General features: G+C 42.9%; 1 protein-coding gene and 1 non-coding gene across 2 annotated transcripts; one reads left to right on the top strand and one right to left on the bottom strand.

Annotated features, from left to right (window-relative positions):
• The first annotated feature begins 27,229 nt into the window (after positions 1 to 27,229).
• Positions 27,230 to 131,089, top strand: MAOB (monoamine oxidase B). Its single transcript, XM_045089476.1, has 15 exons — positions 27,230 to 27,420; positions 65,861 to 65,955; positions 66,918 to 67,055; positions 102,364 to 102,468; positions 103,210 to 103,301; positions 109,234 to 109,375; positions 110,605 to 110,754; positions 112,014 to 112,173; positions 115,178 to 115,274; positions 116,234 to 116,287; positions 118,445 to 118,502; positions 121,726 to 121,823; positions 127,753 to 127,864; positions 128,444 to 128,506; positions 130,122 to 131,089. The coding sequence occupies exons 1-15, from the start codon at positions 27,375 to 27,377 to the stop codon at positions 130,272 to 130,274; spliced, it is 1,563 nt and encodes a 520-aa protein (XP_044945411.1). The 5' UTR covers positions 27,230 to 27,374; the 3' UTR covers positions 130,275 to 131,089.
• Positions 56,275 to 56,380, bottom strand: LOC123394775. The gene has a single exon (XR_006609526.1). It is a non-coding gene; the product is annotated as a U6 spliceosomal RNA (small nuclear RNA).
• Positions 131,090 to 144,179: the final 13,090 nt, after the last annotated feature.

The raw sequence follows: 144,179 nt of genomic DNA, 5'->3' as shown, positions 1-144,179 counted from the left end.
TGTCTCTTTCTCTCTCTGTGTCAAATAAATAAATAAAATATTTTTTAAAAATAAAATAAAGAATCATTATGTCTCTTTTTGCTGAATTCTGACCATACTGCAGAGGTTAGCTTGTCTGCAGAATCTAACTACGTGAGACCTTACAACACAAAATATTAGTTTTGTGAATTTGTTTGTCTCTAAGGTAAAACTTCAATACTTCTGGATTGTATGCACAAATGAACTATGGAACTACATTTACTTGCTTCCCCGTGGGACGCTTATATTTGTCTGTGCACTTAGGGTCAGAAAGAAGATGCATGCAATTGACCCCAAATAGTACTTTTTGCCAGAAACATACAGTTAAAAGCTAACCCTTGAGTGATTTGTGCCAGTATTCAAAATACCCCCAAATTCTGGGTATTTCAAGTAACTTATATTCCTTTTGTTTGTACTTCTGTAGATTGCTTTTGTTTTTGATTTTTTTCTGGACCATCTTAAATAGTATGTATTAGGGATATTTTAGTTGGGGGGTGTCTGGCTGGCTCAGTTGGTAGAGCATGCAACCCTTGATCTCAGGGTCATGAGTTCAAGCCTCATATTGGACTTGGAGACTACATAAATGAAAAAAAGAATCCATATAGTTTAGTAGGATGACAAATTTTTATTTAAAACTCCTCTTTGGAGCGCCTGGATCTCTTAGATGGTTAAGTGTCTGCATTCAGCTCAGGTCATTATCCCAGGGTCTGGGATCAAGTCCCGCATTGGGCTCCCTGCTTAGCTGAGAGCCTGCTTTGCCCTCTCCCTCTGCCTACTTCTCTGCCTGCTTGTGCGCTCGCTCTCTCTCTCTCTGTCAAATAAATGAATAAAAGCTTTAAAAATAATAAAATAAAAATAAAACTCCCCTTTGAGGCAGCTAACGGTTTGATTGTGTTTGCTTTGTTCAGACCCTTCCACTCCTCTCCTGGATGAAGGAAATCCAGTTTCTTTTGAGTTTTTATTTAAATTCCAGTTAGTTAACATGCAGTGTAATATTACTTCCAGAGGTACAATATAGTAATTCACTACTTCCATACATCACCCCCTGCTCATCACAAGTGTGCCCTTTCATCCCCATCATTTCTTTCATCCATCTTCCCTCTACCCCCGCTGTGGTTACTATCAGTTTGTTCTCTATAGTTAAGAGTCTGTTTCATGGTTTGCCTCCCTCTCTTTTTCACCTTTTTTAAAAAAAAAGATTTTATATATTTATTTATTTGTCGGAGAGAGTGAGCACAGGCAGACAGAGTGGCAGGCAGAGGCAGAGGGAGAAGCAGCCTCCCCGCTGAGCAAGGATCCTGATGTGGGACTCGATCTGAGGACACTGGGATCATGACCTGAGCCGAAGGCAGCAGCTTAACCAACTGAGCCACCCAGGCGTCCCACTTTTCCCTCACTTTGCTCATTTGCTTTGTTTCTTAAATTCCATATATGAGTGAGATCATATGGTATTTGTTTTTCTCTGACTGCCTTATTTCACTTAGCATAATACTTTCTAGCTCCATCCATGTCATTGCAAATGGCAATATTTCATTATTTTTTATGGCTGACTGATATTCCATTATCTATCTATCTATCTATCTATCTACCTACCTACCACGTCTTCTTTATCCATTCATCTATCTATGGACACTTGGGCTGCTGCCATAATTCGGCCTCTGTAAACGATGCTACAGTAAACATGGGGGAGCATGTACCCCTTTGAATTAGTATTTTTGTGTTTTGGGAGTAAATATCCAGTAGTGCAATTACTAGATCATAGGATACTTCTATTTTCAAATTTTTGAGAAACCTCCATACTGTTTTCCACAGTGGCTGCACCAATTTCCATGCCCACCGACAGTGCAAGAGGGCTCCCTTTTCTCTGCATCTTCATCAACACCTGTGGTTTTCTGTGTTGTTGATTTTAGCCATTCTGACAGTTGTGAGGTGGTATCCCATTACAGTTTTAAAGATTTGCATTTCCCTGATGATGGGTGATGTTGAGCACCTTTTCATGTATCTATCTGTTGGCCATCTGGATATCTTCTTTTGAAAAAATGTCTGCTCATGTCTTCTGTGCATTTTTTAACTGGACTTTTCATTTTGGGGGTGTTGAGTTTGGGAAGTTCTTTATAGATTTTGGATACTAATCCTTTATCAGCTATGTCCTTTGCAAATACCTTCTCCCATTGTGTAGGTTGCCTTTTAGTTTTTTTGATTGCTTCCTTCTCTGTGCAAAAGTTTTTTACTTTGATGTGGTCCCAATAGTTTATTTTGTTTTTATTTCCTTTGCATCAGGAGACAGATCTAGAAAGAAGTAGCTACAGGTGGTGTCAAAGAAGTTACTGCCTGTGTTCACGTCTAGGATTCGTATGGTGTCAGGCCTTACAATTAGGTCTTTAATCCATTTTGAATTTATTTTTGCGTAAGATGTAAGAAATTTATCCTGTTTCATTCTTCTGCGTGCTGCTGTCCACTTTTCCCAACATCATTTGTTGAAGAGACTGTCTTCTTCCCAATGGATATTCTTTCCTGTTTTGCCAAAGATTAATTGACCATACAATTGTAGGTTTGTTTCTGGGTTTTCCATTATGTTCTATTGCTCTATGTGTCTGTTTTTTTTTTTTTTAAGATTTTATTTATTTATTTGAGAGAGAGAGACAGTGAAAGAGAGCACGAGGGAGGAGAAGGTCAGAGGGAGAGCAGACTCCCCATGGAGCTGGAAGCCCGATGCAGGACTCTATCCCGGGACTCCGGGATCATGATCTGAGCCGAAGGCAGTCGTCCAACCAACTGAGCCACCCAGGCGTCCCTATGTATCTGTTTTTGTGCCAGTACCATACTATTTTGATTACTTCAGGTTTGTAATACAGCTTGAAGTCTGGAATCATGATGCCTCCAGCTTTGCTTTTCTTTTTTCAACATCGTTTTGGCTATTCGGGGTCTTCTGTGATTCCATACAAATTTTAGGATTTTTTTCTTCTAATTCTGAAAAATGCTGTTGGTATTTTAATAGGGATTGCATTAAATGTATAGATAGCTTTGGATAATCTATTATATTATAATTATATTATATAGTAGTATATGATATATAATATATAGTAATACATATTAATAATAATATATATTTATTAATAATAATATATATGGTATATTAACAATATTTGTTCTACAAATCCATGAGCATGGAATGTCCATCCATTTCTTTGTGATCTTGAATTTCTTTCATCATACTTTCCCAAGTACAGGTCTTTCAGCTCTTTGGTTAGTTTATTCCCAGGTATCTTATTGTATTTGGTACAATTATAAATAGGATTGATTCCTTAATTTCTCTTTCTGCTCCTTCACTATTGTTGTATAGAAATGCAACAGATTTCTGCGATTGATTTTGTATCCTGCAACTTTACTGAATTCGTGTTATCCTTTCTAGCAGGTTTTGGTGGAGTCTTTGGGGATTTCTACATAGGGTATCCTGTCATCTGCAAATAGTGGAAGTTTTACTTCTTTCTCCTTGATTTGGATGCCTTTTACTTCATTCTGTTGTCTAACTGCTGTGACTAGGACTTCCAGTATTATGTTAAATAATAGTAGTGAGAGTGGATATCCCTGTCTTGTTCCTGACTGCAGGGGGAAAGCTTTCAGTCTTTCCACATTGAGGATGGTATTAGCTGTGGGTTTTTCACAGATGGCCTCTATTATGTTGAGGTATGTTCCCTCTACACCTACTTTGTTGGGGGTTTTTATCATGAATGGATGTTGTACTTTGTCAAATTTTTTTTCTGCATCTTTTGAAAGGATTATATGGTTCTTAGCCTTTCCTTTATTAATGTGATGTATCACATTGCTTGATTTGCAAGTATTGAATCATCCTTGCAATCCAGAAATAAATCCCACTTGATTGTGGTGAATTAAAAAAAAAAACATATTGTTGGATTTGGTTTGCTAGTGTTTTATTGAGACTTTGTGCATCTGTGTTCATCAGGGATATTGGCCTGTAGTTCTCTTTTTTAGTGGTGTCTTTTTCTGGTTTTAGTATCAGGGTAATGCTGGCCCCATGGAATGAATTTGAAAATTTTCCTTACTTTTCTATTTTTTAGAATAGTTTGAGAAGAATAGGTATTAACTCTTCTTTAAATGTTTGATAGAATTCACCTGTGAAGCCTGGACTTCTGTTTGTTGAGAGTCTTTTGGTTATTGATTTAATTTTCTTGCTAGTTATCAGTCTGTTCAGGTTTGCTATTTCTTCCTGTTTTGGTTTTGGTAATTTATATGTTTCCAGGAATTTAACCATTTCTTCTAGGTTGCCCTACTTGTTGCCATATTGGCTTTTTAAAAAATATTCTCTTAAAGTTGTTTGCATTACTGTGGTGTTGATTGTGATCTCTACTCTCTCATTTGTAATTTTACTTGTTTGGGTCCTTCCTCTTTTCTTTTTGATAAGTCTTGCTAGAGGTTTATCAATTTTATTAGTTTTTTTCAAAGAACCAGCTCCTGGTTTCATTGATCTATTCTATTGTTCTGTTAAGTTTCTATATCATTTATTTCTGCTCCAATCTTTATTATTTCTGTCCTTCTGCTGGCTTTAGGCTTCATTTATTATTCCTTTTCTAATTCCTTGAGATGTAAGGTTAAGTTATTTACTGTAGATTTTTCTTGCTTCTTGAGGTGGGCCTGTATTGTTATACTTCCATCTTAGAACACATTTCGCTGCATCCCAAAGATCTTAGACTGTTACATTTTCATTTTCATTTTCATTTGTTTCCATGCATTTTTAAATTTCTCCTTTGATTTCCTAGTTGACCCATTCATGGTTTAGTAGCATGTTGTTTAACTTCCATGTGTTCGTGGCCTTTCTAGACTTTTTCTTGTGGTTGACTTCTAGTTTTTTGTAACGTTGGGTCAGAGAAGGTGCATGGAACGACTTCAATCTTTTTGTATCTGTTGAGGCCTGATCTGTGACTTAATATATGATGTATTCTGGAGAATGTCCCATGTGTACCTGAAAAAAATGTATATTCTGCTATCTTAGGATGGAATGTTCTGAATATATCTGTTAAAACTATCTGGTCCATTATGTCTTTCAAAGCCATTGTTTCCTTGTTGATTTTCTGTTTAGATGATGTGTGCATTGATGTAAGTGTGGTGTTAAAGTCCCCTACTACTAATGTATTATTATCAATTAGTTCCTCTGTGTTTGTTATTATTTTGTATATTTGGGTGCTCCCATGTTAGGTACATAACTATCTACAATTGTTGTATTTTCTTCTTGGGTTGTCCCCTTTATTATTATACAGTGTCCTTCTTTGTCTCTTGTTAAAGTACAGTTCGTCTAAGTTTTACTACTGAAGCTTTCTTTTGACATCCATTTTCATGATAGATGTTTCTCCATCCCCTCACTTGCAATCCGCAGCTGTCTTTAGGTCTAAAATGAGTCTCTTGTAGGCAGCATGTAGAACGGAGGCCTTGCAAAAATCTCTGGTCGGAAGATGTGGTCTGGGCAAGGTTTTGTACTGGTCTTCTGGCGGAGGGGCCTGCCATCCTGGCACCGACGCAAGCTTGACTGAGAAGGGCAGTTCCACCAGAGTGCAGAGGATTGGGACTTGGTGTAAGCAACTTGGGCACCCAGGGTCAGCACTGCAGTGCTTCCTGTAGATGGCTCTGTGTTTTGCTGAGGTGTGGGAGAAGGACATGGTGCTGGCCAGCTCCCTTGTCCCCAGAGAGGTGTCTCCATGAATGCTGCCTCTCAGAGATAAGCTCTGAGAAGAGTGAATAATCCCCCTACTCTTTGCTCTTCTGATCATGGTTTCCACACTACCTGCCCCCACGTTGTTGCCTGCCTTCTCTCTAGAAGCAGGGCAGTACCCTCTGAGCTCTATCCCAACCAAGCCTGCTGACTTTTAAAACTCCAGGTTTTATGCTCCACTGGTTGCAAGAACTCATGAAATTCGGCTGCTCTCACTTTCCAAGCCAATGGCTCTGGGTCAACATTCTCCTTGTACATTCCCCTGTGTGGTAGTCTCATCCCTTTTCCCTTCCCTGTGATCATGGCTCCCTCCCTTCCACAGCAGCTGAGATCTGCTTCCCCTCTAAGCTACAACTCCACATTTCTACCCTTCTTCACTGTGACCTCTTCTCTCCCTTAAACTGTGGAGTTTTTTCTTTGGGTCTTCAGGTCAATTTCTAGGGTATTTAGGATGATTTGACAGTTATCTAGTTATTTTCTTGGGATGAAGTGAGCCTAAGATCCTCCAATTCTCTAGCCATCTTCCTTAGTTCCTCTCAGAAATCCAGTCTCTTGACAATCTAGAGTACCTGAGATCCCCTTAGGTTGCTGAAATCACCTCAATAAGACTGAAATATGAATTCTCTTTCCAGCTTAAAATTATTCAGTGGTTTCCCTTAATTTTTAGGATACATTTCAAATTCCTTATCCTTCGTATGCAAGGTACAACATGATTGTGTTCCCATCTGCCTCTCCACCTTATCCTCTATCAGACCCTAAGGTTCTTTTCCTTTTGAGAACATTGAGACACCTGAATGTTGTGCTGCATTCACCAAACTACTATACCCTTCCAACACAAAACTGAGTTTTCCAAAAACACTTCTTATTCATTTTATAAACATCTACTTCTACAAAATGAATTTTTGTCTGCAACATCCTCCAGAAAGCCTTCCTAGCTGGGACTTAATTTTCAAATAATTTTCAAGGTGCCACTTCGAACTTGGTTAAGGAGCTGGGGAGCAGGTTAGGAGGGTCCAGAAAGGGACTGAAAACAGGAACTAAGAAACCATTAAAACCTCAGAAGTCCTGGCATCTTTGCCAATTACTCTTTCTGTTTTTTTAGTCACCAGGAAGCATGAACTTTAATCTGTAAGACTCAGTTTCTCAGCTGTAAAATGGGTAGTAATAGTAGTTAACTCAAAGCAATGCACAACTTAAAAGAAATGATGTTTGTAAAGGGCTTAGTTCATTCATTGGCATGCAATAAATATTAGGTATTATATTATTAGACAAATGGATCATTAGAATATTAAGGTCCTGGATACATTCCACTCAATTCCAAAGACAGTATAAGAATTTGCAAATGACAGTACAGACAAAAGGTTGATATCTAGGATCTATAATGAACTCCTCAAACTCAACACACACGAAACAGGCAAACATATCAAAAAATAGGAAGAAGATATGAACAGACACTTCTCCAATCAAGACTTACAAATGGCTATCAGACACATGAAAAAATGTTCATCATCATTAGCTCTCAGGGAGATTCAAATTAAAACCACATTGAGATATCACCTTACACCAGTTAGAATGGCCAAAATGAACAAAACAGGAAACAACATGTGTTGGAGAGGATGTGGAGAAAGGGGAACCCTCTTACACTGTTGGTGGGAATGCAAGTTGGTGCAGCCTCTTTGGAGAACAGTGTGGAGATTCCTCAAGAAATTAAAAATAAAACTTCCCTATGACCCTGCCATTGCACTCCTAGGTATTTACCCCAAAGATACAGATGTCGTGAAAAGAAGGGCCATCTGTACCCCAATGTTTATAGCAGCAATGGCCACGGTCGCCAAACTATGGAAAGAACCAAGATACCCTTCAACGGACGAATGGATAAGGAAGATGTGGGCCATATACACTATGGAGTATTATGCCTCTATCAGAAAGGATGAATACCCAACTCTTTTAGCAACATGGATGGGACTGGAAGAGATTATGCTGAGTGAAAGAAGTCAAGCAGAGAGAGTCAATTATCATATGGTTTCACTTATTTGTGGAGCATAACAAATATCATGGAGGACAAGGGGTGTTAGAGAGGAGAAAGGAGTTGGGGTAAATTGGAAGGGGAGGTGAATCATAAGAGACTATGGACTCTGAAAAACAATCTGAGGGGTTTGAAGTGGCGGGGGTGTGGGAGGTTGGGGTACAAGGTGGTGGGTATTATAGAGGGCACAGATTGCATGGAACACTGGGTGTGGTGAAAAAATAATGAATACTGTTTTTCTGAAAATAAATAAATTGAAAAAATTTTTTAAAAAAGAATTCAGTACTGAATTCACTAATCCATGGAAGTAAAATGAGCAATTTTTTTTAAAGTCACATACTTTAGGAACAAAATATAAAGGTAAATGAACCTATTGGAGCCAGAATGATATCTCTATTTTCCAAAAGGGAAGACAAGTGGGTTCTGGAATCCAGGGAAAATTGAGCTTGGTGGAACTGCTCAGTAAAATTCTCATACAGATATCAGATAGATGGTTTGGGGCACAGACATAGAAGTCACAGCCCCTAGGTTGGAATGAGTTCACCAACAAACAAGCCAAATTTTATTTTATTTTTTTGTTAATAGTGTTAATGAAACTGGTAGGTAAGACATTTTGTAGGCCTTGTGAATCTTAAATTCAACAGGGTATTTGACAAGACATTTCATTATGTATTTGTGATGAAATTATTGGATTAGTAGCTATTTGAACAGTTTTACCCAAAGGATGTGTGTCCAGGAGAGAGAGCACGAGCTCTGTACTTAGCCTGGCTTTATTCATTTAACCCCTACAACAACCCTGTAAAGTAGATAGTATTTTTATGAGGAATAGAAGGAAGCATAGCACAGCAAGAAACTTGTGCAAAGCTTCCAGCTAGTAAATCAAAAGACTTTCCTGGAGAAATCCAGCCCTATCAGACAATACTCTGCAATCTTCTGTAAATTACACGACTGCTATGAACATCAATTTCTTCATTGGTGAAATGGGGATACACTATGGTGGGTGGGGGGGAGGGGTGGAGATAAACATCTAAGGTGGAGGAAGGGCGATATATGATAGCAAGTAAACAAAAAATATCAATTGCAAACTGCATTCCTTACAGTAAGGCAAAAGTACAGGCACTGTGAGAAAGAAAAGCAGGTGGAACATGATTTGAATTATACAAGTTTGGGAACCATGCTTTGGTCAGCAAGTTGTCATAGGAAAGATATTTTAAGCTAAACCTTTAAGGACAGGGAGGATTTGCATAGGAGGAAGCAGGCATTCTTAGGCAAGAGGTGAAGGTTCAGACAAAAGTATCAGAAGAAAAAGTCCTTGTGCCAGACTATAAACAAGATGTGTTCAACATTTATTCTGTTCCCAACATTTATTCTGTTCCCCAATATTACAGCTTATGAATAAATATTCATCCTTACCCTCTTGAAGTTAAACTACAGGCATCATGTACCTTTAAAGAGTATTAAGTAAACTTATAAGGAAATGTCTCTAAGAAGATAAGCTTGTGTTATTACAGGGTAATTAGAGATTTTATAGATTAAAAATAAAAACAATACACAGTACAGAGCTGAGAAGGAGATTAAGTAAAATGGATATTGAAAATTTAGTGAGAATTGGCCAAGAAGGAACTCTAGACTTAACTTCCTTGAAACGTAATATACTTTGCGCTGGGTAAGATTTATGGCCTGCCTGCTTGTGGTTTTGGATTCTTAAAAAAAATACATCTAAGGCAGAGCATAAGGACAGCAAGGAGAATGAGTGTAAGCAAAGTTTTTGGACAAGGAAGGCCTTTAAAGTGTAGGACACATGTGTCATTGATCCCTAGTTACAGGGCAGAGGTCTTGGGATCTCAGCCAGCTTTCTAGTGATAGCAGTGAAACCATGTCCTGATTTGAAGTGGATGGCATTATCATGAGTAGGGAATTAAAAGCCACTTTCTGCACTTTTTTTTCTTTTGAAAGTAATGTAACCATAAAATGTACAGGCTTGCATGAAAATGCAGATAGAAGTTGTTTTTCTTCTATTCTCAAACCAGGCGGGTCCATACTAAAATGGCATATCCATTCTCCACTCTCCAGTGTAAGGTCTAAAGGCCCTAGGGTAATAGGTCAAATGAGGGTTACTTTGCCCAGGAGGACAAACTACATGAAAAAACTGTTGTTGTTGTTTTTTAATCTGAGAATGAGATGAGCAAAGGGTCATTTAATAGTGCTTTAAATATACAAAGCAAACAATTTTGAAAAAAAGGCCAAAAAATATACAAAGTACAAGTTGATGAAAGTAAGGCTTATTTTTCTTAAGGGAGAACCAAAGGAAAGACTTTGACACAATGAAGACCTTAGATAAGATGGAAGGAATTTTTGATGATAAAGATCTTCTAATAAGCACTCAAATGGATTACTTGATCTTGGAAATCTGTTAAAAGAGTTCTGAGCTGGGGATCAGAAGACCTTTAAGCATAGTTACTGATTAGTTCCATGACCTTGGACAATTTACTTAGCCTCTCTGGGTCCTAATTTCTTTATCTGTAAAATGACAGCTTTGGACTGATAGAAGACATTCTGGATTCTTAGCTAGATTTTCATCCTGCTGAGATGATTCCTATCTCAAGCCAAGGGAACGGGCTAGAATTGCCTGCAAGGCTATTTTGTGGATTACAGTAATGCTTTCCTCTTAGAGCACCAATTTTTTCACATTTTCTCAGCGTTCGAGCAGTACTCTGAGATAGAAAAATGCAAAATACCTTCTTTCTAACCTTTCTTATCAAACATATATTTGCACTGAAAGGTCAAACTTCTACGTTGTTTGGACTTTGGTGCTTTGCAAAGAGTACTATATGCTTTCTTGAAGCCCTTTACAACTGCCCTTTCCATTCACCCAGTAGAAGGGATGAGATGTGGGCTCAGGACTCAGAGTCTTGAATTTCTTATATTACCTGAGAAACAGATGGAGTAATGACAATCTTTTCTTTTCAGCCCCTTTGGGCAGGTACGTTTGGAATATTTATTTCCAAGGCTATGGGTCAACTACAGATCTTACATATTTTTAAAGATTTTATTTATTTATTTGAGAGAGAGAGATAGAGAAGCTAGAGAGAGACCATGAATGGGAAGAGGGACAGAGGGAGAGGGAGAAGCAGACTCCCCCGCTGAGCAGAGAATCCCACACAGGGCTAGATCCCACGACCCCAGGATCATGACCTGAGCCAAACGCAGTGACTTAACCAATTGAGTCACCCAGGCTCCTGATACAGATCTTAATTAATGTCAACCAACATCTCTTGCTTCATGCTTGGAATACAAATTTCTAGCAGGCCCTAGGAAAACTTAGAAACTAACAGAAGACAACAGCACCTCTAAAGATAACTTGGCAAAAATGCACCATATTCTATGACAGAGGCACATACGTGGGCCCCTGAGGTCCCAGAAGAAGGTTTTCAGGCCAACCCAGCATTTCTGGGAGGGCTTCCTGGAAGAGAGAGGGCTTGAAATGTGTCCCAAAGAATGAGTAGGAAAGCACTGCAATAGGGTAACCAGATAGAACACAGGACACAGGGTTAAATTTGAATTTCACATAACAAACTATTTTTAGCATTGTTTTTAAGATAAATATGTCTCAAATAATGTATGGGACAGAATTAAAGTTAGAAAAGGTATTCATTGGGGATGCCTGATTGGCTCAGTCAGTTAAGTGTCTGCCTTTGGTTCAAGTCAGGATCCTGGGGTCTTGGGATAGAGCCCCGCATCTGGCTCCCTGCTCAGTGAGGAGTCTGCCTCTCCCTCTCTCGCTGCCCCTCTCCCCCTCTCCTTCTCTCTCTCTATCTCTCTCTCAAAAATAAATAAATAAATAAACAAAATCTTAAAAATAAGTATTCAACATTCATCTGAAGTTCCAAAGGAAATGGGTGCGCTGCCTTTGGATTTTTTAAATCTGGCAACTCTAGTTCCAGCCTCAAGTCTATGTGCTTTTTTACGCCCCTGACATGACAGCACTTATCTCTCCCCAGGGCAGGTAGTGGGCACCTTCACCTTTCCCTTCGATAGCGTCTCTACCTTCTATGGCCATTGCTGACTAGCGCTGGCCTTTGTGCTAAAACCATCCCTTTAACATTAATTTTTCATAAAGACTAATCATATGGTATTGTCATTATTTATGGAGTGTCCATCTTACTGTTAGAACTTAAGCATCTGGTGGGGAAGCCTGGGTGGCTCAGTCAGTTAAGTGTCTGCCTTTGGGGCCGGTCATGAGCTCAGAGTCCTGAGATCAAGTCTTGAGTCAAACTCTTTGCTCAGTGGGCAGCCTGTTTCTTCCTCTGCCTGCTGCTCCACCTGCTTGCACACTCTCTCTATCTCTCTCTGACGAATAAATAAATAAAATCTTTTTTTTTTTTTTTAGTGAGCATTTGGAAAATCATGCCTTATTCATCTTGGTTCGTTCAGAGTACCTGGAAGCAGATAGAGCTCTGTGAACCTTTGTTGCCTAGGTGAATATATGGGTACAGATATGAGTGAATGATCCAGGTATCTCTGATTTCCATGCTAATCAGAGGACAAATAGGAAGGACGCTTTGAACAGGACTGTTTATATACTTCTTCTGTTTTCCTTTGCAAGTGACGTGTATTGGATGTTTATCATGTAGTCGACAATCTTCTTCCATTTGACCACCCAGGATCTAAACTTCCTTCTTGCATTTGGGGAATCCACCACTGAATTCACACAATGATGAGGCGAGAGATAAGGGAGTGGCAGCTGCAGCACGGTCATGTGACCCAAACACAGTTAATGAACATGGACTTTAAAAAAAAAACTTATTTGACACAGAGTGAGAGAGAGAGATCACAAATAGGCAGAGAGGCAGGCGGGGGCGGGAGGAGCAGGCTCCCTGCTGAGCAGAGAGCCCGATGCGGGGCTCCATCCCAGGACCCTGGGATCATGACCTGAGCTGAAGGCAGAGGCATTAATCCACTGAGCCACCCAGGCAGCCCTGAATGCGTTCAGGGCTTTGGAACCAGAATGGATGATCAGGGCAGTTTCCACTTCATTCTGGCAGTGCTCGTGGTGGTCAGCAGTACCCAAGGGTGATACTCTAACCAGAGAGTTTTCCCTCTGCATGACTGTGACAGTCCTGAGCACTGCTTGTCAAGTATTTTCAGTTCTTTCCTTCTTTGGGGCACATGATACAATTTCATTTTCTGTCTGCCTTTTGGTTTAGTGCAGCCCTATGGCCTGTGATGGCTATGGTTTGGGCTGGAAGTGGTGAGAGTTAGCTCCGGAATGAGAATTTCATTGGTCGAGTGGGACCCCGGTGGGTTCCCTTTCCTTTCTGGCATCACTGCTGACAAGGTTTGAGATAGTGGCTGGCCTTATCAGCTTGGGGACCCAAGGGACTATGTGGAGCAGAGACACTCTATCAACCCAAGATGGGTCTGTGGACTGAGCAAGAAATAAGCCTTTATTGGTTTAAGTGGCTTATCCCGTCCAGCTAGTCTTGTAACTTTGGTTTTTATTTAGTCATTAGCCTCTTCTCTAGTAATCCCACTGATTCTGTGAGCCAACCTGTACCTCCCCAACAAGTTCTTTCCTTCTTAATATAGATGGAACTGATTGCCATTGTTTATTACCAAGAATACCAAGTGACCCATTACGGATACATGGATAACTACGTCAGAAGCTGCTCCTTGCAATGTCCCAGCTTTAATTTGTCAGAAGAGAGTCTTTTGGGTCTAAGAACTGTTTTCAAGTTATTGTGTACAAAAGGTCGGATATCTGGGAGGAAAGAACATTGCTGGAAATCCTAATGTTCTACGCTACCTCTGCGATGTTGCTGCCACTCTGCCATTTGAAACTTCTTCCAAGATGGGTGTGAAGGCCAGATAGGAAACGTCATGTGCAAATGTCCTGTAACTTTAAGTAGGGCTGTGCAAATGTGGCAGCTTTTCTCCAACCCAGGGTGGGACTGAGCCCATCTAACTCATGGAGAATTTAAGGAGTCCCACCATAGTAACACTTGAGACTGAATTACTAAGCAATTATGTAGAGTTGATTACTGCAGTCACTGCGTAAATATGAGAGGGGATTAAGGACCCAGAGAAGGGAGGGATCCTAAGCCATACCCAACTTTTGTATCAACATGGACGGGACTGGAGGAGATTATGCTGAAGGAAATAAGTCAAACAGAGAGAGTCAATTATCGTATGGTTTCACTTACTTGTGGAGCATAAGGAATAACATGGAGGACATTAGGAGAAGGAAAGGAAAAGTGAATTGGGGGAAATCAGAAGAAGAGATGAAGCATGAGAGACTGGACTCTGAAAAGCAAACTGAGGGTTTTGGAGGGGAAAGGGTGGGGGGTTGGGTGAGCCTGGTGGTGGGTATTAAGAAGAGCACGTATTGCATGGAGCACTGGGTGTGGTGCATAAACCATGACTCTTGGAACGCTGAAAAAAAAAAAAGACATCATCTGTGGCTTCAGCTGGACTTAGGTGCACAGCATGTTATAACACCTGCTTTCCCACCCAAGCTGTCATTGGAATGAACCTAGAATGGCTACAGGCTAATGGGAAGGGCATCCCATCTGATTAAAGCTCCATTTGCAAACTTTTTTCTTACAAGGAGGCAACTGCTTCTGGATTCTTCTTCTGCTTGACAAAATGCTATCGCATCAGTTCCTTCAGGTTCATAACCTCATGGTCTCCCAGCACATATTTGTGTCCCCGTCATTGAAGTGGCAACCTGTTCTGCCCAAATAAAGGCTCACAGCACCTCATCCCAATGGCAACTTGAATTTCTCCCTTTCTGTACCGGGGTCCCTGTGATACCACTGTAGGGGACACCTGCAGGAACCCTGTTGGTGCCCATAGATGCATTAAACTGCATTGTGGGAGGGGTGCCTGCGTGGCTCAGTAGTTAAGCATCTGCCTTCAGCTCAGGTCATGATCCCAGGGTCCTAGGATTGAGCCCCGTATTGGGCTCCCTGCTCAGCAGGAAGCCTGCTTCTCCCTCTCTTACTTCCCCTGCTTGTGTTCCCTCTCTCACTGTCTCTCTCTCTCTCTGTGTCAAATAAATAAATAAAATCTTTAACAAAAAAACTGCATGGGGCACCTGGGTGGCTCAGTGGGTTGGGCCTCTGCCTTTGGCTCAGGTCATGATCCCAGGGTCCTGGAATCGAGCCCTACATCGGGCTTTCTGCTCTGCAGGTAGCCTGCTTCCTCCTCTCTCTCTGCCTGCCTCTCTGCCTACTTGTGATCTCTGTCAGATAAATAAAGAAAAAAATCTTTAAAAAAACAAAAACAAAACAAAACTGCATGGTGGGAGAGTTAGCCTATGAACTGCCCTTGACCAATGGAGGCTGTAAGTCTGTGGATAAATGCCATCTCTTCTGTATCACCAGCAGACAATGGTGAGACCCCTTCTAGCCAGTTCCCCTGAAGATCCCAGTGAGATTAACTCCCAGGTGCCCACACTGTGTCCCTCCTTACTTATTCCCCTTTTCCCAGCCCACAGTACTGTTCTTTGGAGTCACACCCCCAAATAAACTAGCCGCATGAACACTCTTGTCCCAAGGTCTGCTTTCCATGGCAACCCAGGCTGAGGAAAACACTGTATTTATGCAGAGCTGAAACAAGACATTAATGTTCTCCAGGCTCGTGGGTCCCAGTCTTTTGCCTCCTCATTTCCAGAATTCCTCTCTAAAACTTGCATATGCCACACTGGGCTTCCCTGTCCCTCTCTTTTTCTTTGCATGTCTTTCTCTCTCTTTTTTCATGCACACTCACACGTACACACCACAGGTCCTGACGCTCTTTTATTAAGATCTGCCATTTTTGTCTCAAAAATGCAAAACACCCAAACTTGGCCATTCCACGGACTGATGAAGTCCCTTAATTATAACAGCAATAACAAGTCAGTTGGCTGGCATAAGGTCGTTACCTTTTAATTGTGCCAAGTAAAGTTATTCTAGAGACTATCTACTTCTGTCATCATTTTATAAGAAAGGACACAGTAACAGCAAAAAAAAAAAAAAAAAAAAAAAAAAAAAAAAGCAGGTAGGCTATAGTCTCCCATTAGGTGATGGCCTCCAAATTAGCATAATGTTAGGTTTCTGAATATTTCACTGCAGTGATCTTGGTTTTCCCATTTGGGGGAGGGTAGATGACACATGAACACAGATATCACCTGTTCCCTCTGGGCTCCCACGTGTACTCTGCTGCTCCCCTCTCAAACTCTTTGTTTGGCCCATACATCCCCTTTTGCTTTGGTCTCTGTGTCCCCCTCCTGGCTCTGTTTTCTGCACTATGTGCAGAAGGATTTGTATCTGTCTTATTCAATTCTTTCTTATAACTAGACAACATTTCTGAGATTCCAAAGCCAAGAAAAAGGAGTTAGGAACAGAAACAGAACAACAACAAAGGCATTTTGTGCTTAATTGTGTCACTGCTTTTTGTTTTCCTTCAGTTTTTGTTTTTGCTTTTTTTTTTTTAAAAGATGATAATTCAGGAAATTCAGGAAAATGGTAAAAATCCATGCTCTTGGTTAGAAGACCCAACATGAAGTAACACCTCTGGTGTTCATCAGTTCTCTGGTGTGAAGAAACCCCCATCCCTAGTAGTCATGGTGTCCTTACAGGGCCAAATGTCCTAACACGTGTGTTTTTACTGAAAGGGTAACCGGGGTTTTAAGTCGTCTTGTGAATAGCCAAAAGATACAGCTAGAACCTCTAGAATTTGGACTCTGCCACTCTTGCCTCTCTGACATTGGAAGTCTCTGCCCAGGTCCCACCCTTGGGTGTGGCCACTCCTATTAGAAATTGTTGCCAACTCTGTTACCAGTCGTGGGACTGTTCTTTCTTTTCACCCACATTTACTTTACTTGTAAATTACTCATAGCTTGGCATTTATGTGTTGGTTTTGTATGTTCTTCTTCTGTTTAGCCTGTTTTCAATGACTCCTCTATGAATTGGTACTCTTTCTTCTTTTCTATTCTTTGGTTATTTAAGATTTGTGTCTTTATAAACTCTTCCTTTTGGTTATCTCTAAATTTTATATGACCAGTTATTTTTTAAATCACCTTTATATGTTTTCCTTCTTTTCCCTTTTACTTCCAATGCACTAAAAACTCTTTTGATTTCAACTCCTTACATTTTTATCATTTAGTTTAATTTAACTTAAGAGTGTAATAGGATAAATACCCTTTTTTAAAGATTTTATGTTTTTGGCTGTTACTTTTCCCTGTCATTTCTACCATTTATTATAACCTGCTGTTTTGCAGGAAGAAACTGCTATTATATTTTATTTTTTCTTCAAAGCCAGATCCCAAGCCAAGCTAAGCTCTTTCTTCTTCTTTCTTTCAGGAAGGTGGCTTGTATCCAATGAGCCTTTTTACTGACTCATTCCTTTTGCTGTTTGGGCTTCATTCAGGGGGTCTCAGTTCTGATGACATCTCATGGAGCATAAGTCAAAAGCACTACCTCCTGTCCTGTGCTGCCTTTAAAGACCAGTTCTTTGGGGTAGAAAAATCATCAAAGTTCCCGTGATAGCTGTAGTTTGGGATGATCCCTTGTATTTCCATCGACCTCCTAAGTTTTGGTCCCTCCTGATTTTTATCACTTTCTTATTAACTTGGCTGTACAGTGAAAACAATGTTATGCCTCACTACATTTTTTATTGAGGTGATATTCACACAACATGAAATTAACCAGTTTGATGTGTCTGTTTGCATGCTGGGAAGTCCTCCCCCTGCACACGTACACGCCCGCTCTCTCGCTCTCTCTCTCTCTCCTTCTCACTCAAAAAAAAAAAATATGAAGTGTACAATTCAGTGACATTTAGCACATACACAATGTTTTGTAACCCCTCACCCCCTCTATCTACCACCAAAACATTTTCATCATCCCAAAGGGAAACCCGGTACCCAATGAGCAGTTCATGCCCCTATTTTCCGCTCTGTCCAGCCCCTGGCAACCACCATTCTGCTTTATGTCTTTATGAATTTACCCATCCTGGGTACTTCATGTAAATAGTATCATACAACATGCAAGCTTTTGTGACTGGCTTCTTTTATTTAATGTAATGTGATGTTTATTATATTTTATCTAGAGTTTTTAGCTGTTTTGTATCGGGAGAATTTTCAGGACGTCTAGTATATATGTCATTTTGCTGGAAATAGAAGTCCCATATCTGATTATTACTTAATGTTACTATGAGTAGGAAATTAAGAGGCCTTACTGAAAATCCGTTTTGACTGGTGTTTATTTTTAAAAGTTTCAAAATTTTCACTCAATGCTTTACATTAAAAAAAAAAAAAAAAAGCAAGGAGGGGTGCCTGGGTAGCTTAACCGTCTGGCTTTGGCTCAGGTCGTGATCCCAGGGTCATAGGATCGAGTCCCACATGAGGCTCTCTGCTCAGTGGAGAGCCTGCTTCTCCCTCTTCCTCTGCCCCTGCTCCTGTGCTCTCTCTTGCATATACTTTCTCTCAAATAAATGAATAAAATCTTTTTTTTAAGGATAAGAAAATTTTCTCTAATATTTAGTCAATAATTCCCCAAAACAATAGACATTCAAAATATAAATTCATTTCAGGGCACCTGTTCTAAAATCTAGCCCCATGTCTGGCTCTCTGCTCAGCAGGGAGCTTACTTCTCCCTCTCCTTCTGTCTGCTGCTCCCCCTGCTTGTGTTCACTCTCTCTCTGTCAAATAAATAAAATCTTTAAAGATATATATATATATATATATACACACACACACATATATATACATTAATTTTATCTTTATTTTGAATCCTGTGCTAAATTTTACTTAATAAATTACCAGAATGATGATTTTTTTCTAACCTCATCATAGGAAAAAACAATTTTTTGAATCAGGAAAAATACATTGTCCATAAGGACCAATTCTTAATGAGTTTCTGAGTGGTAGTTGGAAGTATCAAATGTTTCTCAAAGTGATAAAATAACGTCTCCAGGATAGGACAGCCAGAGGCAAACCATATGGGACCTACCCCATTTTGGTTAAGATGATCTTGAGTGCACAAATTTCCCAGGGGCTTTTGAACTGATAGAACACAGCCTTTGTCAACTGAGGACAGTTACTTCTTAGGAGGGACTCCAGATTGTCAAGGGTCTTTTTCCTTTCCATTTATCACTGGTAATTTTTCTTCTACCCCAAATTGTAGCTGTAGAAGCATTTATTAAAGATAATCATCCCTGTGATTACCCAGTAATGAGTTGCCTTTCATTGTCGGGTGTACTTACTTCAACAAGCGAGCCTGGCTGAGGTTGACCCAGGACCACTGAAGTCAGGATCTTTGAAGTGAACATGTGTGATCTCTATGGGGATAGTTCATCATTTGCCTTTTCATCATCCAGTACTCCTGTCTGAAAGCAGTTTTATTCATCTTAGAGACAAGCTTCTCAAATGCGTAGGCTTTATTTGTTCAAATTACCCCTTATTTGCCTCAGTCGGGTAGGAAAAAAATTACATAAGTGACTTCTTAGACATCCAATTCAACTGGTACAGTGTACTTTCATCGAGACTAATGGTACTCAACAGGGGGGTAATTTTTCCCTCTCAGGGGACATTCGGCAAGGTCTAGAGACATTTTTTGTTTGTCACAAGCAAATGGAGGGGGGCAGTGGTGGTCCTACTTGTATTCAGTGTGTGGAAGGCTGGTGTATTAGGGAGGGTTCTCCAAAGAAACAGAACCAGTAGGATGGAGAGATAGAGACTGGGACAGAGATAGAGATAGAGAGATATATAATGAGGGGTTGGCTCACACACCTGTGAAGGCTAAGGAGTTCCACCATCTGCTATCTGCAAGCTAGAGACCCAGGGAAGCCAGTGGTGAATTCTGTCCAAATCCAAAAGCCCAAGAGCCAGGGGAGCCCATGATTGAAATTCTAGTCTGAGGGGTCAGAGATGAGATGAGGTGTCCCAAGCCAAGCAGGCAGGCAGGAAGCAAGAGGAACAAAATCCCCCTTCTCTGTCTTTTGCTCTATTTAAGCTCTCAGTGGATTGGATGAAGCTCACCCATGTTGGAGAGGGCAATCTGCTTTAGTAAATCCACCATCTCAAATGCTTATCTCCTCGGGCAACCCTCTCACAGATACACTCAGAAATGCTTAATCTGGGCATTCTGTGGCCCATCAAGTTGAAACACAAAACTGACCATCACATCAGGAGTGCTGCTAAGCACCCTACAGTGCACAGGACAGCCCCCATAACAAAGAATTTTTCTGTCTGAAAAGTCAACTGTGTAGAACTTGAGAAACTCTGATCTAGCCTGAAGCAATTTAAGAGTTTATTTTTTTAAAGATTTTATTTATTTGCCAGGAGAGAGTACACACAAGCAGGCAGAGAGGCAGGCAGAGGCAGTGAGAGAAGCAGGCTCCCTGCCAAGCAAGGAGCCCGCTGCCGAGCAAGGAGCCCAAGGCGGGACTTGATCCCAGGACCCCGGGATCATGACCTGAGCCGAAGGCAGCGGCTTAACCAACTAAGCCACCCAGGCGTCCCAATTTAAGAGTTTAAATCTTGTTCCTTCTTGGTCTTGGATGATTTTAACTGACTTAAAAAAAAGATTTTATTTATTTATTTTTGCGCACATGCGCATGCACGAAAGAGAGAGAGAGAGAGTAAGAGAGAGAGAGTGAACACAAGGAAGGGGAAGGGGCAGAGGGAGAAGCAGACTCCCAGCTAAGCAAGGATCCTGATGCAGGATTCGATCCCAGGACCCTGGGATCATGACCTGAGCTGAAGGCAGAGGCTTAAACCACTGAGCCACCCAGATACCCTTAAATGACTTTTAAAAGTGCATTTGAAGGGGCGCCTGGGTGGCTCAGGTTAAGCCTCTGCTTTAGGTTCAGGTCATGATCTCAGGGTTCTGGGATCGAGCCCCACATCGGGCTCTCTGCTCAGCGGGAAGCCTGTTTCCCCCTCTCTCTCTGCCTGCCTCTCTGCCTACTTGTGATAGCTCTCTGTGACAAATAAATAAAATCTTTTTTTTTTTAAAGTGCACTTGAAATCTGCCAGGCCAGAGAATATCCTTTTGATACTAACGCTTTCATATCAAAATATTAAAAATCAAAGATTCAGTTTCTTACTTTTCATTTTCCCAGCTCAAGAAACTTTACTTATATCCTAGTTGAACATTTCTCAAAACACAGTCCTTGGGTCACTAATGGTTGAGAAGGGTTCCCCTGGAGAATTGTAAATAGACCTCCAAACGTGTTTCTAGAAACATTGCATGGAATTCTGTAGACTTTAATTTTGTTTCCCTACTTCTTTTTCTGCGGGCAAGTACAATGACTAGCATCAGGGACTGTGAAATCTTATGCTTTGCTTAAGTTGTTCTCAGTCACAAAAAGTTGGAGAACTACTATTCTTGGAGCTCTTCTTTGTAATAGCTCTCCCTGGGCAGCCCCTGGTCAAGTTGGAAGTGTTGCATTCTTTCTCATAGCTACTCCTTACCTACAGACCTGGGCCTTCCTTCAAGACCCATCTGAAATTCCCCTCCCACTGGTTGATGCATTCATTTCTTTGTTCGTTCATTACATACATTAAGCAAACATCACTGCCACTGTGCTAAAGGCTGAGAACATAGGAGAACCCCGCAAAGAACGAGTCCCTTAAGTATCTCATTGTTAGAGGAATTCTGACCTCTGTTAACTTTGCCCTTTCCTTGTACCCCACAATTGAATACTTGTTCATATTCTACTATGCATTACTCTGAAATTGACTTCTTTGTGTTGATTTCTCCTCCTGAATCAGAACACAGTATCCTTTCTGGCTAGGGTTGTCAGAGAAAGTACAGAACATGCAGTTAAATTTGAATTTCAGATAAACAACTAATATTTTTTTTTAGTATGAGTATTTTGCACATGTTGTATGCAACACATTTATATGAAAAAAGATTACTTGCTGAAATTCAAATGTTAATTGGGCGGCCTGTATTTTTAATCGCCAAATATGGCGACCTTGTTTAGGGCGAAGGTTTGCTTAAATTTTCCTTATATCTCTGAGGACATATGAGAGAAGCCTGGATGTGCAGTCAGTTCTCAAATAAACACCCTTCTGAGCAGCTGTTCATTACTTTGAGGCAGACAGAAAGGTAAAATATTCATCCTGCAAAGGTAGGGACAGTGAATGATGTCTTCTAGCTGGAACTCACAGCATAGTTAAATCATTTGTGATCTGAAGCAGGAGCTGGCTTCCAAGAAATGGTGGAGTTTAGGATTCAACCTTTAAAATACCAAATCAGGACAGGAAAGAATCCGGGCCTAGGGAAATTTTTTTTCCCCCCAGGAGGATCAGGTAGGTGAGTTTGTCTTTTAGTCTTTAACATCCCAAGCCTGAATTTCACATTGGGCATTGGTCGATTGATAATGCCAGGGAATGACTTGTTTCCATCTCAATTATTTGGATAATTAACCATGGAAATTTAACTCTTAATAGTATTGCTTTATCATCTAGCATTTTGTTATCGATGAACCTTAACACTATTGTTGCAAGGTTGCAGGGTTCTTGTGTCACGGAGTCGAAGAATGAATCTCGAGGATAATAGGGTGAAGTAAAGTGCAAGTTTATTATGGGAATGTGAGGACAGTCAGGAAAGCTCTCTAGAGTGAGGGGGTCCCAAATGTGTAGCCATCAAGGGCTTTTATGGTCGGACTTTTTGAGAGAACTGACCAGGGAGCTTGGTAACCATGTATAATATTTAAGACAAGCAAGGTGCATTTGTAAAGGTTATGCAACGAGCTGGTCTGTATTTAGAACAAGCAAGGTGGACTTGTTATGCTCCCTTCTCTCTGGTTATTATGTTGTCTATAACATTTCTCCACATCTGGGATCTCTGTAAGCCTGGTTATGAAGCCCCCTCCCTGTCTGTCCCTACCTAGACTCGCTTGTCCCTTACTCGCTATCTCTGCAGCAAACAGTGTGAGTGAATATACCAGGAGCTGCTCTGGACCAGCGCTGCTGAAACGATCTGACTTTAATGCCCAGACAACATACACAGCTGTAGCCAGATGGCATTCATCCTGATCCCACTGGGTCAAAGTTTTCTATTTGCAACATCGACACCAAGTATTGCTTTTTTGGAGCCTGAAAATGCCCGGCTATGTGGACTTCATCAGTAAACTAACACACATAACAGAATATTCCACAAACAGGAATTGTAGTCGCACAGGATGCCATGGCAACTTCAAAACGTTTGAGCTTTTTCATACTTGCGTTTCATAACCAGGAGCCCTGTGTTCTAACCTCAGCTGTTAAAAAAAAAAAAAAGTGGGTGCTGTTGGTTGCAGAAGGAAGGGGTTTCCTATGCATGTGTAATAAATATTTGAATTACTATATTCAATATTTTGGTCAGAGATCTGCTCAGGTTTTCTACCTTTTATAATACACATCACGTTTGTGTGGTACATTGCCTGCTTTTTACTTCACTTATTTTTTTTTTGCATTTTTTATTTATTTAAGTCATCTCTACACCCAACATGGGGCTCGAACTCACGACCTTGAGATCAAAGGTCACATGTTCCACTGACTGAGCCAGCCAGGTGCCCCTACTTCACTTATTTTTATAGTTGTCCATAGATGAAAGCCTTAAAAGGTCTCAACATCCATAGTGAGGAATAAATTTTGTTCTTAAACACCTTCATTTCAATCATGTCTATAAACTGGATTTCTGTTATTCGGAAGACTTCAAGTCAACTCAAGCCCCAGTTGTTAGCATCATTTTGTAATGTGTAAACCACTGGGAATCCTCACTGGGAATGTGCCTGCTGTGACAGTCATTAGTAAGGGGATCCTTCTTCTCATCTGATTTCTCAGAGTCCTCAGATTCTTGATTGCGATCGTCATCTCTAATCTGTGGGACACAAATATTTATTTATAAGAAAACATGGAGAGATGATTTCACTCAGGACTGCATAAAGATAATCAAAGGATTGATTCTGCATCAGTGACACCCTATGAAATTAGAATCATATACATAAGAGAAATTAATTGAAAATAATGCTGTTCAACAATCCATAATTAGTATCCAGTGGGACTCTAATAATAGCTTCTAATTTCCTCTTCCCAAAAGAATTTGTGAAAACCTCCACCCCGGTGTTCTTAGGAAATGTCTCTTCTGATTGTCTTTTCTTCCTGAACTGAATATTTTGCTGTTCACTCTTGCTCTGTGTGTCCTACACGGTCCTGGCCATCATCTGTTCTGATATGTCAAACCTTATATAACGAAGGGTTTAGGAGCCCTATTACGTTTTGTAGAGATATTCTTAGCCTCAGCAGCAGTCATTGTAAAAAAATCGCTTTGGGTACACCCGGCTTAGCACTTCTGTTGCAAATAAGTTTTGTTTGTTTGTTTGTTTTTTCAACGTGTTTTGCAATGCGTCTAGAGCTATGGCCTCTATTTTCCTGAAGTCTTGGAGTTTGGTGTCTCTGTCAAGATGTCTGCCCCCCTTTGTCCCTGCCTTGCCTGTGCTATGGAAATTAGGTCACTGGGGAAAGAGCCTTACTCTGGTTCTTTGGGCATGAAGATTCATTTCCCCTCCATCTCAACCTTGACTCAATAAGCCAGTTTAGCACATCCTCAAAGCTGTTGGCCTGTCAAGGCAAGTCATGAGCATCCACCTGTCACCTGGCTTGTTCCCCATGAACTCTACTCGAGCCGGTTCCTGACCGATCCCCTGGCCTTGGGACAGGTCTTTCCTTTGGCATCTTAAACCAGCCTCCGTACCTTGAGGTGGATCTCTAGCTTCAATCTCAGTGTCTAGTAAAAGGCTCTGACTTCAGTTGTTGAAGTCTTGGGCTGCTTGAGGCTGCCACTCCCCACCAAACAAGTCATTGAGGTCAAAAGCAAGGTCTTGGCCTGCTGAAAGGGCACGTCTTACCTTCTCATTGTCTCCAAAGAGGGATTTGGGTGCTCTCTGATTAAGATCCAAGCTGATGTCTGTTACTTCACTGGGCAGACCCAGAGGCCCTGTAACATTGAACAATTGTTAAATTGTTAAAATTGCAATTTAACATGGTCATAGAGCTGTCCTGGCTACCATCATTTGATCCCTGGGTGTATGTTTTTAAAAAGAGTAACAAAGAAGTTGGGAAAAAGAAACCCGTAAGCTCTAGATCTCATTTTAAAACAAATTTTCTGACCCTTGTCAAACTCCCAGTGTTCAAAACCAGTGAAATGTACAACTCAGATAATATCTGGTGACTCTGTTCTGCACAGCCTGCTTCTTTATTGAAACCTCCTGTGGCATCATAAGAAGCTCACCGAAATATCCGTTAATGAAAAGCTGGACAGCAAGAAAGAAGTAATAAGGACATTTTATCTCTTTGGCAGTCTTCTAATAAAAAAATATGAAAGGAAAGTAAGTTCCTTTTAATGGACTAAACATGGATATCATAAAGTTGGAAAGGCAAATAAACACTGCTTGGAGCCAGCGACACTCCTGTGTGCTTCTTGGGTTGAGGTGTTGAACTCGACTCCATTGTAGCATGACTTATTAAAATTGTCTAGTTTCATGGTTTTCTTTTCGATGATTAGCATCATTTCTTATTTCTAACGGCGTCCTTCCCGGTGATGAGCCTAGCACCTGACAAAGACTTGGTGCTCAATAAATCATTCTTGGACGGATGAATAAAGGAGAACGTAAAATCTCTCTTTCTGCAGGAATTTATTATCAATTTAGGAAGAGAAGACTCAAACAGGCGCAAAATTAGATGGCGCTTCCTATCATTTCATTGGTTTATTTTTAACCATTCCTTTCTTATTTTTCACCATTAATTTCGTAGTGTGTGTAACAAGTTCGAAAGGTGGTTAAAGATGGGCTTTGGACACTGGGCTGTGTCCAGTCCTCCCACTGCTCTGGTCTCCACTCTCCCTGGTGTGGTCAGCCTCAATAGCTGATTCACCCCTGTTAGTCCTTCAAGTCCCATTGGGAAAGCCATTTCCTCCTGGAAGTCCTCCTTGATTGCCTGGGCTAGGTTACCTAGCCCTGCTATGTGTTCCAGAGCAATATTCAAAATCACACCTGTGATTACTCTTCCTGGATGTCTTCTCTGATGGCGTGTGAGCCCCGAGAGGGCAGAAGGCAGGGGCAGATCTTCTCTTGTTTATCCCTGCCCCAGGCCTCAGCAGAGCAGGTAGGTATCCCATAAATTCTTTTCTAATAACCGAACCTCTTCCCCTTAGGACCACCTTGAGATAGGTCAGGCGCTCTGGAGTGTGGAGCTGGTTCTGGAACCATTGGAGAGTAGAGGCCTGGAGTAGAGGACAACGTGCCCAAGGTGGGTGGTTCATGGCCCAACAACACTGGCATTCATTACTGGTTGTTGTCAGGGTGGGGCAGTGGGGAACCCATGTTCAGGCGAGGAGTTGCTTTATACCAAAGCAGGACAGATGAGGGTTTCTAGAAATCAGGTCAGAGCAGAATCAAGACTTCTGCCACAGGTGACTTAGTCACAGACATGCCCAACCCATCTTCTAGTCTGATGACGTTAGAAGCTCAGAATGCTTTGGTAGCAGGTGGATACACAGATTGGGTGGGATGAGGTGGAGGTTTGCCTCAGAGTTCACCAGACCTGGAGCCAGCAACCCCTTCCCCTTCCCGCCTCCAGTCCCACAGCTCCCCTACCCTGAACAGAAGCACGTCACACAATTATTTCCTGAAAAGCCACCCTACATTGCTCTTTTCCACTTTTTGAAAGGTGACTTTCCAAGTCTCCTGAAGAGATACACCTCCGTGTTCTTGGGCCATCTCAGCTTAAACACCTATAATATTGTTGAAACATCCCTATGTTTGGCAAAGCCAAGGTCCCCAGATCCACATCCTAGGGTCACAAATAACTCTGCTCGCTGCTTCACTCTTGCTGAGTTCATTGCGGGCATGAGGGCAGGGGTGAGGGGTAGGGGAAGGTGGGTAACTGGAAGCACGATGAGAGGGGCTGGGAATCCTTCCCAGGATAGTGATAGCACCACGTGGTGGATCAAAGTGGGTCTCAGAACCACCATGCCTTTTACTTTATTTTCTTCTGGCTTTTTTTTTTTTTTTTAACCTTGCCTTCGCTCCTCACTGATTTTATCTCGCTGTCCTCATCTGTAAAATGGGTTGTTGGAAGGGTTAACCGGAATCATGCACGTAAAGCGCTTAATGCCTGGGATCTGGAAAGCGCCAGGTGAATACCCGCTATTATTTGTATTGCTCTATTAGGGGACCAGGTAGGGGGCTGGAGAAAGCCATCCCCACGGGCCACCCTCCCAGCGCCCCCCACCCCACCCCTGGAGTTCCAAAGCACACTAGGGAGGCTGATGCGGAAATACAGACTGTGCAGGAGGCTGGGGGCTGAGGGCCCCCCGGAAGGTCCCCCCGCAACCCCCTCCCCCATCCCACGTGCAGGCACAAGGTGATCTCTCCGCCCCCGGCGCCCGCCCTCCTCAGGTCCAGGCGGCGGAGCTGCGGGCGGGGGCGGGGCTCGGCGGCGGGGCCCGGGGCCGGCGATATAGCCGCTGGGCGGCGGCGCTACTGTGCTGGGGTATCGGCGTGGCGGGCGGGGGCCGAGACCCAGACGGCCGAGCAGCGGGCACCCGGGAGGCCCGGAGCGAGGCGAGCGCCATGAGCCGCAAATGCGACGTGGTCGTGGTTGGGGGCGGCATCTCAGGTCAGTCGCGGCGGCGGCCCTCCTTCCTCCCGCGCCCGGACAGGTGGCCGCCTGGGGGGCGGGGGGTGGCGCGCGGGTGGCTGATGGCCGAAGGCCTAGGGCCTTGGGGCGGAGGCTGGTCCCGGACCCTCACCCCAAGACTCTCCATGCCCTGGCGGGCATTTCGCGGCTCCCGAGCTCCGCGCACGATCCTCCCTCGCCGGCGGGATATGGTGCGGTCCCAGACAGAAGCGGGGGCTGAAAGTCTGTGGAAAGGCTGGGGCCAGGCTTTGAACTTCTCCCTGCGAAGGCTGCCAGGCCTGCGCTTGGGGGAATTTTAGAGGCGAGGAGAAAGGGGGCCGGCAGATGAGAGATTTCTACTAGGGGGCGACGCCAAGGGCCGTCACTTTTTCCAAGCAAAGGTCAATCCTTCGCTCCAACCTGACCTGGGCGCTCTGCACCTTCTCTGGAAGCAGGCGTGCGCCACAACGTGTTGTATAGTTCTTGGTCGCGGGCAAACGCGCTTGAACATCTCCTGGGTTTGAAAGCAGGGGTTGGTCCCTGGGGCGAGCGATTGTCAAAAACAAACAAACAAACAAACAAAAAACAAAACAAAAAAACCCCCAGAAAAGAAAAAACAACAAAAAAAAAAACCCAAACAACAAAACAAAACAAAATGATCCTGAGCCTGCTTCTTTGTGTTTCTGTGATTGTCATGGGTCTCCCTGGGGCAGCGGGGACTTTTGGGCAAAGAGCTCTTCTCCTCTCACCAACTCTTCCCCGCCACCCCCGTAGAGCAGGATTAAGAAGCTGGGTGAACAAGTCCAACAGGGCTGGAATGGAGAAATTTGACTCTGGCCTAGCCCTATATGGAGGGTTGGGGACAGATACCACCCTCTCAGACACCGGGATGCGACAGTGCACAAAAGCTAGAGGGAGGGATGGGGTCAGTGGGGAAACTCACCTTCTGAGGAGAGTAGACTATATGGGGTGGAGTTAGTGGGAATAAGCAGTACTCCTAGGACAGCCTAACAGACCCCTACAGATAATTTGGCCCAAACCCCAGGGTCTCCTGGTGGCTGCGAAGTAGTTAGGACACTTCCCCAAACCATGGATGTGTTGGGCAACATTCGCCCTGGCCAGGTCTCAGGAGCAGGCTTGGCCCTTGCTCCCCAGGGGTGGGCAGGATAGAGGTACCTGGTGAATAAACCAAGGCTTTGGATGCCAGGTGCTGATTCTGGTCCTGTGCTGCTCCCTCCACTCTACCCCTCCTCATCTCTGGGACAGATCTCAGACTACCACTTCTGTTTGTGGGGCCCTCCTGAGCTCACTCATGCCAGGCATTGTGTCGGGTGCCGCAGGCCCACAGATGCCTAGGCACAGTGGCATGCTAAGGTGGGTCAAGGCTATATCGATTCTGTTTCCCTTCAGTATTTTTGGCATCTTTTCTCCTCTAGGAACATGGACTTTAAAAGCATATCTACCTAGGTACTTTAGAAAATATTATTCAGTGCTTTTAGTTGCTGCCTTGCATAACATCCCATTTTACAGAAGCTAAAGGTTTTCTTGCCAGGCCCCCAAAGTCCTGTTTTTGCCCCAAGTCTAATAGATTCAGATTTTTCTATTCTGCGCCTCCCCCCCCCCTTATTTTTCCCTTTCTGATTCATACTCCAGACCTTCAAGATCACTCAGATTAATCATGTTGGACTCATTCGGGAAGAATAGACAAGGGTTTGGCTTTTTTTGCAAGCAGTGGTGAACCTCTGCCTTCACTCTCAAACTCTCAAAAGAGGGGACAAGTGAATAGATCTGCATTTTCTCAAGAACAGTGCATGGAATAGGCATTGTTCTGGAAACCAAGAAAGCAGGGCTCCAAGGACTTCACTCAGTTGCTTTATCTGCTACACAAGGGCAACGCCGATTAGTCATAGCTAGATTACAGGGTCATCGCAAGAATGGATCACATTGCTTTTGCCCTGGAAGACTTGTCCATCTAGGAAGGGAGATGGAGATACCCAAATAAAGACTATACAGGGTCGAAAATGGTATATGCCACAAGAGGAATCCGTTCATTAATTCATTATTCATTCATGCAGTGACTTCTTACTTCCTGTTCCACATCCTATCCTGAAAGGAATAAAAGACGAATTAGACAGGGGTGTTGCCCCAGGGGCATTCAGTAGCTAAGGTGGGAGACACGTGAGAAATGTGTCCTGATCAGTGAATACTCATGACCTCTGATAAGGTGCTTCAGTGCTGCAGGCACAAAGTCCCAGGGAAGGTGATTGGAGAGAATGTCAAACTCTGCCTGAGAAAAATCTGGGCAGACTTGACAGAGGAGGTGACATTTGAAGCGGGCCTTAAAGGATGAATAAGGGTTCAGCTGGAGACTAGCGGCAGAAAGCAGTTTGAGCGAAGGAACAGCTGATATAAAAACACAAATATGTGAAAGAATATGGTAGCGTGCTTAGGAAGCCTTGAGAACTTCCGTGTGGAGAGTTGCGGGGGTGGGGTCTGGGTGGGATGAATTGTGGGGAGGCTGGTACCTCAAACCAAGCAAGTTTAGTTCTTTGTGTGGTCAATGAACGGCCACTGAGGGTTTTTCATTCACAGAGTGATGGGTGTCAAGTGAGAGGGACATGGTGACGGTCTTAGCAAGAAGAGGGGTGTGAAGGGGAAGAGCAGGTTTCAGAGGGGCCCGGAGGACACTGGGGAGAGATGTGTAGCAGGTGGGATGCAGGGAAGAAGTCGGGCTCACTGATGAGCACGGCGGTGAAGTTTTAACTGACACCATTGAAGCAAATGAAATGAATGGAACCAAGAGAGAAAAGGGAGGAAGTCCAGGACAGGCTGGAAGTGGGGTAGGGTGGAAGGGAGGAAAGTTTCAGTCGTTCTTTGTAGTTTGAGGAGGAGACAGATGCTGTAAGACAGTTAACCTCACACCCTGGCTGAGATATCATCTCCCAGGACTGCCCTCCCGAATCTCCCCAGATTGGATGAGATGCATCTGTTTTACTCTCGCTTGCCCCCTTGTTCCTTTCCAGGAGTTTGAAATGGCTCACTTTCCCTTCCACTGGGGCTGTGAGCCCCTGGAGCCCAGGGAGGGGACCTTTACAGGACAAAGCCTCAATTGATTGGCCCCCAAAACTCACGGGAAACTCACATTTACTGACTACCAAGCCTTTTTGCATTTCCCGCCAAATCTCATGGGAGGGCGGGAGAAGGGATCAAATCAGAATTTTAGAATTAGTAGGTGACTGCCACAGTGATGTATGTTTAGAAATGCCTGAATTTGACTCTGGGTTTTAAAATGTGTTAATTATTAAACTTGGGACTTTTTGCTAGCTCTCTGATAGCTTTTTAAGCCATCAGCAAGTTTTAATTGCTCCCTTTAGGATAAACACAGATGTATGGGAGAGGCAGCTGGTTAATATGCAACTTTCTTTTTTGATGTGTGAAAAATTCTGGGGCAGTTGTGGACTAGCTTCTTGAGAAACGTGCGTGGCCTAGAAAGGCACACCTCCTCAGATCTCCTTTGACCAAGGGGCACGTGATCTCTGGAGTTTTGACAGAATAACAGCGTTTCCCACATGGAGCTGGAGGGCAGCATACTGTTTCTTGTTCTGAGTCTCAGTTTCAGTGTTTGGGTTGGTGAAACCATGGAAACTTATCTTTTGCCATTCTGGAATGGCTCTTGCTCAATCCTCAAAATAAAAGCTGGGGGGGGAAAAAAAAAAAGGAAGTTCTAAGTAGAAAGGAGGATGTCTTTGCCAGGCGTGAGAGAGGAGAGTCAGCCTTCTGAGGTTGGTTGGTACTTGGCTGAGATCCTGCGATGGTCGGAGCAGCCTGGCTGGTGATCTTTTGTGGGCCAGGAGAGCAAGCCTGCTATGGGCTGGTGGGCCCGGCCTGGGCAGGGCCTATCAGAGATGGCCCACGGGGGATCATAAGTTGAGGGACGCAGTAGGCAGATGCGGCCTGTGTGTTCATGGTAAAACTTCATCTTTGCCTTTGATGAAGAAAGGTGGAGGACATCGCTGGGCTCCTAGAACCCCTCTGAATGTTCTGAAAAGTAGTAATGATCTAGAAGTACTCGGCAAACTGTCGATCCCTGTCAAAGAGAGGCTCCAGAGAGAAAGCCAGTATGGCAATGTGATAACAATAGACACTTTAGGGTCAAACAGACCCATTACGGATCCTATTTCCTACCCTTCCCTACTGCGTCACCATAAAAGTCCCATCACTCCCCCTGCTCTCCCGCGGCCTCATCTTCTACATCAGACTCTTAATGCCTTTATCGGTAAGAGGAGGTTGTTGCTAGGATTCAAAAGAATGTACCTGCTGGCCATTACAGCTTCAGTTTATGCTTTTTGGAAAATAGACCCTTGATGAGCCGCTAGGATTTTTTAGTCTGTGGGAGGAGAAGCAGGCATTTCGGTGTGATCACTTCCTCCTGTTCACACACTAATAATTTCTCCTGCCATGCTGCTTTTATAAGATGGCAGCAGGGGCGGGCATCAGGAGGGACCTGCCTGATTTCAGTCCCCTCCTGCCCCACCCCATCCCTTTACACCCTCCAGTGAGGGGCCTCCAGAGCTCAGGCTCACGTCGGGCTCTGGAACTCTCCGTATTCGTTATCAAGAGAAACTTCGGCAGCCCCAGATCTGGGTACTAGCCGCTGCCTAGCCTGGCTCTTATTCAGATTCTGACCCGGGCCTCATTTCCAGCCACCTGACTCCTGTCTTCCTTATAATCACAAGTGTATGAATAATACATGCAAATACTATTGATTCACGAAAGGATTAATTGCTTATTAATATAATAAGGGGCATCTGGGTGGCTTAGTGGGTTAAAGCCTCTGCCTTCGGCTCAGGTCATGATCCCAGCGTCCTGGGATCGAGTCCGGCATCAGGCTCCTTGCTCAGCAGGGAGCCTGCTTCTCCCTCTGCCTCTGCCTGCCACTCTGTCTGCCTGTGCTCACTCTCTCTGACAAATAAATAAATAAAATCTTTAAAAAAATAAATAATAACAAAGAGCTGGCATTCCGAGTGCCATCCTCATGCTGGGCAAGGCTTTAGGAGCTTGACTTTTTCAGGCAGCTCTGTGAGGGTTAAGAACACCAAAGCCTTGTACCTCCTGCTTGGTTCTAGTACATAGGGCACATCGCTGGGAGGGGCCTGCCGGGTGGGCCACGTGGGCAGAGCCAGGTGCCACGAGAAGCGTGATTTCTAAATCCTTCTGTATCCTCCAGGTTTCAGGCTCGGCTTGGCCATTATTCGTGGCAGCAATTTCCTTTGCATCTGGCAGGACTCTGAGGTCTAGCCCACCCCCCCCCCCCAAGCCGCCCTTGTTCTACAGGGCAGTGTTAGAGCCTAAGGTTAAGAGCATGGCGTCTGCCTTGGTTCCACCATGAATTAGCTGTGCCACCTTAAGAGACATCGGTAACTTTCCCAGGTCTCAGTTTTCTCATCCAGAAGAGAGGGATAAGAATGGTATTCCCTTCGCAAAGCGGTGGAAAGGATTAATTGAGAAAATGCAGGCACAGAGCTTGGCATCTGGCAAGCACACAGTGGACACTGGCTACTATTGTTCATCAGGCTGACAAATGGTTACTGACCACAGATGGGTCTGAAATGGCACCGTGCCAGCTGACTCCACTGTCAAACTTCGGGTTGAGGAAACAGTTAGTGGCTGGGCGTGCAGTCACACACACACGCACAGATTCATGGATTATCATCCCGTCTAGGGATGCTGCCTCCCTGCCCTACTTTCTTGGCTTGTATATGATTTACTCACACAGATGATATAAGAAAGCCGGCAGCAAAATTTGAAGAAAAAGCTTAAACTCTAACTACTTTGAAAATATATTGAAGAGGGAAAAGCGTGAGAAATTCTGACTGCAGAATGCATGTCTGTTTTATGAACACTTCTCATGCATTTGGTGCCCGGCGGATGTTGTTGTTAAGATCAGCCCCCTGTTGTTCATTTCGACATTTGTTTCCTTGTTTGATTTCTTCTGCTGCCCGGTGAAAATGTCCTTGCAGAAGCAGCTAGTTCTGGTCTGTTAACCTTCGCCCATCATCAGAGCAGTCCACTTCCTGTGTAACATGAACTTGGGATGTGTTTCCACATCATTTGTTCATGCTCCTGTGGCTGCAGAGACATACACATCGAGAGGATTTTAGCAATGCGGCCGATAACGAAGGTCATCCAAATTGGTTTTTAAAACACTACAGCTTGTAACTGAAAATCAGCTGCTTCGGCGATTCCTGCATTTTTTAAAAAAAGATTTCATTTATTTGGCAGAGTGAAAGAGAGAGAGCATGCACAAGCAAGGGGAGCGGCAAGCAGAGGGAGAGGGAGAAGCAGGCTCCTTGCCAAGCAGGGAGCCCAATGTGGGGCTCAATCCCAGGACCCTGGGATCATGACCTGAGCTGAAGGCAGCACCTTAACCGAGCCACCCAGGTGCCCCTCCTGCATTTTTAAAAAAGATTTTATTTATTTATTTGAGAGAGAGAGAGAGAGAAGTAGGAAGAGAGCATGAGAAGGGAGGAGAGGGAGAAGCAGTTTTCCTGCAAGCAGGGAGCCCGACGCTGGGCTCTATCCGAGGACACTGGGATGGTCCCTCTGGTCAAATTTATCCTACGAGCGTGAAGAGCTCATTTAGTTTTAACTTATTCCTCTAACATTTGGACCCGACTCCCATTTCCCATGTTCCTTTGACACAGTAAAGCTCAGAAAATATTTTCTGGCCAACTGCTTACTTCTCCAGATACCCGTAATGATAAACTAGTATGTCATCGCCAAGTTTGTATATGCTAGTACCTTTCTTTATTCCCGTCAAGACTCACACTTTATATGCATATGTGCTTGACTGATTAATATGGAATTTGTACTTCTACCGTTTGAATAACATTTAAAATTAGTGACTCTTGGGGCACCTGGGTGGTTCAGTTGGTTATGCGTCTCGCTCAGTTTGGCTTGGGTCATGATCTCAGGCTGGTGAGGTCGAGTCCCGTGTCCGGCTCTGTGCTTGGTGTGGAGCCTGCTCAAGATTCTCTCTCTTCCTCTCCCTCTGCCCAACCCCCTCGCCATGCTTTCTCTCTCTCTCTAAAAAATAAAAAAAGATTAGTGACCATTAAATTATTACAGGTGACAAGACCATAGTCTAATGGCAGATGTCATTCAGCCCCTGGGACAAATGAAATGTGTACAGTTGCTGGTGACCCTGAATCAGAACTACCACTAACCAGGTTCATCTTTGGATTTAATGACTATTTTACTTAGAGTCTTATCAGTTTTAATTTCACTGACCTGTTTAAGCATCTGTGACCCCTCATCTGACCATAGGCTGCTCAAAATCCAGTACTTTGTGTGGTTTATGTTCCCATCTCTGGTATTTAGAAAGGAAGTATGCCCGTTCTAGCTCCCCGAAATGGAATCACATTGGTAGAATCCCTCCATCAGGCTCATGGGTCCTCCCAGGCTTTGGACCCAGAGAAGGTACACCCCACAGCTAGAAACCTACAGAAAAAAAACGGAGTAAAACTTTCACCTTCTCGAGGAAGCGGGGTAACCCAGAAGTTAAACGCAAGGACTCTGGGGGCCTAGGGCTTAGGTTCAAATCCCCACCCCTTGTCCCTAACTGTGTAGCTTGGGTTATTACCTATTTCCCCAGAGGCTCCAGATCCTTGTTTATAAAGTGGAGTGCGGGCCCTGGGACTAACTCCTGGAAGGGTCAGTAAGTGTTAACTCCATTTTTACAAGTCAATGGGTGGTGGTTTTTTTTTTTTTTTTTTGAAGAGATTTTATTTATTTTAGGGAGAGAGAGAGAGAACACGAGCAGGGGAGAAGCAGAGGGAGAGGGAAACCGTCTAGAAGACTCCACCTCAGAGTTTGTGCTGAGCACCGAGCTGGTTGCTGGGCTTGATCCCAGGAAGTATTACGAAAATAGTAATTCATGTTTTCCCTCGGAGGTTTTATAACTGGAATTGAAGGACATGACTGTATTTAAAATTTCCCTCTTTTTCAAAAAAAAAAAAAATTAAAGAGTTTTCTGCCCAAGGGCTGTGACCCCGCTTACTCAGTAACAAACACATGTCTCAGGCAGTCTCAAAGTGAATAGTTCATCCTATTTGTTATGTCAAAGTAGTCACTGAAACCTACTGTTTTGTGAGAGAAAGGACAAAGTCAGAATGTACCTTCAGGTAGGAATGATCTTTCAAATGTTAGTGATGTTACCATGGTCCCTGTTTAATGGTATCGTAAGTGGCCATGTTCTAGTTAATTTTCACATTGTGTCAGAAGGTTAAGCTCTTGACCTGGTGTTCGTCTTCTCTTCCGTAGGACGTTTCTTACTCTGGCCACATCCTCCTCAACATTTATCAGAATTGCACAATGAGGAAGGAGTCCTGCTAGGTCCTTAATTTGATTTGCTGTCCTGCCAGCGTAAATAACCACTCCCCTTTTGGTTTACAGCTCTAACATTTCCAATGATTCTTTGATGCTGAATTTGGAATCTTGACCTCATGCTTTGGAGTTGGAGCTACTTTTTTTTTTTAAGATTTTATTTATTTATTTGTCAGAGAGAGAGAGAGAGAGAGTGCATAAGCAGGCAGAGTGGCAGGCAGAGGCGGAGAGAGAGCAGGCTCCCTGCTAAGCAAGGAGCCTGATGTGGGACTCGATCCAAGGACCCTGGGATCATGACCTGAGCTGAAGGCAGTGGCTTAACTGACAGAGCCACCCAGGCGTCCCATGGAGCTACTTTTTTATTCCTGTGATTCCAGTTGTGTTTCTGTCTTTAACTGTGTCTTTATAATTTTGTCTTTAATTCCATCTCACTGCTTTGGGTTGTTTTTCGGTTTTCTACATTAAAACAGTGAGCTCTTGGGAAAAGCTTTTGTTGTTCAACAGGGCCCTTTTTTTGTGTGATTTAAGATAAAGTAAAGAATTAATAAGCAAATAATTTAATAGCCAGAATATCCTCAAAAATGTTTTTGAATTTTTTTTAAAGATTTCATTGATTTATTTGAGAGACAGAGAGAGCATGAGAGTGGGGTAAGGGGCAGAGGGAGAAGCAAACTCCCCGCTGAGCAGGGAGCGTGGTGCAGGGCTCAATCCCGGGACTCTGGGATCATGACCTGAGTCGAAGGCAGACGCTTAACCAACTGAGCCACCCAGGAACGCCTCCCTCAAAAATTTTAAGAAGAAAGGCTATTGATGTAAATGAAAGATGAAATCACATGGATGCCTCGGTGGTAGCTCAGTGAGTTGAGCATGACTCTTGATTCCGGCTCGGGTCATAATGCCAGGGTCCTGAGGTTGAGCCCCACTCAGCAGGGAGTCTGCTTGTCTCCCTCTCCCTCTGCCCCTCCTCTGCTTGCACACGCGCACAGTCTCTCTCTCTTAAATAAATCTTAAAAAAAGAAGATTCTATCTCTCTCCCTTCTTCTTCTCCTCCCCTCCACTCAAGCACGAGGGCACATTCCCTATCCTTAAAAAAAAAACAACAACAACAACAACAACAACAACAACAAAAAGGAAATCACAAAAAAAGGAAAAAAAAGAAAGATGAAATCACATTTTTTTCTTGGTGATTTATAGATTAAGGAATCTTTTTGGCGACATGGGAACATTTTTTAATAACACAGATTATAGAAATAGTACATATTTACTATGAACATCTGTAAATTGCAGAAAAGGACAAAAAGAAAATGAAAATCACCCATAATTGATCCCCACCAGAAACACCACTGTTCACTAACGCCACCTATATATATATTTTTTTCATGTCACCTATTGGATCTGTTTGTTTTTTAGTAAATAATAACACCACTGCTTAATCATGTCTTAACTGCTCTTTTCCCATAAGATTCTGGTTACTTTATTATATATCTTCATAGGATTGTATTTATTTATGCAACTGTCCTATTGCTGAAGATTTATATTTCCAAACTTCTTTTGGAAACATCATTTTTGAAACTTCATTTCAAACACTGCTGTTATGGACATCTTTATACCTAAACCATTGTGCGTAATTCTGATGATTTCTTTAGGAAGATTCTAGAAATAAATGATGGGGGTCCTTTGAGGGCCTTCAATTATTATTGCAAAATTGTCATTCCCAAGAAAATTTTACCAGTTTACTTTAGGGTGGAATTGTAATAATGGACTTCTTAGTTACTTCAACAGGCAACCAACAATTCTCCCCATTCCAGCACAATACAGAGAAATCCTTCCCCAGTTCGTAGTTGTCACTTAATGAAGATGTAGGGACTAGAAAGTACAAATGTCTTCAGATTTGTAAAATTTCAGTAGTGGCAAGTAAATTTTACTCTCTGCAACTGTTTTTTGCAATGAGTACTTTATGCTCATCATTATTATGTTTTTTATAGTACTTCCAAGTTTTTTGGACACTATTTATCCCATGCATCTAGAAGTTTGTGCTTCAGTGCAAAAAAGGAAACAGCCCTGTAACAAATCATTTTCTATGATTATTTTTACCCATCTAGATAAGACATGGGTATAGCCTTTGTCCAGTTTTTTTTTTTTTAAGATTTTATTTATTTATTTATTTGACAGGTAGAGATCGCAAGTAGGCAGAGAGGCAGGCAGAGAGAGAGAGAGAGAGAGAGGGAAGCAGGCTCCCAACTGAGCAGAGAGGCCGATGTGGGGCTCGATCCTAGGACCCTGAGATCCTAGGACCTGAGCCAAAGGTAGCAGCCTAACCCACTGAGCCAGCCAGGCGCCCCTGTCCAGTTTTTTAGAAGAGGATCACACAACTGTTTCGTGTTTTACATTTTAATGTCCTTTCTAGTTTGCCTTCCAATCTGTGCCAGATTTCAGTTTATTTGGAGGTCCTGTAAGATACATTTGACTGTTTCAGAATAGCCCTTTCAGGCTATGCCAGTTAGTCAAAATCAAACAGCCCTTGTTAAGCACTGATGAGAAGTACAAAGGTGTACACACACACGAGCTCCTCATTTCATCAAATGTGTTTTCCCATCCTATTATTTCTGCCAGGGAGAGAAAGAAGTCAAATTTGCTCATTCCTTGATGAATTCATTTATTCAATAAATGCTTATCGAATGCCGTATTTACCAAGCATTGGGCTGGCGTGGGAATAGACAGATGGGTAATACAGGTTTCCATCTTTGAGGGGTACACCGAGCAGAGGGAGACACATACAGCCCCACACAGGTGAATGCTCGGGGTGGGGGTGGGGGGTGCTGAGAAAGATAGGTTCATCTCCAGAGAGTAGAGGAGGATGAAAGCGTCACCTCAGGGCCTCAAAGAACCTGAACAAATATTTAGTGAGAGGATTTATTGGAGAGTTAATTGGCCAATTCAAATATTTTTCCTTAAAATATAGCTCTAAGTGGTTGAAATTTACATCTGTGCTCTAATATACACAGGCCATTGAAATTTCAGTTTCGCTCTTCTTGTTGTTGGCCCTAAAATGGCAGCGTGGTGGAGGCCATTTGGCTGCCTAAGCCCCCTTTAGGGCAGTTATTCCCCCACCTGCTGAGGAGGCTGGCCGCCTGCTGGTTCACTGTGGAGTCCCTCTGTGGAAATTGCCCTTGACTGAGGGGAGCTGACTCACCCAAGAGCATACCCCTTCCTTTGGGGGCACCCTGCAACAGATGCGGGGATACAGAGGCCTGGCCCCCTTGCCTCACTTCAGGAAACTCTGATGGGCCCTCTCAGCTCTGGAGCTCCCTATGGGATTGACTGAGGCCTCCGTTGTGACTGCATCTCAGTTCAGCCCTCTGTCCTGCTCCTCTTGCTTCTTGACATCTGTTGAACCCTGATAAAGCTCCTACGTGTAGATCTGCCTCAGAGGCTGCGGCTGTGGACCCTAACCTAGACAGACAAGAGCTGGACGTATTTTCGTTCTGTCCATCACAAGGCTTTCTAACCATGAAGTTTGTGTCAGTTGGAGCAGAGGCCCAGGGACAGTGCTGAGCCCCATCCGTTCTGGATCTTTTAGGTGCCCTGTGCCCCCAGAACAGGGTGGAGGGTGGAGGGTGACCTTTATGTTGGCCGCAACAAACTCCAGGGGATCTAATTCTCTTAACACTCTGGGCTGATTTAGAGCTGAGATTCATAACCTCTTATCTGGAATTGTTACAAACATAGTTCTCTTCCCTTACTGAAAACATCTGTGGCAGTGTAGCCAAGGGATAAATAAGGAACAAACAACCATAATCTGTGAGGACTAGACATACAAGGTCATGGACTATCCATCTATCCCAGGCTACCATTTTGGGTCCAGCACAGATTCTGGGTTCTTTTTTTTTTTTTTTAAGATTTTATTTATTTATTTGGCAGAGAGAGAGAGAGGGAACACAAACAGGGGGAGTGGGAGAGGGAGAAACAGGTGCCCTACTGAACAGGCAGCCCAATGTGGGGCTCGATCCCAGGACCCTGGGATCATGACCTGAGCTGAAGGCAGACGCTTAACGACTAAGTCCCCCCACCAGGTGCCCCTAGATTCTGGGTTCTTAGCAAAATAGTACTGTTGGTGCGTACCCCTCTTCTTTCCATAATCCTGCTACTGTTTTATGCAGCTTCCCACAGGATTTCTCACAGGGAACTGAAGATACTAAAAGTGGTTGTAAACATGGGCAACAGAATCCAAGATGGTTGAGGGAGAAAGTGAGGGAGTTGGTCGGTAGCATTTGAATGGCGAGGTAAACAGGTTGGTGGGCTTTGGTCAAAGGACATTCGTTAATAGAGGGATCTGACAAATGAACTAGAAAAACAAATGAACTAGAAAGATCGTGATCCTGAAGGCGTGTGTTGAAGGATTTTGACAGGTAACCTTTTGACTATACTTCTTGGAAATAACTGCTGATAGCATAGCATTTAAATGAGTTATAATGTTTTGAGTTGGCATGTCCAAAGTTCTATCCTCTGTGCACTTGAACAGATGATTTAAGAGTAGAGAGAGAGAGAGAGAGATAAAGATCCTGTTCTTCCCATGCCCCACCAAGCTAAACTTTACAGAGCTAGACCGTTAGTATTACGATGATATTAACACTTTGAGGATTCTGTTCTCTGATTGAAAAAGACAAAACACCTTACTTATGGAGATATCTATAAAAGGAAATCGTAGGCTAGTTTCTAATCCTGTGAGGTAGCCCCTTATATATTGCTGTTTACCTCACATCCTGGCTGGTAGCAGGCCAAGCTCTTTCTGTGCGCCTCTTCCTGTTAGCCTTTCATCTAGAAAACATGAACGAGTGCCTTCTACGTGCTAGATGCCAGGAATGAACATCAAGAAAGAGTTCCAGCTTACACACATGCACATACACAAGAAATGAGGTGAAATTACATTTCCTGTGCCTTTTCATTGTCGGCTTGCACATACCCCCCCCCAAAAAAAAAGTCCTTTTTAGATAAAGGATGCCTCCTGTGTACCTTTACAGAGCTCACCTTTGGGTCAAAGTCAGAATGGATGCTGAGATGACTCCGGTCTTGGTTTCCAGGTGCTGTGTCATCTGCTAATTTTTTTCAGCCTTACTCATAGGTGGCATGATCTTTTTGGCCTCCTGAGGGGTGAAATATCATACATGCCTTTTATTTCATTGGAAATCGGGCTGCATGCAGCTGTGGTCAGAGTCTGAAAGGAAATCACATGGTCCTAGTTGATAAAACGCAGAACATCCAAAGTACATTGCCTGTGATCTGCTTTTCTCCTTTTGTTCCTTTCTCTCTGTTATCGTGGAGAATGTGTCCAAGGGGAAAATGAGTTTTCTGTAGATAAATCAGTCTGCCGGTCCGCAATATTGAGCTTCCAGCAGACACGTCTGAGAAATGGGAAAAAGTACAAAGAGGTTAAGATGACTCTAAGGTGTGGCAGGGAAAGCAAAAACAGTTTGTGTGCAGAAGAAAAATCGTCTGGGACTTGGGATTGCTTTATTCCTGGGTTTTAGTTGGCGAACAAAAACTCTGAAAACCTGGTGAAAATGACCATTTTTTTTTCTCCTCCTGTGTTCTTTTAAAGGTGTGTTTCAGGAATCCTGTCTTTTAAATCTGGTTCCCTTCCTTCTGGATGAATTCCTTTGGAAGGAATTTGCGGGTTTCAAGATCGTTGGAGAATAAGTTTAAAACCAATCTTTAAAATTAAAAGCATTAGGGAATTTAAGTTTCCAGTGAAGATATATATGTGCAGGCTAAGATGTATGTATCCTTTTTCTTTGAAAATAGGGCTTGAAAAAAAAATGTGAGCACTTAGAATTTAAGCCTGTCCTCAAATCATGCGTTTTATATACAAACTCTTGGCATCAGTTTTAATATTTTTCAAATATAAGGAAAGCTATAGTGATGATGAGAAGGGACATCTGCAAATAACTTGCAAAAGTGGGATCTTATTCAATTGCTGCTAAAATAATTGCAGGTATGGGCGAAGAACAAACAAAAAACGCAGATGCAAAGTGTAGTAATAATATTTGACCGGTATTTCTCAAGGTCCTTGGTTGCGTGTAATTCTTGTGCACATGAGGAAATCAATATTAGTTTTTTTATTCTCAACAAATCCATGCTTCTTATAAGGTGATATGTGCAGTCCTTCGATCTGTGTAATTTTACATTAAGTGAAAGGTCGGAAAGAGATGAGGAAAGGAAACACAGGTTGAGAGCTTCTATTTCTCTCACACTGTTATTTGTCTGGTTGGATATCGTTTGCTACATCTTTGGTATCTGAGCTTTGTGGTATAGAATAATTCAGGGTATTTGGCCCCTATAAACACTTATTCAACTAATAGTGTTTTCCAGAGTAGTGCCCACAGTCTAAGGCAAGATTTTTCAGCTTCTCATGCTCTGTATTAACTGGACATTTGAAGATATCATTTATTTTCTTTTTTAAGAATTTATTTATTTATTTGAGAGAGAGAGAGGGAGAGAGACAGAGCACACAAGCAGGGGGAGAGGCAGAAGGAGAGGGAGAAGCAGGTTCCCTGCTGAGCAAGGAGCCTGATACGGGGCTTGATCCTGTATCTTATGGTTATTTTATTTTATTTTATTTATTTATTTGACAGACGGAGATCACAAGCAGGCAGAGAGGCAGGCAGAAGAGAGAGGCAGAGAGAGAGGAGGAAGCAGGCTCTCCGCCTAGCAGAGAGCCCGACTTGGGGATCGATCCCAGGACTCTGGGATCAGGACCTGAGCCGAAGGCATCGGCCTAACCCACTGAGCCACCCAGGCTGTTCAGCCACATTAAGGACAGCCACACTGTTGTACAGCCATCACTGCCATCCCTTCCCAGAATTTTTGTCATCACCCTAAACTGATGTCCTGTCCCCATTAAACATAGATTCCCCATTCCTTGCTCTCCTTAACCCCTGGCAGCCCTCATTCTGCTTTCTGCCCCCCGGCCCCCTGAATTGGACTACTTGGGGAACTTACATGAATGGAATCATACAGTATTTGTCCTTTTACATCTGGCTCATTTCACTTAGCAAAATGTCTTCAGGGTGTATCTACCCAATCCATTCTTACACTAAAGGAAGAATAATTCGGTTTTAATGAGGAAAAAAAAAAATTCAACTTTTAATATTTTTAAGCCACAAAAAGTGTTTATGGCCAGAAGTGAGGCAAATGAAGTTGTTCAAAGACAAAGCTAATTATCCATTGGCCTTCACCCCATCCTAACCCTCCTGAGGTGACTCTTACTAATATTTTGGCATATATCCTTCCAGACTGTTCTCCTGGCAGGGCAATCTTTCTAAAATATAAATCTCATGAGTTCCTCCTCTGATTCAGACCCTTTAGTGGCTTCCAGGATTAAGTCCAGAATAATGGCTGTGGTGTAGACACCGGAGGCCTGACCCCTGCCTACCTCAGAAACATCTTCGGCCACCAGTGTCTTGTCTTGTCTTGTCTGCCCAGATCACTGAAAACTGAAACTGTTCTCTCGAGCTTTCAGCAAAACCTGGCCAGAACTGATGTGTTGTGTTTGCTTTTAGTCATATGTTTGACTGCGGACATAATCGGGTGATTTCAAAGCGGTTGTCCCAGCTGTCACTAGGACTGTCCCATAATATATGTGTCTGTACTGGGTTGTCTCTCTAAAATCAGAAAATAATTGAAGTTCTGAAATGTCTTTGTTTCCAAGGGTTTCAGATCAGGGAAGCCTTTTTAAAATAGAAAGCAGAAGGGTGGCATGCAGTCAAAACTGGAATACCGAAAATGAAGCGGCCCATATACTGCTATGTTCATAGTGAAGTTTTTGTTTGCTGGTTGGCAGGTTGTTGGTAATGCATGTGGCTTATTGTTCTCGGAAAAGAGACTGTTCTCTGACTATTCTCACTGAACTTTCAGCAAAAAGTTAATGCCTGGGAGTGCCAATAAATTTTCCCAGTTTTAAGCTTTTTCTACTTTTATGGCAACATTTCCATGGTGTCTGCTTTTCTGCCCCTCTGAGTAGGGCCATCATGTAAACTGAACCCCAGGGATGCCTGGATGTTTCAGTCGGTTAAGCATCTGTCTTTGGCTCAGGTCACGATCTCAGGGTCCTGGATCAAGTCCTGCATCTGGTTCCTTGCTTAGAAGGGAGTCTGCTTCTCCCTCTCCCTCTACCCCCCTGCTCATGCTCACTCCCTCTTTCTCTCTCAAATAAATAAATAAAATCTTAAAAGAAATAAACTGAATCACAGAGGAAAAACTCCCTGTTTAAGATGGGCCACAGTTATTATGGCAATTTAGGGAGAAATTGGCATTATTTGTGAACACTTTTAGTCAACAAGATCTAAATTCTAAAGCCATCTCTCTGTGTTGGCTAAACATAACTGCAGAAATCTTCTTTTAATGACTTGACCAATTATCTTTTCAAAGCTTTCTAGTGGGGCAAGGTATGAATATTAGTTGAGAAGGGAAGTGTGAGGTGGCCCGTGAGCCTGGAGTTACGGATCAGGATGCCAAATTCAATCCCTTAATTGTTGAACAATAATTACATTGCATTCATCAGTTTAGAAAGCACAATATAAATAATGTTATTAAGTTCCAAATTTCACGGAACAATTTAATAAAGATGTATTGGTGGTGTTGAAAGAAAAAGCAATTAAGGGAAACAGCTCCCAAGTCTTGAAAAAATAATGTACATCCTTCTCTCCCTTCCCCAATCTGATCACTCAGTTGTAATTGAAGTAAATTATATAAATAGCATGTAATTCATTTTATTTTTATTTGGTTTGATATACAGTTGACCTAGGGAAAACAATTCTATCAATGGGCCTGCATAGAATTTTTTTTCTGAAATCCAGAGCGTTAGAGGCAATATGAAGGAAGATAGATGTGATTTATAGACAGTTTAGGCAATTGTGTGACTCTGCTTTATTTTAGGTCTCTAAGAAGTATAAATTTATAACAAAAGTAAACCATTTATACAGCAAATCCTGGAATAGTCTAGTAAATAAAACTACTTGCATGAGCTCATGACTAAATAAGTTATTTTTTATACTACTTCTGGATGAATTGTCTGGATGAGTAATTTCATTTTTTAAGTCCTAGCACCCAAAGCAACCTCTCTCAGGGCACCTGGGTGGCTCAGTCGGTTAAGTGTCCCAACTCTTGATTTCAGCTCAGATCTTGATCTCATGGTCAGGCATTCAAGCCCCACACTGGGCTCCACACTGGGCATGGAACCTACCTAAAACAAAACAAAACAAAACAAAACAAAACAAAACAAAACAACTGCTCTTAGTAGTTTGGTGTATTTTCTTTCAGCCTTTTTTTGTGCATTTGTTTTCTCTATGTGTGTGTGTGTGTGCACACCTGTGCCACACATTTATATTGATAGTCATATTACAGACACAATTTTATATCTCACCTGATATAAAAACACAAGCATTTTTCACAATATTGCAGTCTTTCTGAACATAATTTAATTAATATCGAATAGGTATATCATAGCTTACTTAACCAATATGAGATTATTGGACATTACATATTACATGTGAGTTATTATAAATGACATGGCACTAAAGATCTGTGGAATAATAATCTTTCTATATGTGGTATTATTTCTTAGAATTGAATCATGAAGTAACAGTTTCTGATTTAAAGAAATGGACAGTTTCAGGCTTTTGCCAAATTGTTTTTCTCAACTGTTTTACTAATGATTATTTCAGCCAGAATTTTCCCATCACATTGTTGGTGGCATTTAATATCATAGCCTTCTTTTTTTTCAGTCTTGCAAACTGAGAGCAAAAATGGTATTTCTCAGTGTTTTATTTTTTTATTTTTTTTAAAGATTTTATTTATTTATTTGACAGAGAGAGATCACAAGTAGACAGAGAGGCAGGCAGAGAGAGAGAGGGAAGCAGGCTCCCTGCTGAGCAGAGAGCCCGATGCGGGCCTCGATCCCAGGACCCCAAGATCATGACCTGAGCCGAAGGCAGCGGCTTAACCCACTGAGCCACCCAGGCGCCCTTTCTCAGTGTTTTAAACTGAGAGCTGAAAATGGTTGTTTTTCTTTTTTAATTACTAGTCAAGTTGAAAATTCTTCCTAGGTCTATTATTCAATTATATTTTCTGGGAGGGCTATCTTTAGTTCAAAATTTTTTAAAGATTTTATTTATTTGTTTATTTATTTGACAGAGAGAGAGAGAGAACGAGCGCACAAGCAGGGGGAGCAGCAGAGGCGGAGGCAAAAGCAGGCTTCCCAGTGAGCAGGGAGCCCAAGATGGGGTTGATCCCAGGATCCTGGGATCACGAGCTGAGCCGAAGACAGGTTTTTTCCCAAGATTTTATTTATTTATTTGACAGTTAGAGATCATAAGTAGGCAGAGAAGCAGGCAGAGAGAGAGGGGGAAGCAGGCTCCCCGCTGAGCAGAGAGCCCAATGTGGGGATCGATCTCAAGACCCCGAGATCATGACCTGAGGTGAAGGCAGAGGCCTTAACCCACTGAGCAACCCAGGTGCCCCTCGAAGACAGATGCTTAACTCACTGAGTCACCCAACCATCCCCAGTTCACTTTTTTTCTTGACTTGTGGTTACAATATGGGGTGGAATCCATTCTTCTTTTTGAATGAGCTGGTGTTTCTGTATCTGAACGGATAGGCAACTAATACTAGAGACATTTTAGCCAAGAGGTTGAAATGCTCATTATGCCCTTGTAATGCATGTAGTCCTCTCTCTGTGAGCCCCTCAACCCCTTTTCGTGCAGAGATCTCATGCCCAGGGCTATGGCCATTAGCCACATGGTGATTCTGATACTGTAATTAAAATGGCCTAATCCAATAAGGAAACTTTCTTGAACATGCTTTCCTTGTGGTATTATTCTATGTAGAGTTTGTGTGGTGATTCAACAACTTTTAAAAAACTCTGGGGGAGGTCGGTGGTTTCAAAACTCACCCGTACTAAGGTCACATGCAAATCTCTGTACACTTATGGCCACATCAACATACAGGAAGATAAATAAACACTGGCATTGTGTTTGGGTTCATTAGGAGAGACAGAAGGAATTGGTGTGGGGGGGGATCATGGGCCTTGTAAGACGCAGAGCTAAGAATGAATGTGGAGACACTGTCACAAAGATCAATACAGAGGAAAGGAACCCCGGAAGTTAGGACTCATGGAATCAAACAGAAATTCAGAGGAAAGAAAAGGTACAGAAAAGCACGACATGACAGCATAGCTTTCCGGATTTAAAATCTGCTACTAAAGGCTTTTATTTATTTGAAAGAGAGAGAGAGAGACAGAGAGAGTGAGAGAGCATGAGCAGGGAAGAGAGGGAGAAGCAGACTCTCTGCTGAGCAGGGAGCCCAACTCAGGGCTCAATCCCAAGACGCTGGGATTGTGACCTGAGCTGGAGGCAGAGGCTTAGCCAACTGAGCCACCTAAGCATCCCTGTGCCACATCAGTTTTTGTGTAGAAATGCATTCTGATGAAGCCACTGGAGTAAGTCCTTTGTGAAATGAGCCCTTCTTCATCCTTCGCAAATGAGCTCATTGACTTGTCTGAGTTCTTTCCCACCAGTAACCGTTATTTCTTGAGGAGACCTACATGCAAGGGGTTCTCCCAGATGCTGGGGATAAAACAGGAAACATTAGAAGTAAGACCCCCATCCTTACAGAGGTTATAATCCAATGAAGAAGGTCACACAATAAATAGCAATGAATCAATCAAATAAATACTACCTACTTACATACATAATACATACATAATACATACCTACCCTCATACATACATACAAAGTACCAGCAGGGGTAAGTAGTCCATGAAAAATAAGATAGAGGGAGTGATGGAGCAGAGTCAAGGAATGCCTCTGCCTTAGAGGTCAGGTAGAAGCCGAGACACGAGATGTTGAACATGTAAATATCTGGGGGAAGAATATTACAGGAGATGGGAACAGTCGGTGCAAAACCCCTATGTTAGGAACAAGTCTGACATGTTCAAAAAGTGGAAATAAAATCAATATGGCTGGAGTGGCATGAGCAAAGGGTAGTACGACTAGATAGGTTGGTGGGGATGAGGTCCTCCAGGGTCTTGTAAGTGAAGTAATGCCAGGATCACCTCTTTGCAATGTAAGTCACTGGCAGATTTGAAACAGGGAGGTGTCATGAATTTGATGTTGTTTTAAAAGATATTCTGTGCTTTGTAAATTGGGAAATCTGAGAAGTAGGAGTGGAAGCAGTTGCAAGGTTATCACAGTAGTCCAGAGGAGAAATGACGTCCTCTTACACCAAGGCAGTAGTAGGAGAGGTGCTAAGAAACAGTTGTATTCATGTAGAATTGACCAGTGGGTGATCAGAGGGTGCAATGGTCAGGTAAAGAAAGATACGAACCCGGTTCTTGAATTTTGGGCCCGAACAACTGAGGGCATTGTGGTACCATTACTGAAATGGAAAAGACTGGAAAAGAACCAGTTTGGGGGCGGGGACTTGAGCTCTGTTTGGGCTATGTTAAGTTTGAGATGATTACAAAATAGCTGAAGGCACTATGAAGTAGGAAATTTATATATCAAGCTTGATGGTTCAAGGCTATGGGATTAAGTGAGATCACCCGGGAATGCTTTTTTTTTTTTTTTTAAAGATGTTATTTATTTATTTGAGAGAGACAGAGATAGTAAGAAAGAGCGAGAGAGCATGAAAAGGGAGGAGAGGGAGAAGCAGACTCCCTGCTGAGCAAGAAGCCTGATGCGGGACTCGATCCAAGGATCCTGGGCTCAAGACCTGAGCCCAAGGCAGATGCTTAACCCACTGAGCCCCCTAGGTTTCCCTACCTAGCTATGTTTAAAAAAAAAAAAAAAAAAAAAGATATCCAAGAACTGAGTTCTGGTGCTCTTCCAGCATTTAGAGGCTGAAAAGAGAAGGACCCAGCAAAAAGATCTGAGCAGGAGTAATGAGTCAGAGAGAAAGAAACTCACGGAAGTGTGTGGCCTAGATGGGAAAGTGAAGACAGTGGGTCAAGAAGGACAAGATCAGAAGCTATAAAGAGAACCGGTGATTTGAGGACAGAGACTTGACCGATTGGATTTGGAAATATGGAAATCAGTGGTGGCCTTGACAAGAGCAGTCTAGGAGGAATTTTAGGGATGAGGGCCTGACCAGAGTCAGGTGCGGAAATAGAGACAACGCAGAGAACTCTTTGCAGAAGTGCAGAGGGGAGGGGCTATCGGCAAAAGGAGATGTTGGGTCACAGGTATTTTGAAGACGGGAGATGCCAGAGCAGGCTTGTGCCCTAATGACTGTGATCCAGGCTAGAGGGAGTGGGAGAGGTACAGGAGCAGTGGACCAAACCCAGGAGGGGACAGGATCCAGAGTGGGGGAGGGTAGGCTCCCTTAAAGAAGCTGCTCATTTAAGGCATAAGAGGTAAAGTAGCACAGAGAGACAGAGGCGAAAGTGTCTACGCGCATTTATTGTGAAAAGATGAACGAGTTCAATAAAAAATGAAACCGAGTCATCAGCTACAAAGGGCTGGAGTGGGTGGTGCCATGTAGGAAGTTAAAGAAAAGGTATGAAATAGCCATTTTGGACAGTGGGAAAGTATACCCTGAAGTTCAAAGGCATCGTTCATTGAGTTACATGAAGGGATCTGTCAAATCATTCATTGAATTGCAAGAAGGGATCTGTCAAATACAGCGGTCTTAATATTAGCCAAGAGATGTTCAAATATTATTTCTGGTGATGATTAATCAAAAGATACTGCTTAGATTGCACTAGGTGCGCGATAAAAATGTTATCAACAGAGAAAGAAAAATCGCTTTCCCTCCTCTCTGCTGCGGTCCATGCACGTTCATCCAGCTCCTGATATAATTTATCCAGTTGCTTTGTTAAAATGGTTGAAAAGAAGGTAGTTTAAGACCGGGTCATTTTGTGTGTGTGTGCAGCACAGTTTGAAGAAATATTAAAACCTAGGAGGTTATGCTAATATTGTAAGACATGGTTTATAGATAAATCATCTTTACTGAATCAGAAGTTGATGAGATGTTACAAAAAGCCTTCAGGGTCAGTCAGTGTTTGTAGGGCGATGGAAGGGAAGGAGAAGTAGAGGTATAACCAGTTTCCAAGCCCAGCCTGCCTATCACCCCATAGCAACAGCAGGCCAAGGATATGCAAGTAATTTTACCCACACCGTCTTTGCATCAACTCCTCCTGCAAGGTATCATCCTGTTTTAGAACCTGAAATTAGGAGGAATTCAGAAGTTCCTTGCCCAAGACTACAATGTCTCAGAGACCAAGGGCTGGGGCTTAATTCTTCCAATTTCAAAGCCAAGTACAAAGATGCTGGACTCATTGATTTCCTGAACAGACATTGTTGGGTATTTACCATGCAACAGGCGATGGGCTGAATACCTTACATATTTTGCCTTAATTTCTTTTCACAACTACTCAGTGAGGTAGGGGATAAATATTTTTATACCTTTTTACAGAGGAAGTTGAGGTTTGAAGAAGGGGATAAATTTGATCATCTTACTAATAGCAGATGCAGAATATGAGAGATGTTTAATTTTGCAGAAAGAGTAACATTTCCTTTTTTGAGGGTAATATGAAACAATTTAACATAAGGAATTAAGGCAATCGGATTAGCAGGTGTTGGGGCGCACCCCTCAACATGGAATCTGGCTAAAAGTGTCTGAATTTGTTTTTGATTTGGGGTAGCTGAGCAGATGTCCTAAAATGAATGGGAAACTGGATCCCAGTTACAGACACCCCTGAAATAATTCTCCCAAAAAGCAACAGATATTTTGTTTTTCTGTAAATCTTTGCACCAGTGTTAATTTTTATGTGGCCGGTGCTCTTCTCATAGTGACTCTGACAATTGAATGCAGGATTTCTCACTGAGATTTAGACTGTAATTTTCCCTGAAAAAGATCGAATCTAATCGACATGTAAGTAATTTCATCTGCGCTCCTTCTGAGGCCTTATCTTCACAAACACTGCCAGCTTATTTTGGCTTTCTGTTAAGACTTTCATCAGGCCACAAGCTGGGTTTTGGCTGGACCTGAAGAGCTTTCAACCTATCTCTGATCTGTTGGTTTGCTGTAACAGGAAAAGCCTCTGGAATGGCATTGATGGGATGAGGGACCAGGAAAACGCAAGGATGAAGCCCTGGTTTTAGAGCTGACTCCTAGGTAGATGACTGGGCTCAAGTTATAAGCCAGAAAAAAAACCCTGGGAAAATGGGTAGATTTTGATCATTCATTAGTTTCAGGCTTGTCAATTATCCTTACATTGTAAATATGAGGAAAGCTAGGAATCTTCTTAGTGGCTTGTTGAAGAGCCCTGCTTTGGAACAGGGAGGGCCACCGTCTTTGAAGCCATGCAAAGAGCTGAGGTACCAGTGAGGACCCAGGAAAATGGTGCCGTCTGCTGAAACCACATCCTTGTTAATGAGGCGAGGCCCAGAAAGTAGCTTATAGCGAGGTCCTGAACTGGTAGCCCTCAAGCCGAGTCTTCCACAATTTAGGATGGCTTTCCAGTGTTTTAAAATTTGAGTTTTTTGCAGATTTTCACATAGATTTTTTTTTTCACATAGATTCTTATTTATTTATTTGAGGGAGAGCCAGATTTTTAAATTTTTATACATTTTTATTTGAGATTTTTTAAAAAAAATTTATAGATTTTTTTTATTTACAGATTTTTATTTATTTGAGAGAGATAGAAAGAGAGAGCCAGAGAGAGCATATGTATGTCAGAGAGAGAGAGAGAAAGAGAGAACGAGTGGGGGGAGCAGAGGGAGAGGTAGAAACAGAAGCAAGCTCTCCCCTGAGCAGGAAGCCCCATGAGGGGCTCCATCCCAGGACCCCGGGATCAGGACTTGAGCCGAAGGCAGATGTTTAACGGACTGAGCCACCCCGGTTCCCTTAAAATTTGATTTAAGTACTTTGGTTCAACACACACAGTCTTGATCTCTCCACAACCCTTGGCCCTGTCTCTTATGTTACATCTTCCCACTCACACTTTGCCTACTCTGCCCTCCTCCCCCACTGCTTTTATATTTTCAGTCCTTGACTTGGAATGAAAAGGAAAGGCAGGATCTTGCCAGAACCTCAGTATCCATAACTGAGAAGCCCAGGCGATGTAACTTCCAGGGCCTAGCACTTGGGAGGTATGAGGTAGAAGTAGTTTACCAGAGCATCTGGGAATGTGAAAGAAAATTCTCTGTAGCCACATCAGCAAGTACTTTTTCTTACTCAGGAAGGCAGAGGCCAGAGTGATACAGGACACGTTTTGGGAAAGTGCTTTTGGGCTGTTAGCTTTGCCTGGAGTTCAGTTTTCTGTTGAGATAGTCAGAGAATGGGCAGCCTGTTTTAAGATGCTGGCAGGAACTTTCTGATGGGGGGGGGGATGCTGGTGGTAGGGGAAAGGCTCTGGATCCAATGCTTTCTATTTTGAAGGAAAAAACCCTCCACATAGTTAAAATTTTAGTAAAATGAGACAAATAAGAGAAAATAGAGTGAAAGGACATAAAAGCTTGATGGAAAAGCGGCTATCATTGAATTTTTGAAACACCAGGATTTCAACAGGGTCTTTTATCAAAATTAAAACAGTTGAATATTTTAAAGGATTTAAAGGATATTAAAAATATCCTGTAGGGGTTTTTCTTTCCTCTTCTTTTTCTTTTTGTGCCCTCCTCTCCCCTCTTCTCCCTTCCCCTCCCCTTTCCTCTCCTCTTCCTTTTTTTTTTTTTTTGGAGGGCTAATTCCTGAACCCTAGGTGAGATTACCTACTCTTCCTGGTGATGGAAGATGTATTTTGTCTCCTCAGTTGTAGGCTGCTGCCGGAGAAGCCGACCTTGGGCTGGAGGTGATAAAGCAGGAAGGGTTAGCTTCAAGGCTAAAATGTGAAAACAGCTTCTAAGAAAACACGCCTTTGCCCTTTGCCCTATTCCTTCCCACCGGCACCGATCAGCTCACACTCCCCACAGGACACCGACCTTAAAGGTATATGCCAGGAGAGCCATACCTTTTCCTTTTTCTCTATTACTCCCTGCTTACCGGTTTGGAATTCCAGATACAAGGACCGTTTGAGTTGAGTCCATTAAAACACAAAACAAAGAATGAGGACAGTAGCTGCGTGTTGTCTCCCTATTTTGGCAAGAAGAGTGACATGCAATTCCCAGTGACGGGCAGCTTGTGCACCTCTTAGCTCTGTGTCCGCCTGGAACCCCAGCCTCGCACTCCTGGTCATGTGTGCTGTGCAGTTCCAGTACGCATGGTCACGTGCGAAAATGCCGGATGCCGAGCACACATCTGCGTGCTCCGGTGTGGGTCTAGGTTTACACATTCTCAGGATGCGACTTACAGTCTTAACATGACTTTTCCAGGTTGAAGTTAAAACCAAACCAAACCAAACCAAGAACAGGTGCCTGGTGGCTCAGTGGGTTAAGGCCTCTGCCTTCGGCTCAGGTCATGATCTCAGGGTCCTGGGATTGAGCCCCACCTCTGGCTCCCTGCTCAGTGGGGAGCCTGCTTCTCCCTCTGCCTGCCACTCCCCTGGCTTGTGCTCACTGTCGAATAAATAAATGAAATCTAAAACAAACAAACCAACAACCCAGAACTTACTTGGCCTGTGACATTGAGGTCAATGTTTTAATGCTAGAACTGCTTTCTCCACCCCTCTGACTTCTGTTTGAAAGGAGTTGTAAAGACCTAAAAGGACACAGTTCCCCCACACTCATTTCTGAATGGCCCATTTCTGGTTAAGTCCACACTCTTGGCTTGCTGCCATGTTTCCATCCCTTCTGGTCTGAGGGCCCAGAGACCAGGAGCACATGATCTGGCAGACGAAACTTCTCGTATCTGAGCCGTGGGCCACGGCTCTTCCTTGGCTCCGAGAAAAGCAATGAGATTCTGAAGGCAGAATTTTTCTCAGGAAGTTGAATCGTTTCATAAATGGCGTCGACCATCATTTAATTTTTGAGTAGAGTTTAATGACAGATTTAACATTTGGCATTCTAAAAATACTACAGAATTTGTATGAAGCGCAGAAATTGTTTAACCTTGGCAAAGCGAATTTCTTAACTCCTATCTCAGAAAGTTCCATTCCTCGCCTTGGTTCTAGGTGATTGACACACCCGGATTATTATTTACTGCTCTGTGTTGAATGCGGCAAGGCCTGTTTTTTATTTTGCTGCTTACAGCTTAAAGGCTGAAACTCAGATCCTTAAGCTCTGTTACCAGGAGACTCACCCAGGGGCTGGTGCCCCATTTCCCAGGTCCTAAAATAGCACAGCTGGCCAGCTTCCCTCCCTCTCCACCTAACCCCTGCCAAAACCCCAGGGCTCCTCAGCACGTAAGAAATGCCAGCCTGGCATGGCCATCTAGAGCTTTTATCGTCATGGTATCCCAAAGTAAGTTCAATGAGCAGTGATGTTACCCTAATATGGAAAAGAAAATTTCCTGTGTGTATTAGTTTGTTAACGCTGCTGTAACAAAGAACCACACACTGGGTGGCTTAAGGTAACAGAAGGGTATTGCCTGCAAGTGAGAACTCAAAAATCAAAAAGTGTCAGCAGGGTTGTTCCTTCTGAGCCCTAGGAGGGATAATCTGCTCTGTGTCTTTCTCCTAGCTTCTGATTGTTTATTGTGATCTGTGACAGTTTGCTGACCTTCAGAAGTTTCACCTTGACCTCTAGCTTCATCCTCTCATGGTCTTCACTGTATGTGCTTGCCTGTCACCAATTTTCCCTTTTTATAAGGACGCCAGTCATACTGGATTAGGTCTTACCCAAATGACCTCATTATAACTCAAAGATCTCTGTAACAACCCCATCTCCAAATGAGTTCCCATTCTGAGAGGTTCTGGGTGTTAGGACTTCAACATATGGATTTCAAGAGGGCGCAGTTCAACCCCTAACACCACACTGCCCCCAGATTCCCTCATCTCATTGTCCTTTGTCTAACTTACAAGACCTGAAAGGTAGTAGCCCACTTTCCCTCTTCTCCAAGACTCTAGCTGCGGCCCTGCCCCCAGGCCTTCCAGATTCCTGGATTTCCCTTCTCTTTTTGGCCTGCATTCACCTGGATGATCCTTCTGCACTGCATGTCCTAAGAGAAGGAGGAGGAGGGAAACTTCTCTTTCCTATCTTGGGAGGATACTGTCTTTTTCCTTCTGTATTCCACCATTTTCCATTTTCTATAACTTGGTTGAACCAAGTACATGCCGACCCTCCCCAAGAAGCTCCCTTTCCAAATACACTGTAGTCACCATCTTCCCACCCCACCGTGGTGTCTCTCCTGCTAAACTTTGCCCTCTTCTAGAAGCAAGTCCTACTTAGACATCAGCTCCTTGAAAACATGCAGCCCAAGGACAATGGTATAGTTGAGAATATTTGATTTTTTGAGGGAAGAGGGGAGGAGGTTTATTTATTTTTTTATTTTGTTGTTTTTGAGAGGAGGATTTTCTGACAGACCTACCACCAATTGTAGCCACACTGAACCAAGTGGACTAGTGGCTTTAGGTAGTGTCTCCAAAAATATGTAAGGAGATATTTCTGCCCTTCTAGAAAATCACTTCCATCCACAGTCCCCCAATAAGTTATAGAGATGAAGAATCGACGGAAATAGTATCTCCTGATGGAGACATGCAGTACATTAATTAAAGTCTCTGACAAGTCCAGGTGAACAGAAACTGGTTTAACTTTGTGTATGTGTGTTTATTTTTTATTTTATTTTACAGCAGCTTCATAGCACATTGCTAACAACCATCATTGCTTATTACTGACAACCACTGTTGATAGAGGAAAGGTCAGCAAACATTTGTACTTGAACAGTGTTTCATCCGTCTTTAAGCTGGGTAAACCTTAGTATTTTGCAATTAAAAATATATATAATCTAGGAAAATTCACAAATTTCCAATTTCATATAACCAACTTCATAATTTTGATTTTATTGGACAATGTTTTTTAAAACATTGAGATGTAATGAACACATATTCGTTTCAGGTGTACAACCCAATGATTCAATATTTGTATAGATTACAAAATGCATCACAAGTCTAGTTAACAGCCACCACGTAGTTAGAAAAGCTTTTCTCTTGTGATGAGAACTTTTAAGATCTCCTCTCTTAGTAAGTTTCAATATCAGTCTTGTATTATTAACTATAGTTGCCATGTTGTATGTTACAACCCTGGAACTTATTTATTTTATAACTGGAATTTGTACCTCCTGACCACTTGGCTTAAATTTCTTTTCCAGAATTTTCTTATTATGAAAATTTTCAGAGAATTATACAGTCAACACTCACATACCAACCAACTGGATTCTATAGTTAAAATTTTTCTATTTTTGCTTTTTTCCATTGTAACCATCCATCTCTCTCTCTCTCTCTCTCTCTCTCTCTATCAATCTGTCTTATATTTTGATGCATTTCCGAGTAGGTCACAGGTATCAGGACCTTTTCCCCAAAACTACCTTAACACACCTATCCTTAACCAGCTTTGTTTATGAATTTGTGTGTCATCCCTGTGCAGGGGCCATGCTAACCTCCTCTGTATCATTCCAGTTTTAGTATAGGTGCTGCCAAAGCAAGCACTAATCAGCTTTGTTTAAATCAGCATTTCCTTGTCCCCCATGAGCACAAAAGTCACATGTGTTTTTTTTTTTAAGATTTTATTTATTTATTAGAGAGAGAGCACAAGCAGGGGGAGGGACAGAGGGCAGAGAGAGAAGCAGATTCCCCACTGAGCAGGAAGTGAGATGCAGGGCTCAATCCCAGGACTCTGAGATCATGACCTAAGCCCAAGACAGACGTTTAACCAACTGAGCCACCCAGGCGTCCCTAAAAGCCATGTGTTTGTTGTCACAGTAATATGATTAATCTCATCACCTCTTGACACCTGCTGATGTCACCCAAATTTCTGCAGGAGAGCCTTTGGACGCGATGCTTTGGGGTTATGAAATCTCAGCTTACTTAAAATCATTGTCTTGTCTCAGTTCGATTAATCACAGAATGGGAAGGACCAAATTTAATCCCAGATGAGGAAAATGAGGCCCAGAAGGTGAGGACTCTTGTCTCAGGTCAGTCATACAGCCAGGCCGAGACCTATTAACCTTAGAGCTTTTTCTACAGGATGGTGGTGTTCTGCCTTGTCCTTGAACCTGGCAGCATTCCACTTTGGTCATTGTAGACTGCTGTAGTTGACTTCATTCATCTTTGGGTCACTGGAGTGTTTCAGGGACAGACAAAGTAAAGCTCCTGGGCCGGGCTCCACATTAGGCTCCCAGAAGATGGAGGGGAGGACCAGACTTTGGCATCAATGAAGGAGTCCTTTGTAACTTCATTTCTTCCAATTACTTCTTACATCTCACCCCAATTTCTTTTCCCTGGCCATGCCCACATTTTATCCTCTCCTTCCCAAATTCCTAAAATTCATCATCTCGTTTTTCATGAAAAAAGTTTTTTTTTTTTAATTTATCTTATCTTATTTTTTTTTTATTATGTTCAGTTAGCTAGCATATAGTATATGAAATATATCAAGGTAATCTATAGCAAGCCTGTCACCCTCTTCAGGGCATTTGTAACACCTATTTCTTTCAGAGACTAGGCTCTAGGGAGTGGGTGAGCCAAAGGGTTCTGAATGATAGCTCTCTGATTTTATATTCCACCTGAAAAAAATGTTTGTGATTCTAAAACTCCATAGGAGGGCTACTATCACAGCAATGAGATATGTCCTCCTCAAGTTACATTTAAGGAAACTATCATGGTATTCTGTGATTACCCTCTAAACTTAAAAAACAGGGTTGGTTTTTTTTTTCTAGTATTTAATTTCTAGTATACTGATTAGATATATCTCAAGAAAATTGCTCTTATCAGTCTAAGATTTCTAGTGGTAAGTATTGGTTCCATAGTACTAATCTCCTAAATTTTTGAGGATAAGTACATTTAATTCCTTGTTTTCTGATACAAATAGTATTAAAACATTTCTGGGGCATCTGGCTGGCATCTGCTGACTAGCAGAGCACATGACTCTTGATCTCAGGGTTGTGAGTTCAAACCCCATGTTGGGCAGAGAGATTACTTAGAAATTCTTCTTTAATTTCGTTTGAAAATTCTGTTCTTGATAATCATGACTGTTGGGATCTCAATGATCATAACTTATTAAAGAACCCATAATTATTGAGTGGTTACTATTGATTGATTGATTTTAATTCCAGTATAATTAATGTATGGTGTTCTGTTAGTTTCAGTTGTACAGTATAGTGATTCAACACTTGTATACATTACGCAGTGCTCATCGCGATAAGTGTACTCTTGATCTTTTTATTTATACATATTTCATGGAATTTCCAAAAGGATTCAAGGCAGGTGATTTAAAAGTTTAGTTTTCTATAACAAGTCTGTGTATTATATTCTTCATTTTAAAAGCTGTGATAGACAAAGCTTTAATTTCTGGCTTTGCTTTTTTTTTTTTATGGGCCTCCATACTGAAGTGAAGTGAAAACAAAGTTTGTCTACCCCGATTACAATACACAAAAGCTGTCCCGCTCCTTTCTAGCAACAAAGAGTAAAGACAAAAGCTTTCTTATGAAATAAGATTTATTCTGATTGCTGACATTTTAGGAGAATGTAATCATTTACATATAAAGCCATGATGAGCAAACAGTTTTTATGGCTTTAGACATATTCTGAAAGGCCTTGGAAGCAATCTCCTTCTGGTATCATCTGGAGAAAGGTTTCTATGGCAACCCACAAACGCTTGATGTTTTTTATTCTTTTCAAGAGCATTAATCATCCCACGGCCTGAGGCTTCGGTAAAGGTCCCCTTCATTTGAGAAGCGATTGTCACTTGGTTTTCTGTTATATATTTTGTTTGTCTTGGGGAAAGCAGAGCAAAGAGCTACCAAAAAGGCTTGGAATCTATCTTTCTCATATTTGGCAGCAAGACGTGAATAGTATGGGCCTGGATGTTGTTTCTCAGTGATTGAAATGTTTGGTTTATGTGATGTTGTCTCTCTTTTCCCAAGAGTTGGGTTGATGTGTTCTCCGGAAGAAGTCAGTCCGTACTTAAGGAGGAAGAACCATTTGGCCAAAGCACTTAAGGAGTAGTTCAGGGGAGCTGACCTCAAGGACACTGCATGTGTTCCAGAAGCTTTCAGATCATCCTGTAATACGGGCTCAGGGCTTTGGGCACGGACAGGCTGCAGGTGTTTTTATCCCTGTATTCTTTCCAAGAGAATGAATGAATATATATTTTAATTTTAAAATTTGACATGCTTTGGAATTTTTTTTTTTTTAACACGGCCATTGTGTATTACAGGAAGTCATGCTACTAATGAAAAACACACAGGACCTAGAAACAGAACCAGATTTGAGATCTGGCTCTGATGTAGCTGGTTGTGTAAAGCTGAGCAAGCCCCCAACTCTCTCTGAGCCTCCAGTTCTTAATCTAAAGAATGGGAATAATAATGCCAGCCTCACAGGTCATGTTAAGGACTGAATGTGTATGAATCTAGGAAACTACAATGCTATAAACTAAAAGGTGGTTAGTATCAGTAGGCTCTTTCTTTCCAACTCTTTCCCTTTGAAAATGTCAAAGGGGGGGCGGCGTCTGGGTGGCTCAGTGAGTTAAAGCCTCTGCATTTGGCTCGGCACATGATCTCAGGGTCCTGGGATGGAGCCCCGCGTCTGGCTCTCTGCTCAGCAGGGAGCTGCTTCCCTTCCTCTCTCTCTTCCTGCCTCTCTGCCTACTTGTGATCTCTGTCAAATGAATAAATAAAATCTTTAAAAAAAAGAATGAAAAAGTCAGAAGTATCCTTTATCGTTTCTTTTTTTAAAGACTTATTTATTGATTTGAGAGACAGAGAGAGTTGTGTGCAAGCAGGAGGAGAGAAAAAGAAAAGCAGGCTCCGTGCTGCCAGTGGAGCCCGACACGGGGCTCGATCCCATGAACCTGAGATCACCACCTGAGCCAAAACCAAGAGTCAGACACTCAGCGGACTGCGCCACCCAGATGTCCCCCTTTACCATTTCTGGGGCTACTAGAGGAAATCAGTTTCAGTGTGTGCAAATATTTTAGTTTCTTATGCTAAATCAAATATACTATGTTTACATAGACACCCTTATGGCCATTTATTTATTTGTTGACTAAACTAATTAAATGTCATCTTTGTTGAAGGATATTAAATGAATTCATTCCATAATCACCTAAGCGCCACTGTGTCCTAGCACTGAGGAGACAAAGAACGGATAATTAAATTTTTATCATCCAGGAAATAAGTTTTTTGAGTTTCAGGGCACAGCATGATCTGTTCAGGCAGGTGTCCTACACAAGGTTGCCTGGCTGATGGCAGTGACAGAGAGGGTGAGGTCCAGCCCACATTCCACCAGCCAATCCATTTGCATGGTTGTGTGCTGCATTCCCCCGAAAGGAAGGGCACCATTTTGAAATTTAGCTAAGGGGTGTGTGTGTGCATCGTTTATGTAATTTACACAAGGGCAGAGAATGTGCCGACAGTGACCCTGTTGCTTGCATGGTCCGTGAGGTTTACTGCAAGGCCCCCAATGCTTCACCCTTTTGTATGAGGAAAGCTGCTGGGCATGTTTGTTACCTGGAGTCAGAGTGCCTGGATTTGAATACCATCTCTGCCACTTTTTTAGCTGTGTGACCTTGGACATGTGACTTGGCCTCTCTGTGCTTTACTTTTTACATCTACCCTCTTCACAGTGTTGTTGCAAGGATAAATTCTTATATGTAAAAGACTTCAAAAGAGAAGCTGCCATATGGTCAGTGCTCAAAATGTTAGCTGTTTTGCGACGTTTTTACCTGCCTCTCTACTCTCTGTTGAAAAGTTCAGCAATTAACCATCGAATTCCATCTACAAATACCACTTTCCTTTAATGAATTTATTTCACACAGGGGATATTTTCATCTTACTCAGGTCCTGAGTGTGTGTGTGTGTGTGTGTATTTGTGTTAAATAACTAAAAGGCATTCTCTTTGGAGACATCAAAGAATCCCAGTTCTTTGATCAGAAGGTCACTTGGTTGTTTCTAGAAATTTCTCATAAAACCATTGCTTTGTCAGAAGTGACAGAGGAGTCAAGGGCTATTTGCAGATTTTTGGCTTTCATCCTTCCTGGGGGAAGGCTTATATCTTTTACCAGGATTATAAGGTTAGAGATGCTTTGAGGGACAGTGAATTTCTTTGTCAGCCTTGGTTAACATGATACTTTTCTGGGGATGTGGGTAGCTTTAGACTGAGAAAAAAAGTCCTTACGTGGTATTGAAGTACTGATGTTTCATAATGTTGTCAAAACAATTAACTTTGCAATTTAAAACTCTGAAAAAATTTGTTAAATCTCAGGTTTCAATAGGAAGGACATGAGCCACAATTGACAAAGCAAAGCACGAGGTGAGACCCGTGGTGATAATGATTTTTCTCTTCCCTCCCTGTCCTAATCCCTCCATCAGTCCTAAGACGCCTTGAAAAAAGAAAAGAAAAGAAAACAAAACAAAACCTTTTGTTTTCAGTACTTTACAGTCTTCCTGTCTCATCTAACTCTTGGGTCGTTTTCCATGACACGACAACTTGGAAGTTTTGAATGCTAAGAATTCGACACACCACTGATTTTTGGATATTTAAAATAATCTGGATGTCTTCTGCTGTGTGGGTTCCAAATCATCAAGATACTTATCACTTTGATGACATCTTTTTCCAGATAAACTGCCTAAGAAGACAGATGCAATATTTTTATGATTTCATGGCATTAGGCATTAGCCGATCATTATTCACATGTGCTGGGCTCTTTGTCATTCATCCAAGGAAGGCTCTCTGAGCCAAAAGACCATAGCCACTGTACCATCTGGAGTCAACAAATGAGATGATCTTATCAGGGACCTGTCAGGGCCAGAGAAGGGCTGTCCCTGAATGTGCCAAGATAATTCGGTTGTGAAATATTAATTGATCCTGCATGATCGGCTCCAGTTTAATTAACTTTTCTAAAGTACAAAGTGATTAGAAGCTCATTCCTCAATTGCTTACCGAAGTTAAATATCCATCGAAGAGAACACCTGGCACTTGAAGGGTCCTGTGTTTAGATGGAGAGCAGAATGTTATAAGATACTTTGCATCAATCAGGGTAATAGGGTTGCCGTATTTTTAATTTTTCCTCTTTGGTCCAAGGGTAGTGGCGAAGAGTTCAGGTTTGGGGTTAAGCTGTGACCTGCCATTTACTGAGTGTGTAATCAATGGCAAGTCAGTGAATGTCTCCAAACCTCCGTTTTTTTTTTTCTTTTTAAGATGAGGATAATAATACCTCTCTGCATGTTGAAGACTGGAGGAGCTTTGCTTGTAAAGTGCTTCTTGGTCCAAGAACAAAACAAGTGCTCATTGCTTTATGACGGCGGCTATTACTACTGTGAATATTTTCTTTTTAAAAAATGGCTATTGTTTTTTCACTTGTGTCTGGAAATGATTGCCTAAGTGTTTAAACAGTACCAGTCACGTTACCTAGTGTTTTTCAGGCAAACGTATGTCTGCTCTTTCCGATTTGGGGGTTGGTTTCTTTCTTTTTCTTTTTTTTTTTTTCACTCTACTATGGCATTTTAAAATTCCCAGACTTCCCAGAGAAGGCATCATCCTTCCTATTTTTGTTCTCTGACAAAATGCGGTAAAAGTTCCCAATAACTGGCAGAGGAACGGACTCTTGAGAAATTAACCCTGTTGTAAGCTGGGGCGGCTCTGTGGAGTCCAGTATTTGCTTATTCTTCCATCGGTTAAACCATCATCCTTCCCCCAGTCATCAGTGACGAACCTCTGGTGAGCTACTTCTCAATCTTTTTTTTTTTTTAAGATTTTATTTATTGGGGCGCCTGGGTGGCTCAGTGGGTTAAAGCCTCTGCTTTCGGCTCGGGTCATGATCCCAGGGTCCTGGGATCGAGCCCCGCATCGGTCTCTCTGCTCCGAGGGGAGCCTGCTTCCTCCTCTCTCTCTCTCTGCCTACTTGTAATCTGTAATCTACTTGTAATCTGGTTTCAGGGTCCTGTGATCAAGCCCCACAGCGGGCTCCCTGCTCAGCAGGGAGCCTGTTTCCCCTTCTCTCTCTGCCTGCCTCTCTGCCTACTTGTGATCTCTGTCTGTCAAATAAATGAATAAAATCTTTTAAATAAAAAAGATTTTATTTATTTATTTTGAGAGAGAGAGAGCGAAAGAGAGAGAGAGCACGAGTGGTGGGGGAGGCATAGGGAGAAGGAGAAGCGGACTCCCCACTGAGCAGGGACAACCCCCCCGCCACGCGGTGCTTGATCCCAGGATCCTAGGGTCCTATGACCTGAGCCAAAGTCAGATGCTTGACCCACTGAGCCACCCAGGCGCCCCTTAATTTTAATCACGTCCTGAACAGACTCCAAGTCCTCAGTTTCTTAGGTTCTCTGAAACTCCTACCTCCTAAAACTGCAGTGACTTTCTTAAGCCCCCATATATGGACCAGTTATCTTTCAAATCAGTTTTTGCCCCTTGATGTCCAACAAGCCATTGAACACTGCTCCCCACCCCCCCACCCTGTGAACATTAGACCAATTGTAGGGTATGTCCAATCACACGGTCTCATTTTGCCCCATTTAAGGCTATTTTTGTAATTTTCTGTGTATGATGTTTTAAGGCACCTGGGCATGGAGAAGTCTTTATTGAATGGTTTAATAAGATCCTGGCTTGTTTTAATAACTGTTCATGTTTGGCATCAGATACTGTTGGGTAACTGTGCAGACAAAAAGACAGTGCCTTTTGTGGACTACAAAATGCTAGTGTGCATGAGCGATGTCGTATTTCATTCTGAACTCCCTTTGTTTAAGCCTCAGCGTGCTTAGCAGGTCTGTCTGAGTTCCTCGATAACAGTGGTTACTACGGCTGCATGTTATTTCATATTTCATTTGTTGAACTGATGCTTGATAAGAGAAATGGCATTGAATTGTCTACAATTTTGAATCTAAATAGAAATGTTTAAAAAATAGATGAACGTAAAATTTTTCTTTCTTTTTTTTTTTTTCCTCATGGAGGTAAAATTAGCACTGGAGTTAAAAATCCAAACCTTATCTTTCCAAATGATCGGTTGTGCAATGCTGTGTACACCGTGTGTGGGTGGCCGGGGGCTCTGGGACCCTTACCCTGCCACCAGCTGAAAGCCCCCTGCCCAGCCTCCAAGGACAGGGCTGGGAGAGACAGATGAACTTAAATAATGAAATGTCAGATCCGGCTCTTTTAAAAAATGGGTTTCCTCGGTTAGGATCGCTGATAGAACAGTGAACGAAGCCTGGGCTTTTCGCTGTATCTTTTGCGGTGGGCTCCTGTTTTCTGTTAGACGGGTGCTTATCAAACTGCAAGATACAAATGTATTTTCAAAACACGCTGAACCAAATAAAGTGCAGGTGATATTCTGAAGTGTAATTTCCCCCTGTAGCAGAATGTGAGAGATGTGATCTATGAAGATGATGGTTCCGAGTCCCTGTGGAAAGCAATATGTGTGGTTTATGAACTCTGAACCTGGACTGAGGCTGCCTGGCTCTTGTGAGAGCTTCTGTGTTTCATTCTCCTCAACCATAAAATGGCAGGATCAATAGTCCCTTTTCTCAATGGGTTGTGGTGAGATCTCACTGAATTAGTATATTAAAACAGAAGAGCATCTCAAATGCAGTGAGCAATGAATGAGTATTAGCTCTTTTTATAGGAATCTCTCTTTTCTTTTACTTCTTTTTTTTTGTGGGGGGGACTTGAGGGAGAGCGTCTAAAAATCCCAGAACTATTATTTTTTAAAGACTAAGCTAGAAGCTGTTTCATTTGTCTGTAAGGCCCAGGGTCTTGGCATTCCTTGATTTTATTTGATCCCATCAGGCAAATGATGAAGGTAATTAGAATGGAGGAAATTCGGTTATCATGGTGAGAGTTCCAGAGATTTCCTGTCTGAGAATCATCTTACGGAACTCTGTAAGAGTGGTTTTGAAGATATAGGATTTTAAGATCTCTGAGATCAAAAACATCACCTAGGATGTGTTTATACCAAAAACGACACATACAGATTCTATAGTAAGCTTTATACCTTGTCAAAACTCATTGAACTCATTGAGTAAAATTTACCATATGTAAATTTACCATATGTAAATTTTCCTCAATAAAACTTTTTTTTTAAAGTACATTCAGGGTGGTGAGAATGTTCAGGCATTCGTTAAATATTTTTGACTACATTCATAATTAAGTAAATGAATGCACAGGGTCATTTCATTCTTCTGTGATGGGTCACATGGAGAACTAGGACACAGGGTGGGGTTGAATTTCATGTCCTTGGTTTTGAAACTTTACACCAACTTCCAAAAGTTCATGTTGACACAGAATTTAACAATTAATTCTAGGTCCTTTCAATTGCTTTGAAGGCCTACTCTCCCTCTGACTTACTGAGATTTTTTTTTTTTTTCAGATTTACTGGAGAATAAAGTCAATTGGCTATGTTTGGTCTGGTGCCTAGTGGGGCTTATACATTTCTCTGAAGTGTGGCCTTTTGTTTTCATTTGTGTTGTCAGACACATAGTCATGCAACTTAGTCCTTAAAGATAGACATGCTGATATAGTAACCAAAGATATTTTAAAGGTTTGGAACATTTATCAGAAATGAAATCCCTTGGGGCACCTGCGTGGCTCAGTCGGTTGAGCGGCACCTTCAGCTCAGGTCATGATCGCTGGCTCCTGGGATCGGGCTCCCTGTTCAGTGGGGGAGCCTGCTTTTCCCTCTCCCTCTGCCTGCTGCTCTGCCTAGTTGTGGTCTCTCTCCATCTCTCTAATAAATAAATAAAATATTTTTAAAAAAGAAATGAAATCCTTCTTGTTCTTGCTAGAAATAGCAGCTGGTTTCCCAGACTTGGAATCTGGGCCTCTACTGAGAAACCCTAGGTATGTGTAGGGTGAAGGTAGCAGTAGGCCATGGGAGTGAGCCAATGTGGACCTTTCTCATTGGGGTTAACATGAGGGGCTTACCTGGAGTCCCTGTGCAGTGTCTGATTGTGGTCTCTTATTGTATTTTCCCCCCAGGCATGGCAGCGGCCAAGCTTCTGCATGACTCTGGCCTGAATGTGGTTGTTCTGGAAGCCCGGGACCGGGTGGGAGGCAGGACTTACACCATCAGGGTAAGACATGAAGGATGGGGATGAAGAAATGGGAGGCTGAAGCGGAGTGTTTTTTTTTTTTTTCTTTTCTAAAAGTCTTGAATTTTGTTTGACTCTTAAGAGAGTAGAAATTACTTTGAAATAGGCTCTCTCTCAATTTGCTACCCTTTCCAACATTTTCTTCTGTCTTTTTGTTTACCTAATGGTGCTTGGCACTTGCCTTATTGCACCAATTAAGAGGTGTTTAGAATACATCAGTGAATAGAATAAAGATTCCCACCTATGCAAAACTTTGGTTATCTTTGGGGGACAGGGGAGCTAGATGACAAACAAAAAACAGCAGAAAATGACGGACGCCTGACTAATAGGTATCTGGTTATGCTTGGACACCTTCAGGCATAAGGAGCTTTTCTAGTCCCTTCTTCAAAGATCGGTCCTTAGTTACTGGAAGTGAAGCCTATTTGTAACCATATAGAAAATTTGCTCATGAACATATAAGAACAATTTCAAAGGTTCAGATTATGGCCCAATGTTCCCTAATGCTATCTTTCAAATGTCTGGATTAACCACATAGAAGTGATCATTTCCTTTCTTGGTTTTCTCTAGCATTAAGCATTTTACAATTAGCCTGAAGTACCAAGTAAAGAGAAATTCATCAACAATTCAGAGCTTACAAAAAAAAAAAAAAACATGATGTGAAAGATGTTGTAAGCGATAGGGTTCAGAAGTCTGTTGCCTATTTAAAGTGCAGTCCAATTTGCTTTAAAGAATGGTTTAATAACTAAGTCACATGAAGGAAGTAGTACCATTGAAAACAGAATCCCATTTTCCATGGATATACCTTAAGGTGTGTCTATAACCCGTGAAATGCCAATTTGCTTATTGTTACTATTGTTATTATTATCTTATTTCAGAGCTCTTTATATTTATCTTAGGAAGAACATTTTCACAAATATTTTTATTTTTTTTCTGTGGGAAAACAGAACCAAAAGGTTAAGTACGTGGACCTTGGAGGATCTTACGTTGGGCCAACTCAGAATCGTATTTTAAGATTAGCCAAGGAGCTAGGATTGGAGACCTACAAAGTGAATGAGGTAGAGCGTCTCATCCACCATGTAAAGGTAAGCCTGGGCCAGCCTTTGGAGTATTTGAAGACTTCTTTCTCCGTCTTTCCATATATGAAGTCCACCTCCTGCCCTCAGAGAATTTATTGCATTACTGAATGTCACATATGCATTTCATATGTGCATTTCAACCATTCTCAGAATGTTTTCACTGTCATTACAGGAGAGCTAAGTGAGAATTCTAACCTATTTGGGAAGGTTTTTGACGAAGTGGTATTGCCCATTTGGCAAAAAGTTGAACAAAACCAATAGAGAAAAAGATGTTTGTGATTGATTTATTAAATGCCTCTATTTGAATAGCTGGGCACTTTTATGTGACACAAAAGCGGGTGTACAGTTTTATAAATACTGTCCTAGACTTCATATTATGAAGGTATTTGTAATATGCCTAACAGTATTTTGAAATTTTGTTATTGTATCCTATATATCATCTAAGGTTACTGTTCTTTGGAGAGTAACATGAAAGTGGCTCAAGCCCTACATTCCATTTTTTGTGGGGAAGCTCCATTGATCTCCCCAAAATTTCTTTGAGTTTACTGGGTCTGCCATTCCCATGATCATTTGTGGCTCATGGTTCCTGCTTCCATGACACCTGTGCCCATTCACATCTTATAGTCTGTGACCCTTGTCTTCCCTTTGATCCATGCCAACCTGTGTTCACATTCATCTCTTTATCTTGATTATCTTCAGACCATCCCAAGCATTTGTGAGCCATAGACTTGACTGAAGTTTTGAGCAATAGGGATGTGGGGGGGTTTAATTGCAGAAACACAAACAGCTTAGAACTGAATACTGACATTCTTACTCTAATAAGCGTTTATTTATTTATTTATTTTTAATATTTTATTTATTTGACAGAGAGAAATCACAACTAGGCAGAGAGGCAGGCAGAGAGAGAGGAGGAAGCAGGCTTCCCGCTGAGCAGAGAGCCCGATGTGGGGCCCATCTCAGGACCCTGGGATCATGACCTGAGCTGAAGGCAGAGGCTTTAACCCACTGAGCCACCCAGGCGCCCCTCTAATAAGAATTTAGATCAATGAGCCCCCTGGGGATTTCTCACTGGCCACACTTCTCCGTGGATCCAAGTCACCCACCATGTTGCTGTCTTCAGGCTCCTCTCTTATCTCCCTGATCCTTGTTTTCCGAGCAGCATTGTCTTGGTCCAAAAAGTTACTGTTGTGCTCTGAGAAGCAAAGAGTCACCTACTCTGGGTCCAACCCTGGAGTCCCAGAGAGAACTGGCAGAGGTTTTGAACTTGAGCTTCTCCTCTCTTCCATACTTGCCTTTTTTGCAAGTGGAAGTGAGCAGTACAAAGACATACTCCTCACTGGTAGACAGCATCCCTTTTTAAAATATTTATTTATTTATTTGAGACAGAGAGAGAGCATGAGAGGGGGAAGGTCAGAGGGAGAAGCAGACTCCCCACTGAGCAGGGATCCTGATGGGGAACCCGATCCTGAGATTCCAAGGTCATGACCTGAGCTGAAGGCAGTCACTTGCTCCTTTGAAATCATCCCTTTAAGGAAGACAGAAGAAAGTAGCAGTAGTCTGTTTTGATTTATGTTAACAATGTTGACACCCTTATGTTATTTGTGAGTGATAATATCCAGAAGGACATATAACAAACTGTACATTATGAGTCATTTAATAAAACAGGAAATAAACATCTATCTAATTTGATACAATGAGGTTAATAGATTTCCTTAATTTATACATAAATGTTTTGGTTGACCATCAGATTTTGCTTTCTAAGCCTTTCTACCTTGCTTCCATCTGTGTCTAGCAGAAAAAGAGACAAACGAATTAGAAATGAAAGTGTCGCATGGCGATAGTGCAATGTCTTGCACATCAATCATCAGGCTTAGTAAACATCCTTCATTGGATTCCTTGCTTTTAAATGTAGGTCACGTTGACCTATTTCTTTGTCTTCCCTGTCCTAATATGGAAGACTTGCAGAGAATGATCCAGAACACTGGGCTCTCTTGTAGGTTCTTCCAGACAAAGGAGATGACTAGAGATTATATTCATGTCTCTGTCTTTGTGTGTGCCGGGTTTCTTGGCCGTCAGAAGCTATGCCCAGGATGCTTTGTTCCTCTGGTAATCTTATGACTGACATTAACTTCCTTGTGAAAGCGACTATTTGCAGTCATCAATTGTGGAAATGATGTTATACTGGCTACCTCAGCCGCTTTCTTAAACAATTTCAAGTAATCTATGTGCAGCTAAGAAAAAAATACAGATAATTAAAGTGTCTCTGACTTGATACCGGGTAAATACATTATGCCGACAGTGCTCCTTATAAAATATCAGATAAATGTCATTGCTTTTTAAGGACTACAAAAGGAAAAATAGAATTAGAAAATGTGGTTAAAAAAAAAAAACAATTTAAAGACCCTTCCATAACCCTAGCTAGAGAAAATCACTGGAAAATACTTTGGGTTTGTAGATTTTCCTATTTCTCTGTTGCTATTCTCTGACCTCTACTGGAGGAAATGAGAACTATCAGTGCAGTTAAAAATAACAGGTACATACATATATACAGATATATATTTGATATATTGACTTACTCTGTAATTAATTCCTAGTACCAAGACAACTTAAACACTAATGAGTCTATGAAATAAATGCATGTTTCAGTCTAGACAGAGGGGTTAATTTGACCTCCCATGGTCAGATCTAGATAATAAATAGCAATAAAGACCCGATGCCTAAGAAGTCCTCCCCTAACCAAACACTTCTCCTCCACTCTCACCGCCTGCATGTGTTCTGCTCATATTTTCTTTGGTTTTAACCTGTGAAAAGCATTTAGGATGGCTGCATCAGTTTCTGGAATTAACGTTAACAGCTCTAGCTTTCTGTCTCCTTCTACATGCCAAAGAATGCAGTTCATAAGTTTTTTCCTCTGTCGTGGTAGGCAGTCTTGTAGGCATTTGGCCATTACTCTGTATTGCCTGTTTCTTTTCTTTTCTTTTCTTTTTTTTTAGATTGTATGTATTTATTTGACAGAGAGAGAGATCACAAGTAGGCAGAGAGGCAGGCAGAGAGAGAGGAGGAAGCAGGCTCCCCGCTGAGCAGAGAGCCCGATGCTGGGCTCGATCCCAGGACCCTGGGATCATGACCTGAGCCAAAGGCAGAGACTTAACCCACTGAACCACTCAGGCATCCTCTATTGCCTATTTCAATAACTATTGCTAAGCACAAAATGTAGTTCATGCAAATCTATGATATATTCATGCCTTGTTTCAACAGGAGCCCAACGTGTATTTTTTTTCCAACATGTATTTTTTTTTTAAGATTTTAAGGTTTTATTTATCTGTTTGGAAGAGAGAGAGAGCACAGAGGGAGAAGCAGATCTCCCACTGCAGGGCTCGATCCCAGGACCCTGGGATCATGACCTGAACCGAAGGCAGACGCTTACTGAGCACCCCGAAGGCTGTGTTTCTTAAGAAATGATGACTCCCAGTATCACCAGTGTCCTGGCAGTTGTAGAAGGAACAGTTGGCTGATAGATGGGGTGTGTTCATGCCGGCCCCGTAACAAGCATCCAGAAATCCCTGCTGTGTGCTGTGATACATGGAGCCTCTTTCCTGTTTGCCTGTAGTGTGTCAGAAATGGTTATCACTACTGAGTGACATTCATTTTTAGTGCTAAGGTTGATCTGTCTTAGGTTGCTACAGTGTGGTTTTCCAAAGCCTCATTCCAGAATAAAAGATGCGATACCAAGCTACATTGGGGTTTCATTGTTGGTGGGGAAAGTGATCACTTCAGCTCAAATCTTTTTTAGTTCAGAAGGTGTATTCCTCACTTCTGAAGTCTGTGATGCCTCCCTTAGAGCTTCACAGTCCTGAAATTTTTCATCTGTCTTGCAAATAATTATGCTAATTTCTGCTAGTAGAGTACAGAAGGCAGCTGTTTAGGTACCTTGAAAGTGACTTAGAAGCAGTGTTCTCTTTTAAGGACTGTCTCATAATTACAGACGGAAAGTCAAAACTTCCTAAGGAACTTCACTATATTTTGCACTATATTTTTTGATTTACACCTCTTTCTCTTCCATCTAATGTGTGTGTGTGTGTGTGTGTGTGTGTATGTGTGTGTGTTCTCTCATTGTTTTTTATTCTCTTGAAGAAAGTGGAGAACATTTTTGAAGTCTGGTACAATTTAGGCTGTTGGCAAATAGAGTTTCTCTGTTTCGGAAGCTTTTATGAGTCTGAAGTATGGAACTAGAGTCTAGTCAAACATGAAACTGCTTTAGCCCAACTTCACACTGATAATCATTTACCAACTTCAGCTATCTGGAGAAACTGAGGGGGAAAAAAAGAGTTCCTCTGGTCTTAGTCGGCTTCCTGGCGGTTAGAAGCCAAGCTCATTGTTAAAGCCCCTCGTGTGTCTCGATGTGGTCAGTGCTTGAAGAGGCCTATGAATGAGGAGACCTGTCTCAAATAGATTGGCTGCCCGTTGCTGCTACAACGTCCTTTGCTCACACAACCTCCTGAAGGAGGTACCATTTGGCTGACCACCTTCGTTCGTTGAGAACTCCAAAATCAGCTGAAAATCCAGTATACCGAAAGTCCGTAAAAGGGAGCAGAAACTAGGTCTCTTGCAACAAGAGCTGTTGGTGAATTTTGAGAAAGAGATCACAGGTGCTTAATTCACTCTCTGGATTAGGGAACAGCAACAGAATGAGAGCCCAGATATCAAGACATAAAATATTCAAATTACAATTGCATTTGTCACGCAGGACCTCAGCGTTTCCCAGAAATGAACATATCAGTGATGTCCGGTCTTCTTCAGGCTCTTAATATCCTCTAATATCCTCTTCCCCACACCTCTGCCTCCAGTCCTGTTAATCCAGGGAAACTGCCGTCGAAGTCCAGGTTGCTCTTGCTTCTCTCGTGATGACAGAAGTCCCCGGGAACAGGTTAGGCAGACTCTTGCATTGGGCCCAGGAGCAGCTGCCAGTTTCACATGAATGTCACACGGGCCACACAGAGCTCACTGGCTCCGGGAGTCTGCCCTAGCTGAGATGAGCTTCGGGAACCTTCTCTTCCCCTCCCACCCGCCTTCCACGACATTTTGTATTTGTTGGAAACAAATATCTCTTATCATTACAGTTGGGTTTTTTTTTTTTTTTTAAGTGTGGGGAATAGTAATTTCTTCTTCAGAAGTGAAACCCATTTGTCTAGGGATCATTCTAGAAACCGAAGTGCTCATTTGTGTTCTTTAGAAAACACAGGCAGCTTTCGGGCGTGTAATAATTTGCCAAAAATTATGCCTTCAACGGCTGGATTTGGAGCAATGTTTTGAGCTAGGAGATGAATTTATTCTCGGCCTTTGTGTTTTCCATTTGGAACTTAATTTATGAAAAAATTAGGAAGCCTCTCCTCTATGTGCGAACACTTACACACATCTGGATAAACTTGACAATCACTAGAACTGTGGGCAGCACAGTGTCAATTTTAAATCACACTGAAGGCGGAGAGCAGAGAATGTATAGAATTCAGTTACAATGGTGATGTTCACTAAAAAATAGGCCTTCAGCTTCAGTCTTGTGCCAGATTTGACAGGTCCTATAACATGTCATCGTGGGGTTCGGCCAAGTAGTCCAAAGAAGATGCAGTGAAAGGGGGCACTTGGGTGGCTCAGTCGGGTAAGTGTTTGCCTTCGGCTCCTATCCTGATCTCAGGGTCCTGGGATCGAACCCCGACTGGGGCTCCCCACCCAGAGTGAAGTCTGCTTTTCCCTCTCCTTCCGCTCCTCCCCCCTGCTCGTGCGCTTTGTCTCTCACACACACATAAATAAATAAAATCCTTAAAAAAAGAAGAGGCAGTGACAGGCTCCCAGCTCACCAGAGGCTAATAAGGGCAACCAGGTAACAGTTGGTCAGAGAATGTTAGCAGCCTGCAGTTACCAGGGCATTGTCAGGAAGTACAAGAGGGCCTGGAATGTGTCGGCCCACCTTGCCAACCTCTCGGCAGCAGCCCCCGGAAAGGCCGACACGTGGATTCCGAGTCTGTTGCTCACGGAGCCCTTGCTTTTCTCCTGGCCTTTGCAACATCCAGCAAATGATAGCAAGAGTGACACTCCTGTGGCATGGACATCAGGCTCCTACCAAGCAAGTGCTTTTCCACATAACATCTTACTTGTGAGTTACTTGGTTGTGAGCTAGAAGTTTTAGCCTCATTTCACAGGTGAGAACATAAAGGCTATGGAGAGATTGATTGCAGAGGGCAGGAAGCGATGGGGTCAGAGCATGATCCAAGGTCTTGGGGTGTCAAGAATACATGGACACCTTGCTGTCCCCTAGATGAGAGGCTTTGCGTCACTTCCTTCTGAGCCCCAGCACTTGGCTTGACTACTCTCCTTCCTTCCAAACTTACAAGGTTGTGTCTTGGAAAACTCCAGCCCAAGATTCTCCTTTTTGTTAAAATGTTCTGCAGTTGGGGTGCCTGGGTGGCTCAGTTGTTAAGCTCTGTCTTCAGCTCAGGTCTTGATCCCAGGGTCCTGGGATCGAGCCTCACTTCAGGTTCCTTGCTTAGCAGGGAGCCTGCTTCTCCTTCTCCCACTCCCCCTGCGTGTGTTCCCTTTCACTGTGTCTCTGTCAAATAAATACATAAAATCTTTTAAAAAATGTTCTGCAGTTGACTACAGTTATCATCCTGGCTTCTTCCCAAGCCCTGTATCTTCCCCACTTTCCTGATGATACCTTGTCAAACCCCGTTTGAAAGTAGGATGAATGGTGTTCCATTATGTGTACTTCAAGATCACACACACACACACACACACACACGCGTGCGCGTGCATGCACACACAGCATATTTTGTTTATAGTTAACATTCTTGGATTCCTATTTTTATACTTTCACAATTTAAAAAGGTTTTTTAGGTCTGCTTTTTCATGCATGAATATTTCATAGATACTCTCCAATGTCATTAAAAGTACTTTGTTTTTTTTTTAAAAAAAAGTTCTTTATAGATCCCATTTTAAACAGGTATATAATATTCTGTTGTAAGAACACTCCATAATATAGAGCACATTTTGCCAATCAGTTACTTTCAATAAGGTATCTATACTCTGTTCAAACAGTCTGACATTTATTAAGCATCTAACATATGTTACTAGCATACAAGTTGGTGGGCTACATAATTGAATTTGAGACAGTTTGGGCTCTAGCCAGTGTCAGAATTGTGAGATCAAAATTTCCCTTGTCAGTATAAAAGGAGATTAACCCCCCCACACCCAAAAAAGAAAAAAATGTCTAAGTAAAATACAGCAAACAAAAAAGCAAAACAAAGATTTCCACGCCCCAATCAAACCAGAAAAGATAGCAGCCTCCGATCATAAAATTTGAGAATTGATGGCAAGCAAAACCTTTTAGATTTCTAATACTGGCTGCTCAAACCCAGAGCTCAACTGTTGCTGAAAGCAGACGTATTACACATGAAAGCCAGTGATCACGAACTCTTCAATTTCCCTCAGCGTGCCAAGGCTGGTAAGCACCCGGTGTGCCTTTCAGATTATCCAGACAGCAGTCTGGCCAATACATTCCTACTTTCTCTGCCTCTTAATCCTGTGACATCTCCTTCCTGGCTACCTGCACACTGTCCACTAAGCCAGTGGCACCCTATTTATTTAAGTTTTTATTTTCATTCTGGTGAGTTAACATGCAGTGTTATATTAGCTTCAGGTGTACAACAGAGTGATTCAACACTTCCGTATATCACCCAGTGCTCATCACAAGGGCCTTCTTTAATCCCCATCTCCTGTTTCACCCAATGGCACCCAGTGTAAAATTTGGTCATAACAGCACTCCACTTCAGAGTGTCGTCATATGGGGACTCCCAAGAACTCAGGAATCGAGAAGCCTTGGTAAAACTGTTTTTAAACAGTAAACACATTTAAATAAAGATTTAAATGTAAAGAATAGGAAGAATTATGTTTGGTACTACAGAATCAACTACAGAATGTATTTTTTTTTTATTTTTACTTACTTATTTGGAAGAGAGAGCACGCGAGTGGGGAAGGGGTGGAGGCAGAGAATCTTTTTTTTTTTTTTAAAGATTTTATTTATTTATTTGACAGACAGAGATCACAAGTAGGCAGAAAGGCAGGCCGAGAGAGAGGAGGAAGCAGGCTCCCCGCTGAGCAGAGAGCCCGATGTGGGGCTCCATCCCAGGACCCCGGGATCATGACCCGAGCCGAAGGCAGAGGCTTTAACCCACTGAACCACTCAGGCGCCCCAGAGGCAGAGAATCGTAAGCAGCATCTGTGCAGAACACAGAACCCCACACGGGAGGCAGTCTCATGACCCCAAGATCACGACCTGAGCTGAAAACAGGAGTCAGATGTTTAACCGACTTTGCCCCTCAGGCGTCCCCGGACTATATTTTTAAAACAACCTTTATAGCGTTAAAAAACAAAAAGAAAAAGAGAAGAAAAGAAAGAATGTAATCTATAAAATCAGAGTGTGAGGAAGGTGAGAAGAGTAAGAGATGTAAGCAAATTGAGTACTAGTGACATCTTCTTTCATAGCATAGAAGCATTCTATACCAAGATTAGACTTGTAGCCAATAAAAATCCACAGACTCAGATTACTTAATGGTTTTATGAATTTTTTCACTTTTTTTGCTACAGGGGTCTTTCAGGAACCACTATTTCTTGGGGTCATGCAACATTCATTTGAAATTTAAAACTTCCTCCAGTTCACTTCAGTGTGTGTTTCTTCCATTAAATTCAAGTAAATTTAGGTCATTAAAAATAGCAAATATAGTGTGATTTGAGTCTCAGATACTTGCATTTCTTTTCTTTGCCCCTTCTTTCCTCCCTGCCTTCCCCTTTCCTTCCCTCCTCCTTACTTTCTTTTTTCTTTCCTTTCTCCCTCTGTCAGTCCTCCATTGTGCATCTATCCATTCATCCATTCATCCATCCATCCATCCATCCACCTGCCCACCCACCCACCCATCCATCCATCTTTCTATCTTGCAGATGCTTATAAAGGGGTCTGGAATGTCAGGCACCAAATGCTATAGCTGTTTTTTAACCTGAATGGTATAATTTGAGATAATTTGCTTCCTGCTTCTTTGAATTTTTTAATACTGCCAGAACTTTTTTGTAAAGAGCTCCTCTCATTTTTATTTTTAAAAATATAATTAGACTCAAACTCTACCTTTTGGGAGCTCATGGGCCATGAGAAGAGGTTCGACTCTGTAACTCACACCTGTCCAGCAGCGATCTCCTGGGTTATATATCCGTTAACAAAGACCAAACTGCTAACAGTTGGGCTTAGTGACTGAGCTTCAGCCCTTTGAGTTTAGACAGTCTAGATCCAAAGCAACTGTCAGAGAATGCAGAATGTCAAAGCCTCTTATCCTATTATCAGTGGGTTGCAGAGTTTTCCCAGTGTCTGATACACACACACACACTCACACACACACACACACACACACACTCTTCATTGTTGACCCTTTGTGCCACCTTGACCATGGTCTTTATGCTTTTGTGCCCTGATGTCTCCATTTGCAAAAGAAAGGTATTTGTCTTGCTTAGTGCTTTGAGCTTTGAAAGAGAAAAGAGGCTAACAGAAGATACTGGTTAACCTTATCTTTGCCAATGAGGCTACTCTGATAAACTGAAGTTACTAAGAAATGTTTTGATAGGAAGGCGAGAGTCCATTGACTTTGCTTTTGAAAAACTTCTCTAACGATTGTGTGGATTCATAATACTATGTAAGAATTTGAATGGCAAGGGCACCAGGGAGGATGAAGCTTCTTCGTCTTCTTTTTTTAAAGATTTTTATTTATTTATTTATTTATTTATTTATTTATTTATTTATTTGACAGACAGAGATCACAAGTAGGCAGAGAGGCAGGCAGAGGGGAAAGGGGAAGCAGGCTCCCTGCTGAGCAGAGAGCCCGATGTGGGGCTGGATCCCAGGACCCTGGGATCTTGACCTGAGCCGAAGGCAGATGCTTAACCCACTGAGCCACCCAGGCGCCCCAAAGCTGTACAGATTCTTACCTAAAGAGAACCAGGCCAGTATACTCATCCTGAAAATATTTTTACAGGCTCCTTATACATTGAACTGTAACTCTTCCTTTTAAACCCAGGCTTTTCTCTTTTTTTAAATTTATTTTAATTTTTAATATTTTATTTTATTTTTATTAACATTAACATATAATATATTATTTGTTTCAAGGGTACAGGTCTGTGAATCATCATGCTTACACAATTCACTGCACATACCCTCCCCAATGTCCATAACCCAGCCACCCCATCCCTCCCCCCAACCCCCCCCAGCAGCCCTCAGTTTGTTTCCTGAGATTTAGAGTCTCTGATGGTTTGTCTCCCTCCCCTTCTTTATTTGTGTCCCATATTATTAATAGGCTAGGCCATCAGCATTAGGCTACAGCTAAACTTACATGCCCAGACTAACAAGAGAAAATAGATAATAGAAGAGAGAAAACAAAATCTTCTTTCCTGGTTCTGTTTACCTTCTACGTTTCCTTCAGCTCTCCTCTGCGACAATGTCCATACACGACAATGTTATTGCTAGACCCAGCGAGGCCCTTGCTTCAGGTTACCGAGTGGCAATGCTAGTATTCTTCTAGAATTTTCAGGAGATAGTAGGCATGTCAGAGTTTACTAACCTTTAAATAACCCAAGGTCAGAGAACCAAAATACATTAATTTTTTTGTCTTTTTTTTGACATGTATGTGAAATCTGGGTATACTCACCAAAATAGCTTAAAACAGCACAGCACAATAGAAATAGATGTGCCACATATGTCATTTAAACTTTCTAGTAACTAGGGACACCTTGGCGGCTCAGTTGTTTGGTTAAGCATGTGCCTTCGGCTCAGGTTATGATCCCAGTGTCCTGGGATCCAGTCCTGCATCGGGCTTCATGCTCTGCGGAGAGCCTGCTTCTCCCTCTGCCTGCTGCCTTCCCCCCCCCACCCCCCGCTTGTGCTCTCTCTCTCTCTGACAAATAAATAGATAAAATCTTTAAAAAAACATTTAAGAAAATAAATTTTCTAGTAACCATATCGAAAAGTAACAAGAAAGAGCTGAAATCAATTTTAATAATATATTTTACTTAACCCAATATATTCAAAATAGTGTCCTCTTAGCATGTAGTCAGTATAAAACATGATAAATGTGGTGTCTTACATTCTTTGTACCGAGCCTCTGACATCTGGTGTGTATATTGTACTTGTAGCTCATCTCAACTCAGGCTCGCCACATACAAAAAACTCAATAGCCATGTACAGCTCGTGGCTACCATACTGGGCAGCACAGACCTCATAGGTTAACAGGGTCCATGTATATGTGCTGCCATTTCTCAGACATCTTCAATTTAAAAAAAAAAAACAAAAACCTGTACCAAACGTACGCCTGGATCCTACAGTGTCAATCCTTTATCATGCAACAGGTTACCTTCCCTTATGCAACTTCAAATATCTGGCATCACAAAAAACTCGGAAGTAAAACAGAATGATATTCCCTCTATGCATTCTGCTTCCTCATGGCAAACCAGCTATGAATCACGTTGGAAAAACTTCTACTGGGGATGCCTGGGTGGGCCAGTCCGTTAAGCGTCTGCCTTCAGCTCAGGTCATGATACCAGGGTCCTGGGATTGAGTCCCGCATTGGGCTCCCTGCTCAGCAGGAAGTCTCCTTCTCCCTCTCTTTTCTCTCCCTTTGCCTCCCCATCTCTTGTGTTCTCTTTCTTTCTCTCTCACTTGCTTTCAAATAAATCAATGAAATCTTTAAAAAATAAAAATAAAAATTCTCTTAGGTGCACAGGGAGGTGCCACGTGTCTGATGTTTTTATGTGTGAGGCAGTAAGCAAATTGGAACTCAGTGAGGTCAAGGTGGTCAGAGATGCTGCCACAGAAAACTTTTTGAACGCTTCTCAAAACCTTGAAGGACATCGCTGAATAAATTCAAGGGAATAACTTCATGGAGCGTGTAAAGCCTTTTTGTAGAACGTCATTATTACAGTAAAATTGTCAGATGATCCCTAACTCTGACTAATTCTGGAGCAACCATGGAACTGGCCCACAACCCTAGAAGTGATTATTGTCTTCAAACACATTTAGAGAAGATTCCCACAAGCTCGGAGCTCTGGAGAAGGTAATCCTGCAGTTTGGTGGGACAACTTACTTATCTACGTGTTTCAGCTTTGAGTACAAAGGCTCCTCGCAAAACTCGGAGCAGAGATGCTGCCGAGTGGCCTGGCGCTTTTTACTGCTGACATTTACTGTTTCCTCTGTTTTTTTCTTTTTTTTTTTTTAAAGATTTTATTTATTTGACAGAGATCACAAGTAGGCAGAGAGGCAGGCCGAGAGAGAGAGAGAGAGAGAGAGAAGCAGGCTCCCTGCCGAGCAGAGAGCCCGATGCGGGGCTCCATCCCAGGACCCTGAGATCATGACCTGAGCCAAAGGCAGAGGCTTAACCCACTGAGCCACCCAGGAGTCCCTGTTTCCTCTGTTTTTAAGTTGGCATATATTAAGGGCTGCTGCCAGAGACAGTGTCTGGTCACGTGCAAACCAAGAAAAAATCGTAATTCATAGTCCCCGATAGTTTAGGCTCTCACGTTGAACCAGACACACATGGGCCTTGTGGCCTCTGGCGGTTCAGTTAAAGAATGAATTTAATAATGACAATAGCCAACATCTTTTGAGATTTCTCGATGTACCAAGCACTACCCTAAGCATTTGCTATGCGTTATCTCACTGATAACTCAGAGAAGCCTGATGGTTATGATTCTCCCTTATTTACAAGTGAAGTCATGGAAGCACAGAGCCTCTGGGTGATTTGCTCAAGGTCCCCCAGGTGGCAGGTGATGGAGTGTGGGGTCTGCAACCCTGATCCATCTCACTCCAGAGTCATAGCCAAGGTGCTGACATGGGCAGAAATCCTACAGAAGGGTGGGGAACGTCCAAAGAAAAGAAGAGGGTAAGGGTGCCAAGAACTGAACTCTCCTCTCCTTTGTGTTCAGGTTCTTGCTCCCTCCTGCTGCCCTCTTCAGTCTTGCGCCCCACTGCTGATGTTCGTTTAATCCTCTTTTGACCTCCTGGGACCTACCTGATATCCTAGTGGTATTAGGAGCTCATGGAGGCCACTGATGTGAACTGTCCTTTTGGTTAAATCAAAGGCTTTGGGGAGACATCGAGTCATCCTAGTTCATTCTTAATCCAAACATCTTAAAGTGTATTAAAGGTGCTCATTCTGGGGAAACTGCTAGAACTCTGTGCCATACGAAATAAATATGAGAGTAGACAGCCATACATATGTCTCGGGTTCATTTCATTTTTCCATTGCAAAGTGTGATCATAGTAAGGTTTTAAGAAGCATTGCTTTCTATACAGCTTCAACCTTAGGCAGGAAAGAGAAAACTCTATATTTAAGGGTGACCTATGTAGAGTAGTTGTCTGGCGGTCGAGTGATATTCTTATGATACTTGATGACGTTGATCCTTTAGATTAAAAAGGATGGAGTCTCTCTAAAGTCAACAGGTTGTTTTAAGCTACTACTGCTCTTTCTGAGGCTGGGCTGGTTGTGTCACTGCTGTTGTGCCACTGCTATTTTAGGGGCCTTGTATCTTCCCTTCCTGGTTCCAGGCATTTCTCCCAGATCACTGATGACCTCTTGTCTACGTATCCAGGCTGGAGCCAAGGTTTCTTGACTGTAGAATCATAGGACCAAAAATTTTAAAAAAGGCAACAAAAAATAATTGAGAGAAGGAATAACTAATGTTTTATCACAGCCTCCAAGCACCGATATGATCTACCCCTACCACCCTCATCAAGCAACACTTTAGTTCCGCCATTCAGGATTCTAGTATGTCCAGTACATTTCTACCCCAGGGCTTTTGCACATGGAGACAGATTAAAGATGGCCACAAATTCTCTGATGTTCCTTCCATGAAGAGGCAGAAGTGGGTTCTGTGCTTCCCTTTGAATCTAGGAGGGCCCTGTCATTGCTTTGACCAGCAGAGCATGATTGAAGTGATGCTCTTCCAGCCTGGGAGGTCAGGCCTTAAGAAGCTCTCATGCTCCACTTCTTTCCTGGAAAACTCACCATTGGAAACTTGAGTGACACTGTGGAGTAAGTTCAGAGACCCTGAGAGCACCCTGCTGGAGAGGACACAGAGAAGCCCACTTGTTACCTGGCCCAGCTGATTCCAGCCTTCAGGCCATCCCTTCCAAGGCTCTAAACTAGGGAGCAGAGCTGTCTCTAATTCAGCATAGTCCAACCTTCAAATGACTCCAGCCCCAGCTGCTGCACGAGTGACCTCCAGCAAGCACTGCCCAGCTGAGCCCGGTCAACCCACAGAACTATGAGAGATGAGATGAGATTAATGTTTAAAGCCGTGAAATTGTGGGATTATGTCTTTCTGCAGCTAAAAATAACCAAAACACACGTGCTATTTCCTCCATTTGGGATGCTCTTTCTCTGGTCTCAACTCAGACACCTCCTCCTCAGGGAGGCCTTCCCTGATTACTCTATCTTAAGGAGTAACCTCTCCCCTCCCTCCCCCCCACCCCTCCCGAACTTGTATTCTCTATCCTGAATTTGTCCCCTCCCTGCTTCATTGTTCTCTCACAGCACTTACAAATGCTTGACGTCACATCATACATGTGTATGTTTTTGTTTTGTTTTGTTTTGTTTTGTTTTGTTTTACGTGCTTTCTCCTGGTAGTTTGCAAGCTCCATATGGGCAGAAATTTTTTTTTTCTATTTTGTCCACTGCTGTATCTCTGGCACTTGGATTGGGACCCAGCATACAGTAAGCTTTAGATAAATGTTTTTGCATGCATTATGGAAAGAATGGGTCTTTGCCCCTATGTGAGCCTGTCCCTTTTAGAGCACAATTGAGCAGACCTAGATCTGGTGTTGCTTTTAAGGCAAAAGTAAGGACTGTACTAGTCCTATAGAAAAATAAGTGCCTGGGATGCCTGGGTGCCTCAGTTGTTTGGGGCCTGCCTTTGGCTCCGGTTGTGATCCTCAGGTCCTGGGGTTGAGTCCTGTGTAGGTTTCCTTGCTTGGCAGGGAGCCTGCTTCTCCCTCTGTCTGCTGCTTCCCCTGCTTGTGCTCTCTCTCTCTGAGAAAGAAAGAAGGAAAGAAAGAAAGAAACGAAGGAAGGAAGGAGGGGGGGAAGGGAGGAAGGAAGGGAAAAGAAAGGGAGAGAGGAAGGGAGGGAGGAAAGGAGAGGAGAGGAGAGGAAAGGAAGGAAGAAAAGAAAAGAAAGGAAAAGAAAAGAAAAAGGAAAAATAAATGCCTACCTTGTACGATGTCAAGAAACCTGGAGTACCTCCCATCTCAATACACCCACCACCAGCTCCCACCAAAACTCCACAGCTGACGATTACTTTCTTTGTCCACAAGGTTAAATGACAAACTTACAAATTCAGAGGCAAACAACACAGAAAAATCCTCGTCCTCATGTAACTTACATGTTAGCTGGAGAGGACAGGCAATAAACAAACAAATGAAATACACAGAAAAAACAATTTTTATACCTAAGATAGAATTAGAATTAACCATGTTTGATTTTATATTGCTTTTCACTTCCACTAACAGATACAATGAAGAAAGATGGTAAAGTGCGAAATTAAAAAATGGATGCTTAAGATGAAGTTAATTCAGATGTACCAAAAATTCATAATGCTTTCTCTGAAACTTTTAAAATGTTTTTGTTTTACCCTCTCAACTCTAATAGGTATATGAGTTGACTTTCAAGTGTATTTTAGAGTTGAAATTCAGTTAACCAGAATTATGCAAAAAGCTTTGGGTCTTAAAGTCTGTTACTTTTCCCATGTCAGGATTTAATAATTTCTACAAGGGGTTGAAACTTTTTAGCCAGATCTGTTAAATCCCTCATATACATTAAAAATGTGCAGTAAAACATCCACTCAGCCACTTTTGAAAAAAATATATACAGTTGACCCTTGAATAACACAGGCTTGAATGAACCACGTGGGTCCACTTATATGTGGATTTTTTACAGTGCAGTACTGCAAATGTATTTCTTTTCCTTATGATTTTCGTTCTTCCTTTAAGAGAGAGAGTTTACAAGGTTGGGGGGTAGAAAATCTTAAGCAGGCTTAAGATAAATATATTCAGCATAGGGCTTGATCTCACGATCCTGAGATCATGACCTGAGCCAAAATCAAGAGTTGAACACTTAGGGACACCCTGGTGGCTCAGTTGGTTAAGCTGCTGCCTTCGGGTCAGGTCATGATCCCAGGGTCATGGGATCGAGTCCCCCATCGGGCTCCTTGCTCAGTGGGGAGCCTGCTTCTCTCTCCACCTCTGCCTATCACTCTGCCTGCTTGTGTGCGCTCTCTCTCTCTGACAAATAAATAATTAACAAAATCTTTAAAAAAAAAGAGTCAGACACTTAACTGACTGAGCCATTTAAGATTTTCTTTTTGTTGTTGTTAAGATTTTATTTATTTGACAGAGACAGATCACAAGTAGGCAGAGAGGCAGGCAGAGAGAGAGATGGAAGCAGGCTCCCTGCTGAGCAGAGAACCCAATGTGGGGCTCCATCCCAGGACCCTGAGATCGTGACCTGATTCGAAGGCAGAGGCTTTAACCCACTGAGCCACCCAGGCGCCCACACGTATGATTTTCTTAATAACATTTTCTTTTCCCTAGCTTATTTTATTGTAAGAACATAGTATATAATACATAGGACATACAAAATATGTGTTCATCAACTGTTTACATTATCTACTTCCAGGAGACAGTAGGCCATTAGTAGTTAAGTTTTTGGAGTCAAAAGTTATATGCAGATTTTCAGTTGTGTGGTGGTTGGCACCGTAACCCCCACATCATTATATAAAACCAGAAGGTCATGTGTGCTTTGGCGAATGGGGGGGCTTTGGGAGTGGTGTGAGAAAGTGGGATCCTGTTTCAAATAGAGTAGTCAGAGAAGAGGTGACATCTCAACAAAAAACTCTCTTCGGTGGGGTTTGCTTGGTGTACACACCAACTTCCTGTCACTGAACGGAGAGCTGAGGGATGAGCACAGTTGGTTCTCCTGAGCCAGAACGCACAGGCCCCAACACAACACAGGACGGTCAGGTAGTTGGCATCCAACACTAAATGGTAGAGGGTGTGTAGACAATTACGAGAACATTGGCTTATACGCTAAGTGATAGGAGAAGCCATTGGAAGGTATTAAGTTTGCTCAGGAGCAAATAAATATGGGGGTGTGTGTGCGTGCACGCACACATGCACGTGCCTGCACACACATGGAAATGTGTGTGTATTTTGTCTTCAGTGTTTCACTTCACTCCAGCCACCGTTCTGCTCTTTTTGGGGGGTAGAAACCAAAGAAGAATGTACATCCTTCTGTTTGAAGAGCTGATCCTCTTTCTTCATTCATGCCTTTCTCTAAGAACCCACTAAAATAAAAATGCCATATGTAATCATGGTTTTTAAGACTCTGTGGCTTATTCACCTTGGAGCTTTTTATAAAAGTGAGGTTCAGCACATGTTGGGAAGGCTTACATTGTCATCACAGTTCGTATATAATACTTCACCTCATTAGCTGGTGATAGAAGTATTCTTAGGATCCTTCTCTGAAGCTCATAACATTCTATTCAAACTGATGTGTATGCATTTAGGAAACTTTATAGGGTTTTCAACAGATAGTAATTTTGAAGAGGAACATTTTGAAACTATGCTATGCTGTATTTTTCATTGCCATGGTCAGCATTTAAACCAACTGTAAGTCACCGTAAGGTAACTAGCACCCTGTGGCCTACCCTGGAATTTGAAAGGATCATATGATACAGTATCCCTGAACAACATTTCAAAATTGAAGTTGTGCATTAGCATGGTGTTGGGGTTCTTTTAGGAAACTTCTTTTTTTTTTAATTTATTTTTTATTTTCAGCATAACAGTATTCATTATTTTTGCACCACACCCAGTGCTCCATGCAATCCGTGTCCTCTATAATACCCACCACTGGTACCCCGACCTCCCACCCCCCGCCCCTTCGAAACCCTCAGACTGTTTTTCAGAGTCCATAGTCTCTCATGGTTCACCACCCTTTCCAATTTCCCCCAACTCCCTTCTCCTATCTCCCCATGTCCTCCATGCTATTTGTTATGCTCCACAAATAAGTGAAACCATATGATAATTTACTCTCTCTGCTTGACTTCTTTCACTCAGCATAATATCTTCCAGTCCCGTCTATGTTGCTACAAAAGTTGGGTATTTGTCCTTTCTGATGGAGGCATAATACTCCATAGTGTATATGGACCACATCTTCCTTATCCATTCGTCCGTTGAAGGGGATCTTGGTTCTTTCCACAGTTTGGCGACTGTGGCCATTGCTGCTATAAACACTGGGGTACAGATGGCCCTTCTTTTCACTTCATCTGTATCTTTGGGGTAAATACCCAGTAGTGCAATGGCAGGGTCATAGGGAAGTTCTATTTTTAATTTCTTGAGGAATCTCCACACTGTTCTCCAAAGAGAACTTGCATTCCCACCAACAGTGTAAGAGGGTTCCCCTTTCTCCACATCCCCTCCAACCGAATCGCTAAGGAAATGTTGAAAAACAAAAATAAAACGGGGGGCATCACATTACCTGATTTCAAGCTTTACTACAAAGCTGTGATCACCAAGACAGCATGGTACTGGCATAAAAACAGACACATAGACCAGTGGAACAGAGTAGAGAGCCCAGATATGGACCCCTCAACTCTATGGTGAAATAATCTTTGACAAAATAGGAAAAAATATACAGTGGAAAAAAGACAGTCTATTCAATAAATGGTGCTGGGAAAACTGGGCAGCTATATGTAGAAGAATGAAACTCGACCATTCTCTTACACCATACACAAAGATAAACTCAAAATGGATAAAAGACCTCAACGTGAGACAGGAATCCATCAGAATCCTAGAGGAGAACATAGTCAGTAATCTCTTTGATATCAGCCACAGGAACTTCATCAAAATCAAAAGCTTCTGCACAGCAAAGGAAACAGTCAAGAAAACAAAGAGGCAACCCACAGAATGGGAGAAGATATTTGCGAATGACAGTACAGACAGAAGGTTGATATCCAGGATCTATCAAGAACTCCTCAAACTCAACACACACAAAACAGACAATCATATCAAAAAATGGGCGGAAGATATGAACAGACACTTCTCCAATGAAGACATACAAATCAGACACGTGAAAAAATGTTCATCATCACTAGCCATCAGGGAGATTCAAATTAAAACCACATTGAGATATCACCTTACACCAGTTAGAATGGCCAAAATTAGGAAACTTCTAAGTTAATTGCTTGATTTGAGAAAGTCTAAACGATACAGATCAAAGAAAAACAAAATACAGGTACAGTGACAGACTTCCTGAGCATAAATACATAGGGTTGCGTATGGAAAAGGCGAGATAGTTGAAAAGAATGTCAGGAAGGAGAAAGAGGTAAGTGCTTACAAATTTAACAGAAGCCTTGAATTATAATATATCTTAAAGAGCATTTCTCCCAGCTATGAAAGAGATAGCCTTTGTTCCAATAGTGTTTGCTGATATCTTCCAGCAGCACCAACATATGTTGGAATGATCATATCAAAGCATCAAAGCTTCTCATAGCCTTAAAAATATATATATATATATTTTTAAACATATATATATGTATAAATATATATATTTATACATATATATATGTTATCAAGTGTATTTTGGGGGGGCAGTCGAAAGGCAAAACTACTAGTCCATCTGTAATAGTATAGAGATTGAGATCATAGGCTTAGAACCCAGAGGCCTGGATTGAAATTTCCGACTCACTACTTTATTAACTGTGTGATTGGAGGCAAGTTTCTTAAACTGTACCTTTTTGCTTCTTAATCTAAAAAAAATGAAGATAATAATAACGACACCGTCTTCGTACAGTCATTGAGAGAGAGAAATGAGTTAAATTTGTAAAATCTTGAAAGATTCCCCAGTACCTTGCAAGTATTCAGAAAGTGTTAGCCATGGTGATGATGGGGATAGTGGGGGTGATTACAGAGCTTCCCTATCACAATCCTTATTTTTTTTACTCACTTTCTTCTAGCTCATGACTTATCTTTTGCAATGATCTTTTTTCAAGAATATAAAATATAATGGGGCGCCTGGGTGCCTCAGTTGCTTAAGCATCTGCCTTAAGTTCGGGTCATGATCCCAGGGTCCTGGGACTGAGCCCTGCTTTGGGCTCCCTGTTCATCAGAGAGTCTTCTTCTCTCTCTCCCTCTGCCCTCCCCCTACTGCCGCCAACACTTGCGCTCTCTGGCTGTCTTTATCTCTCTGTCAAATAAGAAAATAAAATCTTTTGAAAAATAATATAATATATAAAATAAATAAATCTTTTTAAAAAAGAATATGGAAGTCAATCAAAAGTACCATTTCAGTGAATTTCTTTGAAAATGCTTTCTTCCTGAAAATAATAGTCTCAAATAAGCAGATGCTTCTGGGATAATCCTTTCATCTCAGTACAGTTCATCACGTTTGAATTCCTCAATGGTCTCTAGCGTGTCTTCCACATACAGCTCACAAGTTGCCCCTTTGCCAGACTTGTCTCTTCCTTTATCTGAATCTCACTCCAGATTTCTCCTGCCGCATCATCTCTTTACTAGACCTCAAATGTCCTCTAACAGATCTGCCCAGCGTCCTCCTCACTGTCTCAATAAGGGATTCTTCCTTAAATCAACACAGTTTCACTGCAAGGGATTAATGTTCATGGAGGCAAAACTCCTCTGGGGACCAAGGAAACCCTTCTATCTGTGCATGAAGTCTCTTTCAATGTATTTCAAAATGGAGTTCTTCCTTCAAAGCGTTGAATTTCTCTTGGGGGAATTTTCTGACTCATCTAAGCGAATCATCATTTTGGTTTGTACCATTAGAGAAAGTAAACATTTTCCTCAAATAATGTATGGAGTGAAAGGCTGGTATGTGTGCCAGTATTGATCAGAGGCTGACTTTGTAACTCTGTGAGTTACGCATTAGAGAGGACAGAGCAGATTGTAGAGACAGTCAAGGATCTGAAGTTCCATCTTGTGAGAACCTCTCCATAGAGAAATACAGACTAAGTCTGGAGTCACAGGCCTCTGTCAGAGTTCTGGGCTTTTAGGAAATTCACCATGGACCCTCGCCATGTGTAGTTTACTGCTTCCTAGAAACCTCAGTTCTTAGCGTATAATGTGGAACGATTAGTTCCTACTTCCTAATGTGGTCATGAAAAGTGAATATGATAATATATAAAATGACTTCCTATATATATGACTTTCTATAAACACACACACACACACACACACTCGTGTATGTGTGTACAGAAAGTCATATATATAGGAAGTCATTTTATATATTATCATATTCATTTTTTATGACCACATTAGGAGGTAGGAACTCCTCCTACCTCCTACCTCCACGTGTGTGTGTGTGTGTGTGTCTTATGTGGCAGAGAAACTCTTTAGGAGGGGATTTTTTTTATATCTAATTTGCTTTTTAGACACAATTTTTCCAGACTTAGATCATCACATATCTTCAGATTACAAAATGATAGTCTAGTAACCCAAAGATGATATTTGACTTCTGAGAAATAACCCATTTTGAGAAAAAGCATTTGTTTTAAAGCCCTAATTTCTCTTTCTTCTTCCTTCCCTTCCTTCCTTCTCTCTCTCTCTTCCTGTCCCTCTCTCTCTTTCCCTCCCCCCTCAACCCTTCCTCCCTCCCTCCCTCCCTCTTTCTCTCTCGTTTTCTATTGTACTGTGTCTGTACCAGGTTACAAAAGCTTTTTCATCTTCTCATTACTCTATACAGTTTAGGGACATCAAAAGCATTTGGATAATGTCTTTGAAAGACCAGGATTGCACCCGTCGTCTAACACCTGTGACCCCAGGAAAGCTATAGTTGTGCTAGGAAAGCGATGCAGTTGTTGGGGATTGGCGGAGCTGCTCTCTGAGGCTGGGGTTCAGGAGCCAGTCCTGGAGGTTCAGAGAGGGCTTGACAGAGAAGGTGACTGGATGAGCACCTTCCCTGACAGGAGGGTGCTGGGATGAGCAGTCAGAGCCTGATTTTTCTGCGAGTAATTCCCAACATGCTGAGTGATGCTGTAAGGGTAGGAAGCTTTGTGCTTCCTCCTCCAAGGTCATCTGCCACTCTCACAGTGGGATTCCTGTGGAGGGTCTGGAGAGCCTCCCTTCATGGGAGGCTCAAGATAACAATAGCTGGCAATACCTTTTGTGGAATGAAAGTGTAGGGACAGTAGTGATGATATTCATTCGTATTTCCACATTTACTATGTGCAGGGCACTCAGGTAAGAGATGCATACGTATCGTCTCACTCATTGCTGACCATGACACCATGACATTGGCTCTCTTTACATCCACATTATAGAAGGATGTGTTGGAGGGTGCGTGGGTGGCTCAGTGGGTTAAAGCTTCTGCCTTCGGCTCAGGTCATGGACTCAGGGTCCTGGGATCGAGCCCCGCATTGGGCTCTCTGCTCGGCAGGGAGCCTGCTTCCTCTCTCTCTCTCTCTGCCTGTGTCTCTGCCTACTTGTGATCTCTGTCAAATAAATAAATTAAATGGTTTTTTTTTTTTTTTAAAGATGTGTTGGGAACGAAGAATTTCCTCTGCCCTTCACGGTCCTTTTAGCTGAACTAAGAATCAAATTGACATGAGACAGATTAACAGCAGAAAATCAAAGTTGATAGCATATGTACTTATGGGGAATGCACACAGACGTGGAAATTCCAAAACCAGCAAGGCAGCATGAAGCTTCTGTGAGCTAAAGAGAGGGGTAATGGTCTGAGCATACACACGGGAGAAAGACCATTAGGAAGAAGGTGAAAGGAGATGTTTGGAAAAACAAGGTTGCCCTATGATGCAGCTAAGTTTCTTAGGTAAAAGGGAGTCTCTGTTAATAGTTCCCTGCCTCTGGTAAGGCAGGCAGCTGAGGGGGGAGGTAAATAGCTTTTACGGAATCAGCTGGGTTTGGATTGCTTTTTTTTTTTTTTAAAGATTTTATTTATTTATTTGAGAGAGATCACAAGTAGGCAGAGAGGCAGGCAGAGAGAGAGAGAAGAGAAAGCAGGCTCCCCGTGGAGCAGAGAGCCCAATGTGGGGCTCAATCGCAGGACCCTGAGATCATGACCTGAGCTGAAGGCAGCGGCTTTAACCCACTGAGCCACCCAGGTGCCCCTGGATTGCTTTTAACTCAAAATAATGTTCATGCCAAAGTGGCCCATCTCAGCATGGCCCACCCTTGGCCCCCCCAGGTGAGTATGATTGAAGTCACTTGTCTGAATTCATGTGGTTACCTCATGGCCTGGTGAACATCCCAGGCTGTGCTCTTACCTCTAAGGACACGTATGTAGGGACAGAAATGGATATTTCTCAAGTGATTTCTGGTGTTTGAATATTATAAAATAAGGCTTTGTAGTTATCATGGTTAAGCCAAATATCCCTTTTTTAAAAAAAAGAATTTATTTATTTATTTGACAGAGAGAAATCACAAGTAGGCAGAAGGGAGAGAGAGAGAGAGAGAGAGAGAGAGAGAAGCAGGCTCCCTGCTGAGCAGAGAGCCCGATGGGGGACTCGATCCCAGGACCCTAAGATAATGACCTGAGCTGAAGACAGCAGCTTAACCCACTGAGCCACCCAATATATGCCCCCACTATCCCTTTTTGCTAAGACTTTTGTATTTGGTTTTATTTCTTTACTGCCCTATAATTCAATTACTGAAAAATCATGTTACCTCCTACTATGAGTTAATTTTTACTCATGACGCTTCTGACACCAGATATGTGGGGATTTTTCCTTTTTTCACACACCTACCAATTCTTTAACTCTCCAGAAACCGACTGGGTGTACTACAATTCAATTTAATTCTAACACTAATTACCCCGAGGTGGCATAGAACTCCAAATTAAGGGCTCAACCCCATAAAATCGCCCCCACTTCAGAGGCCAGTGGTTAAGTCCCAGGCCTTCTGGTACATCAGTCAAGGTCCGGAAGGGTTGCAAGTACTGGAGCTTCCGTCCCCATGGAGTTTGGGGTGGGCCAGCCTCCCAGTACATGGATGTGCCTTTGGTCACCAAACTGGAAGCTCTCTGAACTCCCATTGTTTAGGGATTTTATGGAGGCTTCATTACATAGGCACGATTGATTCAATTGTTGACCAATGGTGACTAGATCAATCTGCAGACTCTTTCCACTACCCAGAGGTCCAGGGACACAAAGTTCCATGTATCTAATGACATGGTTGGTTCCTCTGGCAATGAGCTCCCTTCCAGAAGCTCTAGGAGCCCACCAGGAGTCACTTCCTTAGCATAACCTCAGATATGCTTTAAAAGGGGCTTTTATAAATAACCCTTTTCTCACCCGTATCACTCAGGAAATTCCAAAGGTCTTATAGGCCAGACATTAAGGACAAAGACCAAATATATATTATCAGAGTACCATACTTTTGTAGTAAAATTTTCCAAACCATAACATGGCTATCCAGGCATGGAATTTTACAACTTTTGAATGTTGGCTATTTTTACAAGCACTTTATGTTTTTGTCTGTGAAAAAAAAAAACAACACATTAGATTTCTTAGTTAAACTAGAATATTAGGGTTGGGAAAACTACCTTTTATGTAAATGACTTATGGAGGATCTATGAAGTCTTTCAGTGAGACTAAAAGTGATCTTTTGTCTAAGATTATGGGTAAGCTAATGCAGTTAGCAGAGCATGTTAAAAATACATAGAGAAAATCTCAATATCAAGACTTAAGATTCATTGGAATTTGGAGGTCATGTGGATTTTAACTCCAAGGTTCTTTCTTAATAACTCAAAACATGTCATAGGAGCTTTCATAGTTTGTCTTTTTTTTAATTCCTTACAAACATTTTTAAGATGGCAAATTAACTCTGGCTCCCAGCATAAAACTTCACATGAACATTAATGGGATTTTTAAACTATGACCTACAATGTAGAAGTGAGCTTTGCTTTGTTACAAACTTTCTGCTCCCAGTTTCTCCCTTTTGGTCCGTAAACCTGTCTGAGTACATTTGTGGCCGCTATTGCTATATTTCCCATTTCCTGCAACAAGTCACTGGTGAGGATCATGGGGAAAAAGATTGAGGCCTCCCTACTAATCCTACTTCTAGAAAACCCCTGTTCTCAAATGAGGTCCCACTGTGCTCAGTTCTAGACGTTTTTCATGAGATTAGCCTGCAGGAAGTAATATGAGGGAGTGCCTTGGGGATCAACAGCTTAGATAAGAGCCACTGAAGAAGTCAGACTGTGATGTAGTTTCAGTGGAAGCCGCAAGGGACGCCTGGGTGGCTCAGTCAGTTAAGCATCTGCTTTTGGCTCAGGTCATGATCCCAGGGTCCTGGGATTGAGTGCCCCATTGAGCTCCCAGCTCAGCATGTCCTCGCTTTGCTCTCTCTCTCTCTCTCTCTCTATCAATGGAAGCCTCAGACAACCCTGCAAGGAATTCCAAAGATGGGACGACCCTCCAGAGCTGTCCTGAGTGGGGCAGAAGGACAAGAACTTGATACGCTCATATCATTCAGTTGTTGGAAGTGAGTTCCCCAGCAAAGGTGGTGTAACCTTGGACGAAGTGGGGTTTTCGCAGCTGAGATAGTCCCTGAAGGAGGCTAAGAACCAAGGGCTGCCTGCCAGTAATAATGCTAGCAGCTGAAGAAATAACTCCCTTGCTTCTGAATGAGGATATGGGCAAGCTTATCACAACATCCACCCCATGAGCTACTGGGTAGAGCACTCTTATCTTCAGTAATTCTAGGCCAAGCTTCACTTATTGGGACTTCTGTAGACCTTGCCATTTGGCTAACAGAATGGACCTGGGCAGAGACTCAGGGTTCCATCTGTGGCCTTTGCCAGATGCAGCCATTTAGCCAAGTGACACCATGAGGCTAGCCACGTGCCACGTTATAATCATCGTGCAGTAATTCTCTGCTTCCGTGACCCCACCTTTCCAACTAGACTTTGGAACTCCCTGAGACTGTGTCTTATTTCATTTCTTTCTCTTCAGAGCACTATGCAGTGGCTGTTTCATACCTTGTAGTGAATACATTTTTACCGAATAAAAGAAGAAATTGCCCAAGTGTCAGTAGCCCTTAAAATTATGATGCTTAGAGATTTTTCTTGGACCCGTCCAAGCCTATCAGTAAGACAATTTTGATTCTCTTCATCATTTGGCTAAATATGTTAGTTCTAATTTGGTAGTTATCCTTTGCTTTGTCTCGCTGCCTAAGGCTTTTAAAGTTAAATTACGTGTAAGCTAGCAGAGTGGAATGGCAATGAGGTGGGCCATGTTGGTGCCTGCCATTGCCTGTGCACTGGGGACCATCCGGATCTTGGATCTCCTGTTGCATGAGCGGTAGCATGAGCAGGGGAACTAGCTTGACTTTAAGCACACCTCATTAACTCTGTGATCCTGGGAAGGTCATTTATCCTAAGACTCACTCTCCTTATCTCTAAAATGGATCAATACACAAATGTTCCTAGAGCATTCCTCTAATAGCCAAAAAGTGAAAACAACCCAAATGTCCATCAGCAGATGAATGGATAAATAAGACGTGGTCTGTCCATACAATGGGCTGGTATAGAACCTTGCCACCTGACTCACAGAAGTGGCTCTTTAAAAAGAGCCTTAAAAAGGAAGGAAATTCTGATACATGCTACAACATGGATGAACCTGGAAGACACTGTGCTACCTAAAATAAATTAAGACACAAAATCCACTTATGGAGTTATCTAGAATAGGCACATTCATAAAAACAGAAAGTGGAATAGAGGCTACTAGAACCTAATGGGAGGGGAAAATGAAGAGTTAGTATTCAGTGGGTATGAAGTTTCTGTTTGGGATGGAGAAAATGTTCTGAAAATGGGTAGTGGGGTTGGTTGCATAACACTGTGAGTGTCCTTAATGGCACTGAACTGTATGCTTAAAGAAAGTTAAAGGGGCACCTGGGTGGCTCACTGGGTTAAGCCGCTGCCTTCGGCTCAGGTCATGATCTCGGGGTCCTGGGATCGAGTCCCGCATCGGGCTCTCTGCTCAGCGGGGAGCCTGCTTCCTCCTCTCTCTCTCTCTGCCTGCCTCTCTGCCTACTTGTGATCTCTCTCTGTCAAATAAATAAAATCTTTAAAAAAAAAGAAAGTTAAAATTATAATTTTGTGTTACATATATTTTACCACAAAAAAAGATTAATTTTAGGATAGGTGAATGAAAGCTGTTATTCAAAAATAGGGCTGTGGTGCCTCGGTGGCTCAGTTGGTAGAGCACCTGACTTGATTTCTGGAACAGGTCATGATCTCAGGGTCACAAGATTCAGCCCCACCTCAGGCTCCGTGTTGAGCGTGGAGCCTGCTTAAGATTCTCTCTCTCCCTCTCTCTCTGACCCTCCCCTCAGTTTACATGTACTCTCTCTCTCTCTCTTTCTCTACCCCCCACAAATAAATAAATAAATAAATAAAGTTAATAACAGTACCTATCTCACAAAATATTTGTAAGGATTAAGAATGAGATACATGAAATACCGCACACATGGTGAGTGCTCACCAAAAGGGAGTTGTTCCTGGGCATGTCTAATTAAATCAAGCAGTTGCTTCATGCAAAGGAGCGCATGATTGTAAAAGGCACTGTGCTTAAGGAGAAGGGTGTATGGCTCTTTCTTGGGCCTGGAGATGATGTAGGAGTCTTCTCTAATAATGACCCACACCTACACTTGGGTGAGAGCTGTTCTTTCTCAAAGCACTTCTGCTTCCCCACTGTACCTCACCCCATCCTAACATAATAGGAGCAGTGGTTTACACCTGTCCCTTCCCTGTACTACCCCGAACCTTCCTGTGGTCAGTGGTGATCACTATCAAGACAGACTGGGTGGCAATCACCATGGGCCTTGATCTGACTTCATCAATGAAGAACTCATCACAAACAACTTCCAGACACAGGATCAAGGCACAGCTACCCTCTCAGCACCATCACTATTTGCTGTGACTCTCCTCTAGCCTCTAAAAGTGGCTTCAGATGAACCTAGCATCAAATTTTTATTTATTTGTTCATCAGCTGTTCATTGAATGAGTAACATTATAGGTACCAGGAATACACCAGTGAAAAAGACAAAAATTCTACCCTTGCAGGGTCTGCATTCCAGAGGTAGAGGCATTAAACACATATATGAATAATTCTATCAATCTCATTTGCTAGGAAGACTAATAAAGAAAGGGTGCTAAGAAAAACATCTCTGAGGAAGGAACATTTGAGTTGTGATTTGAACACAATGAGGGAGGAGACATGTGAGTATCTGACAGAAAGCTTTGTGTGTTTAAAGACCAGCAAAGAGGCCAGTGTGATCTGAATAAAGGGAGGAAGGTGGTAGATGAGGAAATAGAAGTATGCAATTCTCGTTGACCACGGTAAGGACCTTGGCTTTCTAGTAAGCATGATGGAAAGCCATTGGAAGAATTCGGTCAGGAGGGACATGCTCTAGTCATATGTTTTAAAGCTCATTCTTGCTGCTAGGAGACCCTGGGGGCCAAAAGTGGAAAGCAGGGAGAGAGTTTGGTAAGATAATGCAGTAATCAGGGCCAGGGCTGATAGCGGCTTGGACCAGGGAGGTAACAGTGAAGGAGGTGAGACATGGTCGGATTTTAGATACATCTTAATGCATAACTGGAAGTGTTGATGACTGATTCTATATGGCTGGGAGAAAAAGAGGAGTCGAGGGTGATATTTACTCTAAGCAACTGACTTTAGGCACTCTGTGGTTTCACAGATGAATGGATTATTGGTCTCTGACCACTAGCAATGATGGGGAGGCAGGTAGAGAAAAACAATGGAATGAATCAGGAAATTTCACTGGACTCCCTGAAGGGCCATTTCAGCCAGTAGTGAAAACACAGAAATGTAGCAAACAACGATATTGTACAAGAGGATAGTCGTGCTGTCTGTGGAGGATCTCAGGCTCTTGGTGAAGACCATTGGAGACAGCACGGGAGGCTCTGGAAGCCCATGTGCTGAAGAAAGATGGACCTTCCGTTGGGAGACATTGAACATGGGCTCAGCCACTCTGCACTCCGAGCACCATGAATTCTCATTTTCAGGGAGGACTAGCAACTGCCCACCTGACACAGGACGTCGGCAAGGTCTAGGTTACAGATGATGCTGACCACACTGAACGCAACACAACTGGACTCCAGAAAAGGAACTCGCTTTTGAAACTACTTCCTTTTGTTTCGCTCCCTGCAGAAGTCAGTCAGCTACCATCAGTACAGATACTGAACACTTCTTTCCAAGGAAGGGACCTTAGATAGTGATCTGGAGGTCACCTCCATGCAGCAGCTTGGGCAGGAAGCTTCTCTCCGTGATAGTAGGTCCGTGCTGACTGGGCCGAGATTAAAACCTGAAGTTCCTTTCTACTCAAGTAGTCAATGAATTTATGTTTCTTAAGACCTTCCGGGGCTGGGTGGCTCAGTCAGTTAAGTGTCTGCCTTCCAGTCCTGGGATCAAACCCTACGTCAGGTTCTCTGCTCAGTGGGGAGCCTGCTTCTCCCTCTCCCTCAGCTGCTCCCCCTGCTTATGCTCTCTCTCTCTGCTAAATAACTATATCAAAGCTTAAAAAAAACAAACAAAAAAAAGACCTTCCAGGTCTCCTTCTTCACCCTGAATTCAGAAGTTACATCAGCCATCAGTTTTTTTAAAAACAGGCTTCTCTCTCAGACCCTAAAGAAGTCCTCTTATTTTTACATGATTTGCCTTAGGTCAGGCTGCTATCACAGAATACCAGAGACTGCGTGGCTTATAAGCAACAAAAGCTTATTTCTTACAGTTCTAAAGGTTGGAAAGTCCAAGATCAAGGTGCCAGCAGATTCCATATGTCTCAAGCTCTCCAGAGTCTCTTTTATAAGGGCCTTGTGCTCACCCATGAGGGCAGAACCCACCTGGCCCCATGACTTCCCAAAGGCCCCATCTCCTCATACCATCACACATGGGAGGGTAGGTTCCAACCTATGAATCTTGGGGGGGGCATGGGGAGGCACACAAACATTCAGTCTACAGCTCTGTTCGTCTTGTCTGGTCTGTTCATCCATCCAGTCCTTCAGAGCTTGTCAAACACTGATCGAATAGATTACACTCTTACACATTGTGGGAGGATGGAAATGATTGATTCCTTCCCCAAAGGGGCTGGAAAGAGAAGAGATACTCATGTGGAACACTTAGAGAATGCTATCAAGATAATATGGGCAGGTCCAAACTAATATGGCAGAGGCTCAAAATGGAGTGAACTTTATATTTAGTGCACTGATTGGGAGTGGGGTGAATCTTGGAAGGCTTCTCGAAGCAAGTGACTGGAGCTGGGCATTAAGCTTTGCACTGATGGAGATCTGAAGGGAAAGGACCTTCAAGGGAAGCAGTAGCAATAATGCAGTGGTGACCGATGGGCCGCTGAGATCAGGGTAACTTGTCCCCCTGATCAGAGCACAGAGGCCATCTCCTTGGCAGCCACCTTGAGAAACGGGCTCAGGAGCCCGAATTTCATCCAGTGAGCAAGGGTGCACACCTGTAGGAGGGAGAGGATGGAGCTGGCCTCCTTCCTGTTCCTTGTGAAGTTCATTCATACACCCACCCCAGGATGCTTGCTGGGGCCTCTGCTGGAAGCACCATCCCCCGCCTAGACAATCTCATGGTTCCCTCGCTGTCCTTTCTTATCCTTTCCCTCAAATGTCACCTTCTCAGGGAGGCCTTCTTTGACTGCCTTATTTAAAATTGCAGTCAATCCCAGCAGTGCCTGGATTGCTCAGTGAACCGGTTAGGATCCTGGGATCAAGCCTGGCATTGGGCCCCCTGCTTAATCAGGAGTGTGCTTCTCTCTCTCCCTCACCTCCTCCCACCCCCAGCTCTCTCTTTCTCTCTCAAATAAATAAATAAATAAAGTCTTTTTAAAAAATCAACCCCAAACCACCAACACTTCCTCTTTGTCTTTCCAGCTCTCTTTCTTCATAGCTCTTATCACCTTCTAATACACTATGTGATTGTCTTCTTTCTTTTGTTTAATGCCTGTTTTTTTTGTTAGTTTACTTTGCTTTCACCTATTAGAAGGTAAGTTCCCAGGAGAGCAGACACTGTTGTCTGTTGTGGCTCACTTGGCTCACAAATCTGCCCCAGGAGGAGGAAAAGAGTGACAGGCGCGTGGGAGGTGCTCAGGGACTACTTGAATGAATGAGGGAATGGGCTGACATGGCAGCCATTTGCGGATGGGCTGGCCTGCTCCTTGCCTGGGAACGGGAGGGACAGCCACAGGAAAGATCTGGCTGATCATTGAGTGCATCATTAGCTTCTATGTGGTTTGAGAATCTCAGGTAGTTTCCAGATCGAAATGGCCTTCCAGAGACCTTCTTTATTTTTTTATAGATTTCATTTATTTATTTGTCAGAGAGACAGAGAGAGAGAGCACAAGCAGGGAGACAGGCAGGCAGAGGGAGAAGCAGACTCCCCGCTGAGCAGGGAGCCTGATGCGGAGCTCCATCCCAGGACCCTGGGATCATGACCTGAGCCAAAGGCAAAGGCTTAACTGACTCACCCACCCAGGCATCCCTGGAGACCTTCTTTAAATCAACTGGGCTGTGGCTCCTAGAGCAGAGACCTAAGTAAGAGCTTGAGCCCCAAATACACAAACCTGAGGTTAAATTCTCTTCCCACTGCATACAAGCTGTGTGATGTTGAACAAGTTACTCAACTTCTCTATGCTTCAGAACTCATTGGTAAAATGAAACCTATAATTAGCAGTTTACTCACTGGATTGTTGTGAGAATTAAATTAAATAGCTTCATGAAAACTCTTAGCCCCGTGATGTTTCATAGTTACTGTTAAGAGGCTGGGGGCGCCTGGGTGGCTCAGTGGGTTAAAGTCTCTGCCTTTGGCTCGGGTCATGATCTCAGGGTCCTGGGATCAGGCCCCACATCAGGCTCTCTGCTCAGTGGGGAGCCTGTCTTCCCCTTTATCTCTGCCTGCCTCTCTGCCTACTTGTGGTCTCTGTGAAATAAGTAAAACTTAAAAAAGGAAAAGAGGCTGCGAAGCTTCCTGATCCAGAGTACTGGCCTTTGTGTGCCTGAATTTAAATCCTGCTGCCACTTATTATGAGACCTAATTAAGTCTTAAGTTATGAGACCTTAAGCAGATGATCGTTATTTCATCTGCCTCAGTTTCACCAGCTGAAAGGGTCGTTGTGCAGATCAAGGAATCCACACATGTAAAGTGCACCAAACAAATCCTAAACAGAGTACACATTCTGTGTTAGCTGTCGCCTTGTTTGTTATTATTATTCCTGTGGGGCTTTGCCTAATATCTTGGCCGTCACCACCCCCATCTTCCCTACATGGACAATTTCTCCCTACATGGACAATTCCAAGCCTTTCTGTGCTCCTGGGCGGCAGGCTGGTTCCAAAACCTTTGCCACTGTCTGCCCCTCCCTCCAGCTTCACCATGCGGCAATGCAGTCAGAAGACTGTGTCCATGCCGACTCATGGTGCTTAGAAATGTGAATGGGCCCCCCCGCTCCGGGTGGCTCAGTCGGCTAAGCATCTGACTTATGAATTTCTGCTCAGGTCATGACCTCAAGGTCATGACATTGAGCCGAGCATCGGGCTCTGCTGGGCGTGGAGCCTGCTTACGATTCTCTCTGCCTTCCCCTATACTGCTCTCTCCCTGTCAAAAGAAAACAACAACAAAAAAAGTGAACACATGAACAGAGGAAGAAAGCCCTTTGCTTCATAGTTGACAGGACTTCCTTCCTTTCTCCCCCATGGGCGAGATTTTATGTGTTTTCTTCCAAACTGAATATAGAGATTGAAAGTAAAGCTTGGTCCTCCACAAATTTGTTTATGCCCTAAGCATCGTCCCTGTCAATAGCCATAAAAATGACTGAGTTCTGGAGGGCTGGGTGGTCTGCTCTGACTCCCCACAGGGAGGAAGGGCAAGATTCCCATGAACAGCAGAGAAGACCTCCTGAGAGGGAAAGGTCGCTCTCGAGGAGCTGGATCTAAGAAGGGCCACGCCACCTGTCTCCTGGCAGACACCAGGAATAAAATGCCAAAGGGACTTCCTAGATGGGACAGAGATCAGGATGTGGGATCTCTGCCTCCAGAGAACCAGAGTCAGGAGGAGAGCAGGCCATCTGGAGCATTGGAGGTGATGGGAGTAAGGGGGCGTCCCCCAGCCAGCCGGCTTCTGAGAGCCGCTCACCTGCTCACTAACTGTGGCATCCAGCAGGCAGATTTCCAATGTCTTTACTGAGTCCGCCAAGGCTCACGGGCTACAAAATGAGGTCATGTGACCATCGGGTCCGTTGCTGGTGTTCAACAAGTCTGCTTTATGTAGCCAAACATAAGCTGCCTACAAGAGATTCATTTTGGACACAAAGCCTCCTGCAGATTGAAAGTGAGGGGGTGGAGAAACATTCATCATGCAGAAGGAGGTCAAAAGACTATCCAAGTAGCAATACTTACATGGGACAAACTAGACTTTCTTATCTTTGTTTTTATCTGGCTTTGGTATCAGGGTAATACGGGCCTCCTAGAATGATTCTGAATGTGTTCCCTCTATTCCATTATCTGTAAGATGCTGGTAAAGATTGTCATTATTACTTTTTTTTAATGTTTGGTGGAATTCACCAATAAGACCATGGGGTCTTGGGCTTTTCTGGGCTGGAAGATTTTGAATCCTCATTCAACTTTCATTCTCATTACCAGTCTAAGATTTCCTATTTCTTGTATTCAAAATTGATGATGATTCAGTCTTAAGACCTTGTGCAGTTTTAGGAATGATCTGGTTTTCTAAGTGATCTGATTTTTGAGCATATAATTGTTGCTAGTAATCTATTATCGATTTTTTTTTTTTGCATAGTAGTTAATGCATTGACATTTTTTGTTTACTTATTTATTTATTTTTTGAAAAACTGGTCATGACTTTCAGTGTTATGCTACTGTTTATTCTGCTCTCTATTTTATTTACTTCTGATCTTTCTTTGTTATTTCCTTCCTCTGAAATTTCAGCTAAGTTTCTTCTTTTTCTAGTTCCTTGTGGTGTCATGTTAAGGTGTTTATTTGAACTCTTTTCCTTTAAAAAAAAAAAAGCATACATAGCATAGATTTCACTCAAACATCTGCTTTTGCTGCATCCCATAGGTTTTGGAATATCATGTGTTCTTTATCTTTTGCTCTGAGACATATTTTGATTACCTCTTTGATTTCTTATTTGGCCCATTGCTTGGGCAGTAATGTGCTGTTTAATATTTACATATTAAATACTTAATATTTACGTTGTAGGTTTTCCAGTTCTGTTTTAGTGTTGGGCTTTAGTTTTGTATCATTGTGGTTGGACAATATACTTGGTTGAATTTCCGACTTCTTTAATTTGTAGTACCTGTCTTGTATTTTTTTATGTGATTTAACCAGGGGATTCTTCTGTGTGTATTTGAGGAAAATGTGTGTTTTATTTTTCTTGGATAGGATGTTTTATTATATATCTTTTAGAGCCATGAATTTTTTTTAATTTTTAAAAATATAAAAGAAAACAAAAAATCAAACATAAATCTTCAGGCCAAGAATTTTAATTCTGAGAATTTATCCAAAGATAATTAATTGAAAATGTGGATGTGGATTTATAGGTAAGAAGTAGTTGTGTAAATAAAAGGACATTTATCATGATCACAAAACCATTAGCAATGTCTATTTAATGAGCACGTCCTGTTTGCTATGTATAAAAGGGCTTTCACATTCTTCAAAAAATTATTGAGAACCTCAAGTAGACTTTGCTCGTGTGACTTTATCTGTATTTGCCACCTTAGAGATTGAAATTGAGAATTTCTCTTGCAAATAAATAAATTTTCTCTCACAAATAAATATAAATCTTTAATAAATAATAAATAAATAAAACATGTAAGTGTATATCATATATTAAAGATTAACATCATTTTGCTTGCCAACATTTAACTATTTTTACATTGTAGTAAGTGTTCCCTTTTAAAAAATACTCTTGTGTTGGGGCACCTGTGTGGCTCAGTTGGTTGATCATCCAACTCTGGGTTTTGGCTTGGATCGTGGTCTTGGGGTCGTGGGCTCGAGCCCCAGGTCAGGCTCCACCCTCAGCAGCGAGTCTCCTTGAGATTCTCTCTTTCTTCCCTCTGCCCCTTCACTCAAGTTCTCTCTCTCTCTCTCTCTCAAATAAATAAAATCTTAATAAGTAAATAAACAAACAAATGAAAATACCTTGTATTTCACAGGGCAAGTCATACCCCTTCAGCGGCCCCTTCCCACCTGTGTGGAACCCAATTGTGTACCTGGATCATAACAACCTCTGGAGGACGATGGATGCCATGGGGCGAGAGGTAAAGCTTAATAATGCTTCTTTGACTACATTTGTGTTTTTCATAATAAGTTTAGTCCTTCAGAGAAAGAAGGGACAGGGTATCAGCAATGCCTAGCATGCTGTGTGGTACATAATATCTCTTAGTAAAGATTTAGGAAATGAGCAAATGAACCGGTTTTTAACTGCTCAAGGAATGAGATGTCCAGCAGACTACTAGTCTTACACCACTGGTGGTGGGAATAGCGGGGTGGGGAGAAGATCACATATCACTCAGTGTTCCTGGAATGATGTTTCTAATTTAGAAAATCCTCACAACAGAGCAGAATAAGACATCTAAGGTCTTTGTGTCACCATCTTGCTCAATCCTGCAGCCCATAAGTAAGCACACACAGAACTTGACCTGAAAGACCCATTTAGGCAGCATTTGGTGCAGCTGTCTGACCCGTGTTAAAGAGCTGAATTTATGAATGTTCTTTCTAAATGAGTAACTTAGTGATCGATATTTGGAAATAGCCCCATTTCATCATAGCCTCCATTTATTGTGCAGGAAGTACTACCGTAAATTCAATATGGATGCAGTGATAAACATCTATAATGGGAAAACTACACCGACAACATTGTGTTGTGAAAATCATGAATGGGGGAATTTGGAAAGCTTACATTTTCCTTCTTCAACTGGAGTTTCTGGTACTCTTGAAATAGTTATTTGAAATGGAAAATTACATTCATTTTTCTTCTCTGAATCCCTGTCGGACTGTAGATACCCAGTGATGCCCCGTGGAAGGCACCCCTTGCGGAGGAGTGGGACCACATGACAATGAAGGAGCTGTTGGACAAGATCTGCTGGACAGAGTAAGAACCACTAAGCACAGGCATTTACTGTGACGATCTCTCAGGTTTATTTAGCGGTGCCATTTAGCGGGTTCAGAACTGCTTTGTGTCTAAAACCATACCATTTGGCCAGGTGGAATGCTAAAAACAATTGAAACAGTATTCTGTCCCAATGATGTCTATACATCTTTGGAAGAGCGATGCATCACAAAGGTAGTATTGCCCCATCAAGTCCTCAAAACAAACCCGAACGTGCCATCATCTTATGTAGAACAACTTAAAGATTGCCAGCCTCCCCGGTGGTCAAGTGTAGAGAAGGTGCATTAGTGTATGCATTTGAAACATGTTATGGGATGGTGGGTAACTCTTCAAGGGCTTGAACAGGAACTTCTAGAGAAGTTCTCTTGATAATTCACAGTTGTAGAGGAAACACACATGGCTGGACTAACCGCTCCCCTTTGGCGAAAAACATGTAGCTTTGAGAGCAGGTGTTCATGAGTCATGCATTAAATTCTGGTTGGCAGAGCTGGGAACTGGCTACAAATTGTGGAGGAGACAGAGACAAGATGACATAGAGAGGCTTCACTGCTCTTGGACAGCAGGAAAAAAGGAAAGGATTGTAAGGGTCCCAGCGCATAGCGAATTTGTGGTAAATAGAGTAAGAGAAATGGAAGCCAAGTTCAAGGAGATGGTCCTATGATGCTAAACAGCATTAGTTGAGAATATGTCTAGCTCTGGGATTGATGAATTCATTCTTTAGGCATTAGGGAGGGAAGGTGGACACTGAGAACTAAGAATAAGAATAAGTTTTTAGGAATCTCTGAATTTGAGATAATGGAAACAGTCAAAAGACACAATATTTACAGGGTGTCCAGGTGGCACAGTCGGTTAAGAGTCTGACTCTTAGGTTTCGACTCAAGTCACGATCTCAGGGTGTTGAGAAGGAGCCCCGTGTCAGGCTCCATGCTTAGCAGAGAGTCTGCTTGAGATTCTCTCTCCATTTCCCACTGCCTTTCCCCCTGCTCACTCTCTCTCTAAGATAAATAAATCTTAAAAACATGAAATTTACATACTTCATGATATATAAATTCAAATTTTTAGAACTTAGCTTAAGAAGGAGAAAGAAAGGAAGAGAAAGAAAGGCAACCAGGGAGAGGGGAGGGAGAGAAAAGGAAAGAAGGAAATTCAAAGCATTCTTTTTAAAAAGGAAAATCTAAATGTCCAAAATTAAAAGATAGATTAAATAATGAGGCACCAAAAAATGGAATGCTCTACAGGTTTTTAAAATCATGTTATAGGGCGCCTGGGTGGCTCAGTGGGTTAAAGCCTCTGCCTTCGGCTCAGGTCATGATCTCAGGGTCCTGGGATCGAGTTCCACATCGGGCTCTCTGCTCAGCAGGGAGCCTGCTTCCTCCTCTCTCTCTCTGCCTGCCTCTCTGCCTACTTGAGATCTGTCTGTCAAATAAATAAATAAATAAAAATCTTTTAAAAAAATAAAAATTAAAATTAAAAAAATAAAATCATGTTATAAAGGGTGTCTGGGTGGCTCAGTTGGTTAAGCATCTGCCTTTGGCTCAGGTCATGATCCTGGTGTCCTAGGATAGAGCCCCACATCAGGTTCCCTGTTCAGCGGGAAGTCTGCTTCTTCCTCTCCCCCTGTCTCTCACCCATTCATGCTTTCTCTCTCTCTTCCTCTCAAATAAATAAATAAAATTTTTGAAAAATCCTGTTGTAGAGGAATATTTAATAGCTTAAAAAATTCATAATGTTTAACACATAGAAAAGCAGGCTGTCATTGAGTATATACAGGATGATTCATGATCTCTTTTTTAAAACGGAAACTGTATATGCAGTGCAAAAACAATGGACATTCATCACAATGTTTTTTAACACTTAATATTACAATGCAAACATTTATTCATATCATCAAAAATGCATCATCAAATATTATTATCTTATAGTTGCAGGACATTCCATGGGAAGTGACTACTGTGTGGACATTCTGGTTACTTCCTGGTTTTGTAATTATCGTTATTATATAATACTCTGTGATAAACATCTTTGTGCTTTTCCTAAGACTTCAACTTTTGAAAGCAACCTATTCTGGAAGAGTAAAACCATATTACTATTATAAAATTAATGCCTGCTATTAATTATATCTTTTTAAATACTTTAGCTATTTACCACCTTTTTTGAGAGTGCAGTTTGTAATTATAACTTATTTTATTATAATACAATTTCAGTATTTTAAATTCTATACATTAGATTTTATAAACATAGTAAGTATTTAATTATCTGCATTTGCTTTAGAACTTCCATTATGAAAAGCTTTTCATAAATTCAGGGAACTCTTTTCTCTTCAGAGAGTTTTGAAGCCCCTTGAAGCTAGGACTAATTATATTACTTTGGGGTTTATAGAGATCTGAGTTTTTCTACCATAGCTCTTGGCCTAGGCCCACCCGCCCCCCACGCCCTTAGTGAATATTCTAGGTTGTTGGCTGACAAAATAAAACATTCTGAGATACTAAGATTATATGAACACAAGGTTAATTTTTAACTTTCCCTATGCAAGATCTACATGCTCTCATTTTCCGGTTTTAAAGAAGTAACCCCCAAAATATCCAACCTATAGTTACTGAAACTGAAGCACAATCATATATTCAAAGAACAACGTTGACCAGTCTTTCAGTTACCATCATTGAAAAAGTGTTTTTCAAAATACAATAGAATAAAACAAATGACAAATAAAACACGTTTTTCAGAAACAGGATACATTTACAGTGTGGTCAAGGCTATGTAAATACACTTTTCAAAACCTATAACCAAAAAAGAAAAGTCCCAAAAAGAAACCAGTGATTATCTTTGGGGTGGGGGTGGGGCAGGAAAATGGAAGATACTCATCCTGTCACCTTTTTACTTTATGAATTTTCCAACTTTTATATAATGTGTATGTATTTTTCATGTAGAAAAAGATAATAACATTTATCTTTTAAAAAGTCAACAGGGCAAAGAACATGAAAATATTATTGCGCTAGCTTCCTTGACCTTCCATCCATCAAATGTTGTTCTTCTCATTTCTTTTCTCACTAAAGCTCCCAGAGCAAGTCAAATAAAGGATTAGGAAGGGCCTGGCCCTCCAGAGAGAATTGCTTTGAGATCTCCCTCTATTTCAAGCCAGGGTGATTTCTTCCCCACCCAGTTGGCAACAATAACAACTAGAATCACAGCAGTATTTTTGTGCTTAATCTTGGCTGTCTTAGCTGGTCCAGTGTTAAATTTTAGTTGTTGATTACTTGACCTTATGACCCCCAAATTCCCTTACGAATTAAGGAAAAAAGGAATAGGACATTGGGAAACAGCAAAGGATGTTTTCCACTTTGAAGTAATATTTTGAATTCATGTCTGGGTGTTTGCTTTAGAGTGATGCCGCAAACGGCCTTTGCGAAGAAAACGTGAGTCAGCACTTTCCCGCCCTTAGGTTACCTTGAAGAATCTTACAAAACTCACTCTAAGTCTCTTCAACATGTGTATTGCACTAGTTTCAGGCTAAATGATGGGACTGTTACAAACACACTATCAGGTTGTTAGGGCTGCAAACATTGACAGCACCTGGTATGTGTGTTGGGCCTGATTCTGGAAACTTCCAGAGTCAAGGTACTCTAGCATAGAGATGTGGTCCTTGGTGACTATTTGTACTTTTGAGCTTCTCAGCTGCCTAATAAGAAAACATTTCTGGGTAGTAAAGGCATGAGATTTGAATCAGGTATGATCTGGTTTGACATTGTACCATTTAGTAGACTGTGCACGACATACTAACTTCCCTGAGATGCAGTTTTCAGGCTTGTGAGCTTGGGGGAAATTGCTGTTTTATAGATCTGTTGTGACATTTCAATAGAGTAGGTTTACTAACCACGGAGAATGAAAGAGTTCAATAACGGAAGGCAGTATCATTTATCCTACCCTCCCACCCACTGTCAGCATGACTAGGCAGTAAATTCTGTGTCAGATATAAGCCGATTAACAAAATTTATGTTCAAGTCAAAAGGGGGGGATTGGTTCTTATTAAATATGTCCCAGAGTACACAATCCTACTGGTGAATTTCAGAAATGTTAGATAGGGGCGCCTGGCTGGCTCAGTTGGTAGAACATGGAACTCTTGATCTCAGGGTTGTGGGTTTGAGCCCCATGTTGGGTGTAGAGATGACTTAAAAATAAAATCTTAAACAAAAAGGTGTTAGATATAACTGAATTGTTGGAATTGGAAGAGGTCACTCACTTTGTGATATGCCTCAAGATAGGTTATAACTTCTTGCTGTTGATCTGCCAACCCCAAACAAAAGTTGACCTATCTATGCTCTATTAATTGCTTTCCCCCTTATCCATCCTTTGAGCTTGTCTTACCTTAGACAATAAAATAACAGAATAAGCTACTGGGACTGGGGTTGCCTGGGTGGCTCAGTCATTTGAGTGTCTAACTCTTGATTTCAGCTTAGATCATGAACTCTCTCCCTGTGTCAGACTTTGCACTCAGCACAGATCCTGCTTGCCTCTCTGCCTCTGCTACCCCCCCTGCTCTCTCTTTCTCTAAAATAAATAAATAAAATCTTTTAAAAAATAACTGGTGCTAATTCTGTACTGGGGACAACACCTAGCATATCCTTTGCACATTATGGATAATTTATTTAATTTTTCAAATGATTTTATTTATTTGAAAGAGAGAGAGAGAGAACAAACACAAGTGGAAAGGAAGGACAGATGGAGAAGGAGAAGCTCCCAGGACAGCTGGGAGCCCGATGAGGGACTCCAACCCAGGATCCCAGGATCATGACCTGGGCCAAAGGCAGACGCTTAACCGACAGAGCCACCCAGGTGCCCCCATTGTGGATAATTTAAAAATAATGTTTAACTGATAACCATGTATGTGTTCAGTCATCCAACAAGTAATTATTGAGTGCTTACTATGTGCCAGACACTAGTTTATTAAAGGGGACACAGGTGAACAAGAAGGTTAAAGATTCCTGTTCTCATTGGTTAATATTGTAGTAGGGGAGACAGGAGTAGAAAACAGAGAACCAGCAATAAAGATAATTTAAGACAACAAGAAGAGTTTTAAAGATACTATACTATGGTAAAATGATAGCGAATGCCAGGGTACTGGGTAAATGGAAGCTGGTGTTCATTTTCAAGAGATGGAAGAGTTTGTCTTTCTGAGGAGACATCAGAAGAAGAGAATGTACAGAATGAGGTAGAAAAAGTGGGTCTTGGCTAGATCACTTGGGGCTTTGCAGGCAAAGGTGTAAGATCCAAATCCCATTCTGGTTTCAGTAGGATGCCTCTGGTGGGTTTAAAGCAAGAGAATGGCATGACTTGATTTATACTATAGAAAAAGCACCACAGTGGGGAGGGCTTAAGAAGCTTCTGGCTTTGAGCACAGTGAATGGACACCAAGGAATGAAGAGTGGAGGTAGAGAGACCAGTCTGGAAGAAATAGTTGCAATACTCCTAACAAAAGATGATGCTATGTTGGTGATGGTAGTGTTGGCGTGATGTGGTGAGAGACAGTGGGACTTCCTGGTGGATTGGGCTGGGGGGAGAGTGAAGGAAAGAGAGAAATGAAAGTTCATTTCCAGAGTGTTGGCCTTAGCAGTCGGGAGAATGGTGATGCCTTTTACTGAGGCGGGGATCACAGGAGGAGGAGCAGGCCTGTGGAGAGAAATCATGATACCACAGAATACAGAATACAGGCTGATCCTGAATAAGCTGTTTGGGTGAAGTGGAACATAAATCTTCTTCTCACAGGCTCTGATGTCACGTAGTCTAATACTGGATTCTAGGGACAGTTTGCTGCCACCTGACAAACCGTGCTCAAGTTAGCCAAGGAAATGTATTGCTAGAACAACATCCAGAGTATGAAGAAGATTTGCTCATTGTGCTCTCGTTTCTTCCTGAGCAGATCTGCCAAGCAGCTGGCCACTCTCTTTGTGAACCTGTGTGTCACTGCAGAGACTCATGAGGTCTCTGCGCTCTGGTTCCTGTGGTATGTGAAGCAGTGTGGGGGCACAACCAGGATCATCTCCACAACCAACGGAGGGCAGGTACTCTCGCATTCTCCCCACTGTTCCAACAGAGGACCACCATGTCTAAATAAAAAGATTGCCATCCTCCTTCAGCCGTGAACAGATGAAGCAAGAGGCAGGCGTGTGGACTTCAGAACTTTATGATGGCAGCTTCAAGGGGCTTGTGTGAGGGGCAGTCAGTTGTTAGGGACGCAACGTGAGAACCCAGCAACCAGTGGGGCTTTACAATTACCTCGCTACCTTGCTACACTCTTTTGCAATTTTCCATTTGGATATGCATCTGATTATTTTTCAGAAAGTTTGTAGGAGACCATCCGATGAACATAGCTTGAGCATTTCTTGGGAAGCTCAGAATGGAAAGTCAGAAACAAATGCACTTTCAGTGTCAAACACACACATACCACACAAAATCAAGTCTCTCATGCATTCATTCATTCATTCATTCATTCCCTGTTTCCTGAGCCCCAGCATTGTATAAAGCTCTGTGGTAGGCCTAATAGGAATTGAACTTGAGATCTTAAATAATCTGCTTGCTGGTCATTTTCTTTCCTTTTGCCTTTCTCATTCCCCTCCCCACTCCTCCTCCCTGTCCCCCTCTTTCTCCTTGTCTTTCTCCTCTTTGTCTCTCTCTCCTTCCCCTTCTTCTCAGACCTAATTGAAATATCTTTTACAAAATTACCTGGACTGAAAATTTAAGGGAAGGCAGTCAGCACAACCATGTGCCCAACCATGCAGAACATTCAGAAGCAACAGGCATGTGACCCAGGATTAGACAGTCAGCCTGCAACAGACTAGGGTGGCCTGGGGGTGGGTAGGCTGGGGAGGTTCTCAGCCTGAGTAGCAAGGGATGGAAAAACAGACTTAGGTGCGTTAAGGCAAATGGTGGTCTAGCGGCGGGTGGGACTTCACCAGACCCAGCAGCCCAACAAAGGAATCTAGATGGGACACGAAACAGGTGTAGTGGCCAGGCAGCTGGGACACGGGGGTCAGGCTGAGGACATCCAGCCGAGGGTGGAGTGTGGGAATCCATAAGAGCGTGGCATAACAGTCATTTGGTTACAAAGTCCCTAATTTTGTCAAAAGCCAGCAATCACTAGTTAGAGAACAAGTGTTGAAGACACGATTCGCAACAGCAAAATGCAATTTACACATCTCACAGAGAGATATGTGAGAAAAACTCACAGCTGAATCTTTGAAACCCATTCCTATATTGTCTACCCACCTCTTGAGTCCTCTTTTCCTTCCAGGAGAGGAAATTTGTGGGCGGATCTGGACAAGTGAGTGAGCGAATAATGGACCTCCTTGGAGACCAAGTGAAGCTGGAGAGGCCCGTGACCCACATTGACCAGACTGGGGAAAATGTCCTTGTGGAGACCCTCAACCATGAGGTGTATGAGGTAACCAAGAGTCTTAAACTAGAGGAAGGGGCCTGAATCCCGTAGATAACCAAAGCTTAAATAAAGCCAAAAATTTCCCAGACTTCATAGACAATCCCTTTGCCGAAGACGAAAAAGCTACCTCTGTCTGAAAGAAGGGAAAAGAGAACCAGAATATTTGGGGAGAGGGCAGATTTATAAAATCATATGGTATCAACCCTTTGTATTGGGCTCCTATGTAATTAGATACCAAAGAAAATATTTATTTGATAAATATCAAGTGCTCTCTGTGTGTCTGGCATTATTCTAGGAGTTGGGAACACAGCAGGGAACAAAGCAGATAAAATTGTTAGCCTTCATTTGGCTTACATTCTAGTGAAGGAGAAAGGCCATAATCAAATATGTGGTTAAGATATAAAGTATCCCAGATGGTGATAAGTACTGTAGGAAAAATCAATCAGGAAAGGGGGAGAGGGTGTGCCAGAAGAGGAGGGTGAGGGGATCGGTCATGCGATTTTAAATAAGGTCGTGGGGGATGGCCTCACTCAGAAGGGGGGATTTTTGCACAGAACCCAAAAAGATGAGGGGTTGAGCCATGTGGTCCTTCCAGGGAAGAACATTCCAAGTAGAATAGCCAATGCAAAGGCCCTGTAGTAGAAGCAGGCCCAGCACGATGAAGAAACAGCAAGGTGGTCAAATGGCAGAATTAAAGGAGTGAGGGGTAGAGTACCAGAAGATGAGATCAGAGCTGTAGCAAGGGTCCATTTCTATAAGTGGCCTTGAAGGTAAGTGTAAGGAACTTGGCTTTGACTCCAATGTGATGAAAAGTCATAGGAGGGTCACCTGAGGGGCACCTGGCCAGCTCAGTCAGTGGAGTGTGTGACCCTTGACCTCGGGGTTGTGGGTTCGAGACCCATGTTGGGTGTAGAGATTACTTAAAAATAAAATCTTTGGGGCGCCTGGGTGGCTCAGTGGCTTAAGCCGCTGCCTTCGGCTCAGGTCATGATCTCAGAGTCCTGGGATCGAGTCCCGCATCGGGCTCTCTGCCCAGCAGAGAGCCTGCTTCCCTCTCTCTCTCTCAGCCTGCCTCTCCATCTACTTGTGATTTCTCTCTGTCAAATAAATAAATAAAATCTTTAAAAAAAAAAATAAAATCTTTAACAACAACAACAAAAAAGACATTCTAGAGGGCCAAGGGTAAAATGAAGGAGAAACATTAGGGAGAAACAGAAAGAAAAACAGCCCACGAGCAACGTTTAAGCCTGTTGTTTTTCTTCCAGGCTAAGTATGTGATTAGCGCTGTTCCTCCTATTCTGGGCATGAAGATTCATTTCGATCCCCCCCTGCCAATGATGAGAAACCAGCTGATCACTCGTGTGCCTTTGGGTTCAGTCATCAAGTGTATGGTTTATTATAAGGAGCCCTTCTGGAGGAAGAAGGGTGAGTATGATCAGAAGGTCCAAGAAACTTGGTGCAAAGACATGTATTTGCGTGTAACTGGTTTTATTAGAATGCTAGACATAAAATCTTCCCAGTCCAGCCAGGTGCTGAGTACCATTCTAGCCAATTACATATATTGGCCCAAATTCATGGAACTAACTTCCCTTGAACTATGACTCTTTTCATAATCTACTATAGAGTCTTGTTTTATTGTGCCACAAAATCTCATAAAAATAGTCATTGTCACTTTCTTTTTAAAGTTATCATCACGGGGCGCCTGGGTGGCTCAGTGGGTTAAAGCCTCTGCCTTTGGCTCAGGTCATGATCCCAGGGTCCTGGAATTGAGCCCCACATCGGGCTCTTTGCTCAGCGGGAGCCTGCTTCCCCCCCCCCGACTTTTCTCTCTGCCTGCTCTCTGCCTACTCGTGATCTCTGTCTGTCAAATAAATAAATAAAATCTTTTAAAAAAATAAAATAAAGTTATCGTCACTCTCTAAAACCATTTTTTGAAGCATGAGTTTATAAAGCCATTCGCAAAAGTAGGGATTCTGAAAATTTTCCGGCAATCTCTCATTCGTGTTGAGATTGTACTATATTAAGTTAAGGTGATTCTTTCATTCATGTATATTCAGGAGGCGTGCTGTTGTGCCTGGTGGATAGCTATAGGGATGCCCATGAAAGTGCTAGATTCCACAACAGTGGAAGTGTTCTAGAGATACTCTGTCCACACAACAGCCACTAGCCACATGTGGGTATCGAAAAACTTCAGCGTGGCTAGCGGGGGCACCTGGGTGGCTCAGTCGTTAAGCGGCTACCTTTGGCTCAGGTCATGGTCCCAGGGTCCTGTGATCGAGCCCCGCATCAGGCTCCCTGCTCGGTGGGGAGCCTGCTTCTCCTCCTTCCTGCCAATCCCCTTGCTTGTACTCTCCCTCTCAAATAAATAAATAAAATCTTTAAAGTTTTTTTAAATAAGGAAAAAAATAAAAATTAAAAAGACCAAAGGAATACCTGCTTTAAAAAAAAAATTACAGAAGTAAATGTATTCCCTGTAAAATGTACAAGTAAAAAAGTGAAAATTATTCCTCTCCCTTCGAAGAGTGTCCTGGCATGTCCTCCCCTTAGTGAACAACTACTAAAAATTTAAGTTGTTTTTCTTTAGAAATTGATCATATACAGGGCACCTGGGTGGCTCAGTCCATTAGGTGTCTGACTCTTGGTTTCAGTTCAGGTCATGATCTCAGGGTTCTGGAATCAAGCCCATGTTGGGCTCCACGCTCAACAGAGAATCTGCTTGAGATTCTCTCTTCCTTCCTCCGGCCCTCCCCTCTTTCTCAAATAAATAAACCTTAAAAAGAAAGAAATTTATCATATACATAGGTAATATTTAAACATATGTATATGTTGAAATATATATACACTTTGAATATAAATTAAAGAATGTGTGTAACATTTATATGCAAATATAATTTTAAGTAAATATGTATTTTTCTAAAAACATTTAAAAAAGATATATACTATACTGAAATTCACTTTGTTTTGGTTAACCATGCACGATAGACATGTCTCCACATCAGTGAATTTAAATGTCCCTCATTTCAGCGAGAACATAAAGAATATTTCACTGTGTGCCTTCATCAAAATTTACCACATAGGTCTGCTGTTAATAGGCATTTCAATTATTTCCAAGCTTTTGTCATTACACACAATGCTGCAGTAAATGGCATTCTTCATATAGCTTGGCAAATCCATGTAATCAAAAATCAAAATCAAAAATTAAATCAAAAGTGGAGTTTTGAAAGCAATTGACATGGGTAGATGTTTGGAAATTTTAAAATTTTATTTATTTGACAGAGAGAAAGATCACAAGTAGGCAGAAGCAGCAGAGAGAGAGGGGGAAGCAGGCTCCCTACTGAGCAGAGAGCCTGATGTGGGGCTTGATCCCAGGACCCAGAGATCATGACCTGGGCTGAAGGTGGAGGCTTAACCCACTGAGCCACACAGGTGCCCCTAGATGTTTGAAATTTTTGTTAGCATTCCAATCCTCCCAACATCCTTGCCAACTAATAATATTTTACTACTAATATTTTAAACTTTACCAATCAGCAGAGGAAAATATCTGACTTATCTAGAATGTGCTAATTTTAACCATTAAGAGGCCTTGAGACTATATTAAATTATTTTGTAAATCACCTATTTATCCTTCACTTGTTCATTTTTTTCTGTATGTGTTGCAAATGTTTTGCAAGTATTTTCTGTATGTGTTGCAGCCCTTAACTGTTGTCAGTTTATTTCTGCTTTTGTCACTGTGTCTCTTGTTAAAGGACTTTGTTAAATGTCTAGCTGTCCTTGACTGTCCCTTTCTTTTAAGAATGAGGCCTGACCAAGCCGACCGGAAGTCAGGTGTGCATGGGCGGGACTCCTGAGTGGTAGGACTACAAGTGATAGAAATGTTCCCGATGCCACATAGTTTGTCCCAGCACGAACGTGACTTCTCTCTCTGCTCCTTTTTCCTTCACTGCTGCCCAGTGTGACTGCATGGCTCCAAGGCCAGCTTTGTTCTGGGAAGGAAGTGTCTAAGGAGCCACTCCATCCAGAAGCAGACTCCCTGATGAGCAGAGAGCCCAATGCGGGGCTCGACCCCAGGACCCTGGGGATCACCTGAGCTGAAGGCAGATGCCTAACCATTTGTGCCACCCAAGTGTCCTGGGACACAAGTCTTAATGACAGAGAAGACAAGATTTTATTGAATTGTGGCCTGGGTTAATTCATAACATCACATTGCTTTATTCTGTACCAAGAGGCCTCTACAGTTTGATTTTTTCACAAAATGTTGGCTACTCAGCCTTTCTTTTGACATCAGTTTGGTCTGCCTTCGTTATTTAGAGTGTATCATCTTGTATTTGGCCTCTGCGCTTCCTACATTGAAAACATGTGCTTCACAGTAACTATTATGGGTAGTTTGATACGGTGATGAATATCTTTTTCCATTTTGCTGTTTTCCAAGATTACTGTGGAACCATGATTATTGAAGGAGAGGAAGCTCCAATTGCCTACACGTTGGATGATACCAAACCCGATGGCAGCTATGCCGCCATAATGGGGTAAGGCGCACTGATAGTGATGCGGGCGCTATTTGGTGTTGACAAAATATTGCGTGCTATTAATAAATGTGCCACAAGGTTTGTTAAGACATTTTTTACCCAATGGATAAACATCTCCAAAACTGACAGTAGAAAAATTCTTAATGCCTTTAAAAATGTGTTGTGTTCCAATGGATAATTACTTAGCAAAGACGTAGAATACCGATAACATTTTGAAGTTTGTTATATCCATTTTCTGCTTCATATTTAGTGCTTGGGGTAGATCTATTTTGGTAGCTATCTTTTGTGATGACTTAGGGTGTTCTACTAAAAGGGCTTCTTGTGGATCCTGTGTGGACATCAGTAGTCATTGTGTGGGGTGCTGAGATTTTCTGAGACCCACTAGAGAGGCGCCAAGGCCAGCCGGGTCCTCAGCTAGGCAGGGAAAACCAGCATAGACTGGGGATGTCTTGGGGATCAGAACCTGGCCCAGATGGGTGGTTACCAAAAGCAGCCAAAATTGAGATGGGCCCTAAGATATATACAGACTTATTTCCAAGAGAGCCCCTGGGTGATGACAGGGAGTTAATCAGTTGTCAAGTTGAAGGCAATCAAAGAACTAGAAACGGAGGCAGATTTTAGAAGGCTGGACGCTAGAGCAAGGGCTGGATGAACTTGGGTGAACATTTGAGACCAAAGGCTCATTCTTGTTGGCCATCACCCACATGGGGGGAGGTAGCCAATCATTGTATTATCTTAGGCAGAAATTATAGACAGTCATGTGTGTTTTGTCCCTCAAATCCCTAAAGCTGAAGGTGCTTGTCGGTGTCAAGAAAAAACAGAATAAACTAGAATATAATTTGTTTTCTCTGGTTGACTTTTCATTTGTTCTCTAGGCATGTGTGTAGTCCTAGAGATGGGGGGGGGTGCGGGGTAAAAGCAGCCATTAATTTCCCCCTTTCTCTATTTGTATGTTTTAGATTTATCCTTGCCCACAAAGCCAGAAAACTGGCACGTCTTACCAAAGAAGAAAGGTATGAAACCAAGTGCCTCTTCTCTCTTTCCTTCTTTTCTGCCTACTCGCCTGCCTTTCCATTTTGCTAACTTTTAATTTGAAGACTGCCTCATACCATGTGTAGTGCTAATGCTACGTGTCTGTGATATTAATTATGAAGGTCTTGTAAGAAGGCACAGGACCAATGACTTAAGAACTAAGTGTTCAAATTAATATTTATTGAGTTTATTGTACATAAGATACCATGCAAGGAGCTAGCTGGAATACAAAAATGGACATAGCCCAGGGGCTGAAAACGTACTGTAGAAGGAGATAACCAGGTAGACAAGTAACTGCAAGGCCGGCCGGCCCTCCATAGCTTGCATGAGTGATGTGTAACAATTAGATTATAAGTGCAGAGGGACACATTTCTCTGGAGGTGACAGTTTCTTCCACAAGTTAATATTCACCCAATTATTTATTCCCTCCCTAATGCATATTTACCAACTATGAGCCTCTGAATTACTTTATGGCACATTCCTACCCTGCATTATCCTGCTTCTTTGTGACAATGGACATCGCTGCTCTTGGCCGGGGGTATGGATGGGACCATTCACCTAAAAAAAAAAAAAAAAAAAAAAAGTCACCACTGGAATATTAAGATCCATCAACGTAGAAGGTTTTGTCTGGCTAGTCTACTGCTGGGTCTCCAGTGCCTGGAACAGTGTCTGCAGCAAATCTTTCCCCAGTTTATCTTTTGACCGTATTTATGGTTTATAAGAAAACGTTGACTTTTTATGAAGTTAAATTTATCAGTTTTTTTTTTTTTTTACTTTTTTAAAAGCTTTTATTTATTTATTTGACAGAGATCACAAGTAGGCAAAGAGGCAGGCAGAGAGAGATGGAGAAGAAAGCAGGCTCCCTGGTGACCTGAGAGCCCAATGTGGGACTTGATCCCAGGGCCCTGAGATCATGACCTGAGCCAAAGGCAGCGGCTTAACCCACTGAGCCACCCAGGCGCCCCAAATTTATCAGTTTTTAAAATCATGCCTTCAGAATGGCCTCGCATACATTGAAAAGACTTTGCCATTCCAAGATTATGTTAAAAACCGCTCACTTTCGGATTACTTTTCTGATTTCATCTGTTACATTGAAGACCTTTGATCCTCAGAAATACATGTTGGTGTAAGAAGTCACAAAGGAGGTGAACTTTGTTTCCTTCATGGGGAGCACTTTGTCCCAGTGCTATTTTATTGAATAATCTGTCTTTCCTTCGTAGGTTTTAATAATACTTTTGGAAAATCTTTGCATGACTCTAGATCATCTCTAAGATTCCCTTTAGCATTCTGTAAACATCAGACTTGAAATAACTGTACTCTCACACCTTACCTGACTAATAACTATTGGCTAATGTCCCCAGTCTCCCATAAAACTAAATTTCTCAAGGGCTACCATTTATTGAACAGCTATTATGTCCCACTTCTTCACTGAGCCTCTGTTATGTCCCAGTTACTACAAAGCATAACTTTCTATGCCACGTACCAGTGGTTCTCAAACCTGAGAATCACTCAGAAGCTTTCTGAGTCAGCAGGTCTGGGGTGGGGCCTGAGAATCTGCATTCCTAACCAGTTCTACAGGAGATACTGCTGCTGCTGGTGGTCTGAGGACCACACTGTTTTATACCACGGAAGAAAAACAAAATCATGCCCGTGTGTTCAGGGAACTAAAGCTCAGATAGCTTAAGTGACCTGTTCAAGATCTCGTAGTCTTTGAGGGGCGGAAGCAGAATTCAAGGCTATTCCTGCCCCTTCCTCTTTCCACTCAGCCCATTGCCTGGCGGCGGGGCAGTAGGAGGAAGAAGGGAAGCAAGGATCGTGTCCCGATCCCCACCGGCTCCCAGAATCTCTGGCACTTTGCACACGGACACTTAAGAGGTACACAAGGTCATCTTGAAAGAATGACCAAATTGTTGTGTGCCCCTGGCGAAGTGAGCCATATATGACTTTCTCTTCCTTCATATTGTTGGTGACCACGTAGACTTTAGACGTTTGAAAAAGAACAAAGTATCCTGTAGAAAAATTAAAATGACAAACGGAAGGAATAGCTCTTGGGGTCTTTGAATGAAGGGATGGGTGTCTCTTTTCCTTCCTTTCTTTCTTCATTTGCCCTTTTGTCTTTTTCTCTCCCCCACCCATAGGTTGAAGAAACTGTGTGAGCTCTATGCGGAAGTTCTGGGCTCCCAAGAAGCTTTGCAAGTAAGACCATGTTTCATCACTTTCCTCAGAGAGAGACCCCTGATTTTGTCCTCAGGGGGCTACCAGGAATTGGCTCATGCAAGTAGGGTTCTAGAGGGCTCCTGTGTTCTCTGATAGTTCAAGAATCCCACAGCACTGTTGTGTTGTGGGCGATGCCACACTTGTCCCGGAGTTCAGTGCTCTTCCTGGAGTGGAACACTGGGCTACACCACTCCCACCTCTGTCAGAAGGTTAGAAGATCAGAGCTTCTGCTACTCCTCGGGAGACCTAGGGTCCTAGCAGCTGGGGTGGGAATGCAAACAGTTTCTTTCTCTCTCTCCGATCCTACAAAAAGATGGGGTTCTCATTTGTTTGCATGAACTAGCATATAAGCATTCCCTAACGTGCCCCCCCACCCTTCTCTGTCTCAGAGGTACAAATCGGGTGGCCTGTCCCTTTCCTGCATATCCCCTTTTCTCTTGTTTTACCCTTGAATATTAGGGGTGCAGAGAAAATATGCCAGTTGACTTAGGGTGAACCCTGCTGGCCAAGTTTCATAGACCCCTTTGGAAGTAGTCTGAGAATGAGGACCTTTCGATCTTCAAGTTACACAAAGACTAGCCCTACCGGGCCCAGGCTGGATAGGGTGTGATCACAAGGCCACCGGTGTGATAGGGGCATTTGGTGACCTCCAGAGGGCACACTGCACCCCTAACCAGTAGATACAGTCACCTCCCTCATCCATATTTAAAGCAATGAATTGGTGTTCTCGTGACATGCACCAGACCGTGGGGGGCTTTAACGTTTGAACATGGATTAAATCACCTTTTGAAAGTGATTATTAGGGGGTGCCTGGGTGGCTCAGTGGGTTAAGCCTCTGCCTTCGGCTCAGGTCATGATCTCATGGTCCTGGGATCGAGCCCCGCATGGGCTCTCTGCTCGGCAGGGAGCCTGCTTCCTCCTCTCTCTCTGCCTGCCCCTCTGCCTACTGTGATGTCTGTCTGTCAAATAAATAAAATCTTTTTTAAAAAGTGATTATTAAATATGGTTATCCATGAAGCTTTTGAAGACAATGGAGACCCATGTACAAATGAGCAGTTAAAACATGAGAAAAATCTAACGAGGAGGCTAAGAATGTTTACCTTGCTAAGCCTCTTAAATCCAAGTCTCTGCAGCGCTCACCGCGACTCAGTTGAGTAGCTACATGGCTTAATCTTATTACTTCCACACTCATCTTGCTCAACTTCAAGGCGACTGGTTCCCTCCACTCAGGCTGGTGTAGCTTTCCAATCTGTCATTTTGTTCATTCTTTTAAAGCACAATTTTTTACATCCGTACCCCCCACTCCCACACACATGATGTAGGTGAAACTCATGCTCTTGAGGATTTGGGGAGTTCCTTTGAACGAGACTGATTGATTGATTGATTTGAAGAGAAACATAATAATAACGAAGAATGTGTTCTGTTTCTTTTTTGTGTGTGTGCTTCCATAGGCCACTTAAGTTTATTTTATTTATTTGAGAGAGAGAGCACGAGGGAGGGGAGAAGCAGACTCCTCACTGAGCAAGGAGTCCAATGTGAGGCTCGATCTCTGGACCCCAAGATCATGACCTGAGCCGAAGGCAGACACTTGACCGACTGAGCCACCCAGGCAGCCCTAAAAAGTTTAAATATAACTGTAGCCTCTAGGCTCAAGGGTAGTGCGAATGTAATAGCAAAACCATCAATATACACACACTAGAAAAAAGTCATTTCATGTCTGTTGAAAATGACTGTTTTTTCCGTTTTAAAATGCTGTTCCAGATACTTCCCCTGGGTAGATCCTCAAGCTTTCTTGAGGTTAACGTTCTGAGATGTGCTCAGGCTGAGGTGGTGTGTCACTGAGAATCCCTCTAATGACCTGTGAGATGGTTGTTTGGGGAACCCCAGTTGGAAGGGAAAGCAGTTGTTCCCAAGTTTAATGTGGGAAAGTCTCTTTTTTCAAAGAAGAATGTGGATGATTCATTGTGGCTGAATTCATTGCTCTTGGCACAAAGAGGAGCACTTGCTTTTGTCTTGCGTTGGTGTTTATTGTGTGGAAGGAAGCAAGCCCCTGGAGCAGGGAAAGGGGAAAGAGAAAGTCCACCCTCTCTCCTGAGTGGCTGGAAACAGCAGAGAAGAGTGCTCCTGAGGTGGTGGTTGCCCTCAGATGTAGAGAGGGCACGGGATGTGGCAAGACCACTAGTGACCTGGACCCAGGGACAGCCCTCACCGGCGGCCTTGTGTTCTGTAAACAGGATACATTACACACGACTATCCAACGTGCCCTAGGTGACTGCATATTTCTTAGGCAAAACATTTTTTCAAAATTTACTTTCAAGCTGACATTTTTCTCTTAAAACTTGCTATGGTGATTTTCATGTCAAAATAACGCTTATTGATAAAGCTTATTTTAGTTATTTTAATAAAGAGCTCGAGCTTTGCAGAATCTTCGCTACTGTTTTGTCTGTTTGTGGCAAAACATGTTCTTTAGGCCAGTAGTTGTTTGCAAGAGCCCAGATCCATAGACGTGTCTCCAGCTTGTGAAAAACACTCATTTTTGTCCACCTAGCTTCCCCTCGCAAAAGCTCACTTCCACCAAAGTCATGAGTCTGGTCCTCCTTTTTCTTTGACAGACGTGTTTTTCTGCTGTTCTCTCTGCTCCAACCACTCCAGTAAGCATAAATCCTTTTTTTTTTTTTTAAGATTTTATTTATTTATTTGACAGAGAGAGATCACAAGTAGATGGAGAGGCAGGCAGAGAGAGAGAGAGGGAAGCAGGCCCCCTGCTGAGCAGAGAGCCTGATGCGGGACTCGATCCCAGGACCCTGAGACCATGACCTGAGCCGAAGGCAGCCGCTTAACCCACTGAGCCACCCAGGCGCCCAGCATAAATCCTTATTTAAACTTGTCTTGAAACCATTAGGCACTAACAACTTTTTGAAAGGTAAGACCAACTGAAACGTGGAATGAGACCATAGCAGTTCATGAACGTTTCCTGAGACATGAATGAACTTTCTCCGGTCAGAATGTCTTCCAAGTTTATTACCAAGGGCATTTGCCTGCCCGAAGACATATCTCTTGAGAACATCAGGCTAGTAATAAGGCTCTCTTTCAGACGAATATTGGTTCTTCAGTATGATGCCCACCAGGCTGTGTTCGATTTATTCTAGAGTAGATAATTTTGTCTGAGTCTCTTCTGAACCTTTGTCTTTCTCTCTTGCAGCCCGTGCACTATGAAGAGAAGAACTGGTGTGAGGAACAGTACTCCGGGGGCTGCTACACCACCTATTTCCCCCCTGGGATCATGACTCAATATGGAAGGTAGAGTAAAAGTGTGCTAAGCTCTTACTGAAATTCCCTGAGCCTGAATCCAAACTCTAAATGGGTTTATGGACCCCTTCTCCCCCTTTTTTTTTTTTTAAGATTGTATTTATTTATTTGACAGAGAGATCACAAGTAGGCCGAGAGGCAGGCAGAGAGACAGAGAGGAGGAAGCAGGCTCCTTGCTGAGCAGAGAGCCCGATGCGGGACTCGATCCCAGGACCCCGAGATCATGACCTGAGCCGAAGGCAGCGGCTTAACCCACTGAGCCACCCAGGCGCCCCCCCTTCACCCTTTTAATCTTGTAGATGCTAAAAAAGAAGGGAGGGAGAGAGGGAGGAAGGAAGGAAGGGATTCCCAGGTTCCTTTGCATCTTGTGAATCTCCTGGGTAAAGTCATTACAACTCTGCCCCATGGAGGTGCCTTGCATTTCTGGAGTCTTCGGAAAGAGCCGTCCCAATCAATACAATGAAGGTGGCCACATAAGAATGGGAGTTTAGATATTCAGCAGGTTCGCTTACATTGTCAGAAGAATTGTCTTTATACTGAGGTTAGAGCTCAGTAAAATTTCCTTCAAATGGAACTGTCGGGGAGCTTGGGTGGTTCAGTCTGTGAAGCGCTGGACTTTTGTTTTCGGCTCAGGTCATGATCTCATGGGTGGTGGGATCGAGCTCCCCATTCAGCTCCAAGCTCAGTGTAGAGTCAGCTTGAGATTCTCTCTCTCCCTCTACCCCTCCCCCAACTCATGTGAGTGTGCGCATGCTCTCTCTCTCTTTCTCTCACTCTGTCTCTCCAATAAATAAATAAGTCTTTAAGAAAATGGAACTGTAGAAGTACCTGCATGGGTACAGCATTCATAAAAGCAATCATCAAGTCGGAATTTCTTAGAAGTTTATCACGAAGGACACTGACCTGCCCAAAGACATATCTCTGAACATATCAGGATAGTAAGGCTCTACTTTTGACCTATACTGGTTCTTCGATATGAATTCTAGACTGGAAGTGCAGGGTACAGTCCTGACTCTGCCCATAACTAACTTTGTCATCCTGGACAGGTCACTTCTCTCTGGACCTTGCTTCCCTTGGCAGGTGTATGGGAAAGTACAAGGTAGCATACAAGGAATAATAATCAGTATGTTAATGACAACATAAGAGATTTTTTTTTAAAAGACTGATTTTACTTATTTATTTATTTATAGAGCGTGATTTGGCAAAAGGGGCAGAGGGAGAGGGGGAATCTCAAGCGGCCTCCAGCTAAGCTCAGAGCCTGACACGGAGCTCAATCTCACCACCCAGAGATCATGACCTGAGCCAAAAGCAGGAGTCAGACATTTAACCATTGTGCCAGCTGGGTGCCCCAAGAGTTACTTTTTGTTAACACATCTTCTGAGATATAATTCACATACCATACAATTTACCCAAAGCACACAATTCAGTGGCTTTTAGCATTAACAGTGCGTGCGTCCAAGTAGGACTCACTGGTGTTTAGATAATTGTGTTTGATGACAATGACATGGTATGGATTGATAATCTACCAGTAACTTTTATGACCATTATAGTAATACTAAGCAAAACAATAATTTAAAGGCAAGAGCTCAATCTCAAAAAGATAAGAAATGTAGGGTAGTGTGAGGAAAAGCCTGTTGGCAGTATGCAGTAAAAAGAGGGTAAGAGTGAATGTGAACAGACGATCGATCTGTCCACCTAAATCAAAGAAGGATTAAAACCTGCTTGTGTGAAGATACACAATGACTTTGGTGAACACTTTCCTTATTTCCCTGAAGATGGCAAAGTGTCACATGCGAGAACATTCTGGGGCCAAGGAGCACCACCTGATTAGCTACTGGGTCATTTAGTTCATTTTTGAATATGCTAAGTATAGAATGTGTCCATAGTAATTGCTTCATTCAGGGCATATTGGCTAAGTGCCAACCGCTTGCCAGCTCCTGTGCTGGAGATGTCCATACCAAGAAAATTCCTCCGCACTGTGAAGGAGCTGACCGTGTTTGGGGCTGGAGAGGGGATGGGGAGGAGAGAGGAGAGCAAACTTTGACTTTAATGTGCTGTGGTAAGTACTCTAATAGATGGGTATACAGATGTCTTGGGTACCCAGGGAGAGATGGGCTAGCCTTACCAAGAGAAATAGAAGAAAGCTTCATAATACACACACTGCCTGAGGAGCGCGGAAGGCAGAGAAGGGTATTGAATGATGCACCCTGGGCAGATGGACACTTAGGAGCAAACACTTGGACTCCTTCAAGTTTGTGGGAGGTCTGGGAGGAAGTTCTGTGTGCCTGGGCTCTGAGTCATCCTGGGGATTGAATGGAGAATCAGAAAAGTAAATAGGATCCTTTGCCTCATACAACAGATTCTGGAAGACAAACTTCCTCTTTCAACAAAGAAAGGCCAACCCGAGCAGGACTTTTGGTTTGGGTTTTGTAATGTGATTAGATTTCTGACAGCAGAATGGCAAACTTCATACTCAGTCCCCTAAGATGTTGGAAGACAATGTCTGTCAGGCCACCGGGTGGCGGGGAGCCAAGATTCACCTGCACTGGCTTGACCCTGGCCACACGACAGAAGCAGTATAAACCCCATCATGTCAGGCATTCGTGGTGACGGGTCAATGCCCTGTTCTCATCTTGATTTCTTCCCAAGGACACGTATCAGGCTTCATATCACCAGCTTCAGTTTGGAGGGTAGAGACTAAGGCTCAGCATATCTTGGTAACCTAGCTCCCAGACCAAGCAAGGACTACCTGCCAAAGGGCTTCCCGTGACCCATCAGGTTCATGACATTTGAGGTAGTGCTGTGAGTGAGCTCTTCATGGCCCTGGAAGTATACAGAAAACACTCCGTTTGCATTTCTAAAGGGTAGACAGAAAAAGGAATTGTAGTGATGAAGCAATAAAAACATGTAAGGAAAATGTTTTACTCCACCAAGCCATGAGAAATATACGTGGAAATAATCCCTTTTTGTGCATATATACGGCCTGCTCACTCACCTGCAAAAGAAGAGACAGGATTTTTTTTTTTTTTAAGAGGCAGAGACAGGGATTTTTGCTTCTCTAGCTGCTGGATTTCCCCCCCACCCCCCGCCCCACCGGCTCAAGGGAAGATTCGCACCGAACAAATACAGGAAAAATATCTCTTTGTTTGAAATTAATTCTTAGTTTTTACATTCCAATGGTTTGCATGACTAGTTCTCTAAGACTTTATTCTCTCATCTAATATTTAATTCTAGGATTTGGCCATGCCTTCCAGAAGTTTCCAATTTGTTGTTTGTTCCCTCGATTTGAAAAGAGTGAACATGCGCGGGGATCTTAGTGGCTCAAGGAGTTAAGCGCCAAATCTTCATGTTGGCTCAGATCATGGTCTCAGGGTCGTGAGATCAAGCCCCACATAAGACTCCATGCTGGGTGCAGAGTCTGCTTGAGATTATCTCTCTCCCTCTCTCTCTGTAAAATCTTACTAAAAAACAAGAAAAAAGTGAACATGTATAATGTTGATGATGATACCTGAGGCAAAGTATAGAGGATAAAAACAGAGACCTTGACATTCCTCCTGTGTAAAAAGCAACATTGTTTAATGAACTTGGAAAAAAAGGAATTCACCTTCTCTTGCAGGGAATCCTTCCTGAGTACCTTTAGGTTCTCCAGGCCCTTCTGGCTTTGGGTCGTTCCAGATTATTCTATGTATTACTGGCAGCATTTAATATTCTATAGTATCTTCTATTCTTCTTTCTCCCCTTTTTTTATTCCTCGCTTCAGCGAGGAACAGTGAAGGAAAACCCACCAATTCAAGAAAACCCATTTGGTTTTCTGATAAAAGGCTTGATGGTATACAGTGTTGACCAGGATAGAGCTTGGGTGTCCACTCTGGACAGCCACATCCCTTCCTTGATATAAAGGAAACCTGAGATAGGATGAATAATGATGGGGCAACAGTGTCTATGTCCCTTATGGTATTTTTGTTAGGGTAACAACAAAGCACCCCTCTTAGAAGCCAAGTTCGGTACACTTCTGTCCCTTTGTGTAGCATATGGCCTCTCTTTGCTAACTGGTGTTGATGATACACAAGGCAAAGCACAGAGGGGGAAAAAAAACTGACACCAGAGACCTTGACATCTGGTAGACCTAGTTCCAATACTAAGTCTGCTATTTTCTAGCACTTTGACTCTTGGCAAATTAGTGCATATTTCTTCAAGCCTATTTCTCATGTGTAAAATGGGATAATGATAATAGTAGGTATGTCACGGAACTCTTTAAAAAGATTAAATAATTCAATAGAGGGAGAAAATGTAACTAGGTGACTAAGACTGTGGGTGCTCAGGGTCCCTGGGTGGCACAGTCAGTTAAGCATCCAACTCTTGGTTTTGGCTCAGGTCCTGATTTCATGGGTTATGGGGTCGAGCCCCATGTAGGGTTCTGCACTCAGCTGGAAGTCTGCTTGAGGATTCTATCCCTCTGCCCCTCTACTCTCTCTCCCAGATAAATAAGTAAAACTTAAAAAAAAAAAAAAGACTGTGGGGGCTGGAGTCAAACGGCCTGGGTTCAGATATCAGCTCTGGCACCAACTAGCCATAACCTAGAGCCTTACTAGCCATGACCTAGAGTGAATGACTGTCTTTGTTGCTGATTAGATTCCCCACGAGGCAGACTCTGAAACACAGATTCACATCCAGGATATATTCTCGAGACAGCCCTTGAGGTCAGTACTTGCAGAAGTGAGAGGAAGGAAGCAAGAGTGGGCAGAGGGAGAAGTTGTACAGTGGTGAAGGCCTGAGCTGAGCCCATAGGAAGCTCTGGAGCTAGGATGGCCCTTAAGAGTTGTTTCAAGTTGGAGCAAAGGGGTAGAGAAGTCCTTATCGCCCCATGGTGCTTAGTCATTGAATGCTCCTGGTTCTGGAAGAAGCATGACCTTGAGGCGATGCAGTTCTCTTCAGCAGAGCCAATCCCTGGAGAGGATTGACATCCGAAGACATCTTCTGGCAGCACTCCGAGCAGCTGGGAATAAATCCTTCATTCCTGAAGCGCGGGGGGTGGTCTTGGTAGTGTATCACAGTGTCACAGTCCGTGTAACTTAGTATTCTCATCTGCAAAATGGGGATAATCTTAACACTTAATCTTAATGCTGTGGTGAGGATTAATGCACTTTGAAGAGGGCTTGGCACCCAATAAATCTTAACTGTTATTTACACAGGAAGTGGTAAGCTCTCAGTGAGTCACAGGGTTGGTTGGTTTGTTTGTTTTTGTTTTCAAGATATATTGAGAGAGAGAGAGTGAACAGGGGGAGGGGACAGAGGGAGAGGGAAACAAGAAGATTCCCTGCTGAGTGCAGAGCCCAGCACAGGGCTCGATCTCATGACCCTGAGATCATGACCTGAGCCAAAACCAAGAGTCAGATGCTTAACCGACTGAGCCACCCAGACGACCCTAGTGAGTGGTAGTTTATGGCCATAGTCAGGCTCACAGATTTGTTACCTGTCACTGATAGAGATCATTGTTCTGTGTCCTCTAAGTGATGGGGAATCCAGAGCTTAAAGAGGAATTGATTTGCCAAGTCCATTGGTGGACTCCCCAACCAGTAGGGAACTGAGGCAGGTGTCACCTTGCTTGGACCTGGTGAGCCATAAAAGCATTGGGCCCTAATAGTCCCTCATTTCATGTAGGTGAAGCAAATACATACTCCATTGACATCATCCCCTATACCTGTAGACTCTTGGTGCAGGAGCAGCCTTCAGCTTTTATTCCTTGTCTATGACAAGGATCATGCAGTAGCCGGAGGCACCTGTGAACATCATCCCAGAATTACCCATGAACTTCCAATGCTTAGTATCAGAGGAAAGCATCCGGATTTGGTCTTTGTGGGAGGGTTCTTCTCTGTCTTTCTGAGACTGACCACTTTTACCTCTTTGCTTTTGTTTCAAGGGTTCTACGACAGCCCGTGGGCAAGATTTATTTCGCTGGCACTGAGACAGCCACGCACTGGAGTGGTTACATGGAGGGGGCCGTGGAGGCTGGGGAGAGAGCAGCCCGGGAGGTAGGGCCTTGGGTCATGGACTGTGGGAAAGGGGGTAATGCATGGGTCTTATAAGCAGGTCAAAGATGTCTGAGATCTTGGAGGCCAATTCCCCAGTGACCTCCATCTGAAGACCCACAAAACACCATTTTAACAGTATCCTCAAGTGCAACGAACACCTTAACCCAAAAGTAATGAAAATATCGATCACGTCGCCCAAAGTGAAAAGACCCCATGGGACAAAAGATCCCAATGGTTATACTTGAGAAATCACCCAGGACTAATGTTATAGAACTCAAAATGTTTTTTATGATGACTCAGAATTCATTTATATATTTCCTGACAATCCCCATGTCTCATTCCTATCAAGGAATGTTCATAACTACTCAAATCTATGGTAAGCCCCATGGTTGGGGCTTCTTATGTCATAGCTGAAAGACCTTTCAGAGCCTTTCAAAGATTGAATGGACTATGTTGGCTTTTATCCTGGTGTTTTGGATGGATATCCTGAGAGACAATCAGTTAGTCTTTTATTTAAAGAGGAGATTAGCAGCAGAAAGGTGGTGTCAGCTCTGTTACTCACCAAAATCCTCTTTTCAGATCCTGCATGCCATGGGGAAGATCCCTGAGGATGAAATCTGGCAGTCAGAACCAGAGTCGGTGGTAGGTTATTTTTTTTTTTTTTTTGGTGAATATTTGTTTTTATTCATTTTTGTGTTTATAGTCCAGGTATCGATTTTTCCAGCTAAGGTATATTATTTTGTTTTATTTCATTTATTTTTTTAAGGTATATTCTTTTTTTTTTTTTTTTTTTTTTTTTTTTTTTTATTTCATGAATTTTTAAATCCCTTTTCTCTAAAAGCAATTATTTACCAAAAGAACCACTTACAATGGTCATATACCTTTCCCTAAGTGATTTAACCCATGCATGTTTGAAAAGATACCATAAAGGGGTGCTTGGGTGGCTCAGTCAGTTGAGCCTCTGACTCTTGATTTTGGCTCAGGTCAAGATGAATCTTGGAGCCCTGAAAAAAATAAGATAAAATTAAGACATTTTTAAAAAATTTAAAAAATAAAAAGTACATTAAAAAGAAAACTGAGGGATCCACGAACTCCCCAAATTGTTTATAGATTTTTGTATATATATATTAAAGGGGTAAAAGGGGTCTTCTCAAAATTCATGGAAACCACCAAAATTATTTTTAATCAATCTACATTTTAATTTAACTTAATTTCATTAACAATTTTATAAAAAAAAAATCTCAGGATTGTGAGATCGAGCCCTGGGTGGAGCTCATGCTGGGTATGGAGTCTGCTTAAGATTCTCTTTCTCCCTCTCTCTATACCCCCCACCCCGCCAAAAAAGGGAAGAATTTAAAAAGATACCATGAGCTAGGGTAGATGAGAGATTTAATAGAAATTGATAAACTTATAGCCTGCCACATCCATTGCAGATTATTAGGAAAAAATATAGTTTCTTTTGGTCAGAGTTCTTGAACATTTTAAGAACTCAATAAATGCCTCCTGAATAAATCTCTAACAGTGGGTAGGAAATAAAAGGAAAATAGGTCAGCATCCACTGTCTAGGGACCAAGGAGTGGAATGAAAAAGAGCAGATGTAGATTAGAAAAGTATTTTCAATATATGCACTGTCATTTTTATAATAAAACCCCAGGAAGTTTTCCTGACTGGAAGGGAGGACACAGAGGATAGAGTGAAATGCATTACAGAGGACAAGGGTCAAAAAGGTCAAAGTTACTCCTTGATCAGTGTGAAGTCCAAAAGAACAGCCATGCCTGTCCGAGTCATTGCCTCCGTGCTTTTGTCAAAGATGGGACTGGGGGCTGAGTGGACCACAGATCCATTCAACTCAACAAATATTTATCATGTACCGACTCGGCATCAGCTACCATGCTAAGGGTAGAGCAGTGCTTTCATGGAGCAACAACATGTGGGGAAAATAGATGATAACCAGAAAGTATAAATGTCATGGAGCAGACTTCTCAAGGGTGTAAAAAGTGGAGGCCATTTTAGCCTGGGGTCCCAGGAAAGACTCCGCCAGGAGCCTGTAAAGTAAGACTTGAAGGATGAGTCCGAATTAGCCAAGTAAAGGGCCTAGTGGGGAATGGGGACGAGTGCCATGAGCAGCAGGAACATTGTATTTCCTGGCGTAGAGGTGGGCAGGAGTGGGTCGTGTTCAAAGAACTGGAGGAAACAAAGAATTTCTGAAGCAAAGTGTATACGCCCTGTGCTGACACTGAATGTTCTCTGAACCCAGGATGTCCCTGCGCAGCCCATCACCACGACCTTCTTGGAGAGAAATTTGCCCTCCGTGCCAGGCCTGCTGAAGCTCATTGGGTTGACCGCCATCTTTTCAGCAACCGCCCTTGGCTTCCTCGCCCACAAAAGGGGTCTACTGCTGCGGGTCTAACCAGTGTGTGGGTTTGGGGCAGGGGTTGTAATGAGGTTCCAAAAAGACATAAAGACTGTAGAATGACGTGGGGAGCATGAAGATAAGTCAGACTTCCGACCGTAAGAAACGCGGTATGTCCATTTCCAGTTGACCCCTGCATATACTCCCTTACCTGGCTTTATGCTCTTTCTTGCCCATTTCCAAGTTTACTGCACTCAGAATCTTTCTAGTAGTTAAACAGCCTTCTTAAAATCCTCACTGTGCCACGATGCACCTTGCCCACGCACAAAAAAACCTACTTTTTTCCCCATCTCTGTGGCTTTGTGCTGGTCCTTTCTCTTAGGTGTAACATCCTTTTTGTCCGAATTCTCTGCACTTGTCCTTTGAATCCTGTATTGTTATAGCCTGGCCTTAGAGAATATCTAGTCTTCACTTTCTTTTGTAGTGTTGATCAAGCCAAGACCAGGAGAGGTGGAACTTAAATTGCCCAAGTTTCACAATAAGCCACTTGTATCTGGGGGACTAGAACACAAGTCCATTGCTTCTCCTATCCCCCCAGGTGTATGCCCCAATCACCCTCTTCTACTCCCTGCCATGGTCATGGATGGTGTCCCTTTGTGTGGGTTTATGCCATACTAAGTTGTTAGGCGCTCCTCAGTGCTACTCAGTATACATCTTTAAAGTATTACTGTCTTGTGCAGTGTGTCTTCAGCTGATTTCAATTTCTTTGAGGATAGGAATATTGCTTTTTCTTCCTTTTGTATCCTCCTATTATGTCTAGATACAAAGGTCAGTATGTATTTGTTCAATTGAAATAAACTTGATTGACCAGACGTCTGTTGTCTTTTCTTTTTGGGTAATGACTTTCAGGGTTTTGACAGATCAGATCAAGACCCAGTATTAGGCATATAATTGTGGCTTTAAACCCTTTGGCCAAAATTTCCTTGAAGCCCAGATGATGATGTGTGTGTGAGCACTTGGTAAATGATTTATAATGATAAGATAAGAATGCTAAAAGACAGCACTCCTTCCTTTCACCCCCCTCAAAAGACCTGTCAAAGTAATTGACATATTAATAAGATCCGTTAACTATTAAGATAATTATAATATTTCAGTTACCCTTTCATATTCTTTATCAGTGCAAAGCTTTTTACTAGGTACACTCATTAATTTAAAACTACAGTTTCACAGTCCATTAAATCCTATTTAAACTACTTTTTAAATGCTATCATTTCAAAGTATTCATACCTCTCAACTCCCAAGGTCACTTTTTGTCAGAATAGATTTTAAATCCATAAATGACCATTTTCCTACTCTCCTTTAGAAAATGAAATTTATTATTCTTAGCATAAATGCAGTGTGAGAAATCTCCACGATTAACCAGTAATAGCATAGATTTGCTGATTTTACAGTGACATTTACATTCGTAAATTTATAAGAACTTTAGAGACTAAATGAGGAAGTTAAAGAACCCACTGAGACTATGGGGCACCTGGGCGGCTCAGTCATTAAGTGTCTGCCTTCAGCTCAGTTCATGATCCCAGGGTCCTGGGATCGAGCCCCACATGGGGGTCCCTGGTGAGTGGAAAGCCTACTTCTCCCTCTCCCACTCCCCGTGCTTGTGTTCCCTCTCTCACTGTCTCTCTGTCAAATAAATAAAATCTTTAAAAAAAAAAAAAAAGAACCCACTAAGACTTTGTATGTAAACCGTGTGATTTTTTGAATCTCTAAAAATGTAATGTACTTGGGCTAGAGATGTCTTCTTGAGCATGTTTCCCTTCAAAAAAAATTTCCCCCAAATTTGTCACATCCATTAAGAAAGAGTCAAATAGGGGAATGCAAACCAAAACCACAGTGAGATACCATCTCATGTCTGTTAGAATAACTTACCATAAAAAAGACAAGAGATGGCATGCCTGGATGCCTTGATTGGTTAAGTGTCCAGCTCTTGATTCCAGCTCAGATCATGATCTCAAGGGCTTGGAATGGAGCCCCACATCAGGCTCTGCACTGAGTGTGGAATCTGCTTGAGACTATCTCCCTCTACCTCCCCCCACCCTGCCACTACTAGGAATAAAGAAAAATGTAACATATGTGGGTCACCTGGGTGGCTCAGTTGTTAAGCATCTACCTTCAGCTCAGGTCATGCTCCCAGGGTCCTGGGATCGAGCCCTGTATCGGGCTCTCTGCTCCATGGGAAGGCTGCTTCTCCCTCTCCCACTTCCCCTGCTTGTGTTCCCTCTCTCGCTGTGTCTCTCTCTGTCAAATAAAAATAAAATAAAATAAAAATAAATAAAACCTCACAAGTGTCCCCACAATAGTTGGTTCTCATGACAGTCCCAAAGCGTATAAATCCATCATACAAGAGGGCCAGTCAAGTAGGAGGGTTCACTGAGCCCCCTTGCCTCATCCTTCTCCACACAGACCTCTAAAGTCCCAGAATGTACAGTGGGCAAGCTAAGCAAGGTATACAGAAGGAAAGGAAAAGTTAGCCATAGGCTTCTGTGAGTTGGCATGACAGGCCCTGAAATGGGTCCTAACTGGAAGAGAAAAGAAAATCAAACTCTAAATCAAGCTCAAAGCAAAATTAAAAAAAAATCAAAAACCAAGTTCAGAGATTTAGTTTTTCTATAATACTGGACATTCAAATTATTAAATTGAAACTGGTTTGTGACTTAAGCCTCAGGACTGGCTCTAATTTAAGAGTGACTGGTAGAGTCACAGACTGCTAGAGTGTTTGAATGCAAGAAGGGGAGGAACATCTCTCCCTGTGCACAGTGGAAGAGAAAGAAAGTTGTAATTTCTTTACAACTCATTTCATGTATTGGTGTCCTTATCATCTATTCTTTAGAGCAGAGACTGTTTTTCTATCCATCTTTTCAGCCTTTGTATCTCTTATGGTGCCTAAGCCACCATAGTGTCTCAAAATGGATTCCTGTAATTTTCGTTGTAGTTCTGCTTTTTATAATTCTGACCATCTGGTTACACCTGCTTACACTTTGTAAAGAGGATGTTCCCTTGCCTTCTTTTGCAAAGAGCTCATTTTTATTTTTTCTCAGACTCGTTGTGAAAATACTATCTTCTCGACTATATGCGAGTCAGCATAGCACTGATAATGTTTGGATCCAGTTTCCTTTTTGAGTCAATGGAGTCTAAGCAGTGATTCTCAACGGAGGGTGCATAGCAGAATTACTGGGGTGCTTTGGAAAGAGCCACATGCCTAAGCTTTACATGGAGAGTTTAATGTAGCAGGTTGGGTAGAGAAAGGGCAAGTGTCTTCATAGACCTTCTCTGTCAAGGTCTGAAACTGAGCCCTTCTCACAGGACAGCTCTTCTGCCTTCATTCCCTTTCAGCTATCCAGGTATATCAGGGTGAAAAGAAAGTGCTTATAAAACACTTGGAATAGGGGCACCTGGGTGGCTCAGTGGGTTATGCCTCTGCCTTTGGCTCAGGTCATGATCTCAGGATCGGGATCGAGCCCCACATCCAGTTCTCTGCTCAGTGGGGAGTCTGCTTCCCCCTCTCCCTCTGCCTGCCTCTCTGCCTACTTGTGATCTCTCTCTCTTTCTGTCAAGTAAATAAAATCTTAAAAAAAAAAAAAAAAAACCCTTGGAATAGAAAGGAACAGTGTCGCCCACTGAAAGCCAAGCATTAAATCCATCAAGATAAAGAGTGAGGGGCGCCTGGGTGGCTCAGTGGGTTACGCCGCTGCCTTCGGCTCAGGTCATGATCTCAGGGTCCTGGGATTGAGTCCCGCATCGGGCTCTCTGCTCAGCAGGGAACCTGCTTCCTCCTCTCTCTCTCTGCCTGCCTCTCTGCCTACTTGTGGTTTCTCTCTGTCAAATAAATAAATAAAATCTTAAAAAAAAAAAAAGATAAAGAGTGAGACCTATTTCCTGGATCATAGGAACTACTTGAATCAAGAAGGGCTATCTTTCTATTGGAAAGCATGGTTGTCTTTAGCTGGGTCCCAAAGGCTCCCCCAAAGGCCGAGCCTGAAGCAATGGCGTTGAAGCCGCTCATTCGCTCTAGGAAGTGATCTCAGGGAGCCAAAGGGGGACAAGGAAGAACAAAAACAGGGAAGGAGGGAATGCCAGTCCCAGGGGTTGCAGTATCGAATTGGCCATTGCTGTGGGCTTTTGAGGCTTGGTCCTCCTGGGGAGCCTCTGAGGAGCCACACAAAATTCACCTCAGACTAGATCACCAGAGGGCGTTGAGGGAGTTAAGGGAGTATTCATCTCCCATCGGCCAAAGTTTTCCGTAAAACGCTTAACTTGCTTCCACTTCCAGGACTGCCCCTGTATCAGAATGGCTGCTGACGGTGCTGTCAATAACTTGCGCAGCTGGTTGCTGGTTGCTAGAGCAACGGCTGGAGTAAAAAGACAGGCTGAGGGGACATGGTGGTGTCTAAGAGGCGCCCTATAGAAGCTCCTGCATTGATCAGTTGGTTAAGCGTCTGCCTTCAGTTCAGGTCATGATCCTGGGTCCCATCGAACTCCTTGCTCAGCGGGGAGCCTGCTTCTCCCTCATCCTCTGCTCCTCTGCCTGTTTGTGCTTGCTTTCTCTCTCAAATAAAATCTTAAAAAAGGGGTGCCCTATATATAGGGGGCAATATACAAATTAAAAGAGAAGCGTGGCTTTTTGGGAAGAGCTTCTGAATCTTAGGAATAGATCTGTTTATGTGACATTCTTGTGGGTATTTTAGTTATACAAGTACATTCCAATTTGAGACCTTCAAGACTGCCCATCTGGGGTAAATCCAATGACTGGTAAGGTCTCATGCAAGAAAGGTGTCTATGAAACACAGTGCTTACCATGCCTGTGGTCTCTTTTCAATAAGAGTGGTCAGAGGTGGATCCTTGCAACCAGGTCACCTGCTTGTGTGATCTACTACCCTGATGACGACTGACTGGACCACGGCTGATTCCTGAGTCAAAGATAGCTGTCTGTGAGTGCTCAATGGCCCATGCATTGACTGGCCCAAAGACTTTCTTTGGCACTGGTGAAGATAAAGGACACAGGTGGCGGGGAGCCTAAGCCACAGGAATGAGGTGTAATGGTGCCTGATCCTGACACGTGACTTTAGAGTGGCTGCTGTGTCACTTGACCTACTGACACATCTCAACAATGATGGACATTCCAGGACATAGTGAGCTGATTTTCTATGGAAACAGAGTGTACTCTGCCAATATTCCTCCCTCCTACCTGCTTTCTTCCAAACTTCAACTCTACTTGTCCTCAGTTACCTAGCCCTCGGTCCTTTAGGCATTTGTCTCCTGGACAATCTGTCAGGATAGGATCCCTTTATTTCCATCTTAGCCTAGGCCCGGAACTAAAAGGACAAGTCCTCATTTCAACAATAGACTAAACCAAGACACCTGGGTGACTCAGTCGGTGAAACATCTGCCTTTGTCTCAGGCCATGATCCTGGGGTCCTGGGATTGAGTCCTGCATCTGGCTCCCTGCTGAGCAGGAAGAAGCCACGTGCTTCTCCCTCTGTCCTTCTCCCTCTGCCCCCCCCACCCCGTTCATGCTCTCCCTCTCTCTCTCAAATAAATAAAATCTTTTAAAAAACAAAACAGAAAACCCAATATATTTAAACCTTGTAAACCAAACAAAATAGTCTAGAATGTTCTAGACTCTAGGGGACTGTGTAGACAAACTGGTGTACTGTAGTGGTGAGCTTGCTCTTATTGTTTGTTTCCTGCCAGTTTGTTTTTTAAGTGCTGAGAAGACTCATTTGAGCTGGAAATTCTCCTGGAGAGTGACCTTAATGACATTTCGGTCTATGGACACTAGAAGCCAAGCTCCCGTATTGGAAATAACTAATCTAATCAGACCTTGCACTAACCCCCGGCTCCTCCTTTCTGATGTGATTGCTCTTGTCATTTCTGCTGAGACCATGCAGTGAGTCACTGATATATCATATACCAGTCCAGCAGAATGAACTTCAGGCTCTGACCCCCATCCATGATCCCTATGACCTCTTCTTTCGCCTTTCTTTACCTCTCTAATCCCCAACCATTTCTTCCTTAAGCATTCTAGTCCAGTTGATTCTCCTTGAATATTTACTTTCCTGCAAGGCAAAAGGCTGAGTGGCACTGAGTTTTTGTACGTGACGTTGACATATCCAATTGCCTTCCCTCTAGGCCATTTCACTGTATTATATTTTCTTTTCCCTAGTTTGCTGTCAAGAGCTTTTCAATACCAGAATCTTCCCTGGGTTATAGAAAAGCAGGGAGAAAGTCCTGGAGTTATGGTGGAGGATTGGGGGATAGGGGACACTGAGAAAAAGACCAATCACTGTTTTGGAAGAAGGTGAGAGGTGGCTTGGGCCATAAGCCCCTCATCCCCATGACCTATCCCTCTTTTCTGACCTAGTGTTGTCCTCTATCTGCTCTTTTCATCTGCTTAAACTCCAGTGTGCCACGTGCTCGGGCCCTAGTCCCCTGGTCAAGGCTAGGCTTAGATAAACAGAACTCCTTCTAGAGTCCAAAGCTCACTGGTGATGCTGGCCCTTCGGACTAGGCCTCTCTGTGTTTTAGAAGTACTCCAACGACAAGACTGTTTTCAAAATCTCATTTTTCTAAAAGCTTCTAGGCATGTTAAAATCAGGAAATAAATGGTGTCCTTAGGTAACAGAAGAGCCTCCCTGCCAACCCCCTGCCTCCTTGAGCCCCATTTATTTTAGGCGCCCAATGCCAAAGTTATCACTGAAGCAAAGGACAGGGTAAGCGATAAAACCCACTGTAGAAAAGAGGAGTATAGGAACCGCACTCACAGAAGGGGTTCTAGACTTACAGGCTATTCCCATTGGCAATGGCCATGTCTTTTGAGTCACAGATTAGGGTAGAATGTTGGGTATTAGACTTACTCTGTATGCATCCTTCCACTCTCTTCCTAAATAAGTCTTGGTTTTGCTCAGCTATTCACCTACTGCTCTGCTGCCACACCCTCAGCCCCAAGATGTGGGTACTGTTTAGTCTAAGCCAATGGTGGGGCGTCTGTTTCCTTTGTCAATGATTGACTTAAGCCTCACCATATTACGTGATTCTGGCTCATGGAACAAAAGAAGTGTTCTTAGGGGTAGGCTGGAGCCTCCAGGAGAGTAAGTTTTTTTAAGATTTTATTTTTAAGTAAACTCCACATCCAATATGGGGCTTGAACTTGAATTTACAACCCCGAGATCAAGAGTCCCATGCCTTACCAACCAAAACCATCAGGTGCCCCAGGGTCCCTCACTCTTAGAAACAGACCCATGAAATAAAAAGTCTAGGGACGCCTGGATGGCTCAGTGGGTTGGGGCCTCTGCCTTTGGCTCGGGTCGTGATCCCGGGATCCTGGGATCGAGTCCCGCGTCGGGCTCTGTGCTCGGTGGGTAGCCTGCTTCCTTCTCTCTCACTCATTCTCTCTCTCTCTCTCTGCCTACTTGTGATCTCAGTCTGTCAAGTAAATAAATAAAACCTTAAAAAAATTAAATTAAAAAAAAATAAAAAGTCCAATCCCATCCTTCCCAGGGACACTGCAAGTGTCTGGATGAGATATTTGTAGTTGCTACAGCCATCTAGCTTTCAAGCGTAGGATGAGTCCTAGCACAGATCAGGTCAGGGCCACAAAAGTCTCAGAGGTATGGAGCTGTATCCCTGATGCACCCTACTTACAGCCTAGCCTGTCTCAGGATGGCTGCCACGTGAGAAATAAGTTCAACAAGTTTGAATATGTTTTCTGGCACTTAGAGTCCAAAGCATCCTAAAAGACCCACCTGCCTTAACGCAATTTAAGATCTCCTTATAAAACTGTCTTTGGATAATAATTTTGCTCATTATTAATTATATTATAATAATAGCTCCCTTTCGTTAAACACGTATTATCTACAAGACATTGTACATCATCTCTTTTAACCCCAAAATCACCCCCATCATCTCCATGTTACAGATGAGGAGTCTGTGTCTCAGAGATGCTACGAGACAAAGGTCTCAGAATCAGTAAGAGGTGGACATGAGCTTCAGATGCACCTCGGAGGGGTGCCTGGGTGGCTCAGTCAGTCAGTTGAGCCTCTGCCTTCAGCTCAGGTCATGATCTTGGGGTCCTGGGATCGAGACCCGCATTGAGATCTGCACTCAACGGGGCATCTGCTTTTCCCTCTCACTCTCCCTCTGTGAGCATTCTCTCTCTCTCTCTCTCAAATAGGAAAATAAAGTCTTTTTAAAAAATAAAATTAATTTTTTTAAAAAAGAGTTATCTGGAATACCAAGGACCTGATCTTTCTGAGTTACTGGTATTTCCAAAGCTTAGATTTTTTTTTTTTTTGCACTCTTACCACTCTGTCTAACCCCAATATCTTCTTCATATGTTTTTCTGCCCATTGCATTATATGGTTTAAAGAATGATCACCATTCAACCACAACTCAGCAAACATACATGGAATACTATTTATCCCAGATCTTTTTCTTGGTGCTGGGAATAGAATCGTGACCAAAACAGAGGCAGCCCCTCTCCTCATGGAACTTAAATGCTGAAGGATAAGTTGATGGAGAGGAGTGTGATCAAGGAAATGTAAGCAAAGGCAAGGGAAACATTGTGATGTAGGCAGAGGGAGGCTCTAGTAGATTGGGTGGTCCACTGAGGCCTCGCTGAGAAAGTGACTTTTAGAACAGAATCCTAAGTAGAGTAAGGGAAGGAAGCATGATGCTCTTTGGGGGAGGAGCGTTCCAGGCACGAGAAACTGGAAATGCAAGGCCCGAAGGTGAGAGTGTGATTGGAACATCAGAGGAAGAGAATTGGGGCTTTAAAGGCAGGAGCAACAATCACAGGAACTTAGTGATAAGAAATAAGGTTGGAGGGCTTGACAGAGGCAAGATCACAGAAGGAGGCTTAGGCCATAGCAAGGCCTTGGCTTTCATTCTAAGTGGGAAGACAACCCACTGGAGGGTTCCGAGTAGGGGTACAGGGCAACCCCTAGTAGGTAACTCCTAGTAGGGGTACTGTACCCTAGTAGGGGTACAGTCAGCAAATGTTTCCAAGAATTGCTTTGTAGTGGGTACTGTAGTGTGCCACAGAGATCCCTCTTTGGGAGACTGTGGGCACTCATTCTCCCTGACAGTTGGGAAGCTGACAGTTCCTGGCTGTGTCCCTTTCTGTAGGCTGAAGAAACCGCTCTGGCCCAAAGATCTGTCCCTTGCTAAGAGTAGCCCCCATCCAAAGACTGGGCCCGGGGGGGGGGTGGTATAAGAGGCTCTCCTAGCTTCAAAGCTGCCATAGGGTCCGCTGACACCCCTACAGCAACAAGGGCCTAGTTCAACTTCCCCTTCTGCCCAATTCAATTCCCTCACTCCCTCATAGGCTTTGATCCCAAGAGCATCCTCCCTCCAGAGTCCTCCCCGTGCCCACATCTCCATCTTGGAGTCAGCGTCCTGGGGAAGTCAGCCTGTGACTTTTTCTTAGTGCTAGGAATAGAATTGTGAGCAAAACAGAGGCAGCCCCTCTTCTCATGGAACTTAAATGCTAATGGGTAGGTCGGTGGAGAGAAGTGTCATCAAGGAAATGTAGGCAAAGGCAAGGGAAACATTGTAATGTGGGCAAAGGGAGGCTCCAGTAGATTGGGCTGGTCTGCTGAGGCCTTGCTGAGAAAGTGACTTTTAGAACAGAATCCAAACTTGGCAGTTTGGAAAGCAGATTATTCTGCAGGAAGTGTGGGAACAGGAGGCTGCTTAGGAGGCCAGGGCAGCCATCCAAGCCAATGACCCTGGTTGCTCAGTCTGGTGTAATAAAATGGAAACATCTATTACGTATCCATGTACATCCAAGTGGGGACGTCACGTAGAATGTTGGCCATATCTTTAGAGTTTAGGGGACAGGTTGGGGTTGGTGAGGTGTTATGGGGAGTGCTGGGATTGAGTAATGCCTGAGAATGAACCTTGAGACATCCAAACATGATATTAGCTCAGTTACAAACAGCAGTGATCCCTAAAAGGAACCTATCTGAGAAACATCCCAAATAGAGTACAGAGACGACTATGACTTCACTCTGATCCCCCACCATACACTACATTATTATAGCTTTTCAGTGATTACGATAACCCAATGTCAGAAGGTGAGTAGTTATTTCTTGACATCTCCTGAAGATATTTCCAGTTTCGACGTCTGGTATTCCGACACCTGGCTGGGCAATCTGCTCCTGTTATTTATGTTTTGCTTATTGTCTGTTCCTTCCCAAAGGATCTGGGGCAACATCCAGCTGTCAATGTAAATATTGAGTTAATAAAGCAAAGTAGAAAATCAAGACTCATGCCCCCTCCCCCAAAAAAGATACCAGTTGAGCAGATCGTTGAGGAGAAGAAAGACAAGCAGCCAGACACGGAGAAGGGAAACTGCTGTCCAGGTGGGGAATCTGAGGGCCTCCAGCAAGGACATGGTGACCAAGGCCTGAAGTGTCCCTGTTTTAGTTTGTCACGCTGTCTGAAATATTACAAGAGAAAGCCTCTTGGATAGGGGGTCTCTCACAATACGCATCTAACCCATTGCCCGGGTTCCTGGCATATCTTACCGTCGTATGGGTAAGCTTCATCAAACTGAGGCCAGCCTAGAAATAAAATCTACTCTGCCGAGTGGCTTCGGAACCATAGCTGCACAAGGTGGGTGCTGCATGTTGGGAGACTCCTTATTCCTCCTTCCCCTCCACTTTCCAGGCTCCTGTTTCTGTCAGCTTTTCCTCAGGCCTCTCCCTGGCCTCCTCCTCCTGGTGTCCTTTCTGGCGGGCAACCTCCTCTTTTTCGCAGATCCTGCTGACAGAAGGAAGAGGGCCCCCAATGTGCCCCATGCTTCCCAGGGATCAGGAGGGGGCTGCTAAAAGATGATTTCATGACTTGACATCAGAAAGGTGTGTTCCCTGTTTGAAAGAGCTCGGTGAGGGGCGCCTAGGTGGCATGGTCGGTTGTGCATTGGACTCTTGGCTCTGGCTCAGGTGATGATCTTGGGGTCATAGGATCAGGCCCCGCATTGGGCTCTGTGTTCGGCTCGGAGTCTGCTTGGGATTCTCTCTCTCCCTCTCTTGCTCTCTGCCCCTCTCTCTGGTTATCTCTCTGTCTCATAAATGAAGAAGGAAAGAAAGAAAGAAAGAAAGAAAGAAAGAAAGAAAGAAAGAAAGAAAGAAAGAAAAAGAAAGAAAGAAAGAAGAAAGGAAGGAAGGAAGGAAGAATTCAGTGAAAAAGCACATGGCTGAGCTAGAATAAAGATGTGTGACCAAGGAAAGCAACACTAAGCTCTATTGGCCTTTTGTCCACCCAGAGGACTGTGGCCTGATGACCCTCCCTCGGGACTTATCCCTGCAGACAGCACTATTTCCTCTGTCTTGGGCAGCCTCCCTGTTGTCAGCCTGGAGAGTTTCTCCATTTTGTCTTCAGGGGCTCAGCTCCAGAATATCCCTCCTCAGGAAGCCAAGGGGAGGAGCTTGCAGGGCAATCACACAGTAGCCCTGGCTTGGTGACATCACCTGGGTCGGTGGGCCCAGATGGAGCAGCAGGGGCACAGGCAGGGCTGGCAGGTGAGTCAGCCAAGGTCCCTGGAGAGTAGGGCAGGTGGCTTCAGAGGTCCAGCCCCCAGGAAGGGTGGGAAGGGTCGCTGGGCGCTGGGAGGCAAGGGCAAGAGATTGGAAGCACCTGGGTTCCAGCTATACCCGGGCCTGGTAGGGAGATGGGGTGAGAACAGGGAAATGAAAGCACCCAGTGCAGACCACTGGCCTAAGGCTGGGTCCAAACCCCATCCTCTGACAAAGATGGGTCTGCCTTAGGGAACAGGACTGAGGCTCTGTGGTCTGTAACTGTCAGCAGCCCCCTGGGAATTCTGCCAGAGGCCCAGTCTCTCTGTTCCTTGTATGCGGGGCCCTTTTGCCCAAGCCTGACAGCGTGCCCTGTCCTAAATTCAGATTTCCTATTGCTGTCTTCTGCCGGCCACCCCCACCACCCCACAAGACACCCTGGAAACCCAGACCGAGAATGGCGGGACCCTGGTGTGGAAAGCCCACCTTTCCCTCTGAGCGTTCCCTGGCTGCCGAGGCTGTTGCCCTTTGCTCTTCCTCGCCGCCCCGCCATGTTGCCTCTGCCCGAGGAGACGACGTTACACCGCATGTGGACTCTTTTCTGCTCTGAGGAAGCAGCCATGCAGAGCCAGTTTTCCTGGACGTTCATCCACATAGCACTGTTGTCTACAGAGTGCTTGAAAGCACTTACCTCATGCTAAACAGCCCTCATATCGTCTCAATGCTGTATTCTTTCTTTACCCAACCAGAAATATCTACCGTGGGTGGCTTCACGTGTGTCACTGGGAGTGGGGGTCCGGGGTGGAGGGCGGAGGAGAAGATTGGCTTAACTTGGAGGAACCAGGGGCGTCCTTCCTGGGTATGCCCAGTGTCAGTCCCAGCCCTCGAAGCAAGCGGGGGCGAGATTGGATTTGTTCCTTTCTGTGCTTGTTAATTTTAATTTGTTAATTTTGTATTTCAGCTGGATACCCAGCTTCCCCTCAGGACTGGGCATGTCATAAATGATCGAGGGAAATAAATAATGAATAAATGCTTCGCTCTTAGATTCCAATTTAAATCCAAGGAGCCCTGGTGAGATCTGAGGCCTGCTCCTGTCAATTATTTCTTCCAGACTGACCTCCGGTTACTAATTGGCTCATTTAAATTCCTTCTTTTGAGGGCATGTTGCATTGGAAGTAAAATAATTAAAGAGCAGCAAACTTGAGTTTGTGGCTGGATACGTTTGAAGCTATGTCATTACCATGATGATGCCAGGAACCATATGAAACTGTCGTCCAGGGAAATGACAGTGGGTTTTAATTTTTCTCCTGCAAGTGATGTTGCTTAGGATAAAAATGTGAATATTAATGATGATTCTTGATCCTTGCTTGCTTATATCTTGATGTGTGCCAAAAATACTGGCTTAAAATACAGTGCTTTTCACAAATGATATGGTTATGGGTTGTGGGAGGAATGATTGCACCTGTGTGGCATACTGGGTAAATGGCTAAGGTCACTCCATGCCTGGAAGTGAGCAGCTTGGGGGCTCTGGCCACCCAAGACCCCGTCCCTCTGCCCAGAGGGTTGATGGCCCCCAGGTCCTTGCACACATACACCCCCTTTGTGGTGGGGCCTATCACTGGGGGAGAGACTAAACATCAGTTAAACACATGAGTGATTTCAAAGCTTTAGGGAGGGAAAGACAATGATGAGAGATTATGCTGAAGAATGATTTGTGACAAAGGGATTGTCAGGAAAGGCATCATTGAGGAAATGATACATCATCAGTGATCCAAACGATTTAGCCAAGTGAAGACTGCATCAAAGAACTTTCTAGAGAGGGAGCTGAGACAGAAAAGGACTGGATATATCTGAGGATTTATAAGCAAAGCTAGATGGCTGGAAGTTTCTAAGGGACAGAAAAGTGCCTTGAGGCATGGAAGCAGGCAGGGAGGGAAGAGAGCAGAAAGAGCCTTCTGTGCCGCCATATGTGGTCTTATCCAAAGTGCAACCAGCAGCTATTGGAGGGACTTGAGTCCCAACTGACAGGACCAGACTTGCATTTTTGAAAAGACTACTCGGGCTACTCAAGTGGTATGATAAAAGAGACACCTGGATATTTGGGCAGGAAATAACCAGAGATGATAGTTGAGGAAAGAAGTAATTCAAGGTGTATTTTTGAAGTTGGAGTCCTCATAGACTACAAACTGTGATGTTGAATCTTCTTTTTCTTCTTAAGACTACCATGTAACGTAACTAACAGCTTTCACCCACATTATCCTAATGAATGCTTCAAACCACTGAAGAGCTCCATGGAGCAGGTGAGAAAAAGCATCTTCAGGTACCAAGATTCAAATCCAGTTGACCCCAGAGACCCAGCTCTTAACACGCATGCTCGTCGGCAAAG

The sequence above is a fragment of the Mustela putorius genome, unplaced genomic scaffold (assembly GCF_011764305.1).
Source record: "Mustela putorius furo isolate JIRA1106 unplaced genomic scaffold, ASM1176430v1.1 tig00003836_pilon_pilon_pilon, whole genome shotgun sequence".
Taxonomy (NCBI): Eukaryota; Metazoa; Chordata; class Mammalia; order Carnivora; family Mustelidae; genus Mustela; species Mustela putorius.
This window is presented reverse-complemented; position numbering and strand designations above follow the sequence as displayed.

Bases quoted from the DNA above. Each gene is read 5' to 3' on its own strand.
- MAOB (XM_045089476.1), top strand. From the start codon at position 27,375: ATGAGCCGCAAATGCGACGTGGTCGTGGTTGGGGGCGGCATCTCAG. The intron at 116,288-118,444 runs GTATGAAACCAA...CCCCACCCATAG, and splicing joins CGTCTTACCAAAGAAGAAAG to GTTGAAGAAACTGTGTGAGC. The intron at 128,507-130,121 runs GTAGGTTATTTT...CTCTGAACCCAG, and splicing joins AGTCAGAACCAGAGTCGGTG to GATGTCCCTGCGCAGCCCAT.